Here is a 121896-nt window from a genome sequence, read left to right as displayed (position 1 = left end):
CCCTTCGGCCCAACATGTCCATGTCGCCCAGTTTATACCACTAAGCTAGTCCCAATTGCCTGCACTTGGCCCATATCCCTCGATACCCATCTTCCCCATGTAACTGTCCAAATGCTTTTTAAAAGACAAAATTGTACCCGCCTCTACTACTGCCTCTGGCAGCTCGTTCCAGACACTCACCACCCTTTGAGTGAAAAAATTGCCCCTCTGGACCCTTTTGTATCTCTCCCCTCTCACCTTAAATCTGTGCCCCCTCGTTATAGACTCCCCAACCTTTGGGAAAAGATTTTGACTATCGACCTTATCTATGCCCCTCATTATTTTATAGACTTCTATAAGATCACCCCTTAACCTCCTACTCTCCAGGGAATAAAGTCCCAGTCTGTCTAACCTCTCCCTGTAAGTCAAACCATCAAGTCCCGGTAGCATCCTAGTAAATCTTTTCTGCACTCTTTCTAGTTTAATAATATCCTTTCTATAATAGGGTGACCAGAACTGTACACAGTACTCCAAGTGTGGCCTCACCAATGCCCTGTACAACTTCTAATCCCACCTTCCAGCACCCGGTCCGTAGCCCTGCAGCTTACAGCACTTTAGGTACTTTTTAAAAGATTTGAGGGTCCCTGCCTCTACCACCAATTCGGGCAGTGAATTCCATACACCCACCACCCTCTGGGTAAAAAAGATTTTCCTCATGTCCCCTCTAATCCTTCTGCCAATCAGCTTAAATCTATTCCTTCACCCTCTGTTTATCCCTTGCTCTCTCCTTCAATATACATCATAGGCTTGTAGTCTAGTCTTCATCGACTTTCACACCCCATCTCTTGCAGACATGAACCTGCCCCAGTCTTTGCTCCTGCCTCCAATCCTCATGTTCTAACTCACTGTGCTACCCATTTTGTCACCTCTCTCGCCCTGTTCTCATTGCCTCTCTCGCCCTGTTCTCATTGCCTCTCTCGCCCTGTTCTCATTGCCTCTCTCCCAGTTCTCATTGCCTCTCTCCCAGTTCTCATTGTCTCTCTCGCCCTGTTCTCATTGCCTCTCTCGCCCTGTTCTCATTGCCTCTCTCCCTGTTCTCATTGTCTCTCGCCCTGTTCTCATTGCCTCTCTAACCCTGTTCTCATTGCCTCTCTCGCCCTGTTCTCATTGCCTCTCTCCCAGTTCTCATTGCCTCTCTCCCAGTTCTCATTGTCTCTCTCGCCCTGTTCTCATTGCCTCTCTCACCCTGTTCTCATTGCCTCTCTCGCCCTGTTCTCATTGCCTCTCTCGCCCCGTTCTCATCGCCTCTCTCGCCCTGTTCTCATCGCCTCTCTCCCTGTTCTCATCGCCTCTCTCCCTGTTCTCATCGCCTCTCTCGCCCTGTTCTCATCGCCTCTCTCGCCCTGTTCTCATCGCCTCTCTCGCCCTGTTCTCATCGCCTCTCTCGCCCTGTTCTCATCGCCTCTCTCGCCCTGTTCTCATTGCCTCTCTAACCCTGTTCTCATTGCCTCTCTCGCCCTGTTCTCATTGCCTCTCTCCCAGTTCTCATTGCCTCTCTCCCAGTTCTCATTGTCTCTCTCGCCCTGTTCTCATTGCCTCTCTCGCCCTGTTCTCATCGCCTCTCTCGCCCTGTTCTCATTGCCTCTCTAACCCTGTTCTCATTGCCTCTCTCCCAGTTCTCATTGCCTCTCTCCCAGTTCTCATTGCCTCTCTCCCAGTTCTCATTGTCTCTCTCGCCCTGTTCTCATCGCCTCTCTCTCCCAGTTCTCATCGCCTCTCTCGCCCTGTTCTCATCGCCTCTCTCGCCCTGTTCTCATCGCCTCTCTCTCCCAGTTCTCATCGCCTCTCTCGCCCTGTTCTCATCGCCTCTCTCGCCCTGTTCTCATTGTCTCTCGCCCTGTTCTCATCGCCTCTCTCGCCCTGTTCTCATCGCCTCTCTCGCCCTGTTCTCATCGCCTCTCTCGCCCTGTTCTCATCGCCTCTCTCGCCCTGTTCTCATTGTCTCTCTCGCCCTGTTCTCATTGTCTCTCGCCCTGTTCTCATCGCCTCTCTCGCCCTGTTCTCATCGCCTCTCTCGCCCTGTTCTCATCGCCTCTCTCGCCCTGTTCTCATCGCCTCTCTCGCCCTGTTCTCATCGCCTCTCTCGCCCTGTTCTCATCGCCTCTCGCCCTGATCTCATTGCCTCTCTCGCCCTGTTCTCATTGCCTCTCGCCCTGTTCTCATCGCCTCTCTCGCCCTGTTCTCATCGCCTCTCTCCCAGTTCTCATCGCCTCTCTCGCCCTGTTCTCATTGCCTCTCTCGCCCTGTTCTCATTGCCTCTCTCGCCCTGTTCTCATCGCCTCTCTCGCCCTGTTCTCATCGCCTCTCTCGCCCTGTTCTCATCGCCTCTCTCCCTGTTCTCATCGTCTCTCTCACCCTGTTCTCATCGTCTCTCTCGCCCTGTTCTCATCGCCTCTCTCGCCCTGTTCTCATCGCCTCTCTCGCCCTGTTCTCATCGCCTCTCTCGCCCTGTTCTCATCGCCTCTCTCGCCCTGTTCTCATTGTCTCTCTCGCCCTGTTCTCATTGTCTCTCTCGCCGTGTTCTCATCGCCTCTCTCCCAGTTCTCATCGCCTCTCTCTCCCAGTTCTCATTGCCTCTCTCGCCCTGTTCTCATCGCCTCTCTCCCAGTTCTCATCGTCTCTCTCGCCCTGTTCTCATTGCCTCTCTCGCCCTGTTCTCATCGCCTCTCTCGCCCTGTTCTCATCGCCTCTCTCCCAGTTCTCATCGTCTCTCTCGCCCTGTTCTCATCGCCTCTCTCGCCCTGTTCTCATCGCCTCTCTCGCCCTGTTCTCATTGCCTCTCTCGCCCTGTTCTCATCGCCTCTCTCGCCCTGTTCTCATTGCCTCTCTCCCTGTTCTCATTGTCTCTCGCCCTGTTCTCATCGCCTCTCTCGCCCTGTTCTCATCGTCTCTCTCGCCCTGTTCTCATCGCCTCTCTCGCCCTGTTCTCATCGCCTCTCTCGCCCTGTTCTCATCGCCTCTCTCGCCCTGTTCTCATCGTCTCTCTCCCAGTTCTCATCGCCTCTCTCGCCCCGTTCTCATCGCCTCTCTCGCAGTTCTCATCGCCTCTCTCGCCCTGTTCTCATTGCCTCTCTCCCAGTTCTCATCGCCTCTCTCGCCCTGTTCTCATCGCCTCTCTCGCCCTGTTCTCATTGTCTCTCTCGCCGTGTTCTCATCGCCTCTCTCCCATTTCTCATCGCCTCTCTCTCCCAGTTCTCATCGTCTCTCTCGCCCTGTTCTCATTGCCTCTCTCGCCCTGTTCTCATCGCCTCTCTCGCCCTGTTCTCATCGCCTCTCTCCCAGTTCTCATCGTCTCTCTCGCCCTGTTCTCATTGCCTCTCTCGCCCTGTTCTCATCGCCTCTCTCGCCCTGTTCTCATTGCCTCTCTCCCTGTTCTCATTGTCTCTCGCCCTGTTCTCATCGCCTCTCTCGCCCTGTTCTCATCGTCTCTCTCGCCCTGTTCTCATCGCCTCTCTCGCCCTGTTCTCATCGCCTCTCTCGCCCTGTTCTCATTGCCTCTCTCCCAGTTCTCATCGCCTCTCTTGCCCTGTTCTCATCGCCTCTCTCGCCCTGTTCTCATTGTCTCTCTCGCCCTGTTCTCATCGCCTCTCTCCCAGTTCTCATTGCCTCTCTCCCAGTTCTCATTGCCTCTCTCCCAGTTCTCATCGCCTCTCTCTCCCAGTTCTCATCGCCTCTCTCGCCCTGTTCTCATCGTCTCTCTCGCCCTGTTCTCATCGCCTCTCTCGCCCTGTTCTCATCGCCTCTCTCGCCCTGTTCTCATTGTCTCTCTCGCCCTGTTCTCATTGCCTCTCTCCCAGTTCTCATTGCCTCTCTCCCAGTTCTCATCGCCTCTCTCTCCCAGTTCTCATCGCCTCTCTCTCCCAGTTCTCATCGCCTCTCTCTCCCAGTTCTCATCGTCTCTCTCGCCCTGTTCTCATCGTCTCTCTCGCCCTGTTCTCATCGCCTCTCTCCCAGTTCTCATTGCCTCTCTCCCAGTTCTCATTGTCTCTCTCTCCCAGTTCTCATCGTCTCTCTCGCCCTGTTCTCATCGTCTCTCTCGCCCTGTTCTCATCGTCTCTCTCGCCCTGTTCTCATTGCCTCTCTCCCAGTTCTCATCGCCTCTCTCTCCCAGTTCTCATCGTCTCTCTCGCCCTGTTCTCATCGCCTCTCTCGCCCTGTTCTCATCGCCTCTCTCTCCCAGTTCTCATCGCCGCTCTCGCCCTGTTCTCATCGCCTCTCTCTCCCAGTTCTCATCGCCTCTCTCTCCCAGTTCTCATTGCCTCTCTCTCCCAGTTCTCATCGCCTCTCTCTCCCAGTTCTCATTGCCTCTCTCGCCCTGTTCTCATCGCCTCTCTCCCAGTTCTCATCGTCTCTCTCGCCCTGTTCTCATCGCCTCTCTCGCCCTGTTCTCATTGCCTCTCTCCCAGTTCTCATCGCCTCTCTCTCCCAGTTCTCATCGCCTCTCTCTCCCAGTTCTCATCGCCTCTCTCGTCCTGTTCTCATCGTCTCTCTCGCCCTGTTCTCATCGCCTCTCTCGCCCTGTTCTCATCGCCTCTCTCGCCCTGTTCTCATCGTCTCTCTCGCCCTGTTCTCATCGCCTCTCTCTCCCAGTTCTCATCGCCTCTCTCTCCCAGTTCTCATCGCCTCTCTCTCCCAGTTCTCATCGCCTCTCTCGCCCTGTTCTCATCGCCTCTCTCGCCCTGTTCTCATCGTCTCTCTCGCCCTGTTCTCATCGCCTCTCTCGCCCTGTTCTCATCGCCTCTCTCGCCCTGTTCTCATCGCCTCTCTCGCCCTGTTCGCATCGCCTCTCTCGCCCTGTTCTCATCGTCTCTCTCGCCCTGTTCTCATCGCCTCTCTCGCCCTGTTCTCATCGCCTCTCTCGCCCTGTTCTCATCGTCTCTCTCTCCCAGTTCTCATTGCCTCTCTTGCCCTGTTCTCATCGTGTCTCTCGCCCTGTTCTCATCGTCTCTCTCTCCCTGTTCTCATCGTCTCTCTCTACCAGTTCTCATCGCCTCTCTCGCCCTGTTCTCATCGCCTCTCTCTCCCAGTTCTCATCGCCTCTCTCTCCCAGTTCTCATCGCCTCTCTCTCCCAGTTCTCATCGCCTCTCTCGCCCTGTTGTCATCGCCTCTCTCGCCCTGTTCTCATCGTCTCTCTCGCCCTGTTCTCATCGCCTCTCTCGCCCTGTTCTCATCGCCTCTCTCGCCCTGTTCTCATCGCCTCTCTCGCCCTGTTCGCATCGCCTCTCTCGCCCTGTTCTCATCGTCTCTCTCGCCCTGTTCTCATCGCCTCTCTCGCCCTGTTCTCATCGCCTCTCTCGCCCTGTTCTCATCGTCTCTCTCTCCCAGTTCTCATTGCCTCTCTTGCCCTGTTCTCATCGTGTCTCTCGCCCTGTTCTCATCGCCTCTCTCCCAGTTCTCATCGCCTCTCTCTCCCAGTTCTCATCGTCTCTCTCGCCCTGTTCTCATCGCCTCTCTCGCCCTGTTCTCATCGCCTCTCTCTCCCAGTTCTCATCGCCGCTCTCGCCCTGTTCTCATCGCCTCTCTCTCCCAGTTCTCATCGCCTCTCTCTCCCAGTTCTCATTGCCTCTCTCTCCCAGTTCTCATCGCCTCTCTCTCCCAGTTCTCATTGCCTCTCTCGCCCTGTTCTCATCGCCTCTCTCCCAGTTCTCATCGTCTCTCTCGCCCTGTTCTCATCGCCTCTCTCGCCCTGTTCTCATTGCCTCTTTCCCAGTTCTCATCGCCTCTCTCTCCCAGTTCTCATCGCCTCTCTCTCCCAGTTCTCATCGCCTCTCTCGTCCTGTTCTCATCGTCTCTCTCGCCCTGTTCTCATCGCCTCTCTCGCCCTGTTCTCATCGCCTCTCTCGCCCTGTTCTCATCGTCTCTCTCGCCCTGTTCTCATCGCCTCTCTCTCCCAGTTCTCATCGCCTCTCTCTCCCAGTTCTCATCGCCTCTCTCTCCCAGTTCTCATCGCCTCTCTCGCCCTGTTCTCATCGCCTCTCTCGCCCTGTTCTCATCGTCTCTCTCGCCCTGTTCTCATCGCCTCTCTCGCCCTGTTCTCATCGCCTCTCTCGCCCTGTTCTCATCGCCTCTCTCGCCCTGTTCTCATCGCCTCTCTCGCCCTGTTCTCATCGCCTCTCTCGCCCTGTTCTCATCGCCTCTCTCGCCCTGTTCTCATCGCCTCTCTCGCCCTGTTCTCATCGTCTCTCTCGCCCTGTTCTCATTGCCTCTCTCCCAGTTCTCATCGTCTCTCTCGCCCTGTTCTCATCGCCTCTCTCTCCCAGTTCTCATCGCCTCTCTCGCCCTGTTCTCATCGTCTCTCTCTCCCAGTTCTCATCGCCTCTCTCTCGCCCTGTTCTCATCGCCTCTCTCTCCCTGTTCTCATTGCCTCTCTCGCCCTGTTCTCATCGTCTCTCTCTCCCAGTTCTCATTGCCTCTCTTGCCCTGTTCTCATCGTGTCTCTCGCCCTGTTCTCATCGTCTCTCTCTCCCTGTTCTCATCGTCTCTCTCTCCCTGTTCTCATCGCCTCTCTCGCCCTGTTCTCATCGCCTCTCTCGCCCTGTTCTCATCGCCTCTCTCGCCCTGTTCTCATCGCCTCTCTCGCCCTGTTCTCATCGCCTCTCTCGCCCTGTTCTCATCGCCTCTCTCGCCCTGTTCTCATCGCCTCTCTCGCCCTGTTCTCATCGTCTCTCTCGCCCTGTTCTTATTGCCTCTCTCCCAGTTCTCATCGTCTCTCTCGCCCTGTTCTCATCGCCTCTCTCTCCCAGTTCTCATCGCCTCTCTCGCCCTGTTCTCATCGTCTCTCTCTCCCAGTTCTCATCGCCTCTCTCGCCCTGTTCTCATCGCCTCTCTCTCCCAGTTCTCATCGCCTCTCTCGCCCTGTTCTCATCGCCTCTCTCGCCCTGTTCTCATCGCCTCTCTCGCCCTGTTCTCATTGCCTCTCTCTCCCAGTTCTCATCGCCTCTCTTGCCCTGTTCTCATTGCCTCTCTCGCCCTGTTCTCATTGTCTCTCTCGCCCTGTTCTCATCGTCTCTCTCTCCCTGTTCTCATCATCTCTCTCTCCCAGTTCTCATCGTCTCTCTCGCCCTGTTCTCATCGTCTCTCTCGCCCTGTTCTCATCGCCTCTCTCGCCCTGTTCTCATCGCCTCTCTCGCCCTGTTCTCATCGCCTCTCTCGCTCTGTTCGCATCGCCTCTCTCGCCCTGTTCTCATCGCCTCTCTCTCCCAGTTCTCATCGCCTCTCTCTCCCAGTTCTCATTGTCTCTCTCGCCCTGTTCTCATTGCCTCTCTCCCAGTTCTCATCGTCTCTCTCGCCCTGTTCTCATCGCCTCTCTCGCCCTGTTCTCATTGTCTCTCTCGCCCTGTTCTCATCGTCTCTCTCTCCCTGTTCTCATCATCTCTCTCTCCCAGTTCTCATCGTCTCTCTCGCCCTGTTCTCATCGTCTCTCTCGCCCTGTTCTCATCGCCTCTCTCGCCCTGTTCTCATCGCCTCTCTCGCCCTGTTCTCATCGCCTCTCTCGCCCTGTTCGCATCGCCTCTCTCGCCCTGTTCTCATCGCCTCTCTCGCCCTGTTCTCATCGCCTCTCTCGCCCTGTTCTCATCGCCTCTCTCTCCCAGTTCTCATCGCCTCTCTCTCCCAGTTCTCATCGCCTCTCTCGCCCTGTTCTCATCGCCTCTCTCGCCCTGTTCTCATCGCCTCTCTCGCCCTGTTCTCATCGCCTCTCTCTCCCAGTTCTCATCGCCTCTCTCTCCCTGTTCTCATCGCCTCTCTCGCCCTGTTCTCATCGTCTCTCTCGCCCTGTTCTCATCGCCTCTCTCGCCCTGTTCTCATCGCCTCTCTCGCCCTGTTCTCATCGTCTCTCTCGCCCTGTTCTCATCGCCTCTCTCGCCCTGTTCTCATCGCCTCTCTCGCCCTGTTCTCATCGCCTCTCTCGCCCTGTTCTCATCGTCTCTCTCGCCCTGTTCTCATCGCCTCTCTCGCCCTGTTCTCATCGCCTCTCTCGCCCTGTTCTCATCGCCTCTCTCGCCCTGTTCTCATCGTCTCTCTCGCCCTGTTCTCATCGCCTCTCTCGCCCTGTTCTCATCGCCTCTCTCGCCCTGTTCTCATCGCCTCTCTCGCCCTGTTCTCATCGCCTCTCTCGCCCTGTTCTCATTGCCTCTCGCCCTGTTCTCATCGCCTCTCTCGCCCTGTTCTCATCGCCCCCCTTGTATGTGCTGTAATAAAGAAATAATGCCACAGAAACATCATACACCATTTATTTTTGTTATGAAAATTAAATGTATTTGTTCCGAAACCAGCTGCCTGGCCCAGGATCCTAATGAAACAGTTTCATACATTCATATAAAACCATGCTGCCTCTCGGCGAACACAAATGCCACTCACTAATATGCAGCTGCCAGGTGCTTTGAGTTTTAGGGCCATGGACACTGAGGCTGTGCCTGCCTTTCACATATTTGCGCATCACATGCCTAGAATTTGCATATAGATTTTTGAAAGTAGCAGTTCCTCTATTTAATTCAGACAAGTCAAATATGGTATTGTCAAAATGTGGATTAAAACCATTGCTTGTTATGCAGGAGAATCTGACCGTGAGAGTATGAACTTTCAACTCTGACCAAGTGCCCACTGGATAGTGGTGTGAAAATCCTGCCAGCTTTCCACCCCTTTACTCCTGTGTAAGGTACAAGAAGGAGGGATAAGGAGAGGAGGAGGAGACCGGGAACTGGGGACTGGGAACACCGGGGGAGAGAGGAGGGACTGGGAAAGGAGGTGAGGATACCGGGGACCGTGGGAGAGAGACTGGGGACCGGGAACACTGGGGAGGGAGAGACTGAGAACTGGGAACACCAGGTGAGAGAGGAGGGACCGGAAGAGGAGGTGAGGAGATCAGGGACCGTGGGAGAGAGACTGGGGACCGGGAACACCGGGGGAAAGAGGAGGGACCGGGAGAGGAGGTGAGGAGACCAGGAACTGGGGGAGGAGACCGAGGACCAGGGACACCAGGGGGGAGAGGAGGTGAGGAGATTGGGAACCAGGGGAGGAGACCGGGGTACAGGAACACCGGGGGAGAGAGATTGGGGACCGGGAACACTGGGAGAGGGAGACTGAGAACCAGGAACACTGGGAGAGAGAGGAGGGACCGGGAGAGGAGGTGAGGAGACCAGGAACTGCGGGAGGAGACCGAGGACCAGGAACACCGGGGGAGAGAGGAGGGACCAGGAGAGGTGAGGAGACCAGGAACAGCGGGAGAGAGAGACCGGGGACCGGGAACACCGGGGGAGAGAGACCGGGGACTGGAAACACCTGGGGAGAGAGACTGGAGACCGGGAACACCGGGGGAGAGAGGAGGGACCGGGAGAGGAGATGAGGAGACCAGGAACTGCGGGAGGAGACCGAGGACCAGGGATACCGGGGGAGAGAGGAGGGACCAGAAGAGGTGAGGAGACCAGGAACAGCGGGAGGAGACCGGGAACCAGGAACACCGGGGAAGAGAGGAGGGACCAGGAGAGGTGAGGAGACCAGGAACTGCAGGAGGAGACCGGGAACCAGGAACACCGGGGGAGAGAGGAGGGACCAGGAGAGGTGAGGAGACCAGGAACAGCGGGGGAGAGAGACCGGGGACCAGGAACTGGAAACACCTGGGGAGAGAGACTGGAGACCGGGAACACCGGGGGAGAGAGGAGGGACCGGGAGAGGAGATGAGGAGACTGGAGACCAGGACCACTGGGGGAGAGAGGAGGGACCGGGAGAAGAGGGGATGAGACCGGGAACATCGGGGACCAGGGGAGAGAGACAGGGAGAGGAGGGGAGGAGACCGGGAACACCGGGGACCAGGGGAGAGAGACAGGGAGAGGAGGGGAGGAGACCGGGAACACCGGGGACCAGGGGAGAGAGACAGGGAGAGGAGGGGAGGAGACCGGGAACACCGGGGACCAGGGGAGAGAGACAGGGAGAGGAGGGGAGGAGACCAGGAACACCGGGGGACCGGGACCACTGGAGGAGAGGGAGAGTGAGGAGGTGAGGAGACCGGGAACACTAGGAGGGCGAGGGAGGGACCGGGAGAGGAGGTGAGGAGACCCGGGGACCGGGACCAAGAGGGAACGGGGGAGAGAGAAGGACCGGGCCACCGGGGACTGGGGTAGACTGGTAGAGTGAGGAGAGAGAGGAAGAAACTGGGAGTGGGAGAGGGGAGGAGACCGGCAGTGGGGGAGGAGAGGAGACCGGGGATGGTGATCGGGAGAGAGGGAGGTGAGGAGACCAGGGACACCGGGAGAGGAGAGGAGGACACCGGGACCAAGAGGGACCGGGGGAGAGGGAGACAGAGGGAGAGGGAGGAGACCAGGACCGGGGGAGAGGGAGACAGAAGGAGAGGGTGAGGAGACTGGGAGAGGAGACAGAGGGAGAGGGTGAGGAGACTGGGACTGGGGGAGAGAGTGGGGAGGAGACCAGGGGAGGGGAGGAGACCAGGGAGACTGGGAAAGGGAGGAGACCAGTAGCGGGGGTGGGGATCGGGAGAGAGGGAGGAGACTGGGACCGGGGGAGAGAGACAGAGGGAGAGGAGACCGGGACCGGGGAGGAGACCGGGGGAGGGGAGGAGACCAGGGAGACTGGGAGAGGGAAGAGACCGGGACCGGGGACACCAGGGACCAGGGGAGAGGGAGGGACTGGGAGAGGAGGTGAGGAAATCGGCTTTGGGACCGGTTCTAGGGGAGATGGGAACTGTACAGGCCGGAAGAGTCGCACCTCAACAGGGCCAGGACCATTATCCTCGCGGGGATGTCTGCTAGTGGTGTTGGGGAGGGTTCAAACTAGCTTGGCAGGGGGATGGGAACCTGCGTGTAGATTCAGAAGGGAGTGAAGCAGAGGTGGAAATGGAAGGCAGAAAATTAGTAAGCGAGTTTGGAAGGCAGAGGGAACAAAGGTTAGAAACTAGACAACAAAAGAGTTTGGCAGTGCTTAATGGTATATACTCCAATACAAGGAGTCTAGTGAATCATGCGGATGAGCTGAGCACACAGACAGACACGTGGCAGTACGATATCATAGCTATTACAGAAACATGGCTTAAAGAGGGGCAGGAATGGCAGCTCAACGTTCCTGGTTACAGAGTTTTAAGGTGAGATAGAGAGGGGGATAAAAAAGGAGGGGGTGTGGCAATATTGGTTAAAGGAACAATTACGATTGTGAGGAGGGATGACATGTTGGAAGGATCATCAAATGAGACCTTATGGGTTGAGGAAAAGAACAAAAAAGGGGCAGTCACACTACTGGGAGTGACTATAGACCCCCAAACAATCAGAGGGAGACAGAGGAGCAAATATGGAGGCAAATTTCTGAGAAGCGCAAAAACAATAGGACAGTAATAGGGGATTTCAACTACCCGAATATTAACTGGGATAGAAACAGTGTGAAGGGTATAGAGGGTGCAGAATTCTTAAATTGCATTCAGGAGAACTTTTTTAGCCAGTACTTCGCAAGCCCAACAAGAGAGGGGACAGTTCTGGATTTAGTTTTAGGGAATGAAGCTGGGCGGGTGGAAGGAGTAGCAGTGGGAGAGCATTTTGGTGGTAGTGATCATAATACAGTTAGATTTAGCATAGTTATGGAAAAGGACAAAGATAGAACAGGAGTTCTAAATTGGTGAAAGGCCAATTTTACTAAGCTGAGAAGTGATTTAGCAAAAGTGGACTGGAAACAGCTAATTGAAGGTAAATCAGTGTCAGAGCAGTGGGAGGCATTCAAGGGGGAGATTCAAGGGGTTCAGAGTAAACATGTTACCACAAAGAAAAAGGGTGCGACTGCCAAATCTCGAGCCCCCTGGATGACAAGGAGCATACAGGGTAAGATAAGGCAAAAAAGGGGAAGCTTATGTCAGACACCAAGAGCTTAATACTGCAGAAAGCCTAGAGGAGTATAGAAAGTGCAGGGGTGAAATTAAAAAGAAAATTAGGAAAGCAAAGAGACGGCATGAAAAAATACTTTCAAGTAAAATTAAGAAAAACCTAAAAATGTTTTATAAATACATAAAGAGCAAGAGGATAACCAAGGAAAGAGTAGGGCCTATTAGAGACCAAAAAGGTAACCTATGTGTGGAGGTGGAAGATGTGGGGATGGTTCTTAATGAATACTTTGCGTCTGACTTCACAAAGGAGAGGGACGATGCAGAGATTGTAGTTAAGGAGGAGGAGTGTGAAATATTGGATGGGATAAACTTAGTGAGAGAGGAAGTATTAAGGGGATTAGCATCTTTGAAAGTGGATAAATCACCAGGCCCGGATGAAATGTATCCCAGGCTGTTAAGAGAAGCCTGGGAGGAAATAGCGGAGGCTTTAACAATCATTTTCCAAACTTCACTGGATACAGGCGTGGTGCTGGAGGATTGGAGGACTGCTAACCGTTGTTTAAAAAGGGAGCGAGGGATAGACCGAGTAATTACAGGCCAGTCAGTCTAACCTCAGTGGTGGGCAAATTATTGGAATCAATTCTGAGGGACAGGATAAATAGTCATTTAGAAAGGCACGGGTTAATCAAGGACAGTCAGCATGGATTTGTTAAGGGAAGGTCGTATCTGGCTAACTTGATTGAATTTTTTGAGGAGGTAACAAGGATGAGGGTAATGCATTTGATGTAGTCTACATGGATTTTAGCAAGGCTTTTGACAAGGTCCCACATGGCAGACTGGTCAAAAAAGTAAAAGCCCATGGGATCCAAGGGAAAGTGGCAAGTTGGATGCAAAATTGGCTCAGTGACAGGAAGCAAAGGGTAATGGTCGACGGGTGTTTTTGTGACTGGAAGGCTGTTTCCAGTGGGGTTCCGCATGGCTCAGTACCAGGTTCCTTGCTTTTTGCAGTATGTATTAATGATTTGGACTTGAATGTGGGGGGCTTGATCAAGAAGTTTGCAGATGATATAAAAATTGGCTGTGTGGTTAACAGTGAGGAGGAAAGCTGTAGACTGCAGGAAGATATCAACGGACTGGTCAGGTGGGCAGAAAAGTGGCAAATGGAATTTAATCCGGAGAAGTGTGAGGTAATGCATTTGGGGAGGGCAAACAAGGCAAGGGAATACACAATAAATGGGAGGATTCTGAGAGGTGTAGAGGAAGTGAGGGACCTTGGAGTGCATGTCCACAGATCCCTGAAGGTAGCAGGACAGGTAGATAAGGTGGTTAAAAAGGCATACGGGATACTTTCCTTTATTATCAGAGGCATAGAATATAAAAGCAGGGAGGTTATGCTGGAACTGTATAAAACATTGGTTAGGCCACAGCTTGAGTACTGTGTACAGTTCTGGTCACCACATTACAGGAAAGATGTGATTGCATTAGAGAGGGTACAGAGGAGATTTACAAGGATGTTGCCATGGCTGGAGAATTTTAGCTATGAGAATAGATTGGATAGGCTGGGGGAGATTTTATTGAGGTATGAAGGGCCTAGATAGAGTGGATAGGGAGGATCTATTTCTCTTAGCAGAGGGGTCAGTGACCAGGGGGCATAGATTTAAAGTAATTGGTGGAAGGATTAGAGGGGAGCTGAGGAGAAATTTTTTCACCCAGAGGGTGGTGGGGGTCTGGAACTCACTGCCTGAGAGAGTGGTGGAGGCAGAAACCCTCAACTCATTCAAAAGTACCTGGATGTGCACCTGGAGTGCTGTAACCTACAGGGCTACGGACCAAGAGCTGGAAAGTGGGATTAAGCTGGAAAGCTCTTTTTCGGCCAGCATGGACATGATGGGCCAAATGGTCTCCTCTGTACCGTAACTTTCTATGATTCTATAATACACAGTCCTAATACTATAAGGTGCTGTGGGGACTAGGCATAGGGTCAAGATCCTACTTGGGTGAAAAGGGGTGCAGCATAAATGCAGCAATATAACAAGCTGATTGACCTGGACTTGAAATAACTGCACATTTATATTGTAGATCTAACTTGGGCAAAGTAACCAAAGTACCTATAACCAGACAACCAGGACAGCGAGACTGTGCCCATAATCAGACATCCAGGACAGCGAGACTGCGCCCGTAACCAGGACAGCGAGACTGCGCCCATAATCAGGCATCCAAGACAGCGAGACTGCGCCCATAACCAGGCAACCAGGTCAGCGAGACTGTGCCTGTAACCAGGACAGCGAGACTGCGCCCATAACCAGGCAACCAGGACAGCGAGACTGTGCCTGTAACCAGGACAGCGAGACTGCGCCCATAACCAGGCAACCAGGACAGCGAGACTGCGCTTGTAACATAGATGAACTGTGTTGAGAGGCACAAGCCCATCACTGTATCCTGAAGCTGTACTCCTGGAGCCTGTGCGGAGGGACATGGTTCTGATTGTAGCCCATGCACACTGTACTCCTGGAGCCTGTGCGGAGGGACATGGTTCTGATTGTAGCCCATGCACACTACTCCTGGAGCCTGTGCTGAGGGACATGGTTCTGATTGTAGCCCATGCACACTGTACTCCTGGAGCCTGTGCGGAGGGACATGGTTCTGATTGTAGCCCATGCACACTGTACTCCTGGAGCCTGTGCGGAGGGACATGGTTCTGATTGTAGCCCATGCACACTGTACTCCTGGAGCCTGTGCTGAGGGACATGGTTCTGATTGTAGCCCATGCACACTGTACTCCTGGAGCCTGTGCGGAGGGACATGGTTCTGATTGTAGCCCATGCACACTGTACTCCTGGAGCCTGTGCTGAGGGACATGGTTCTGATTGTAGCCCATGCACACTGTACTCCTGGAGCCTGTGTGGAGGGACATGGTTCTGATTGTAGCCCATGCACACTGTACTCCTGGAGCCTGTGCTGAGGGACATGGTTCTGATTGTAGCCCATGCACACTGTACTCCTGGAGCCTGTGCTGAGGGACATGGTTCTGATTGTAGCCCATGCACACTGTACTCCTGGAGCCTGTGTGGAGGGACATGGTTCTGATTGTAGCCCATGCACACTGTACTCCTGGAGCCTGTGCGGAGGGACATGGTTCTGATTGTAGCCCATGCACACTGTACTCCTGGAGCCTGTGCGGAGGGACATGGTTCTGATTGTAGCCCATGCACACTGTACTCCTGGAGCCTGTGCGGAGGGACATGGTTCTGATTGTAGCCCATGCACACTGTACTCCTGGAGCCTGTGCTGAGGGACACCAGATGCACTGATGTTCTTTGAAAATGGTGATTAGCAATAAGTCCAGAGTATAGCAGTTAGTGCAGGCACAATTAAGGTGTTGTGATGGACAGTTCTTCTGCTTCTGCGACACAGCTAATTATCTTTCCCACAGCTGGAAAGTACATCCACAGCTGGATAGCCCCAGTGCAGATTGCTCAGTCATGCATCTATTAAGTACCAGTTCCAGTCCCACCATCAGCTGCTTCGCTTCTGAGCAGGGATCAGTGTGGAGTGTCAGCTGGCTGCTAATTGGTAGAGTGTAGCCTATTTCTTGGGGAGGTATTTGAGTCAACAGTGTGAACAGTCAAATGGTTTCAAAACAGATCCAGAGCACATTTAAAAGTGACCTTAAGGAGAAATTTCTCTGACATTCCAATCTGCCAATGGGACAATAAAAGTTCAACTCCTTACATCATAGTTTTCTGATTTGAAGGATAGAATAAACTGAAATAAAAACAAATTGCCAGAAATATACAATAGGTGCAGCATCTGAAAGGAGAAAAGACAAATTAATGTGTTAGTCCTGGAAAAGTATGAGTTTCAACAGTGGGAAAAACGAGCAGTATTGTGAGAGAATTCTTGTCCGTCTGTCTTCTTACAGACACACTCCCATCGAGCATGTATTTCCAGAACTTTGGTTTTATTTCAGATTTACTGTATTTGCATTTTTTTTCTGAGTTTGCCCGATATCCCATTCCAGACAATCCACCGGTGGTTGTGGAGCATTAGGAATGAAAACTCAGGCCAAGGCAGAGAGACAGCAGTTCCGGAGACGAACAAATGATGTGAAGTTCTTTATCTCATTAGCACAACAAGGAATGCATTTTATACAAGACATTGCAATGGCCGTTGGCTGCACAGGCCCTAAAACCCGGTAGTGAACTGGCAACTTCACAAAAGGAAATGTTTCTGCTTTTTTTTGACCAATTTTTTGCAAGCTTTTTTTTGGCAGAATCAATTTTTAAAAAATCAAACTTGCATTACAAGGTTGCAGCTAGAATGCTATCCTGTCATGCACTGCAGTGCAGGTCAAAGGCCACAGCCCAGTCAGGTTGGCAAATTAGGAAGACCTTGTCAACTGCAATACGGTTTGTATTGGAACATGCTTGTTTTAATGTCTTAAACATTCTCTTGGAAGTGAAACTTGAGTTGCATAAAAGAGTCAAGATGATGAAGTTTAGCTCCTCCAGGAAGCTAGAAGCTGCTTGCTCACACGGCTATTTCCTTTTCCAACTCCTTTCCCACTATTCCCAACATCTGCAAAAAAAATCAGTAAATATTTATTATAAATGTGATGCACTCTAATGATAACTCCAAATATGGAAAATAATGCACCAATGGGACACAAATATCTTACCCGAGGACTATAAGGCACAATCAACTAAAGTTGGACTTTAAACCATGGGACCCGAGTGTACACCGTTCATTGTATGTGATGGCAGCATAAGAGAATAACGTACTACAGTTATTCTAGCAATTATACAGTGGGATACTAGCGTACTACTGGTTATTGTAGCAATTACACCGTGGGATATTAATGTACTACTGATTATTGTAGCAATTACACCATGGGATTTTAACGTACTCTTGGTTATTGTAGCAATTACACTGTGGGATACTAACGTACTACTAGTTATTGCAGCAAATACACCGTGGGATACTAACGTACTACTGGTTACTGTAGCAATTACACTGTGGGATACTAACATACTACTGGTTATTGTAGCAATTACAGTGTGGGATACTAACGTACTACCAGTTATTGTAACAATTACACTGTGGGATACTAACGTACTATTGGTTATTTTAGCAATTACACTGTGGGATACTAACGTACTACTGGTTATTGTAGCAAATACACTGTGGGATACGAATGTACTATTGGACATTGTAGTAATTACACTGTGGGATATTAATGTACAAACGGTTATTGTAGCAATTACACCGTGGGATATTAATGTACTACTGGTTATTGTAGCAATTACACAGTGGGATATTAATGTACTATTGGTTATTGTAACAATTACACTGTGGGATATTAATGTACAACTGGTTATTGTAGCAATTACACTGTGGGATATTAATGTACAACTGGTTATTGTAACAATTACACAGTGGGATATTAATGTACTACTGGTTATTGTAGCAATTACACAGTGGGATATTAATGTACTACTGGTTATTGTAGCAAACAAACTGTGGGATATTAATGTACAACTGGTTTTTGTAGCAATTACACTGTGGGATATTAATGTACAACTGGTTATTGTAGCAATTACACAGTGGGATATTAATGTACTACTGGTTATTGTAGCAATTACACTGTGGGATATTAATGTACTACTGGTTATTGTAGCAAATAAACTGTGGGATATTAATGTGCAACTGGTTATTGTAGCAAACAAACTGTGGGATATTAATGTACTACTGGTTTTTGTAGCAATTACACTGTGGGATATTAATGTACTACTGGTTATTGTAACAATTACACTGTGGGATATTAATATACAACTGGTTATTGTAGCAATTACACTGTGGGATATTAATGTACAACTGGTTATTGCAGCAAATACACTGTGGGATATTAATGTGCAACTGGTTTTTGTAGCAATTACACTGTGGGATATTAATGTACAACTGGTTATTGTAGCAATTACACTATGGGATATTAATGTACTACTGGTTATTGTAGCAATTACACTGTGGGATATTAATGTACTACTGGTTATTGTAACAATTACACTGTGGGATATTAATGTACAACTGGTTATTGCAGCAATTACACTGTGGGATATTAATGTACTACTGGTTATTGCAACAATTACACTGTGGGATATTAATGTACTACTGGTTATTGTAACAATTACACTGTGGGATATTAATGTACAACTGGTTATTGCAGCAATTACACTGTGGGATATTAATGTACTACTGGTTATTGCAACAATTACATTGTGGGATATTAATGTACTACTGGTTATTGTAACAATTACACTGTGGGATATTAATGTACTACTGGTTATTGTAGCAATTACACTGTGGGATATTAATGTACAACTGGTTATTGTAACAATTACACTGTGGGATATTAATGTACAACTGGTTATTGTAGCAATTACACTGTGGGATATTAATGTACAACTGGTTATTGTAGCAATTACACTGTGGGATATTAATGTACTACTGGTTATTGTAACAATTACACTGTGGGATTTTTTTTTATTCGTTCACGGGATGTGGGCGTCGCTGGCGAGGCCAGCATTTATTGCCCATCCCTAATTGCCCTTGAGAAGGTGGTGGGGAGCCGCCTTCTTGAACCACTGCAGTCCGTGTGGTGACGGTTCTCCCACAGTGCTGTTAGGAAGGGAGTTCCAGGATTTTGACCCAGCGACAATGGAGGAACGGCGATATATTTCCAAGTCGGGCTGGTGTGTGACTTGGAGGGGAACGTGCAGGTGGTGTTGTTCCCATGTGCCTGCTGCTCTTGTCCTTCTAGGTGGTAGAGGTCGCGGGTTTGGGAGGTGCTGTTGAAGAAGCCTTGGCGAGTTGCTGCAGTGCATCCTGTGGATGGTGCACACTGCAGCCACAGTGCGCCGGTGGTGAAGGGAGTGAATGTTTAGGGTGGTGGATGGGGTGCCAATCAAGCAGGTTGCTTTATCTTGGATGGTGTCGAGCTTCTTGAATGTTGTTGGAGCTGCACTCATCCAGGCAAGTGGAGAGTATTCCATCACACTCCTGACTTGTGCCTTGTAGATGGTGGAAAGGCTTTGGGGAGTCAGGAGGTGAGTCACTCGCCGCAGAATACCCAGCCTCTGACCTGCTCTCGTAGCCACAGTATTTATATGGCTGGTCCAGTTAAGTTTCTGGTCAATGGTGACCCCCAGGATGTTGATGGTGGGGGATTCGGCGATGGTAATGCCGTTGAATGTCAAGGGGAGGAGGTTAGACTCTCTCTTGTTGGAGATGGTCATTGCCTGGCACTTATCTGGCGCGAATGTTACTTGCCACTTATGAGCCCAAGCCTGGATGTTGTCCAGGTCTTGCTGCATGCGGGCTCGGACTGCTTCATTATCTGAGGGGTTGCGAATGGAACTGAACACTGTGCAGTCATCAGCAAACATCCCCATTTCTGACCTTATGATGGAGGGAAGGTCATTGATGAAGCAGCTGAAGATGGTTGGGCCTAGGACACTGCCTTGAGGAACTCCTGCAGCAATGCCCTGGGGCTGAGATGATTGGCCTCCAACAACCACTACCATCTTCCTTTGTGCTAGGTATGACTCCAGCCACTGGAGAGTTTTCCCCCTGATTCCCATTGACTTCAATTTTACTAGGGCTCCTTGGTGCCACACTCGGTCAAATGCTGCCTTGATGTCAAGGGCAGTCACTCTCACCTCACCTCTGGAATTCAGCTCTTTTGTCCATGTTTGGACCAAGGCTGTAATGAGGTCTGGAGCCGAGTGGTCCTGGCGGAACCCAAACTGAGCATCGGTGAGCAGGTTATTGGTGAGTAAGTGCCGCTTGATAGCACTGTCGATGACACCTTCCATCACTTTGCTGATGATTGAGAGTAGACTGATGGGGCGGTAATTGGCCGGATTGGATTTGTTCTGTTTTTTGTGGACAGGACATACCTGGGCAACTTTCCACATTGTCGGGTAGATGCCAGTGTTGTAGCTGTACTGGAACAGCTTGGCTAGAGGTACAGCTAGTTCTGGAGCACAAGTCTTCAGCACTACAGCTGGGATGTTGTCGGGGCCCACAGCCTTTGCTGTATCCAGTGCACTCAGCCGTTTCTTGATATCACATGGAGTGAATCGAATTGGCCGAAGACTGGCTTCCGTGATGGTGGGGATATCGGGAGGAGGCCGAGATGGATCATCCACTCGGCACTTCTGGCTGAAGATGGTTGCAAACGCTTCAGCCTTGTCTTTTGCACTCACGTGCTGAACTCCGCCATCATTGAGAATGGGGATGTTTGCAGAGCCTCCTCCTCCCGTTAGTTGTTTAATTGTCCACCAGCATTCACGACTGGATGTGGCAGGACTGCAGAGCTTTGATCTGATCCGTTGGTTGTGGAATCGCTTAGCTCTGTCTATAGCATGTTGCTTCCGCTGTTTAGCATGCATGTAGTCCTGAGTTGTAGCTTCACCAGGTTGGCACCTCATTTTTAGGTACGCCTGGTGCTGCTCCTGGCATGCTCTTCTACACTCCTCATTGAACCAGGGTTGATCCCCTGGCTTGTTGGTAATGGTAGAGTGAGGAATATGCCGGGCCATGAGGTTACAGATTGTGCTGGAATACAATTCTGCTGCTGCTGATGGCCCACAGCGCCTCATGGATGCCCAGTTTTGAGCTGCTAGATCCATTCTGAATCTATCCCATTCAGCACGGTGGTAGTGCCACACAACACGTTGGATGGTGTCCTCAGTGAGAAGACGGGACTTCATCTCCACGAGGACTGTGCGGTGGTCACTCCTACCAATACTGTCATGGACAGATACATTTGCGACAGGTAGATTAGTGAGGACGAGGTCAAGTAAGTTTTTCCCTCGTGCTGGTTCACTCACCACCTGCCGCAGGCCCAGTCTAGCAGCTATGTCCTTCAGGACTCGGCCAGCTCGGTCAGTAGTGGTGCTACCGAGCCACTCTTGGTGATGGACATTGAAGTCCCCCACCCAGAGTACATTTTGTGCCCTTGCTACCCTCAGTGCTTCCTCCAAGTGGTGTTCAACATGGAGGAGGACTGATTCATCAGCTGAGGGAGGACGGTAGGTGGTAATCAGCAGGAGGTTTCTGTGCCCATGTTTGACCTGATGCCATGAGATTTCATGGGGTCCAGAGTCAATGTTGAGGACTCCCAGGGCCACTCCCTCCTGACTGTATATCACTGTACCGCCACCTCTGGTGGGTCTGTCCTGCCGGTGGGACAGGACATACCCAGGGACGGTGATGGAAGAGTCTGGGACGTTGGCTGAAAGATATGATTCTGTGAGTATGGCTATGTCAGGCTGTTGCTTGACTAGTCTGTGGGACAGCTCTCCCAATTTTGGCACAAGTCCCCAGATGTTAGTAAGGAGGACCTTGCAGGGTCGACTGGGCTTGGTGTTTTGCCGTTGTCGTGTCCGGTGCCTAGTGGTCCGATGCCGGGTGGTCCATCCGGTTTTATTCTTATTGTGACTTTTCGTAGCGAGATTTTACAACTGAGTGGCTTGCTAGGCCATTTCAGAGGGCAATTAAGAATCAACCACATTGCTGTGGGTCTGGAGTCACATATAGGCCAGACCGGGTAAGGATGGCAGGTTTCCTTCCCTGAAGGACATTAGTGAACCAGATGGGTTTTTATGACAATCCGGTAGTTTCATAGCCATCATTAGTATTTTAATTCCAGATTTTTATTTAATTAATTGATTGAATTTAAATTCGCCAGCTGCGGGATTTGAACTCATGACTCTGGATTTTAGTCTAGGCCTCTGGATTACTAGCCCAGTAACATAACCATTGTGCTACCGTACCCTGGTAGTACATATTAATGTACTACTGGTTATTGTAACAATTACACTGTGGGATATTAATGTACAACTGGTTATTGTAGCAATTTCCTTGAAGTAGTTCACCTTTGAGCTGGGGAGCTTGCTTGGCAATGAGAAAGAAATACTTGCATTTTACAAAACCCACATGTGGAAACATTTCAATGTACTTCAAATATATGGAATTACTTGCAGTGACTATTCTTATGTCGGGACAGAGAGGCATCAATGTTCCACAAACAGGAATCAGGGTGTTGAACATTTTCTTTGGTGGTTGATGGAAGAATGTTGGACAGGTCACCAGAGGATTCCTGCCAGGGTGACACCTTAGTGTAGAAAGCTTGGGCCTTCTGTTACCTGAATGAGGAGACCCAGCTGCCGTTACATCACCTGGGCCTTCAGCTGTTGTTGCTTTGGCTGCCAAGACAACCTGCTTGTTTGTGATACGAATGTGATGTCAGCTTGGCTCAGTTGGTCGCACTCTCGTCTCTGAATCAGAAGGTTGTGGTTCAAACTCCACTCCAGTTCTTGAGCACACAATTTAAGTTGCTGTTACCATGCAGTTCTGAGGGAGTGCTACATTGTTGGAGGTGCTAGCCTTCAAACCAAGGCCCTGACATCCTGACCAACTTTCAGCCTTCAACCACCAGCAAGAAACAGATTAACTGGTCATTTGTACCATTACTGTTTGTGGGACTTTGCTGTGAGCAGATTGGCTGCTGTGTTTGCCAACATAACAGCAGGAACTGAACTTGATAAAAGTGTTTTGAATTGAAGCACTTTAGAATGGCCTTCAAAGATGTGATAAGGGGCTATATAAGTGAAAGTTTCTCTTTACACATAGACATTCTTCAGATTGAAGTATTTTCGTGTCCACGTACCCATGTTTAAAAATACTCTGCAGGTGTGAAGCTTTTTGACTGGTGCTATTCCTCCACCTGTACCCCCGTGCAGTTCTCTTTGCTTTCTGATGTGATAGCCAAGTAATCCGATCTGAGCAAAATATAAGCACAATATCACACAACCCTTACCAATGAGTTACAATTAGTCTGCAGGAACTCAGCACTTTATATGGATTTGTAAGTGTGAGTTGCAACTTATTCCAGCTTCTAATCATGTGCTGTACTTTCCAAATCCTATGTTTTGGAGGAGGATGAATGCATCTTTACATTTGCCTTCTCTGTTTCCTTCATTGGTTTAAAATCTTGTTCCCCAAACATATTTTCTATCAAGACAAGTGTTACAATTTGGGCCAGCTCCCAAATCTATTGAATCATCTTCACCACAATTGCAGTTTCTGCAGGTGCACCAAGTTCTTTATCTGCTGAAACTTGCAATTTAACATAAGAGTTCTATGCCCCAGGGATAATAATATACTTTCATCCCACTGCATCATGCAGTGGAAGTAAAATGGGATGCCTCTTGTACACTGCTGGACAGTTGGATAGGTAAGATAAGGTATGTCAGATTACATTGCTCAGGCTAAAATTACAAGCCTAATTTATCACAAGAAAAAATACACAAAGGCAAAAAGGAGCCAGCAGATTAACAGCAATCCAGGACTTCACTGACAGTAAACTGTTTCTGAACCAAAAATGACAAAGTATTAGAATGCTAAAAATTCTTCGATTGAATCATTTGATATTTCTTATGTCTTGTCTGCCACACGGTTTTATCTCACTGCAGTAACACTGAAATATTGCTGAAAGCAAGTCCTCACCACCAAAAGAATCGTTTCAGGTACAGATTTTAATTTTGACACAATAATCAGATAAACAGCTGCACCAGCGTCCTCAGTGTACCCAGCTTCAGATATAGAATACACCCTAACCCTAACCCTAACCCTAACCCAGCTTCAGATATAGAATACACCCTAACCCTAACCCAGCTTCAGATATAGAATACACCCTAACCCTAACCCAGCTTCAGATATAGAATACACCCTAACCCTAACCCAGCTTCAGATATAGAATACACCCTAACCCTAACCCAGCTCCAGATACAGAATACACCCTAACCCTAACCCAACTTCAGATATAGAATACACCCTAACCCTAACCCAGCTCCAGATACAGAATACACCCTAACCCTAACCCAGCTCCAGATATAGAATACACCCTAACCCTAACCCAGCTCCAGATATAGAATACACCCTAACCCTAACCCAGCTTCAGATATAGAATACATCATAACCCTAACCCAGCTTCAGATATAGAATACGCCCTAACCCAGCTCCAGATATAGAATACGCCCTAACCCTAACCCAGCTCCAGATATAGAATACACCCTAACCCTAACCCAGCTCCAGATATAGAATACACCCTAACCCTAACCCAGCTCCAGATGTAGAATACACCCTAACCCTAACCCAGCTTCAGATATAGAATACACCCTAACCCTAACCCAGCTCCAGATATAGAATACGCCCTAACCCTAACCCAGCTCCAGATATAGAATACACCCTAACCTTGGTCTGTCCTACTCCATTGTTAGAATCAAATTCCTCACAGTTATCTCTCCAATCATTATCACTGCCCACATATCTGATTCCCTCTTTATCTTTTTCTCCTATTTCCATCCTCTGGTGCTGATAACTGTACAATTTCCTAAACTCTTCTTTAACAGATCCTGCACTGCCCTTCCACCTGTTCTAAGCCCAACAGCTGGGAAATTCACACCTAATCTCTTATATTGCTTAGTTCTCTGACCGATCCTTCACATTCACCTCTTCATTCCACAGGTAACCATCAAGCTTGTTTCTTGTAAACTCTTTACACTTCAGGTTAGTATCAAACACTCCCAGGGCAGGTATAGCACGGGTTAGATACAGAGTAAAGCTCCCTCTACACTGTCCCGTCAAACACTCCCAGGGCAGGTACAGCACGGGTTAGATACAGAGTAAATAAAGCTCCCTCTACACTGTCCCATCAAACACTCCCAGGGCAGGTATAGCACGGGTTAGATACAGAGTAAAGCTCCCTCTACACTGTCCCGTCAAACACTCCCAGGGCAGGTACAGGGTTAGATACAGAGTAAAGCTCCTTCTACACTGTCCCATCAAACACTCCCAGGGCAGGTACAGCACGGACTAAATACAGAGTATAGCTCCCTCTACACTGCCGCGTCAAACACTCCCAAATTAGGTTCAGCATGGGAGAGATACTGGGTGAAGCTCCCTCCACTGTGTGCCATTTTATGCATCTTAGCCACAATCCAAGAAGTGTGCTACACTGACGTGACTTTCTGGATTTGGGAGATTGTCAATTTAGTGCAAATTCATATCCAGGTTTGTCACAAACTTGTTTCATGTGGGACTCTTGCAGTGAGTGGAGACTCGTATGCCCACTATGCAACCTAAACCCCAGTAATGTTATGAATATTTTAATTCTTTTCCAATCTGCTTCTGGTAAAAATCGTTCCCAGTTTTTTTGTGCACTTTGTACTGTTAGTGACTAGTCCTTAATCCACACTCATTATTTATACTGTTAGTGACTAGTCCTTAATCCATGCTCATTATTTATACTGTTAGTGACTAGTCCTTAATCCACTCTCATTATTTATACTGTTAGTGACTAGCCCTTAATCCATGCTCATTATTTATACTGTTAGTGACTAGTCCTTAATCCACACTCATTATTTATACTGTTAGTGACTAGTCCTTAATCCACTCTCATTATTTATACTGGGAATCTTACATTTGTCCACCCCAGTCCATCACCGGCATCTCCACATCATTATTTATACTGTTAGTGACTAGTCCTTAATCCACTCTCATTATTTATACTGTTAGTGACTAGCCCTTAATCCACGCTCATTATTTATACTGTTAGTGACTAGTCCTTAATCCACGCTCATTATTTATACTGTTAGTGACTAGTCCTTAATCCACGCTCATTATTTAGACTGTTAGTGACTAGTCCTTAATCCACGCTCATTATTTATACTGTTAGTGACTAGTCCTTAATCCACGCTCATTATTTATACTGTTAGTGACTAGTCCTTAATCCACGCTCATTATTTATACTGTTAGTGACTAGTCCTTAATCCACGCTCATTATTTATACTGTTAGTGACTAGTCCTTAATCCACGCTCATTATTTATACTGTTAGTGACTAGTCCTTAATCCACGCTCATTATTTATACTGTTAGTGACTAGTCCTTAATCCACACTCATTATTTATACTGTTAGTGACTAGTCCTTAATCCACGCTCATTATTCACATCGTTCACCTGACGAAGGGGGAAGCCTCTGAAAGCTTGTGAATTTAAAATAAAATTGCTGGACTATAACTTGGTGTTGTAAAATTGTTTACAATTATTTATACTGTTAGTGACTAGTCCTTAATCCACGCTCATTATTTATACTGTTAGTGACTAGTCCTTAATCCACGCTCATTATTTATACTGTTAGTGACTAGTGCTTAATCCACGCTCATTATTTATACTGTTAGTGACTAGTCCTTAATCCATGCTCATTATTTATACTGTTAGTGACTAGCCCTTAATCCATGCTTATTATTTTGCATCCAATTGTGTATTTTGTATAAATGTATTTAATATAAAGCTTTTGTGGCAAAGTCAGATGGGAATTCTGGCAGACTGCAGATTGTTTGAAAATTTCTGAATGAATGGACCTGGAACTTGTGTCTCTCGTCAATGGAAAAGTGTTAACTTGCCTGTGCTGTGTCGCAGGTTCAATCAGACCTCTTTATTTTAATACTCACGCATTCTCTTGAATAGCCTCCTCTCCAGCAGCTGCGATCTTCCGATAGCAATAAAGCATTTCTGCAAACAGCCACAGTGTCAGTACTACATTCAGAAAGTACATCATAATCTCTCCAATGATGGAGGCCAATTTTCTGTTTGCTGGAGAAAAACAGAATGTGTTTCAATTAAAACAAAGATTACCTTGATTTTAAGGGGTTAGAAAATCACCCAAATCTTCGATATGTATTTCCTTCAGTTGAGGATTCCCACCAGTAGCATTAAGTCGGGAGATTAGCCCACTGGCTCTCCGCCAATCTTTGACAACAACAACAACTTGCATTTATATAGCACCTCTAACACAGGAGAACCTCCCAGGGCACTTCACAGGAGCGATTATCAAACAAAATTTGACCCCGAGCCACATAAGGAGATATTAGGACAGGTGACCAAAAGCTTCGTCAAAGAGGTAGGTTTTAAGGAGCATCTTAAAGGAGGAGAGAGAGCTGGAGAGATTTACGGAGGGAATTCCAGAGCTTAGGGCTTAGGCAGCTGAAGGCACGGCCGCCAATGGTGGGAGCGATTAAAATCTGGGATGCACGAGAGGCCAGAATTGGAGGAGCGCAGAGATCTCGAAGGGTCGTAGGGCTGGAGGAGGTTACAGAGATAGGGAGGGGGGCGAGGCCTCAGAGGGATTCAAAAACAAGGATGAGAATTTTAAAATCGAGGCGTTCCTGGACTGGGAGCTAATGTAGGTTAGTGAGCACAGGGGGTGTTGGGTGAACGGAACTTGGTGAGAGTTAGGATATGGGCAGCAGAGTTTTGGACGAGCTCAAGTTTATGGAGGGTGGAAGATGGGAGGCCGGCCAGGCGAGCATTCGAATAGTTAAATCTAGAGGTAACAAAGGCATGGATGAGAATTTCAGCAGCAGATGAGCTGAGGCAGGGGCGGAGACGGGTGATGTTACAGAGGTGGAAGTAGGCGGTCTTGGTGATGGAGCATATATGTGGTCAGAAGCTCATCTCAGGGTCAAACAGGAGGCCAAGGTTGCGAACGGTCTGGTTCAGCCTCAGACAGTGGCCGGGGAGAGGGATGGAGTCGGTGGCCAGGGAGAGGGATGGAGTCGGTGGCCTAGGGAACGGAGTTTGTGGCAGGGACCAAAGACAATGGCTTTGGTCGTCCCAATATTTAATTGGGGGAAATTTCAGCTCATCCAGTACTGGATATTGGACAAGCAATGTGACAAATGACACAGTGGAGTGGTCGATGGAGGTGGTGGTGAGGTAGAGCTGGGAGCTGTCAGTGTACATGTGGAATCTGATGTAGTGTTTTCGGATGATGTTGTTGAGGGGTAGCATGTGGATGAGAAATAGGAGGGGGCCAAGGATAGATCCTTGGGGGACTCCAGAGGTAACGGTGTGGGAGCGGGAAGAGAAGCCATTGCAGGTGATTCTCTGGCTACGACCGGATAAATAAGAATGGAATGAGGCGAGGGCAGTCCCACCCAGCTGGACAATAGAGAGGCGTTGGAGGAGAATGATGTAGTCAACCATGTCAAAGGCTACAGACAGGTCAAGAAGGATGAGGAAGGATAGTTTACCACGGTCACAGTCACAGAGGATGTCATTTGTGACTTTGATAAGGGACGTTTCAGTACTGTAGAAGGGGTGGGAACCTGATTGGAGGGATTCAAACATGGAGTTGTGGGAAAGATGGGCACAGATTTGGGAGGCAACAACACATTCAAGGACTTTGAAGAGGAGATGGAGGTTGAAGATGGTGCAATAGTTTGCAAGGTGGGGGGTGAGTTTTTTGAGGAGGGGGGGGGCAATGGCAGCAGATTTGAAGGGGAGGGGGCCAGTACCTGAGGAGAAGAAGCCGTTAGCAATATCAGCTAATATGTGGGCCAGGAAGGGAAGTTGGGTGGAAATAGGGTCGAGGGAGCTGGAGGTGGGTCTCATGGTCAAAATAAGTTCGGACAGGGCATGAGGGGAAATAGAAGAGAAACTAGAGAAAGATGCGAGTTCAGGGCTAGGGCAGGGGGGAACCGTAGGGGAAGTTTGGCTTTGTGGGCTAGGGGAAGGGAGGGAAGTGGTAGAGGCAGCTGAATGGATGGACAATGTTTATTTGGGGGAAATTTCTGCTCATCCAATACTGGATGTCAGACAAGCAGCGTGACAAATCAGAGACAGTGGAGGGGTCAAGAAAGTTGGTGGTGAGGTAGAGCTGGGTGTCGTCAGCTCACATGTGGAACTTGACATTGTGTTTTCGGATGATGTCGCCGAGGGGCAGCGTGTAGGTGAGAAATAGGAGGGGGCCAAGGATAGATCCTTGGGGGACTCCAGAGGTAACGGTGCGGGAACAGGAAGAGAAGCCATTGCAGGTGATTCTCTGGCTACGACTGGATAGACAGTAATGGAACCAGGAAAGCGCAGTCCCACCCAGCTGGATGAGGGAGGAGAGGTGTTGGAGGAGGATGATGTAGTCAACCATGTCAAAAGCTGCAGACAGGTCAAGAAGGATGAGGAGGGATAGTTTACCACGGTCATAGTCACAGAGGATGTCATTTGTGACTTTGATAAGGGATGGTTCAGTACTGTGGCAGAGGCGGAAAACTTAATGGAGGGTTTCAAACATGGAGTTGCGGGAAAGATGCGGGATTTAGGAGGCAGTAACATATTCAAGGACTTTTGAGAGGAAAGGGAGGTTGGAGATGGGATTGTAATTTGCAAGGACAGAGGGGTGAAGGGTGGTTTCTTTGAGGTGGGGGGTGATGATGACAGATTTGAAGGGGAGGGGGACAGAACCTGAGGAACATAGGAACATAGGAGTAGGCCATTCAGCCCCTCGTGCCTGCTCCACCATTTGATAAGATCATGGATGATCTGTGATCTAACTCCATATACCTGCCTGTGGCCCATATCCCTTAATACCTTTGGTTGCCAAAAAACTATCAATCTCAGATTTAAATGTAGCAATTGAGCTAGAATCAATTGCCGTTTGCGGAAGAGAGTTCCAAACTTTTACCACCCTTTGTGTGTAGAAATGTTTTCTAATCTCGCTCCTGAAAGGTCTGGCTCTAATTTTTAGACTGTGCCTCCTACTCCTAGAATCCCCAACCAGCGGAAATAGTTTCTCTCTATCCACCCTATCCGTTCCCCTTAATATCTTATAAACTTCGATCAGATCACCCCTTAACCTTCTAAACTCGGGAGAATACAATCCCAATTTGTGTAATCTCTCCTCGTAACTTAACCCTTGAAGTCCGGGTATCATTCTAGTAAACCTACGCTGCACTCCCTCCAAAGCCAATGTGTCCTTCCGAAGGTGCGGTGCCCAGAACTGCTCACAGTACTCCAGGTGCGGTCTAACCAGGGTTTTGTATAGCTGCAGCATAACTTCTACCCCATTGTACTCTAGTCCTCTCGATATAAAGGCCAGCATTCCATTAGCCTTATTGATTATTTTCTGCACCTGCTCATATCACTTCAATGATCTATGTACCTGAACCCCTAGGTCCCTTTGGACATCCACTGTTTTTAACTTTTTACCATTTAGAAAGTACCCTGTTCTATCCTTCTTTGATCCAAAGTGGATGACCTCACATTTGTCTACATTGATTTCCATTTGCCACAGTTTTGCCCATTCACCTAATCTATCAATATCGCTTTGTAATTTTATGTTCTCATCTACACTGCTTACAATGCCACCAATCTTTGTGTCATTGGCAAACTTAGATATGAGACTTTCTATGCCTTCATCTAAGTCGTTAATACATATTGTGAATAATTGAGGCCCCAAGACAGGTCCCTGCGGGACTCCACTAGTCACATCCTGCCAATGTGAGTACCTACCCATTATCCCTACTCTCTGTCGCCTTTCGCTCAGCCAACTTCCGAACCAAGTCCGTACTTTTCCCTCGATTCCATGGGCTTCTATCTTAGCTAACAGTCTCTTATGTGGGACCTTATCAAATGCCTTCTGGAAGTCCATATAAATAACATCCATTGACATTCCCCTATCCACTACTTTAGTCACCTCTTCAAAAAATTCAATCAGGTTTGTCAGGCACGACCTACCTTTCACAAATCCATGCTGGCTCTCTCTGATTAACTGGAAATTCGATGTGTTCAGTCACCCTATCCTTAATTATAGACTCCAGCATTTTCCCCACAACAGATGTTAGGCCAACTGGTCTATAATTCCCTGGTTTCCCTCTCTCTCCTTTCTTAAAAAGCGAAGTGACATGTGCAATTTTCCAATCCAGAGAGACAGTTCCTGTATCTAGAGAAGTGAATCTAGAGAACTGTTTCCAAAATCAGCTAACATGGGGGCCGGGAAGGGAAATTGGGGGGTCAGCAGTTTGGTGGGAATAGGGTCGCGGGAACAGGACATCTCATGGTCAAGATGAGCGCGGAGATGGCATGAGGGCAGGTCAGAGAGAAACTAAAGAAAGATGCCAGTTCAGGGTGAAGGCAGGGGGGATCCTTGGGGAAGTTTGGCTTGGTGAGCTAGGGGAAGGGAGGGAAGTGGCAGAGGCAGCTGAACGGATGGTCTCAATCTTAGCGACAAAGAAGCCCATGAGCTCCTCGCACTTGTTGTTGGAGGTGAGGGTGGAGGGAGTAGGGGAGAGGAGTTTAAGGAGACGGTTTGTAGTGAAGAGAAGCCAGGGGTTAAATTTGCATTCCAGGATGATTCAGGAATCAAGTTCAAGTCAGGATCCCTTGGACTTTAACATATCCTCCACAGCCAATGGTGCACCTCGGAATATGCATATTTCAGACAGTAGTTTAAATGGACTGGGATTGTTGACAGATTCTGTTGTGTTTCTCTCATTTGGTACTAGTTGTATGGCTTCTATTATCTTCTGACAAGGTCACAAAATGTAATCTTTTTCTCTTCTGGTTTGAAGTTAGGAGTGGGTTTAGAGACAGTGATTGGTTTGAGCTAGCGATGGGTTTAGTGTTAGGAGTGGGTTTAAGGTTAGGACTGGGTTTAAGGTTAGGAACAGAAGAACATAAGGACATAAGAAATAGGAGCAGGAGTGGGCCATTCGGCCCCTCGAGCCTGCTCCGCCATTCAATCTTCGACCTCAACTCCACTTTCCTGCCCGATCCCCATATCCCTTGATTCCCCAAAAAGTCCAAAAATCTATCGATCTCAACCTTGAATATACTCAACAACTCAGCATCCACAGCCCTCTGGGGTAAAGAATTCCAAAGATTCACAACCCTCTGCGTGAAGAAATTCCTCCTCATCTCAGTCTTGAATGGCCGACCCCTTATCCTGAGACGATGCCCCCTAGTTCTAGACTCTCCAGTCTAGTTCTCCTCAGTTTATAGTTAATTTAAGGTTGGGACTGGGTTTATAGTTAGGACTGGGTTTAAGGTTAGCAGTGGGTTTAAGGTTAGAATTACATAATCTTACAGCACAGAAGGAGGCCATTCGACCTGTCGCACCTGTAATTCTGACATTAACCCTGCAGTAGGTTCCAATTCCTGTGCTGCTGGTCATCAAAATCAGTGGCTAAAGTGGGATTTATCAAAAAAGGAGACTTGCGTTTGATGCACCTTCGACCTTTATATGACCTGTGACTCCATCCACAGCCATCCCATCATCGTTCACCCCATCCCTTCAATTTCTCCTGAACGTGTTCACAGTCTCATAATAAGGTCAAAGAGCATTTTATTAATTTTTCATAAATATAATAAGTTTATGTATTTTTTAAAGAACTCTTTGAAAGAGCTGTCCAATTTAGACCCACACCCCAGCTTTTTCCCCATAACCCTGCAAATTAGTCCTCTTCAAATACATGGCCAATTGTCTTTTGAAAGTTCCTATGGAATCTGCTCCCACCGCCCTTCCAGGTAATGCGTTTCAGATCTTAACCCTCCGTGTGAAAAAAATTCTCTTAATTTCTCCTCTAGATTTTTTGCCAATTATTTTAAATCTATGACCTTTGGTTATCGACCCACTTGCCAGTGGAAACTGTTTCTCCCCACTTGCTCTATCAAAACCCCTCATGATTTTGAATACCTCCATTAGGTCTCCCTTTAACCTTCCCTGCTCTAAGGAGAACAATCCCAGCTTCTCCAGTCTCTTCACATCACTGAAGTTCCTCATCCCTGGTATCATCCTGGTAAACCTCCTCTGTACCCTCTCCAAGGCCTTGACATCCTTCCTAAAGAGTGATGCCCAGAATTGGACACAATATTCCAGCTGAGGCCTAACCAGTGATTTGTAAAGGTTTAGCATAACTTCCTTGTTTTTGTATTCCATGCCCCTATTTACAAAGCCAAGTATCCCATATGCTTTCTTAACTGCCTTATCAACTTTCCCTGCCACCTTCAAAGATTTGTGAATATACACCCCCAGGTCCCTCTGCTCTTGCGCCCACCTCAAAATAGTACCATCAAAATAGTCATTTCACACTTATCCGCATTAAATTACATCTGCCCTGTGTCTGCCTATTTCACCAGTCTGTCTATGTCTTGAAGTCTGCTACTATCCCCCTCACTATTTACTACATTTCCAAGTTTTGTATCACCCCCAAACTTCGAAATTGTACTCCCTATACCTAGTCCATTTATATATAACAAGAAAAGCAATGGTCCTAACACTGACCCCTGGGGGACCCCATTGCATTCTTCTCTCCAGTCAGAAAAACATCCGTTCACCACTACTCTCTGCCTCCTATCCCTTAGCCAATTATGTCCCCAAGTTACCCCTGTCCCTTTAATCCCATGTGCTTCTATTTTCCGAATAAGTCCGTTATGTGGTTATTCATCAAATGCCTTTTGAAAGTCCATCTATACATCTACTGCACTACACTCATCAACCCCCTGTTACTTCATCAAAGAACTCAATCAGGTTATGATGTGGAGATGCCGGTGATGGACTGGGGTTGACAATTGTAAACAATTTTACAACACCAAGTTATAGTCCAGCAATTTTATTTTAAATTCACAAGCTTTCGGAGATTTTCTCCTTCCTCAGGCAAATGTTTCAAGGGCTCCTTGAAGCCTACGCATTTATACATATAGAACAATACATGGTGTTTACAGACTGCCCCTGCAACTGCCCGTTGCCAAGGCAATCACCATGTTCAGACAGAGAGGTGTCACCTGCAGAACCCCCGAATACACATTCAACAAAAAAACAAACAGGGAAAAAAAACAGAGAAAAAAACACAGAGAGAGGCAGAAACATCCGGAAGGCAGAGAGAGCCAGCAAATGACCCATTATATTAAAAACAGATAACATTTGTTCGCTGGTGGGGTAACGTGTAGCGTGACATGAACCCAAGATCCCGGTTGAGGCCGTCCTCATGGGTGCGGAACTTGGCTATCAATTTCTGCTCGACGATTTTGCGTTGTCGTGTGTCTCGAAGGCCGCCTTGGAGTACGCTTACCCGAAGGTCGGTGGATGAATGTCCATGACTGCTGAAGTGTTCCCCGACTGGGAGGGAACCCTCCTGTTTGGCGATTGTTGCGCGGTGTCCGTTCATCCGTTGTCGCAGCGTCTGCATGGTCTCGCCAATGTACCATGCTCTGGGGCATCCTTTCCTGCAACGTATGAGGTAGACAACGTTGGCCGAGTCACAGGAGTATGAACCATGCACCTGGTGGGTGGTGTCCTCTCGTGTGATGGTGGTATCTGTGTCGATGATCTGGCATGTCTTGCAGAGGTTACCGTGGCAGGGTTGTGTGGCGTCGTGGACGCTGTCCTCTTGAAAGCTAGGTAGTTTGCTGCGAACGATGGTCTGTTTGAGGTTGGGTGGCTGTTTAAAGGCGAGTAGTGGAGGTGTGGGGATGGCCATAGCGAGGTGTTTGTCCTCATTGATGACATGTTGAAGGCTGCGGAGAACATGGCGTAGTTTCTCCGCTCCGGGGAAGTACTGGACGACAAAGGGTACTCTGTTGGTTGCGTCCCGTGTTAGTCTCCTGAGGAGGTCTATGCGATTTTTTGCTGTGGCCCGTCGGAACTGTCGATCGATGAGTCGAGCGTCATATCCCGTTCTTACTAGGGCGTCTTTCAGCGTCTGTAGGTGTCCATCGCGTTCCTCCTCGTCTGAGCAGACCCTGTGTATTCGCAGGGCCTGTCCATAGGGGATGGCCTCTTTGACGTGGTTAGGGTGGAAGCTGGAAAAGTGGAGCATCGTGAGGTTGTCCGTGGGCTTGCGGTAGAGTGAGGTGCTGAGGTGCCCGTCTTTGATGGAGATTCGTGTGTCCAAGAAAGAAACTGATTCTGAGGAGTAGTCCATGGTGAGCTTGATGGTGGGATGGAACTTGTTGATGTTATCGTGCAGTCTCTTTAGTGATTCCTTGCCGTGGGTCCATAGAAAGAAAATGTCGTCGATGTATCTGGTGTATAGTGTTGGTTGGAGGTCTTGTGCAGTGAAGAAGTCCTGCTCGAACTTGTGCATGAAAATGTTGGCGTATTGGGGTGCGAATTTGGTCCCCATGGCTGTTCCGTGTGTTTGGGTAAAGAACTGGTTATCGAAGGTGAAGACATTGTGATCCAGGATGAAGCGGATGAGTTGTAGGATGGCTTCCGGAGATTGGCTGTTGTTGGTGTTGAGTATTGATGCTGTCGCAGCGATGCCGTCATCGTGGGGGATACTGGTGTATAGTGCCGAGACGTCCATCGTGGTGAGAAGTGTTCCTGGTTCAACCTTCGATCCAGACCTTCAAAGCATCCTACGCATTCTCATCCCACGTAATCCCCGCGTGGGAGACTTCTACTGCCTCCCAAAGATACACAAAGCCAACACACCCGGACGTCCCATCGTATCAGGCAACGGAACCCTGTGTGAGAACCTCTCTGGATACATCGAGGGCATCCTTAAACCCATCGTACAGGGAACCCCCAGCTTCTGTCGTGACACTACAGACTTCCTACAAAAACTCAGTACCCACGGACCAGTTGAACCAGGAACACTTCTCACCACGATGGACGTCTCGGCACTATACACCAGTATCCCCCACGATGACGGCATCGCTGCGACAGCATCAATACTCAACACCAACAACAGCCAATCTCCGGAAGCCATCCTACAACTCATCCGCTTCATCCTGGATCACAATGTCTTCACCTTCGATAACCAGTTCTTTACCCAAACACACGGAACAGCCATGGGGACCAAATTCGCACCCCAATACGCCAACATTTTCATGCACAAGTTCGAGCAGGACTTCTTCACTGCACAAGACCTCCAACCAACACTATACACCAGATACATCGACGACATTTTCTTTCTATGGACCCACGGCAAGGAATCACTAAAGAGACTGCACGATAACATCAACAAGTTCCATCCCACCATCAAGCTCACCATGGACTACTCCTCAGAATCAGTTTCTTTCTTGGACACACGAATCTCCATCAAAGACGGGCACCTCAGCACCTCACTCTACCGCAAGCCCACGGACAACCTCACGATGCTCCACTTTTCCAGCTTCCACCCTAACCACGTCAAAGAGGCCATCCCCTATGGACAGGCCCTGCGAATACACAGGGTCTGCTCAGACGAGGAGGAACGCGATGGACACCTACAGACGCTGAAAGACGCCCTAGTAAGAACGGGATATGACGCTTGACTCATCGATCGACAGTTCCGACGGGCCACAGCAAAAAATCGCATAGACCTCCTCAGGAGACTAACACGGGACGCAACCAACAGAGTACCCTTTGTCGTCCAGTACTTCCCCGGAGCGGAGAAACTACGCCATGTTCTCCGCAGCCTTCAACATGTCATCAATGAGGACAAACACCTCGCTATGGCCATCCCCACACCTCCACTACTCGCCTTTAAACAGCCACCCAACCTCAAACAGACCATCGTTCGCAGCAAACTACCTAGCTTTCAAGAGAACAGCGTCCACGACGCCACACAACCCTGCCACGGTAACCTCTGCAAGACATGCCAGATCATCGACACAGATACCACCATCACACGAGAGGACACCACCCACCAGGTGCATGGTTCATACTCCTGTGACTCGGCCAACGTTGTCTACCTCATACGTTGCAGGAAAGGATGCCCCAGAGCATGGTACATTGGCGAGACCATGCAGACGCTGCGACAACGGATGAACGGACACCGCGCAACAATCGCCAAACAGGAGGGTTCCCTCCCAGTCGGGGAACACTTCAGCAGTCATGGACATTCATCCACCGACCTTCGGGTAAGCGTACTCCAAGGCGGCCTTCGAGACACACGACAACGCAAAATCGTCGAGCAGAAATTGATAGCCAAGTTCCGCACCCATGAGGACGGCCTCAACCGGGATCTTGGGTTCATGTCACGCTACACGTTACCCCACCAGCGAACAAATGTTATCTGTTTTTAATATAATGGGTCATTTGCTGGCTCTCTCTGCCTTCCGGATGTTTCTGCCTCTCTCTGTGTTTTTTTTCTCTGTTTTTTTTCCCTGTTTGTTTTTTTGTTGAATGTGTATTCGGGGGTTCTGCAGGTGACACCTCTCTGTCTGAACACGGTGATTGCCTTGGCAACGGGCAGTTGCAGGGGCAGTCTGTAAACACCATGTATTGTTCTATATGTATAAATGCGTAGGCTTCAAGGAGCCCTTGAAACATTTGCCTGAGGAAGGAGAAAATCTCCGAAAGCTTGTGAATTTAAAATAAAATTGCTGGACTATAACTTGGTGTTGTAAAATTGTTTACAATTGTCAATCAGGTTAGTCAGATACAATTTGCCTTTAACAAATCCATGCTGGCTGTCCCTTACTAACCCATGTTTCTCCGAGTGAGAATAAATTTTGTCCTTGACAATGGTCTCTAGCAGTTTTCCCACCACTGACGTTAGACTGATTGGCCTGCAGTTATCAGGTTTATCCCTCTCCCGTTTTTTGAAGAGGGGTGTAACATTTGCAATCCTCCAGTTCTCTGGCACCGTTCCCATATCCAAGGAGGATTGAAAGATTGTGGTCAGAGTTTCTGCTTTCTCAAGCTTCGCTTCCCTCAGCAACCTAGGATGCATCCCACCTGGACCGGATGACTTGTTAACATTGAGCGATGCCAACCTAGTTAGCATCTCCTTTCTATCAATATCTCTACTCATCCCTCCCCCCTTCTCTACTGTGACATTAACTTATCCTCTTCTTTTGTGAAGACAGATGCAAAGTCCTCATTCAATACCTCAGTCATGCCCTCTGCCTTCACAAGAAGATTTGTTTATAAAATATTTTTGGGTTCCCTTTTATGTTAACCTTTCCTCTAATCTTTTCTGATACTCTCTCTTTGTCCTTCTTATATCCTTTTTCAATTTCCCCCTGCTCTTTCTGTATTCTGCCTGGTTTTCGACTGTATTCTGTACCTGATATTTGTCATAAACCTCCTTTTTCTGTTTTATTTTGACCTCTATTTCCTTTGTTATTCGGGGAGCTCTAGCTTGGGATGCCCCATCTTTCCTCCTTATGGGACTATGCTCGGTTTGTATCTGAACTATCTCTGCCTTGAAGGCCTGCCATTGCTCATTTACTGTTTTCTTGCCAATCTTTGTTTCCAGTCCACCTGTGCTCGATCCCTTCTCAAATCACTGAAATTGGCTCTCTTCCATTTGGGTATTTTCACCGTTGATTTTTCTTTGTCCCTTTCTGTAACTACTTTAAACCTAATTATATTATGATCGCTATTACGCAGATGTTCTCCCACTGAAGCACACTCCACTTGCCCTATTTCATTCCCTAGAACTAAATCCAGAGCTGCTTCCTTCCACATTGACTAGGGTTAGGGTTAGGGTTCAGTGTTGGTGGTTAGGGTTAGAGTTAGGTGTTGGTGATTAGGGTTAGGGTTCAGTGTTGGTGGTTAGGGTTAGAGTTAGGTGTTGGTGATTAGGGTTAGGGTTCAGTGTTGGTGGTTAGGGTTAGAGTTAGGTGTTGGTGATTAGGGTTAGGGCTGGGTGTTGGTGGTTAGGGTTAGAGTTAGGTGTTGGTGATTAGGGTTAGGGCTGGGTGTTGGTGGTTAGGGTTAGAGTTAGGTGTTGGTGATTAGGGTTAGGGCTGGGTGTTGGTGGTTAGGGTTAGAGTTAGGTGTTGGTGATTAGGGTTAGGGCTGGGTGTTGGTGGTTAGGGTTAGAGTTAGGTGTTGGTGATTAGGGTTAGGGCTGGGTGTTGGTGGTTAGGGTTAGAGTTAGGTGTTGGTGATTAGGGTTAGGGCTGGGTGTTGGTGGTTAGGGTTAGAGTTAGGTGTTGGTGATTAGGGTTAGGGCTGGGTGTTGGTGGTTAGGGTTAGAGTTAGGTGTTGGTGGTTAGGGTTAGAGTTAGGTGTTGGTGGTTAGGTAAAGATTAACTTGTTAATGGTTAGGCTAGGATTGGGATAAGCTTGTTAATGGTTAGGTTAGGATTAGGGTAAGCTTGTTAATGGTTAGGTTAGGGTTGGGCTGTGCACAGAATACCAAGAATGAATGAACCAAATTGAAATTGATGTTATATATTCCCCTGCGCTCCCTGATGTTTCTGGAGGTCCCATGACCCGGTCACCTCCTCTGATAGTGCCTGATGTTTTTGAGTGCCCTGTAGCCTTCTCTCCTTACCTTAGTGCTTAGTATTTCTTGGGATCCCACACCTAGTTCCTCTTCTCCAACATGCACAGTGTTTTTTGGTGTCCTATCCTTGCCCCTGACTGTCCCTGTTTCTATGGGTTTCCACCGTCCTGTCCCTTTCTTCCCCCATCAGTGGCTAGTGTTGTTGAAGTTCTGCAGTCCAGCGCACTCCCCCAGCAGTGTCTGGTATCTCTGGACGTCCCGTAGTCCTATGCCATCTCCTCCAAGATAGTTCCTGGTATTCCTGGTGATCCCATCTCTTCCCCCACACAGTGGCCAGTGAGGGTTTCAATCCTGTCCTTTCTCCTCCTCTGCCCCTATGGTTTAGGATTGGTGTTTTGTGTTGTTTCTTGTATTTATCAGGTTTAGCTACTCATAGAATCATAGAATGGTAACAGCACGGAAGGAGGCTACTCGGCCCGTCGAGCATGTGCCGTCTCTCTGCAAGAGCAATCCAGCTAGTCCCACTCCCCGCCCTTTCCCTGTAGCCCCTGCAAATTTTTTCCTTTCAAGTATTTATCCAGTTCCCTTTTGAAGGCCATGATTGAATCTGCCTCCACCACCCCCTCAGGCAGTGCATTCCAGATCCTAAACACTCGCTTATGTCGCCTTTGGTTCTTTTGCCAATCACCTTAAATCTGGTTATTGACCCTTCCACCAATGGGAACAGTTTCTCTCTACCTACTCTGTCTAGACCTTTCATGATTTTGAACACTTCTTTCAAATCTCCTTTCAACTTTCTCTGCTCTAAGGAGAACAACCCCAGCTTCTCCAGTCTATCCATGAAGTCCCTCATCCCTGGAATCTTCTGCACCCTCTCCAAGGCCTTCACATCTTTCCTAAAGTGCAGTGCCCAGAACTGGACACAATACTCCAGTTGTGGCCGAACCAGTGTTTTATAAAGGTTCATCATGACTTCCTTGCTTTTGTACTCTATGGGCTCGATTTTAGCACCCGCGATTGGGTGCGTTCATGGCGGGGGGGCTGCGAAAATCGGGGATTCCCGGGGTGGGTCCGGAGCCCGGCTCCAACCCGCCCCATTTCCGGGTTCCCCACTGACGCGCTCACATGCGGGCGCAGCCCCCGCATGTGGGACTCCCGCCGGCAATTAAAGCCGGTTGGATGCCACTTAAAGTAATTGAACAGGTACTTCAGGTTGTTTACAGACCTGATTGACCTGTTATTTTAGCAGGGCTGGGATTTTGCAACTGACTAAGACTGTTTCCCGTACTGGGGGAAACACTCCCAGTTCAAATGGACCTGTTGCAGCCATCAGCCTGTGGCAGCTGCAAAGGTCCATTTGACAGGTGGTGGGGGGAGACCCTCACTCATTGCAGGAGGCCACTCTGTTTGGCCTCCACCACCCTCCTCCTAACAACAAAATTCACCGACTTGCACATTTACCCCGGTGTCCAGACACATTTACCTACCTTGCGGACCCCCTCAGATGTACATCTTCCAGATGGGGGCCGCTGTAGCTGCAGTCATGACCTCCTCGGAGGGCGAACAGCATCACCAGCCTCGCCGGCCACCTCCGACACGTGGAGCTCCACAACAGAGTGCTGTGACACATCCACCTGCACAGCAGGAGGGAGGGCAGCCGCAGAGAGAGATGCGTCGCAGAGGGCACTACCCTCGCCACAGGATCCACAGACCGAGGCTCAGCTTCCTGGACCTCTCTGAGCAGCAGTGCACACGGAGGCTCAGAGTCAATCGACATGTAGTCGTGGACATCTGCAGCCTCCTTCATGCCGAGCTGCTCCCGGCTGGCCCGAGCACCATCTTCTTACCTGTCGATGTCAAAGTCACCACTGCCCTCAACAACTTCTCCTCCGCATCCTTCCAGGGTGCCGCTGGGGACATCGCCGACGTCTCTCAGTAGTCTGCACAAAAGAGCCCTGCAAATACACCTACACCCACTCTGCAGTGACACAATGGGTGGCATCAGTTGTGGGTCTTCATTGTGATCCTCAGGAAAGGGCATTATTGCACAAACCAGACAAGATTCGCAAAGCCGTGGCAGTAGTGGTGCCAATATAATATGTAATGTGAGTTGATCAGAAATTAAATAGAAGTAAAAACCATGACAAACCCTCAAACCCTTGTGCATCCCCTTCATGCTCACGACACGTTTGCCTTATGCTGCCTACTGCACATATGTGATACATGCCCTGTGGCTGCAGCACAGGTAGTGGCAGGTTGAGTGAGGCTGACCGTGAAAGAGATGCATGAGAGGGTGCGTATAAGATAGAGCCATTAGATTGTATGAGGATTGGGTTGAGTGGTAGTGGTGGGATGAGTACTGGCGAGGTGAGTAAGTGCAGGTAAGATGAGGATGAGCTTTGAGTGGGTATGAGGGGTGATGTGATAGAGTAGTGTTGGCAGTGCAGAAGGAGATGTGGGGTGGGGGCAGTGATGTGGCAGACGGAGTGTCGGGGAATGAGTAATTGTACTCACTTTGGCTGACCTACTTAGGTCATTGCAGCACCTCCTGCACTGTATAGAGGTGGGCGATATGTTGGTGGTGCAGGTGACCTCCTCTGCCACCTCGAGCCAGGCTTTCTTGGTGGCAGAGGCAGGCCGCTTCCTCCCGCCTGCCGGGGGGGAAGATCTCTGTCCTCCCCCTCCTCCTCACCCCATCCAATAACAGCTGGAGTGAGGCATCATTAAACCTGGGAGCAGCCTTCCCCCTGGGCTGCTCCATGCTGTAATTTTTCCTATTTCTTGCAGCATCAGTCAGTGGAGGACTGCCCCTTTAAATAGGGCTCCTCAAGCCGACAGACCTTATTGTGCATGCTCAGTCCACCCGCCGCACAGCTCAGCACCGGGGAACCCGGAAGACCAGGTAAGTGGATCCAATCAGCCTGCGATTGCGTGCGGAGCAGACTGATTTCACCGGGCGCATTACCCTCGCTCCCAATCTACCCCCTGCCACGAACCCTGCCGTCATGGTAATATCGGGCCCTATGCCTCTATTTATAAAGCCCAGGATCCTGTATGCTTCTTTAACTGCTTTCTCAACCTGCCCTGCCACCTTCAGCGATTTGTCCACATATACCCCCAGATCTCTCTGTTCCTGCACATCTTATAGAATTGTACCATTTAGCTTATATTGCCTCTCCTGGTTCTTCCTACCAAAATGTATCACTTCGCACTTTTCTGCATTAAATTTCATCTGCCACGTGTCCGCCCATTCCACCAGGCTGTCTATCACTCTCTTGAAGTCTATCACTATCCTCCTCACTGTTCACTACACTTCCAAGCTTAGTGTCATCTGCAAATTTTGAAATTGTGCCCTGTACCCGCAAGTCCAGGTCATTAATATATATCAAGAAAAGCAGTGGTCCTAGTACTGACCCCTGGGGAACACCACTATACACCTCCCTCCAGTCCGAAAAACAACCGTTCACCACTACTCTCTGTTTCCTGTCTCTTAGCCGATTTCATGTCCATGCTACCGCTGCCCCTTTTATTCCATGGGCTTCAACTTTGTTGACAAGCCTATTATGTGGCACTTTATCAAACGCCTTTTGGAAATGCAACTGCATTGCCCTCATCGACCCTCTCTGTTACCTCATCAAAAAACTATTGGAGTCATGCTGTTAGAATCTCTACCTTCTTCACCCATCTCCCAGTAAAATCTATTCCGTTCGGCCGCATGTCCACCTTGACATAGCTGAGCATTATACCTTCGGCTACTACATGCAGTTCTATGGTCTTGTTTGCTTGTGTGAAGAAGCTGATCGCTCCATTGCTGAATGAAAAGGTTCTGTTGAAGTAACATTGGTAGGTTCCGGCATCATCAAAGGTGATATTGCTGACAGTTATTGTCGCTTCTTGAATATCTTCAGTGGCTTTGCTGCCTGACCACTCAATCCGATTTTCAAAAGAACCGTATGCCATTTCCAGATATGGGTAACCATACTCGTATATCTGAAAAGAGCAAGGGCAAAGATTATTACAGCATAGCCGAGTGTGTCTCGGTTAGAAAAATTGTGTGAATTCTGGAGGAATATACTTTTTATCACATCTCTCCAGAAAGGTTAACACTGTTTCGTCTGCAATGAATTGCTTTGGAGAGCGGTGATTAGTGTTATGTAGGCAAATGCAGCAACCACCCTGCGCAAAGCAAGATCCCAGAAATAGCAATAAAATTAAAGACCCCCTAATCACTGTATGATTTTGTTGGTTGAAGGAGGCATGTGAGCCTGTTCTCCCTGCTCTCTTTCAAATAGTGCCATTAAATCTTCAATGTTCACCCGAACAATTGGAATGGTAGATTGGGAGACAACTCATTTACCAATACAGCACCCCCTCAGTACTGCACTGCAGTGTCAATCAGTGCACAAGATGTGCGTGAACCTATCATCTACTGCCGCAGAGTTGAGAATGCTATCAACTGAGCCAAGCTGACATTGGGAGCCATAATGAATTGTGTGGCGCATTTTGAGATGCTTAGACACAATAAAACATTGTACAATTGGAAGTGTTAGTAGATACATGGAGAACTGTGGGCAGGAATGGGTTAATGGCTACACAACTGCTCATGAAAACACTAACTCGCCCAACCATTAGCAAATGGTGATGTGAACCCGTTAAAAGATCATTTTTTCAGCCACCAGAATTCCTATTTACTTTCTCCTTGTTACAAATGCCATTAAAATTCCTCATTTGAGGAATACCATCACCTTCATATTACCCTGTGTTCGATAAACATTATGGCAGCTCTTGCGTAGCCACTGGGCTCACACAGCTTAGCCTAGAATTTCTGCTTGGGCAATAAGCCAATCAAAAAAAACGGAGTAGCAAGATTGCTCCCAAACTGACCCCTCCAGACCTCTCAGATCATAGAATCATAGAATCGTTACAGCACAGAAGGAGGTCATTAGGCCCATCGAGCCTGTGCCGGCTCTTTGTAAGAGCAATCCAGTTAGTCCCATTTCCCCGCTCTTTCCCCGTAGCCCTGCAAATTTTTTCCCTTCAAATATTTATCCAATTCCTTTTTGAAAGCCACGATTGAATCTGCTTCCACCGCCCTTTCAGGCAACGCATTCCAGATCATCACAACTCGCTGCGTAAAAAAGTTTTTCCTTATGTCGCCTTTGGTTTGTATGCCAATCTGTGTCCTCTAGTTCTTGCCCCTTCTGCCAATGGGAACAGTTTCTCTTTATTTACTTTATCTAAACCTGTTGTGATTTTGAACACGTCTATCAAATCTCCTCGCAACCTTCTCTGCTCTAAGGAGAACAATCCCAGCTTCTCCAGTCAATCCATTTAACCAAAGTCCCTCAACCCTGGAACCATTCTAGTAAATCTTTTCTTCACCCTCCCCAAGGTCTTCACAACCTGCCCAAAATGCAATGCCCAGAATTGGACACAATACTCCAGTTGTGGCTGAAGCAGTGTTTTATAAAGGTTCAACATAACTTCCTTGCTTTTGTACTCTATGGGGTCAATTTTCGGTTGGCTGAGCGGGTGCGTTTATGGCGGGGGGGCTCTTAAAATTGGGGATTCCCGGAGCGGGTCCAGGGCCGGCTCCAACCCACCCACTTCCGGATTCCCCAATGACGTGATTCGGTGCACGTGCAGCCCCCACATGCGGGACTCCCACCGGCAATTAAAGCCGGCGGGATCCCACTTAAGATCATTATCCGGGTACTTGAGGTCGTTTACAGGCCTCATTAGTTGGAGATTTTAGGAGGATTAGGATTTTGGACTACCATTGGAGGACGGGCAACATCACCAGCCTCACCAGGCATGCCGTCCACCTCTGCCACGTGGAGCTACACAACACAGTGCTCGCAACAGGCACCTGCACAAAGTAGTCGTGCAACTATACATACACCCACTGTAGGGTGACCCAATGGGTGGCATCAAGGGTGTTCATGGAGAACCTCTTGAAAGGGCATTATTGTACAAGCCAGTCAAGAATGGCCAAGGCGTGCCTCGTGGTGACAATATAATATGTAATGTGAGTTGATCAGAAATCAAATATATGTAAAAAATCATGACAAACCCTCAAACACCCTTGTGCATCCCCTTCATGTTCACGGCACGTTTGCCTTACACTTCCTACTACAATATGTGATGCATGCCCTGGGCTGCAGCACAGGTAGTGGCAGGTTGGGTGAGGCTGACCGTGAAAGAGATGCACCAGAGGGTGAGTATGAGATAGAGCCATGAGATTGTATGAGGATTGGGTTGAGTGGTAGTGGTGGGATGAGTACTGGCGAGTTGAGTAAGTGCAGGTAAGATGAGGATGAGCTTTGAGTGGGTATGAGGGGTGATGTGATAGAGTAGCGTTGGCAGTGCAGAAGGAGATGTGGGGTGGGGGCGGTGATGTGGCAGACGGAGTGTAGGGGAATGAGTAAGTGTACTCACTTCGGCTGACCTACTTAGGTCATTGAAGCGCCTCCTGCACTGTATGTTGGTGCTGCTGGTGACCTCCTCTGCCACCTCGAGCCAGGCCTTCGTGGTGGCAGAGGCAGGCCGCTTCCTCCCGCCCGCCGGGGGGAAGATCTCTGTCCTCCCCCTCCTCCTCACCCCATCCAATAACAGCTGGAGTGAGGCATCATTAAACCTGGGAGCAGCCTTCCCCCTGGGCTGCTCCATGCTGTAATTTTGGCTCCTTTCTGCAGCATCAGTCAGTGGAGGACTGCCCCTTTAAATGGGGCTCCTCCAGCTGACAGCCTATGATGCGGGTGCGCAGTCCGCCCGCTGCGCAGCTTTCCAACGCGAAACCTGGAAGCCGAGGTAAGTGGCTTCAATTTACTTACGATCGCGTGGGGGACCCACCGATTTTACTGGGCAGGTTACCCACGCGCCCAGTCGACCCCCCGCTGGCAACCCGCCTCCCTCCTAATATCGGGCCCTATGCCTCCATTTATAAAGCCAAGGATCCCGTATGCTTTTTTAACCGCTTTCTCAACCCGTCCTGCCACCTTCAAAGATTTATTCACATATACCCCCAGATCTCTCTGTTCCTGCACCCCCTTTAGAATTGTACCACTTTGTTTATATTGCCTTGCTCGTTCTTCCTGCCAAAATGTATCACTTCACACTTCTCTGCATTAAATTTCATGTGCCGCGTACCCTCATCATAGCATCATAGAAAATAGGAGCAAGAGTAGGCCATTCGGCCCTTCGGGCCTGCTCTGCCATTCAAATGATCATGGCTGATCATCTAACACTGTTCCTGCTTTTTCCCCATATCCCTTGATCCCTTTAGCATTAAGAAATATATCTATCTCCTTCTTGAATACATCTAATGACTTGGCCTCCACTGCCTTCTGTGGTAGAGAATTCCACAGGTTCACCACCCTCTGAGTGAAGAAATTTCTCCTCATCTCAGTCCTAAATGTCCTACCCCGTATCCTGAGACTGTGACCCCTGGTTCTGGACTTCCCAGCCATCGGGAACATCCTCCCTGCATCTAGTCTGTCTAGTCCTGTTAGAATTTTATATGTTTCGATGAGATCACCTCTCATTCTTCTAAACTCTAGTGAATACAGGCCTAATCGACCCAATCTCTCCTCATACGTCAGTCCTGCCATCCCAGGAATCAGTCTGGTAAACCTTCGTTGCACTCCCTCCATGGCAAGGACATCCTTCCTCAGATAAGGAGACCAAAACTGCACACAATACTCCAGATATGGTCTCAACAAGGCCCTGTATAACTGCAGTAAGACATCCCTGCTCCTGGGATGTCTTACTGCAGAATTTATCTCGCAATGAACGCCACATACCATTCGCTTGCTGCACCTGAGTGCTCGCTTTCAGCGACTGGTGTACAAGGACACCCAGGTCTCGTTGCACCTCCCCTTTTTCCAATCTATCACCATTCAGATAATAATCTGTCTTTCTGTTTTTACAACCAAAGTGGATAACCTCACATTTATCCACATTATACTGCATCTGCCATGTTCTTACCCACTCACCCAACTTGTCTAAATCACATTGGAGCCTCTTTGCATCCTCCTCACAGCTCACATTCCACCCCAGCTTTGTGTCATCTGCAAACTTGGAAATGTTACATTTAGTTCCCTCATTGAAATCATTGATAATATTGTGAATAGCTGGGGCCCAAGCACTGATCCCTGCGGTACCCCACTAGTCACTGCCTGCCACCCGGAAAAAGACCCGTTTATTCCTACTCTCTGTTTCCTGTCTGTTGACTAATTCTCAATCCATGCCATTATATTCCCCCCGATCCCATGTGCTTTAATTTTGCACACTAACCTCTTGTGTGGGACCTTATCAAAAGCCTTCTGAAAATCCAAGTACACCACATCCACTGGTTCTCCCCTATCTATTCTACTAGTTACATCCTCAAAAAACTCCAGTAGATTTGTTAAGCATGATTTCCCTTTCATAAACCCATGTTGACTTTGTTTAATCCCATTAATGCCCTCCAAGTGTTCTGTTATCACATCTTTTATAATAGACTCTAGCATTTTCCCCACTACTGATGTTAGGCTAACTGGTCTGTAATTCCCTGTTTTTTCTCTCCCTCCTGACGGCTAGCAATCAACAACGAGGGACCAGAGATACAAAATTAAATGTAAGAGATTTAGAAAAGAGGGCAGGAGAAACTTCTTCACACAGAGAGTTGTGAGGCTATGGGTTAGCATTGAGGCAGAAACGATATTAACATTCAAGATTAGATTGGAGAGGGGGAATGAAGGAAAAGGGGTTGAAAGGATTTGGGAACAAGGCCGGTAAATGCGATTAGAATTATTTGCTCGCATGGAGGGTAAGCGCCAACACGGACTGGTTGGGCCGTTTGGCCTATTTCTGTATTGTAACTTCTATGTCAAAGATGTGTAAAAGCTCATGGACTACTTTGTCACTAAGATTGAGACCATCTGTTCAGTTGCCTTTGCCGATTCGCCCCCTTACTTTGGCAACCAGGCCAAACTTCCCCCAGGCTACCCCCTGTCCTAACCCTAATCCTGTGTCTTTCTCTAGTTTTCTCTCCTCTCTGCTCTCATGCCCTCTCTGAACTTATCTTGTCCATCTGACCCACCTCCTGCTTCCGTCACCCTATTCCTACTAAACTGCTGACCACCCAACTTCCCTTCCTGGTCCCCATGCTGGCTGATATTGTAAACGGTTCCCTCTCCTCAAGTACTGTCCCCCTCCCCTTCAAATCTGTCGTCATCACCCCACTCAAAAAAACCACTCTCAACCCCTCTGTCCTTGAAAACTATCTCCCCAAGTCCAACCTCCATCTCCTCTCCAAAGTCCTTGAACATGTTGTCGCCTCTCAAATCCGTGCCCATCTTTCCCACAACTCCATGTTTCCACCCCTGCCACAGTACTGAAACATCCCTTATCAAAGTCACAAATTACATCCTATGTGACTGTGACCGTGGTAAACACTCCCTCCTCATCCTTCTTGACCTGTCTGCAGCCTTTGACACGGTTGACCACAACAGCCTCCTTCAATGACTCTCCTCCATTGTCTAGCTCAATAGCCCGTTCCTTGCTTGGTTCCACATTGGTCTATCCGATCATAGCCACAGAATCACCTGCAATGGCTCTCTTCCTGTTCCTGCAACCTGGCCTCTGGACTTCCCCAAGGACCTATCCGTGGCCTCGTCCTCTTCCTCATCTACATGCTGCCCCTCGGTGACATGATCTGCAGACATGGGGTCAGTTTCCACATGTACGTTGACGACACCCAGCTCTACCTTTACACTACCTCCACTGCCTCTGTGTTGTCAAACTGCTTGTTAATGGTTGGGACCCAATTTCCTCCAGTTAAGCATTAGGAACGTTGAAGCCATCGTCCTTAGCCCCCACTGCAAACTCCATGTCCTTGACACTGATCCCAACGCCCAAATAATTCTGGTGCAATGTTAGACCAAAGTGGCAGGCATCACACCCCATCTTACCCCATTTACTGCCAGAAAACAGTAATTCAGAGTAAATTTCTGCCCCAGAATTCCTTCTGGATGGTGGAAAAAGACCACAATGACCATGTAGGCTAAATGAGAATAACTCTCTTTGCCCTTTGCTCGTGGCTCCCTGTGACTCTAACCTTGGAGTCATGTCCAGGATGATTATTTTTCCCTCCTTATGGTAGGAATATAGAGAGAAAGTGACATAAACTATCTCTTCATCAGACTCCCAATAGTCAAGGGTAAGGGCAGGTTACAGATGGCGCCTATGCGGCCCCTGGGGAAAGATAGAGAGTTGAACAGATTATGAGGTGCACATTACTAAACAAAGAATATCCCCTGCACACAGGAGAGTAGACGAGCCTAATCTTACCTTGTAAAAGGTCTCGTTCTTCTTTGGTTTGAAGAACCATTCAGCTACTGCCTTGGCCTTTGTCTCACCGCGTCTCTTACATGAGATGCAGCGCAGTTTCATCACATGATCTTTGACGGCTTCAGTATCTGACTCAACCTCGACACATCCAGGGTTAGAGCAATCAGCTAAATCAAATAAAACACAGCAATGTGAAAGAGTGATTGTTGGGGCTCAAAGGGGCTTCAAACACTGGGCTCAAAGGGGCTTCAAACACTGGGCTCAAAGGGGCTTCAAACACTGGGCTCAAAGGGGCTTCAAACACTGGGCTCAAAGGGGCTTCAAACACTGGGCACAAAGGGGCTTCAAGCACTGGGCTCAAAGGGGCTTCAAACACTGGGCACAAAGGGGCTTCAAACACTGGGCTCAAAGGGGCTTCAAACACTGGGCTCAAAGGGGCTTCAAACACTGGGCACAAAGGGGCTTCAAGCACTGGGCTCAAAGGGGCTTCAAACACTGGGCACAAAGGGGCTTCAAACACTGGGCTCAAAGGGGCTTCAAACACTGGGCTCAAAGGGGCTTCAAACACTGGGCACAAAGGGGCTTCAAACACTGGGCTCAAAGGGGCTTCAAACACTGGGCTCAAAGGGGCTTCAAACACTGGGCACAAAGGGGCTTCAAGCACTGGGCTCAAAGGGGCTTCAAACACTGGGCACAAAGGGGCTTCAAACACTGGGCTCAAAGGGGCTTCAAACACTGGGCACAAAGGGGCTTCAAACACTGGGCACAAAGGGGCTTCAAACACTGGGCACAAAGGGGCTTCAAACGCTGGGCTCAAAGGGGCTTCAAACACTGGGCACAAAGGGGCTTCAAACACTGGGCACAAAGGGGCTTCAAACGCTGGGCTCAAAGGGGCTTCAAACACTGGGCACAGGTCGGCTGCAAACCTACAGCATGAGGGACTGCAAACCTGGGGCTCAGAGATATCAGATCTTGTGCTCCATGGGGCCTTAAATCCTGGGCACTGAGCAACCTCAAATCCCGAGCAGAAGGGTCTCAAACCTCAAAGGATTTTCAAACGTTGGGCACAGAACAGATTCAAATTCTGGATAGAGGGGCCACTGGGCTGGGCACCAGGCAACCTCCAACCATGGGCACCAAGGAGGCAAATCAAACCATGGGCATCAGGCAACCTCCAACCCTGGTAAGCTTAATCCTACCATTAAGTAAATAACATGACTCAAGAGTTTAACACTTATTACACCAGTGAAGTGAGATGTTACTATCTGGACACTGTATATTCTGGTAAACAGAGTTTCAGCCTGTGATGAATTCCTCGAATATTTTGTGTACCCTGGTGTACATTAAAACAGCAACAAAACCCATTTACAGCAAATGTTTCCCATTGAATGAGATGACTAGGTCGGACCGTTTGCGACCAGTTACGTTTATTAGTAACCACTGCCACAGAGCAACGGGATTCTCACAAAGAGTAAAGTTTGCCCATTGCCAGGACCTTGTCGACTAACACGCTAATTAGAGGTGTTCTGATACGTACAGAACGCTCACCAGACCCCACCAGCAGTACATGATCATGGAGAATTTACCCTCGGGCTCATTCAGATACAGTTGGCTGAAGCTGTGCTTTTTATAGATTGGATGTACTTTAACTATCTGACATCACATAAAAATACAGATAAAAATCTGACTATTTGTCACAGTCATCACCTCAAAAACGTTTATGGTACTGAACAATCAGGACCTCCAGTTTCTGCAGCCTGTCAGTCATCAGTTAGCAGGTGATCTCAGAGCTTCAGTCTAATGGGTCTGTGGTTACCAGGCTAATGGGTGGGAGCTGGCAAATTCAGGGATGTTTGTTGATTGCAGAAGTAGAATGGTCTGGATTGATCATAGTAATGATACAGCACAGAAGGAGGCCATTCAACCCATCGTGCCTGTGCTGGTGCTTTAAGCACTACCCTTAAACTCCACTGTAGCTGTGCTGGTTTACTTGTTGAACAAGGTGAGGATTAAGGATTTGTTGTGGAATGGATAGGTTTGGAATTACCAAACTACAAACCATTTGTGACTGAATTACTGGCCCGAAATGATTAAGCCTAAATTCAGAGGTAAAGAAAGGAGCCAGAACACAAACCTAAAACTTCTCGACCATTTCTGGTGCTGTCCACTGAAAGGTGGGTTAGATGTACAACAAAAGTGGCTTGTGTTTTGTTTCTACGCTGTTCAGGCACAGCCAGGAATCAAATAATGTTTTTCTGCATTTATGTAAATTGATCGACCTCATTCTGCACCCAGGTAGGGCACGATTTTACAGAGGCCCCTCCATTGGCGTCCTGCGATCACACTGCTTCTCAATTTGCTGGTTAGCAGTTTGGTTGTGTCTGTGTTGACAGCCCTAAGTTAAGAGGATGTGGGAGAAAGTTTTAGGCCCAGGCCCACTCTATATATTACGTGAAATTAATTATTGATCATGTACAATCTACAGAATTGGAACTGCATTAATTACACAGCATTAATGTGCTGGGATAAATTGAAGAGACTGACACAGACCTGGACTATCAATGTTAGGCCAAGCATGGGTGTGAGGTTTTCAGTTCTGAGCCATTGTGTTGGAGCCATTCTGTTTTGGATTATACAAATCGTTAAACTATATATTTTACATAGGATTTTGTAGCTACACCAATAATGTAACAAATTTAAAATGACTTCTAGGTGAGATTTCCTGCTGTGTTTGTTTCTTTGCATTGGGTGAATGTGGTGGGGAATATAGAACACAGCCCAATAGACAAATACAAAATGCCGTGAACAGTACTCCTGACGTATTGTGTAATCCCAGTGCAGGTTAAAAGTGCCAAGTTAGAGATTCTTTGCTCTCCTTCTCCCTAATCTTCTTTCCTTTTTTCTCCCTCCCCCCCCCTCTCTCTCTCTCTCCCTTTTCACTTCCATGGATGTGGTGTAGTGAAGTTTAGGAATTGTGGGAATGCTATTGTATTTTCCTTTTCGTTTCTGGAGTGTGACAGAAAATGAGAGGATGACGTGGACACTGTCCCTCCTTTCACCCATAGCCCGAGTGAAAATATTCAATTAAAATTACTGCAGTTGACTAGAGGGTAATTTTGGTAACAGACCAAATACAGAATCTCGTTTCCTGTTTGAGTCGCCCAACCAAACCAGTGAAAAATTCACACAAGCATTACATAGAATTACATCAAATCTACAGCACAGTAACAGACCATTTGGCCCAACTGGTCTATGCCAGTGTTTATATGACACGAGCCTCCTCCTGCTCTAATGACCTCTTCCCATGCTGCTCCCATATCCCTCATGTATGCATCAATCCTCCGCATAAATATATCAGTGTTATCTGCTTCAAGCACTCAAAAGTCAGTGAGTTCCACATTCTCACCACTCACCACTTTCTGTGTAAATAGACTTTGCCAGCTATGGAGTACACACTCTGTTTAATTAAGCCCAGAGAATTTAGGTGCATGTTGGCAAGACCCACGGATTAGGGGCTATGAAGAGTAGACAGGAGGTTTGTGCTGCCCACTTTGAGAGAGGTGATGAGCAGTGGAAACAGGCAAATATAATGTCCGTATTTAAAGGGAGCCCCAACTGACGATTACAGGAGCGTGAGCCAGTCTTCAACAAGCAAAAACACAATGGAAGAGCCTGTAATAAATTAATCCGATAATCAACAGCCTCACTTCAGGAGGGAAGGTTTCTCTGATCTCTCTCAGACTTTTACAGCAGGTGGCATCCCAGATTGACAGAAATCACTGACTGCTTTATAAATTAATGTCTATGAGTATTAATGTAAGGCTTGGATGTAGATCAGTAACGGCTAAAGAGGGTAAAGCAACAGATAGTCTTCAAAGGAATTGGGAGGAATTGGGGAAACCTCCAGATCATGATATCCATGAATGAAAGAATTTGCATTCCTAGTGCATCATTCATGACCTCAGGACATCCCAAAGGGCTTTACAACCAATGAAGTACTTTTGAAGTGTAGTCACCGATGCAATGTAGGGACATATAGCAAGCCAAGTTGCACACAGCAAGATCCCACAAACAGCAAAGAAATGAATCTGTTTTTATTTGGTGGTGTTGGTAAAAGGGATAAATGTTCTCCATGATCTCAGGATACTGTGGGACCTTTACAACTACCCAAACAGGCTGAATGGACATTGATTAAGCACCTCATCTAAAAGACAACATCTCTGACAACGCAGCACACCCTTAGTACCGACCCTCTGACAGTGCAGCACTCTCCACTTACTGACCCTCTGGCAGTGCAGCGCTCCCCCAGTACTGACCCTCCGACAGTGCAGCGCTCCCTCAGTACTGACCCTCCGACAGTGCGGCGCTCCCTCAGTACTGACCCTCCGACAGTGCAGCACTCCCTCAGTACTGACCCTCTCACAGTGCAGCGCTCCCTCAGTACTGACCCTCCGACAGTGCAGCGCTCCCTCAGTACTGACCCTCCGACAGTGCTGTACTCCCTCGGCACTGACCCTCCGACAGTGTAGTGCTCCCTCAGTACTGACCCTCTCACAGTGCAGCGCTCCCTCAGTACTGACCCTCCGACAGTGCTGTACTCCCTCGGCACTGACCCTCCGACAGTGCAGCACTCCCTCAGTACTGACCCTCTGACAGTGCAGCACTCCTTCAGTACTGAACTTCCGACGGTGCAGCACTCCCTCAGTACTGACCCTCCGACAGTGCGGCGCTCCATCAGTACTGACTCTCCGACAGTGCAGCGCTCCCTCAGTACTGACCCTCCGACAGTGCGGCGCTCCCTCAGTACTGACTCTCCCACAGTGCAGCGCTCCCTCAGTACTAACCCTCCGACAGTGCAGCACTCCCTCAGTACTGACCCTCCGACAGTGCAGCACTCCCTCAGTACTGCCCCTCCGACAGTGCAGCGCTCCCTCAGTACTGCCCCTCCGACAGTGCAGCACTCCCTCAGTACTGACCCTCCGACAGTGCAGCGCTCCCTCAATACTGCCCCTCCGACAGTGCAGCGCTCCCGAAGTACTGTCCCTCCGACAGTGCAGCACTCCCTCGGTACTGACCCTCCGACAGTGCAGCACTCCTTCAGTACTGACCCTCCGACAGTGCAGCACTCCCTCGGTACTGACCCTCCAACTGTGCAGCGCTCCCTAAGTACTGTCCCTCCGACAGTGCAGCACTCCCTCGGTACTGTCCCTCCGACAGTGCAGCACTCTCTCGGTACTGACCCTCCGACAGTGCAGCACTCCTTCAGTACTGACCCTCCGACAGTGCAGCACTCCCTCGGTACTGACCCTCCGACAGTGCAGCGCTCCCTAAGTACTGACCCTCCGACAGTGCAGCGCTCCCTCAATACTGCCCCTCCGACAGTGCAGCGCTCCCTAAGTACTGTCCCTCCGACAGTGCAGCACTCCCTCGGTACTGACCCTCCGACAGTGCAGCACTCCCTCGGTACTGACCCTCCGACAGTGCAGCACTCCCTCGGTACTGACCCTCCGACAGTGCAGCACTCCCTCGGTACTGACCCTCCGACAGTGCAGCACTCCTTCAGTAATGACCCTCAGACAGTGCAGCGCTCCCTCGGTACTGAGCCTCCGACAGTGCAGCGCTCCCTAAGTACTGTCCCTCCGACAGTGCAGCACTCCCTCAGTACTGCCCCTCTGACAGTGCAGCGCTCCCTCAATACTGCCCCTCCGACGGTGCAGTGCTCCCTAAGTACTGTCCCTCCGACAGTGCAGCACTCCCTCGGTACTGACCCTCCGACAGTGCAGCACTCCCTCGGTACTGACCCTCCGACAGTGCAGCACTCCCACGGTACTGACCCTCCGACAGTGCAGCACTCCTTCAGTACTGACCCTCAGACAGTGCAGCGCTCCCTCGGTACTGAGCCTCCGAAAGTGCAGCGCTCCCTCGGTACTGAGCCTCCGACAGTGCAGCGCTCCCTAAGTACTGTCCCTCCGACAGTGCAGCACTCCCTCAGTACTGCCCCTCTGACAGTGCAGCGCTCCCTCAATACTGCCCCTCCGACGGTGCAGTGCTCCCTAAGTACTGTCCCTCCGACAGTGCAGCACTCCCTCGGTACTGACCCTCCGACAGTGCAGCACTCCCTCGGTACTGACCCTCCGACAGTGCAGCACTCCCACGGTACTGACCCTCCGACAGTGCAGCACTCCTTCAGTACTGACCCTCAGACAGTGCAGCGCTCCCTCGGTACTGAGCCTCCGAAAGTGCAGCGCTCCCTAAGTACTGTCCCTCCGACAGTGCAGCGCTCCCTAAGTACTGTCCCTCCGACAGTGCAGCGCTCCCTCAATACTGACCCTCCGACAGTGCAGCGCTCCCTCAGCACTGACCCTCCGACAGTGCAGCGCTCCCTCAGTACTGACCCTCCGACAGTGCAGCGCTCCCTCAGTACTGACCCTCCGACAGTGCAGCACTCCCTCAGTACTGACCCTCAGACAGTGCAGCACTCCCTCAGTACTGAATGGAGAAATAAACATTAAACCAGGGTCGGAGAGAGTGATCAAGTGAAGGTGAGGAAACAAAATTGTAGGAGAGAAATGGAGGAAGGGGAGGAAAATGTGTAGAAAAGAGAAAGTGTAGTTTGAGGGAAATGGAAGAGAAAGAAACGACAATCGGAAAGAGGGAACGAGACTCAGAGAGAGGGAGGGAACGAGACTCAGAGAGAGGGAGGGAACGAGACTCAGAGAGAGGGAGGGAACGAGACTCAGAGAGAGGGAGGGAACGAGACTCAGAGAGAGGGAGGGAACGAGAGTCAGGGAAAAGGAGGGGATGAGAGTCAGAGAGAGGGAGGGAACGAGAGTCAGAGAGAGGGAGGGAAAGAGACTCAGAGAGGGGGAGGGAACAAGAGTCAAAGAGAGGGAGGGAACGAGAGTCAGAGAGAAGGAGGGAACGAGAGTCAGAGAGAGGGAGGGAATGAGAGTCAGAGAAAAGGAGGGAACGAAAGTCAGAGAGAGGGAGGGAATGAGAGTCAGAGAGAGGGAGGGAACGAGAGTCAGAGAGAAGGAGGGAAAGAGAGTCAGAGAGTGGGCTAGAAAGAGAGCCAGAGGGGGAGAGAAAGAGAGCCAGAGAGGGAGGGAAAGATAGTGAGAGAGAGGGAGGGAATGAGATTCAGAGAGGGAGAGAAAGAGTCAGAGAGAGGGAGGGAATTAGATTCAGGGAGAGGGGGAGAAAGAAGTCAGAGAAAGGGAGAAAAGTGAGGGAGAGAAATCAAATTTTAGAGAGGGAGAGAAAGAGAGAAAGAGAGGGAGGGAAAGAGAGTCAGAGAGAGGGAGAGAAAGAGAGAAAGAGAGGGAGGGAAAGAGAGTCAGAGAGAGGGAGAGAAAGAGAGAAAGAGAGGGAGGGAAAGATAGTGAGACAGAGGGAGGGACCGAAAGTCAGAGAGGGAGAGAAAGACGGTCAGAGAGAGGGAGGGAACATGTATCAGTGAGAGAGAGAGAGAATCCGAGTGAGGGAGAGAATTAGATTCAGGGAGAGGGGGGAAAGTGAGTCAGAGAGAGGGAGGGAAAGAGAGTCAGAGAGAGGGAGAGAAAGTGAGGCAGAGAGAGGGAGGGAAGGAGAGTTAGAGAGAGGGAGCGAAAGAGAGAGTCAGGGAGAGGGAGAGAAGGAGAGTCAGAGAGAGGGAGGGAAAGAAAGTCAGAGAGAGGGTGGGAAAGAGAGTCAGAGGGAGGGAGAGAAAGAGAGTCAGAGAGAGGGAGGGAACGAGAGTCAGAGAGAGGGAGGGAACGAGAGTCAGAGAGTGGGCTAGAAAGAGAGTCAGAGAGGGGGAGAGAAAGAGAGCCAGAGAGGGAGGGAAAGATAGTGAGAGAGAGGGAGGGAATGAGAGTCAGAGAGGGAGAGAAAGAGTCAGAGAGAGGGAGGGAATTAGATTCAGGGAGAGGGGGGGAAAGAAGTCAGAGAAAGGGAGAAAAGTGAGGGAGAGAAATCAAATTTTAGAGAGGGAGGGAAAGAGAGAAAGAGAGGGAGGGAAAGAGAGTCAGAGAGAGGGAGAGAAAGAGAGAAAGAGAGGGAGGGAAAGATAGTGAGACAGAGGGAGGGAACGAAAGTCAGAGAGGGAGAGAAAGACGGTCAGAGAGAGGGAGGGAACATGTATCAGTGAGAGAGAGAGAGAATCCGAGTGAGGGAGAGAATTAGATTCAGGGAGAGGGGGGAAAGTGAGTCAGAGAGAGGGAGGGAAAGAGAGTCAGAGAGAGGGAGGGAAAGAGAGTCAGAGAATGGGCTGGAAAGAGAGTCAGAGAGGGGGAGAGAAAGAGAGCCAGAGAGGGAGGGAAAGATAGTGAGAGAGAGGGAGGGAATGAGAGTCAGAGAGGGAGAGAAAGAGTCAGAGAGAGGGAGGGAATTAGATTCAGGGAGAGGGGGGGAAAGAAGTCAGAGAAAGGGAGAAAAGTGAGGGAGAAAAATCAAACTTTAGAGAGGGAGAGAAAGAGAGAAAGAGAGGGAGGGAAAGAGAGTCAGCAAGAGGGAGAGAAAGAGAGAAAGAGAGGGAGGGAAAGATAGTGAGACCGAGGGAGGGAACGAAAGTCAGAGAGGGAGAGAAAGATGGTCAGAGAGAGGGAGGGAATATGTGTCAGTGAGAGAGAGGGAGAATCAGAGTGAGGGAGAGAATTAGATTCAGGGAGAGGGGGGAAAGTGAGTCAGAGAGAGGGAGGGAAAGAGAGTCAGAGAGAGGGAGGGAAAGAGAGTCAGAGAGAGGGAGAGAAAGTGAGGCAGAGAGAGGGAGGGAAGGAGAGTTAGAGAGAGGGAGCGAAAGAGAGAGTCAGGGAGAGGGAGAGAAGGAGAGTCACAGAGAGGGAGGGAAAGAGAGTCACAGAGAGGGCGGGAAAGAGAGTCAGAGGGAGGGAGGGAACGAGAGTCAGAGGGAGGGAGGGAACGAGAGTCAGAGGGAGGGAGGGAACGAGAGTCAGAGAGGGAGGGAAAGTGGGTCAGAGTGAGGGAGAGAAAGAGAGTCAGAGTGAGGGAGGGAACGAGAGTCAGAGAGAGGGAGGGAACGAGAGTCAGAGAGGGAGGGAAAGTGGGTCAGAGTGAGGGAGAGAAAGAGAGTCAGAGTGAGGGAGGGAACGAGAGTTAGAGAGAGGGAGGGAACGAGAGTCAGAGAGGGAGGGAAAGTGGGTCAGAGTGAGGGAGAGAAAGTGAGGCAGAGTGAGGGAGAGGAAGAGAGTCAGAGAGAGGGAGAGAAAGAGAGTCAGAGTGAGGGAGGGAAAGAATGTCAGAGTGAGGGAGAGGAAGAGAGGCAGAGAGAGGGAGAGAAAGTGACTTTTACAGAGGGAGAGAAAGAGAGTCAGAGAGAGGAGAGAAAGAGAATCAGAGAGAGGGAGAAAAAGAGTGTAAGAGAGAGATAGAGAAAGTGAGTCAGAGAGAGGGAGAGAATTGGATTCAGGGAGAGAGGGGAAAGTGAGTCAGAGAGAGGGAGGTAACGAGAGTCAGAGAGGGAGGGAAAGTGAGTCAGAGTGAGGGAGAGTAAGTGAGGCAGAGTGAGGGAGAGGAAGAGAGTCAGAGAGAGGGAGAGAAAGAGAGTCAGAGAGAGGGAGCAAGACAGTCAGAGAGAGGGAGGGTAAGAAGGTCAGAGGGGGAGGGAAAAACAGAGAGAGAGAGGGAGGGAACGAGAGTCAGAGAGAGGGAGAGAAAGTCAATCCAAGAGAGGGAGAATGAGCCTCAGAGAGATTGAGAGAAAGAGTGTCAGAGAGAGGGAGAGAACGAGAGTCAGAGAGAGGGAGGGAAAGACAGTCAGAGAGAGGGAGAGAAAGAGAGTCAGAGAGAGGGAGAGAAAGTGAGTCAGGAAGAGGGAGAAAGAGAGCCAAAGCGAGGGAGAGAAGAAGAATCAAGGAGAGGGAGAGAAAGAGAGTCAGTGAGGGAGGGAAAGATAGTCAGAGAGAGGGAGAGAAAGAGAGACTCAGAGAGAGGGAGAGAAAGAGACTCAGAGAGAGGGAGAGAAAGAGAGTCAGAGAGAGCGAGAGAGAGAGAGAGAGTCAGAGAGAGGGAGAGAAAGAGAGTCAGAGAGAGGGAGAGAAAGACAGTAAGAGTGAGGTAGAGAAAGTGAGTCAGAGAGAGGGAGGGAAGGAGAATCAGAGAGCGGGAGAAAGAGAGTCAGAGAGCGGGAGTGAAGGAGAGGAAGAGAAAGAGAGTCAGAGAGAGGGAGGGAAAGTGAGTGCGGAAGAGGCAGAAAGAGAGCCAAAGCGAGGGAGAGAAGGAGAATCAGGGAGAGGGGGAGAAAAAGTCAGCGAGGGAGGGAAAGAGAGAGTCAGGGGGAGGGAGAGAAAGAGAGTCAGGGAGAGGGAGGGAAGGAGAATCAGAATGAGGGAGAGGGAGAGAGTCAGAGAGAGGGAGGAAAGAAGAGTCAGAGAGAGGGAGGGTAAGAAAATCAGAGGGGGAGGGAAAGACAGTGAGAGAGAGGGAGGGAACGAAAGTCAGAGAGAGGGAGAGAATGAGAGAGTCAGGAAGAGGGAGAGAAGGAGAGTCAGAGAGAGGGAGGGAACGAGAGTCAGAGAGAGGTAGGGAAAGACAGTCAGAGAGAGGGACGAAACGAGAGTCAAAGAGAGGGAGGGATGGACAGTCAGAGAGAGAGGAACAAAACGAGACTCAGAGAGAGGGAGGGAATGAGACTCAGAGAGAGGGAGGGAACGAGAGTCAGGGAAAAGGAGGGGATGAGAGTCAGAGAGAGGGAGGGAACGAGAGTCAGATAAGAGGGAACGAGAGTCAGAGAGAGGGAGGGAACGAGAGTCAGAGAGAGGGAGGGAAAGAGACTCAGAGAGGGGGAGGGAACAAGAGTCAAAGAGAGGGAGGGAACGAGAGTCAGAGAGAAGGAGGGAACGAGAGTCAGAGAGAGGGAGGGAATGAGAGTCAGAGAAAAGGAGGGAACGAAAGTCAGAGAGAGGGAGGGAATGAGAGTCAGAGAGAGGGAGGGAATGAGAGTCAGAGAGAGGGAGGGAAAGAGAGTCAGAGAGTGGGCTAGAAAGAGAGTCAGAGAGGGGGAGAGAAAGAGAGCCAGAGAGGGAGGGAAAGATAGTGAGAGAGAGGGAGGGAATGAGAGTCAGAGAGGGAGAGAAAGAGTCAGAGAGAGGGAGGGAATTAGATTCAGGGAGAGGAGGGGAAAGAAGTCAGAGAAAGGGAAAAAGTTGAGGGAGAGAAATCAAATTTTAGAGAGGGAGAGAAAGAGAGAAAGAGAGGGAGGGAAAGAGAGTCAGAGAGAGGGAGAGAAAGGGAGAAAGAGAGGGAGGGAAAGATAGTGAGACAGAGGGAGGGAACGAAAGTCAGAGAGGGAGAGAAAGACGGTCAGAGAGAGGGAGGGAACATGTGTCAGTGAGAGAGAGAGAGAATCAGAGTGAGGGAGAGAATTAGATTCAGGGAGAGGGGGGAAAGTGAGTCAGAGAGAGGGAGGGAAAGAGAGTCAGAGAGAGGGAGAGAAAGTGAGGCAGAGAGAGGGAGGGAAAGTGAGTCCGGAAGAGGCAGAAAGAGAGCCAAAGCGAGGGAGAGAAGGAGAATCAGGGAGAGGGGGAGAAAGAGTCAGCGAGGGAGGGAAAGAGAGAGTCAGGGGGAGGGAGAGAAAGAGAGTCAGAGAGAGGGAGGGAAGGAGAATCAGAATGAGGGAGAGGGAGAGAGTCAGAGAGAGGGAGGAAAGAAGAGTCAGAGAGAGGGAGGGTAAGAAAATCAGAGGGGGAGGGAAAGACAGTGAGAGAGAGGGAGGGAACGAGAGTCAGAGAGAGGGAGAGAATGAGAGAGTCAGGAAGAGGGAGAGAAGGAGAGTCAGAGAGAGGGAGGGAACGAGAGTCAGAGAGAGGTAGGGAAAGACAGTCAGAGAGAGGGACAAAACGAGAGTCAGAGAGAGGGAGGGAAGGACAGTCAGAGAGAGGGACAAAACGAGACTCAGAGAGAGGGAGGGAATGAGACTCAGAGAGAGGGAGGGAACGAGAGTCAGGGAAAAGGAGGGGATGAGAGTCAGAGAGAGGGAGGGAACGAGAGTCAGATAAGAGGGAACGAGAGTCAGATAAGAGGGAACGAGAGTCAGAGAGAGGGAGGGAACGAGAGTCAGAGAGAGGGAGGGAAAGAGACTCAGAGAGGGGGAGGGAACAAGAGTCAGAGAGAGGGAGGGAATGAGAGTCAGAGAGAGGGAGGGAATGAGAGTCAGAGAAAAGGAGGGAACGAAAGTCAGAGAGAGGGAGTGAATGAGAGTCAGAGAGAAGGAGGGAACTAGAGTCAGAGAGAGGGAGGGAATGAGAGTCAGAGAAAAAGAGGGAACAAAAGTCAGAGAGAGGGAGGGAACGAGAGTCAGAGAGAGGGAGGGAAAGAGAGTCAGAGAGTTGGCTAGGAAGAGAGTCAGAGAGGGGGAGAGAAAGAGAGCCAGAGAGGGAGGGAAAGATAGTGAGAGAGAGGGAGGGAATGAGATTCAGAGAGGGAGAGAAAGAGTCAGAGAGAGGGAGGGAATTAGATTCAGGGAGAGGGGGGGAAAGAAGTCAGAGAAAGGGAGAAAAGTGAGGGAGAGAAATCAAATTTTAGAGAGGGAGAGAAAGAGAGAAAGAGTGGGAGGGAAAGAGAGTCAGAGAGGGAGAGAAAGAGAGGGAGGGAAAGATAGTGAGACAGAGGGAGGGAATGAAAGTCAGAGAGGGAGAGAAAGACGGTCAGAGAGAGGGAGGGAACATGTGTCAGTGAGAGAGAGAGAGAGAATCAGAGTGAGGGAGAGAATTAGATTCAGGGAGAGGGGGGAAAGTGAGTCAGAGAGAGGGAGGGAAAGAGAGTCAGAGAGAGGGAGAGAAAGTGAGGCAGTGAGAGGGAGGGAATGAGAGTCAGAGAGAGGGAGGGAACGAGAGTCAGAGAGAGGGAGGGAAAGAGAGTCAGAGAGTGGGCTAGAAAGAGAGTCAGAGAGGGGCAGAGAAAGAGAGCCAGAGAGGGAGAGAAAGAGTCAGAGAGAGGGAGGGAATTAGATTCAGGGAGAGGGGGGGAAAGAAGTCAGAGAAAGGGAGAAAAGTGAGGGAGAGAAATCAAATTTTAGAGAGGGAGAGAAAGAGAGAAAGAGAGGGAGGGAAATAGAGTCAGAGAGAGGGAGAGAAAGAGAGAAAGAGAGGGAGGGAAAGATAGTGAGACAGAGGGAGGGCACGAAAGTCAGAGAGGGAGAGAAAGACGGTCAGAGAGAGGGAGGGAACATGTGTCAGTGAGAGAGAGAGAGAATCAGAGTGAGGGAGAGAATTAGATTCAGGGAGAGGGGGGAAAGTGAGTCAGAGAGAGGGAGGGAAAGAGAGTCAGAGAGAGGGAGAGAAAGTGAGGCAGAGAGAGGGAGGGAAGGAGAGTTAGAGAGAGGGAGCGAAAGAGAGAGTCAGGGAGAGGGAGAGAAGGAGAGTCACAGAGAGGGAGGGAAAGAGTCAGAGAGAGGGCGGGAAAGAGAGTCAGAGGGAGGGAGAGAAAGAGAGGGAGGGAAAGTGGGTCAGAGTGAGGGAGAGGAAGAGAGGCAGAGAGAGGGAGAGAAAGTGACTTTTAGAGAGGGAGAGAAAGAGAGTCAGAGAGAGGAGAGAAAGAGAATCAGAGAGAGGGAGAAAAAGAGATTAAGAGAGAGATAGAGAAAGTGAGTCAGAGAGAGGGAGAGAATTGGATTCAGGGAGAGGGGGGAAAGTGAGTCAGAGAGAGAGGTAACGAGAGTCAGAGAGGGAGGGAAAGTGAGTCAGAGTGAGGGAGAGTAAGTGAGGCAGAGTGAGGGAGAGGAAGAGAGTCAGAGAGAGGGAGAGAAAGAGAGTCAGAGAGAGGGAGGGAACGAGAGTCAGAGAGGGAGGGAAAGTGGGTCAGAGTGAGGGAGAGGAAGAGAGGCAGAGAGAGGGAGAGAAAGTGACTTTTAGAGAGGGAGAGAAAGAGAGTCAGGGAGAGGAGAGAAAGAGAATCAGAGAGAGGGAGAAAAAGAGAGCAAGAGAGAGATAGAGAAAGTGAGTCAGAGAGAGGGAGAGAATTGGATTCAGGGAGAGGGGGGAAAGTGAGTCAGAGAGAGAGGTAACGAAAGTCAGAGAGGGAGGGAAAGTGAGTCAGAGTGATGGAGAGTAAGTGAGGCAGAGTGAGGGAGAGGAAGAGAGTCAGAGAGAGGGAGAGAAAGAGAGTCAGAGAGAGGGAGCAAAACAGTCAGAGAGAGGGAGGGTAAGAAAGTCAGAGGGGGAGGGAAAAACAGTGAAAGAAAGAGGGAGGGAACGAGAGTCAGAGAGAGGGAGAGAAAGAAAGTCAGAGAGAGGGAGAGAACGAGAGTCAGAGAGAGGGAGAGAAAGAGAGAGTCAGGGAGAGGGAGAGAAGGAGAGTCAGAGAGAGGGAGAGAAGAAAAGTCAGAGAGAGGGAGAGAAAGAGAGTCAGAGAGAGGGAGAGAAAGAGAGAGTCAGGGAGAGGGAGAGAAGGAGAGTCAGGGAGAGGGAGAGAAGGAAAGTCAGAGAGAGGGAGAGAAAGAGAGTCAGAGAGAGGGAGAGAAATACAATAAGAGCGAGGTAGAGAAAGTGAGTCAGGAAGAGGGAGAAAGAGAGCCAAAGCGAGGGAGAGAAGGAGAATCAGGGAGAGGGAGAGAAAGAGAGTCAGCGAGGGAGGGAAAGATAGTCAGAGAGGGAGGGAAAGAGAGAGTCAGGGGGAGGGAGAGAAAGAGAGTCAGAGAGAGGGAGAAAGAGAGTCAGAGAGGAAGGGAAAGGGAGCAAGAGAGAGAGAGGGAACGAGAATCAGAGCGAGGGAGAGAAAGAGAGTCAGAGAGAGGGAAAAAGAGAGTCAGAAAGAGGGAGAGAGGGAGAGAGAGGGAGAGAAAGAGAGTCAGAGAGAGGGAGGGAAAGAATGTCAGAGAGGGAGGGAAAGAAAGTCAGAGAGGGAGGGAACGACAGTCAGAGAGGGGGAGAGAAAGAGAGTCAGAGAGAGGGAGAAGGAGAGTCAGAGAGAGGGAGAGAAATAGAGTCAGAGAGAGGGAGTGAAAGAAAGTCAGAGAGGGAGGGAAAGACCGTGAGAGAAAGGGAGGGAATTAGAGTCAGAGAGAGGGAGAGAAAGAAAGTCCGGAGGGGGAAAGAAAGAGAGTCAGTGAGGGAGGGAAAGGTAGTGAGGGAGAGGGAGGGAACGAGAGTCAAGGAGAGGGAGGGAAAGAAAGTCAGAGAGGGAGAAAGAGACTCAGAGAGAGGGAGAGACAGAAAGTCAGAGAGAGGGAGAGAAAGAGAGTCAGAGAGAGGGAGGGAAAGAAAGTCAGAGAGGGAGGGAAAGATAGTGAGAAAGAGGGAGTGAACGTCAGTCAGAGAGAGGGAGGGAAAGAGAGAGTCACGGAGAGGAAGAGAAAGAGAGAGTCAGAGAGAGGGAGAGAATTAGATTCAGGGAGAGAGGGGGAAAGAGAGTCAGAGAGAGGGAGAGAATTAGATTCAGAGAGAGGGAGAGAAAGAGAGTCAGAGAGGGGAGCGAAAGAAAGTCAGAGAGAGGGAGGGAACGAGAGTCAGAGGGAGAGAAAGAAAGTCAGAGAGAGGGAGGGAACGAGAGTCAGAGAGAGGGAGGGAATAAGTCAGAGAGGGAGGGAAAGATAATGAGAGAGGGAGGGAACAGGAGTCGGAGAGGGAGGGAAAGAGAGTCAGAGAGAGGGAGGGAAAGAGTGTCAGAGTGAGGGAGAGAAAGTGAGGCAGATTGAGGGAGAGGAAGAGAGTCAGAGGGAGAGAAAGAGAGTCAGAGAGAGGGAGGGAACGAGAGTCAGAGGGAGAGAAAGAAAGTCAGAGAGAGGGGGAGAAAGAAATTCAGAGAGGGAGGGAAAGACAGTCAGAGAGAGGGAGAAAGAGAGTCAGAGAGAGGGAGAGAAAGAAAGTCAGAGGGAGGGTGAAAGATAGTCAGAGAGAGTGAGCGAAAGAGAGTCAGAGAGAGGGAGGGAATGAAATTAAGAGAGGGAGGGAAAGATAGTGAGAGAGATGGAGAGTAAGAGAGAGTCAGGGAGAGGGAGAGAAAGAAAGTCAGAGAGGGGGAGAGAAAGAGAGTCAGAGGGAGGGAGAAAGTGAGTCAGAGAGAGGGAGAGAAAGAGAGTCAGAAAGAGGAAGCAAAAGAAAGTCAGAGAGGGAGGGAAAGACATTGAGAGAGAGAGATAGAAAGAAAGTCAGAAGGGGAGAGAAAGTGAGTCAGAGAGAGGGAGAAAGAGAATCAGCGAGGGAGGGAAAGATCTTGAGGGAGAAGAAGGGAATGAAAGTAGGAGAGAGGGAGAGAAAGAGAGAGTCAAGGAGAGGGAGAGAGAGTCAGAGAGAGGGAGAGAAAGAAAGTCAGAGAGGGGGAGAGGAAGAGAGTCAGAGGGAGGGAGGGAACGACAGTCAGAAAGAGGGAGGGAACGACAGTCAGAGAGAGGGAGGGAAATAGAGAGTCAGGGAGAGGAAGAGAAGGAGAGAGTCAGGGAGAGGGAGAGAAAGTCAGAGAGGGGGAGAGAAAGAGAGTCAGAGAGAGGGAGAAAGAGAGTCACAGAGTGGGAGGGAAAGAAAGTCAGTGAGGGAGGGAAAGACAGTGAGAGAGGGGGAGGGAATGAGAGTCAGAGTAAGGGAGAGAAAGAGAGTCAGAGAGAGGGAGAGAAAGCCAGTCAGAGAGAGGGAGAAAGAGAATCAGAGAGAGGGAAAGAAAGAGAGTCAGAGAGAGGGAGAGAAAGAGAGTCAGAGAGAGGGTCAGAAAGAGAGTCAGAGAGAGGGAGAGAAAGAGAGTGACAGAGAGGTAGAGCAAGAGAGTCAGAGAGAGGCAGAGCAAGAGAGTCAGAGAGAGGCAGAGCAAGAGAGTCAGAGAGGGAGAGACAGAGAGTCAGAGAAAGGGAGAACATAAAAGCAGAATAACCATAAGAACACAACAAATAGCAACGGTAGCAGGCCATAAGGTCCCTCGAGCACTGTTGGAGGGTCAGCACTGAGGGAGCACTGCACTGTCGTAGGGTCAGTACCGAGGGAGCACTGCATTGTCGGAGAGTCAGTACTTAGGGATTGTTGCACTGTTGGAGCGTCAGTACTGAGGGAGCACTGCACTGTCGTAGGGTCAGTACCGAGGGAGCACTGCACTGTCGGAGAGTCAGTACTTAGGGATTGTTGCACTGTTGGAGCGTCAGTACTGAGGGAGCGCTGCACTGTTGGCGGGGCAGTAGTGACAGAGTGCTGCACTGTCGCAGGGCGAGTACTGAGGGAGTGCCGCACTGTCGGAGGGTCAATACTGAGGGAGCGCTGCACACCCCGTCTGCCCTCTCATGTCCGTCTGCCCTCACATATCCGTCTGCCCTCTCATGCCCGTCTGCCCTCTCATGTCCGTCTGCCCTCTCATGTCCGTCTGCCCTCTCATGCCCGTCTGCCCTCTCATGCCCGTCTGCCCTCTCATGTCCGTCTGCCCTCTCATGCCCGTCTGCCCTCACATATCCGTCTGCCCTCACATATCCGTCTGCCCTCTCATGCCCGTCTGCCCTCTCATATCCGTCTGCCCTCTCATGCCCGTCTGCCCTCTCATGACTGTCTGCCCTCTCATGTCCGTCTGCCCTTACATATCCGTCTGCCCTCTCATGCCCGTCTGCCCTCTCATGACTGTCTGCCCTCTCATCCCTGTCTGCCCTCTCATGCCCGTCTGCCCTCTCATGCCCGTCTGCCCTCTCATGCCCGTCTGCCCTCTCATGTGGATGTAAAAGATCCCACAGCAAGTATTCCAAGAAAAGTAAGGGAATTCTCCCTGATGTCCTGGCCATTATTTATCCCTCAACCTGCATATAAAAAAAAATATTAGTATAGGAAAGATAGCAAGGACGATTACAACCAAACTGTGTCCTGTGATTTTGATTCAGATGCCCATCAAACTGTTGTATCCTCCGCTGAAATCAAGACTGACTGCGTTGTCTCCAACTCTAACTCATCGTTTCTCAGCAACTTCACTCCTCCCTCAGTCTGCCTCCACGACACCCCTTCAATTTGGAAATCTCTCCTTAAGCCCCTCCCCCTTGTTATATCAACATCAACTTCCATTTTTGTGACACTTTTAACATAGCAAAACATCCCAAGGTGCTTCACAGGGGCCTAATCAGAAAACAAAGGAGACTGGGTCAAAGGATGAGATGTTAGAAGGGTGACTAAAAGCTTGGTGAATTAGATGGATTTTAAAGAGAATGTTAAAGGAGAGGGAGAATCATAGAAAATTCACAGCACAGAAGGAGGCCATTCGGCCCATCGTGTCCGTGCCAGCTGAGAAACGAGCCACCCAGCCTAATCCCACTTTCCCGCATTTGATCCGTAGCCCTGCAGGTCACAGCTCTTCAGGTGCACATCCAGGTACTTTTTAAATGAGTTGAGGGTTTCTGCCTCTCCCACCCTCTCAGGCAGTGAGTTCCAGACCCCCATCACCCTCTAGGGGAAAATTTTTTTCCTCGTTTCTAATCTAATCCTTCTACCAATCACTTTAAATCTATGCCCCCTGGTTATTAATCCCTCCGCCAAGGGAAATAGGTCCTTCCTATCCACCCTATCTGGGCCCCTCATAATTTTATACACCTCAATTAAATCTCCCCTCAGCCTCCTCTGTTCCAAGGAAAACAACCCCAGCCTATCCAATCTTTCCTCATCGCTAAAATTCTCCAGTCCTGGCAACATCCTCGTAAATCTCCTCTGTACCCTCTCTAGTGCAATCACATCCTTCCTGTAATGTGGTGACCAGAACTGTACACAGTACTCAAGCTGTGGCCTAACCAATGTTTTATACAGTTCCAGCATAACACTGCTGCTTTTATATTCTATGTCTCGGCTAATAAAGGAAAGTATCCTGTATGCCTTCTTAACCACCTTATCTACCTGTCCTGCTATCTTCAGGGATCTGTGGACATGCACTCCAAGGTCCCTCACTTCCTCTACACCTCTCAGAATCCTCCCATTTATTCCCTTGCCGTGTTTGCTCTCCCCAAATGCATTACCTCACATTGAATTCCATTTGGAGCTGGAAGTTTAGGGAAGGAATTCCAGAGCTGAAGGCCCCGCAATCTTGCCCCAACCTCAAAACCTGCCTATTTGACCATGTCTTTGGTCAACTCTTTTTCCACATCCTGCTCAGTGACCTTGTGAAGGAGGATGGACGGTTTGGCTCTGTTCCTGTTCCTCCCGAACTCTCCCTGGCTCTAACTCCGGCCTTTGCACGTCCCCATTCCCTTCACCCCACCATTGGCGACCGTGCCTTCAGCTGTCTGGGCCCTGAGCTCTTGAATTCCCTCCCTAAACCTCTCTAACTCTCTCTCTCCTCCTTTAAGATGCTCCTTAAAACCCACCTCTTTGACCAAGTATTTTTCACCCTCCTAATATCTCCTTATGTGGCCCAGTGTCCATTTTATTTCAGACCATTTCTCTATGTTCAAGGACAATTTTTTCTACGTTCAAGATGTTGTAAGTTGCTTATCAGTCAATCTCCTCCTCCTGAAATTCGCAGGCTTTGAAAATCCAACCGATTTCCAACACAATTGCTTCCTTCTCTCCAACCTCACTGGTTTCCTGTAAATGCGATTTCTGCAACTAAAAGTGGCATATTTTCTGCTGCAATTGCCGAGAGTGAGTCCCTGGGCAGGAAGGGAATGAAAACTGACAGCAGACCCTCGGATTAATAGCGTGGAACTAGCGCCTGCGTCTAAAGGCGGCCGCTTTAGCCCCAATGGAAGATGTTTACACAGATTCCAAGGACAACTGGAATTGGTGCCAGGCCGGGGGTTCGACCGGCAGAGAGAAGACAGAACATTTGTAATTGTGCCGAGAGGCGAGTTAAGGATCCCTGTCGGTATTTGTTGTTTTAATTCGGATTCTATTACAGAACGATTAAACCCAGAGCTTTATAGTCCCGGCCCCGGGAATCCCATTCGCCGCAGAATAATGTTTAAAAATTGCAGCGCAATTCTCAATAATGTATGAGCGGCTGCTGTGCCGCAATAAAAAGAACTCACCCCAGAATAGGCAGAGAGCAGCATATAGCAGGGCCTTTTCCAGCAGGTCCATCACATTCACCGCAAACAGGCAAATCCCAACACTCGAATCCCAGGAAAGTGACAGACCGCAGATATCCAGATGCCAAAGGTTCACTCCTCACAAACCCTTCATCCAAAATTCATCCCAAAATCCACCAGCCTCTGCTATAATTTGGCCTCTCCTAGCCCGACTGAGGGTGCCCAGAAAAGGTCCAAGGTTTCATCTGCTGCCCAGAGATATCTTGTCTTCGGGAACGTATTTTTAGATTGGAGCCCCGCTGCTACTCGATCCTGTCGCAGCCAAAGAGATCAGATTGTGTTTACCAAACCCTTAGCGAGTAAAGCGATCCGCTAAACACTGCAGTGCGAGAGAGGGGGAAGAGAGACAGAAGGAGAGTGTGAGAGAGAGAGACAGGTTCTGTATATATAGAGAGAGAGTGAGAGAGCGAGAGAGAGACAGGCTCCGTATGATGGAGAGTGAGAGAGAGAGAGAGCTAGACAGGCTCAGTACAATAGAAAGGGGTGAGAGAGAGAGAGAGCCTCTATTATAAAAATTGAGAGAGCTACAGGCTCTGTATAATGGGGAGAGAGAGTGAGAGAGAGGTTCTGTATAATAGAGAGAATGAGAGAGAGAGAGAGGCTCTGTATAATAGAGAGAGTGTGAGAGAGACAGGCTCTGTATAATAAAGAGAGAGTGAGAGAGAGAGAGAGAGACAGGCTCTGTATAATAAAGAGAGAGTGAGAGAGAGAGAGAGAGAGACAGGCTCTGTATAACAGAGAGAGAGTGAGAGAGAGAGAGAGAGAGACAGGCTCTGTATAATAGAGAGAGAGTGAGAGAGAGAGAGAGAGAGAGAGAAACAGGCTCTGTATAACAGAGAGAGAGTGAGAGAGAGAGAGAGAGAGACAGGCTCTGTATAATAGAGAGAGAGTGAGAGAGAGAGACAGGCTCTGTATAATAGAGAGAGAGTGAGAGAGAGAGAGAGAGAGAGACAGGCTCTGTATAATAGAGAGAGAGTGAGAGAGAGAGAGTGAGAGAGAGAGAGTGAGAGAGAGAGAGAGAGAGAGAGACAGGCTCTGTATAATAGAGAGAGAGTGAGAGAGAGAGACAGGCTCTGTATAATAGAGAGAGAGTGAGAGAGAGAGAGAGAGAGAGACAGGCTCTGTATAACAGAGAGAGAGTGAGAGAGAGAGAGGGAGAGACAGGCTCTGTATAATAGAGAGAGAGTGAGAGAGAGAGACAGGCTCTGTATAATAGAGAGAGAGTGAGAGAGAGAGAGAGAGAGACAGGCTCTGTATAATAGATAGAGAGAGAGAGAGAGAGACAGGCTCTGTGTAATAGAGAGAGAGAGAGAGACAGAGAGACAGGCTCTGTATAATAGAGAGAGAGAGAGAGAGAGAGAGACAGGCTCTGTATAATAGAGAGAGAGAGAGAGAGAGAGACAGGCTCGGTATAATTGAGATAGAGTGAGAGAGAGAGAGAGAGACACGTTCTGTATAATAGAGAGAGTGAGAGAGAGAGAGAGAGAGACAGGCTCTGTATAATCGAGAGAGAGTGAGTGAGAGGGAGAGAGACAGGATCTGTATAATAGAGAGAGAGAGATAGTGAGACAGAGAGAGACGGGCTCTGTGTAATAGAGAGAGAGTGAGAGAGAGAGAGAGAGAGAGACAGGATCTGTATATTAGAGAGAGAGAGAGAGAGGCTGTGTATAATCGAGAGAGAGAGAGAGAGAGACAGGCTCTGTATAATAGAGAGAGAGTGAGAGAGAGAAAGAGAGAGACAGGCTCTGTATATTAGAGAGAGAGAGAGAGAGGCTGTGTATAATCGAGAGAGAGAGAGAGACAGGCTCTGTATAATAGAGAGAGAGTGAGAGAGAGAATGAGAGAGACAGGCTCTGTATAATAGAGAGAGAGTGAGAGAGAGAGAGACAGGATCTGTATAATGGAGAGAGAGTGAGAGAGAGAGAGAGAGACAGGCTCTGTATAATAGAGAGAGAGAGAGAGGGAGACAGGGTCTGTATAATAGAGAGAGAGTGAGAGAGAGAGAGAGACAGGCTCTGTTTAATAGAGGGAGAGAGAGAGACAGGCTCTCTATAATAGAGAGAGAGAGAGAGAGAGAGAAACAGGCTCTGTATAATAGAGAGAGAGAGAGAGAGAGACAGGCTCTGTATAATAGAGAGAGAGAGAGAGAGACAGGCTCTGTATAATAGAGAGAGAGAGAGAGAGACAGGCTCTGTATAATAGAGAGAGAGAGAGAGAGAGACAGGCACTGTATAATCGAGAGAGAGTGAGAGAGACAGGCTCTGTATAATAGAGAGAGAGAGAGAGAGAGACAGGCTATGTATAATAGAGAGAGAGAGAGAGAGACAGGTTATGTATAATAGAGAGAGAGTGAGAGAGAGAGAGAGAGGCTGTGTATAATCGAGAGAGAGAGAGAGAGTGACATGCTCTGTATAATAGAGAGAGAGAGAGAGAGACAGGATCTGTATAATGGAGAGAGAGTGAGAGAGAGAGAGAGAGAGACAGGCTCTGTATAATAGAGAGAGAGAGAGAGAGAGACAGGCTCTGTATAATAGAGAGAGAGAGAGAGAGAGACAGGCTATGTATAATAGAGAGAGAGAGAGAGAGACAGGTTATGTATAATAGAGAGAGAGTGAGAGAGAGAGAGAGAGAGAGAGAGACAGGCTTTGTATAATAGAGAGAGAGAGGCTATGTATAATAGAGAGAGAGTGAGAGAGAGACAGGTTATGTATAATAGAGAGAGAGTGAGAGAGAGTGAGAGACAGGCTCTGTATCATAGAGAGAGAGTGAGAGAGACAGGCTCTGTATAATAGAGAGAGAATGAGTGAGAGAGAGAGAGAGACAGGCTCTGTATAATAGAGAGAGAGTGAGAGAGAGAGTGAGAGAGAGAGACAGGCTCTGTATAATAGAGAGAGGGAGGGAGAGAGAGAGAGAGACAGGCTCTGTATAATAGAGAGAGAGTGAGAGAGAGAGTGAGAGACAGGCTCTGTATAATAGAGAGAGAGAGAGAGAGAGACAGGCTCTGTATAATAGAGAGAGAGAGAGAGAGGCTCTGTATAATAGATAGAGAGAGAGAGAGAGACAGGCTTTGTATCATCGAGAGAGAGAGAGAGACAGGCTCTGTATAATAGAGAGACAGAGGGAGAGAGAGAGAGAGAGAGAGACAGGCTCTGTATAATAGAGAGAGAGAGTGAGAGAGAGAGAGAGAGGCTCTGTATAATAGAAAGAGAGAGAGAGAGACAGGCTCTGTATAATAGAGAGAGGGAGGGAGAGAGAGAGAGAGACAGGCTCTGTATAATAGAGAGAGTGAGTGAGAGAGAGAGAGAGAGGGACAGGCTCTGTATAATAGAGAGAGAGTGAGGGAGGGAAGGACAGGCTCTGTATAATAGAGAGAGAGTGAGAGAGAGACAGAGACAGGCTCTGTATAATAGAGAGAGAGTGAGAGAGACAGGCTCTGTATAATAGAGAGAGAGTGAGAGAGAGAGTGAGAGAGACAGGCTCTGTAAAGTAGAGAGAGAGAGAGACAGGCTCTGTATAATAGAGATAGAGTGAGAGAGAGAGAGAGAGAGAGAGGGACAGACTCTGTATAATGGAGGGAGAGTGAGGGAGAGAAAGAGAGAGAGAGAGAGACAGGCTCTGTATAATAGAGAGAGAGTGAGAGAGAAAGAGAGGTCCTGCAAGGTGAATTTAAGGAGTTAGGAGATAAATTAAAAAGGAGGACCTCAAAGATAGTAATCTCAGGATGACTACCAGTGCCACGTGCTAGTGAGTATAGGAACAGGAGAATAGACGAGATGAATGCGTGGCTGCAGGGATGGTGTAGGATGGAAGGATTTAGATTCCTGGGACATTGGGACCGGTTCTGGGGAAGCTGGGACCTGTACAAGTGGGATGGGTTACACCCGAGCAGGACCGGGACCAATGTCCTCGCGGTGGTGTTTGCTAGTGATGTTGGAGAAGGTTTAAACTAGAATGCCAGGGGGATGGGAACCTGAGCAGGGAGACAGAGGAGGGGGAAACAACGATAGAAACAAAAGACAGAAAGGGAAGAAGCAATAGTGGAAGGCAGAGAAAACAAGGGCGAAAAACAAATAGGGTCATAGTGCAAAATAATACTAAAATGACTAGCAATCTTAAAAAGACAAGTCTAAAGGCATTGTGTCTTAATGCGCGGAGCATTCGCAATAACAGCGCAGGTAGATATTAACGGTTATGATATAGTTGCGATTACGGAGACATGGCTGCAGGGTGACCAAGGATGGGAACTGAACATCCAGGGGTATTCAATATTTAGGAAGGACAGGCAAAAAGGGAAAGGAGGTGGGGTAGCGTTGTTAGTAAAGGAGGAAATCAATGCAATAGTGAGGAAGGATATTGGCTCGGAAAATCACAATGTGGAATCTGTATGGGTGGAGCTAAGAAACACCAAGGGGCAGAAAATGTTGGTGGGGGTTGTCTATAGGCCCCCAAACAGTAGTGGAGATGTAGGGGAGGGCATTAAACAGGAAATTAGAGATGCATGCAAGAAGGGTACAACTATAATCATGGGTGACTTTAATTTACATATAGATTGTTCAAATCAAATTAGCAATAATACTGTGGGGGAGGAATTCCTGGAGTGTGCACGTGATGGATTTCGAGACCAATACATTGAGGAACCAACTAGAGAACAGGCGATCCTAGACTGGGTATTGTGGAATGAGAAAGGATTAATTAACAATCTTGTTGTGGCGGGGTCCCTTAGGGAAGAGTAACCATAACATGATAGAATTCCTCATTAAGATGGAGAGTGAAGTAGTTGAATCCGAAACTAGGGTCCTGAATCTAAATAAAGGAAATTATGAAAGTATGAGGTGCGAGTTGGCTATGATAGATTGGGGAACTTTACTGAAAGGGATGACGGTGGATAGGCAATGGCTAATATTTAAAGAACGTGTGCAGGAATTACAACAATTATTCATTCCTGTCTGGCACAACAATAAAACAGAAAAGGTGGCTCAACCGTGGCTTACAAAAGAAATTAGGGATAGTATTAGGTCCAAAGAGGAGACATATAAAATTGCCAGAAAAAGCGACAAGCCTGAGGATTGGGAGCAGTTCAGAATTCAGCAAAGGAGGACAAAGAGATTGATTAAGAGGGGAAAAATAGAGTATGAGAGTAAACTAGCAGGGAACATAAAAGCTGCCTGTCAAAGCTTCTATAAATATGTCAAGAGAAAAAGATTAGTGAAGACAAATGTAGGTCCCTTACAGTCAGAAATGGGGGAAATTATAATGGGGAACAAAGAAATGGCAGAACAATTAAACACATACTTTGGCTCTGTCTTCACAAAGGAGGACACAAATAACCTCCCGGAAATGTAAGGGAACCAAGGATTTAGTGAGAGGGAGGAACTGAAGGAAACCAGAATTAGTAAGAAAATAGTGCTAGGGAAATTAATGGGGCTAAAGGCTGACAAATCCCCAGGGCCTGATAATCTACATCCCAGAGTACTAAAGGAAGTGGCCCTGGAAATAGTGGATGCATTGGTGATCATATTCCAAAATTCTAGAGACTCTGGAACAGTTCCTACAGATTGGAGGGTGGCAAATGTAACCCCACTGTTTAAAAAAGGAGGGAGAGAAAAAACAGGGAATTACAGACCAGTTAGCCAAACATCAGTAGTGGGGAAAATGCTAGAGTCTATTATAAAAGATGTGATAACAGAACACTTGGAAGGCATTAACGGGATTGGACAAAGTCAGCATGGGTTTATGAAAGGGAAATCATGCTTAACAAATCTACTGGAGTTTTTTAAGGATGTAACTAGTAGAATAGATAGGGGAGAACCAGTGGATGTGGTGTACTTGGATTTTCAGAAGGCTTTTGATAAGGTCCCACACAAGAGGTTAGTGTGCAAAATTAAAGCGCATGGGATCGGGGGGAATATACTGGCATGGATTGAGAATTAGTTACCAGACAGGAAACAGAGAGTAGGAATGAACGGGTCTTTTTCCGGGTGGCAGGCAGTGACTAGTGGGGTACCGCAGGGATCAGTGCTTGGGCCCCAGCGATTCACAATATATATCAATGATTTCAATGAGGGAACTAAATGTAACATTTCCAAGTTTGCAGATGACACGAAGCTGGGGTGGAATGTGAGCTGTGAGGAGGATGCAAAGAGGCTCCAATGTGATTTAGACAAGTTGGGTGAATGGGCAAGAACATGGCAGATGCAGTATAACGTGGATAAATGTGAGGTTATCCACTTTGGTTGTAAAAACAGAAAGGCAGATTATTATCTGAATTGACCGCACTTTGTATAATGGAGAATCGATAGTATAATAGAGAATAGATTGTATAATAGAGAATAGATTGTATAATGGGGGACTGCACTGTGTATAATGGAGAATAAATTGTATAATAGAGGGACTGCACTGTGTATAATCGAGAATAGATTGTATAATAGAGAATAGATTGTATAATGGGGGACTGCACTGTGTATAATAGAGAATAAATTGTATAATAGAGGGACTGCACTGTGTATAATGGAGAATAGATTGTATAATAGAGGGACCGCACTGTGTATAATAGAGTAGATTGTATAATAGAGTAGATTGTATAATCACCAGACCGATTAATGAATTGTGCAGACACATGGCAGATGAAATATAATACAGAGAAGTGTGAAGCGATGCATTTTGGAAGGAAGAATGAGGAGAGGCAATATAAACTAAATGATACAATTTTAAAGGGAGTCCAGGAACTGAGAGACCTGGGGGTATATGTACACAAATCTTTGAAGTTGGTAGGACAAGTTGATAAGGCTGTTAAAAAAGCATACGGGCTTTATAAACAGGTATAAAGTACAAAAGCAAGGAAGTTATGGTCAGCCTTTATAAATCACCGGTTAGGCCTCAGCTAGAATATTGAGTCCAATTCTGGGCACCAGACTTCAGGAAGGATATCAAGGGGGTACAGAGGAGATTTACTAGAATGTTAACAGGGATGAGGGGTTTCAGTTATGTGGAGAGACTGGAGAAGCTGGGATTGTTCTCCTTAGAACAGAGAAGGTTAAGGGGAGATTTAATAGAGGGGTTCAAAATCATGAACATTTTTGATAGAGTAAATAAGGAGAAACTGTTTTCACTTGCAACAGGGTCAATAACCAGAGGACACAGACTTAAGATAATTGGCAAAAAATCCAGGAAGGGAGATGAGGAGAAATTTTTTTACACAGCAAGTTATAATAATCGGGAATGCGCTGCCTGAAAGGGTGGTAGAAGCAGATTCAGTAGTAAGAATCATAGAATCATAGAATAGTTACAGCACAGAAGGAGGCCATTCGGCTCGTCGAGCCTGTGTCGGCTTTTTTTTTCTTTTATAAAAAAAGATTTTATTTAATTGCCCCTTGGAGTTCAGGCCTTTACAGGAGCTCACGCCCCCAATTACCCCCTGTAGTTCCCTCCCCCAATTACCCTCTCTAGCTCACGCCCCCAATTACCTCCTGTAGCTCACGCCCCCAATTAGCCCTCAGATCTCAGGGTCCCCAATTACCCCTAAGATCTCAGGCCCCTACTTACCCCCCTCAATGTAAGCCTTTCTTTCTTTAACTCATAGAGCAGCCTCAGTCCCTGACGGTAGAATTAGCCCATGTCTGGGGTGGGGGGGGCGGTGACCCTCAGCCCCATGCCCGCGCATCCTCCGCAGTCACAGACCCCAGTGCCCGTGCCCACAGACCCCGGTCTACGTGCCCGCACTTCCCCCGCGCTCACAGACCTAAGAAACAGGAGCAGGAGTAGGCCATCTGGCCCCTCGAGCCTGCTCCACCATTCAATAAGATCATGGCTGATCCTCTACCTCAACCCCACTCTCCCGCCCTATCCCCATATCCCTTGACTCCCCCAGTGTTCAAACATCCATCGATCTCATCCCGAATATACTCAATGACTGAGCATCCACAGCCCTCCGGGGCAGAGAATTCCAAAGATTCACAGCCCTCTCAACTTAAGGTGAGAGCTAGAGAAAAGTGTAAATATCTATGCCAAGGCTTATGGGTTTATGGGTTTCCCTTGCAAAATGTTAACCTTAAACAAAGAAAATAAGTCGTGCAATCTTAACTTTGGGACTGTTCACATATGTTGCAAAAACAAATGTTACAAGACTCTGGGAACAGACATGAGTATCAACTGTGAAAGTATTACTGTTCAATACGAACACTTTCCTTCAACTACTGTTTTAATGGAGGTGTTGACGTACTTAAAATAAATGGATTAATGCTTCTTAGGCTCAGTTGGGACTCAGCCTATCAGTGGGGGATGATACACCCAGTGAGGTGAGGCCTACCTGCCTCAACAAGGGTGGATGTTGGCCTCACTACAGGGCAGGCAAGCGGCCTGGACCCTGAACAAAAAGCCTGTATCAAAGACGCCATGCGGATTATGACTATGGTCCCTCCCCCCGCAAGGTTGGGAAGGGGGGCCAGAGATGCGCCTGATGTAGTGTTTGGGGCTGCCTGTCTCATTGTAATGCAGAATTCCCCCACTGACCCCACTATCAGTACAACGAGAATTTCGCTGGAGTGCACCGGCAGGCAAAATCCTGGTACAACCTCTGGGATCAAAACTCGTGGATTTTCAGCCCCATATTCTGTCACCTATAGATTAAATTTTTATCCCTTACCAGTTTTAAAACTGAAAATGCAAAGAAAGATGGAATGCAAGACATGTCATTGGAGTTAGATAACTACTGTTTACATTCCTAGTTAGGGGCTTGGGTTTAGTTGCACTGCCGGCGGGTCTGCATTGTGATAGCCCTGGGTGGGAGTCCTGGAATTTGGCATCACTGCAGTGGAGCGACTGGGGTTTTACAGAATTGGCGGGGTATCCTTTGGTTTGGCATCAATGTGGAGAGCAAATCTGCAATTGACAAAACTGTGGAGGGGATTCTGAGGTTCAGCAGAACTGGTATCAGTTAGCAATTTGGGAAGAGAGAGTATGAGCCTAATGCCACGAGGGGTGGGATATCTCGGGCTGGCAGCACTAGTTTGTAACTTTCTAAATGATCGGAGGATTGGATGACTGCTAATCTTGTACCATTGTTTAAAAAGAGAGAAAAGGATAGACCGTGTAATTACAGGCCAGTCAGGTAACCTCAGTGGTGGGCAAATGATTGGAAACAATTCTGAGGGACAGTATGAATCATCATTTAGAAGGCACAGATTAATCAAGGACAGTCAGCATGGATTTTTGTTAAGGGAAGGGCTTGTCTGACTAACTTGATTCAATTCTTTGAGGAGGTAACAAGGAGGGTCGATGAGGGTAATGCGTTTGATGAAGTCTACATGTATTTTAGCAAAGCTCCTTGTACACCACTCACTGAAAGCAAACATGCAGGTGCAGCAAGCAGTTAGGAAGGCAAATGGTATGTTGGCCTTCATTGCAAGAGGATTTGAGTATAGGAGCAAGGATGTCTTACTGCAGTTATACAGGGCCTTGGTGAGACCACACCTGGAATATTGTGTGCAGTTTTGGTCTCCTTACCTAAGAAAGGATATACTTGCCATAGAGGGAGTGCAGCGAAGGTTCACCAGACTGATCCCTGGGATGGCAGGACTGTCATATGAGGAGAGATTGGGTCGACTCGGCCTGTATTCACTTGAATTGAGAAGAATGAGAAGGGATCCCATTGAAACATATAAAATTCTGACAGGGCTAGACAGACTGGATGCAGGGAGGATGTTTCCCCTGGCTGGGGGGTCTAGAACGAGGGGTCACAGTCTCAGGATACGGGGTAGGATATTTAGGACTGAGATGAGGAGAAATTTCTTCACTCAGAGGATGGTGAACCTGTGGAATCTCTACCACAGAAGGCTGTGGAGGCCAAGTCACTGAATATATTCAAGAAGGAGCTAGATAGATTTCGAGACACAAAAGGCATCAAGGGGTGTGGGGAGAGAGCGGGAATATGGTATTCAGATAGAGGATCAGCCATGATCATATTGAACTTTCAAAGGGAATTAGAAAAATGCTCAAAAAGGCAATGGGAAAAGAGCAGGTGAGTGGGACTAATTGGATAGCTCTTTCAAAGAGCTGGCACAGGCACGATGGGCTGAATGGCCTCCTCCTGTGCTGTAAGATTCTATTGTGACCATGTTGGGAGAGAGATTTCAGAAACTTGCTCCACAGCACCACATGTTGGCAGTGTCTGTAACTGCATAGTTACAGGCAACTGTTTACATAAGGATTCAGACTCTAAAAAAGTTTACATAAGGCAGTTACAATGTTAAATATTAATGTGAAAGAATGACCAAAAATGTGACCACTACAAGTTGGAGAAGAAGTCTGCACTAAGGCTGCACTTAGTACAACAAAGAGGTGGCGCTTTGCATAATCCTGATCTGCCCAGGGAGGTTGCAGATCTCTCAATACTTGCATTCCCTTCACGTACCAAAGACCTGCCACTCTTCACACACTCCAGCCGTCCTCAGTGCAGATGGACCAGTCGGTGCTTCGCCTAGACCTGTAGCTGTCACCTCCAAGACCCACTTCTCACCACTTTAAATCAATTCTTCGCTGTATAATTCTTCGGGGCTCTCCTCCCCTGAAGTCAGGGCCTCGTGTCCACCTGGAATCGATGGGGCTACAAGAGGTGGAGGAGGACTTCAAATGGTGTGAAGGGGAGAGCTACACGGCATCTGCACTGCAGGTGGCCAGGGATATACTGGGGTGTTGGTGACCAGGGATATACTGGGGTGTTGGTGACCAGGGATATACTGGGGTGTTGGTGACCAGGGGTATACTGGGGTGATGGTGACCAGGGGTATACTGGGCTGATGGTGACCTGGGGTATACTGGGCTGATGGTGACCAGGGGTATACTGGGGTGTTGGTGACCAGGGGTATACTGGGCTGATGGTGACCAGGGGTATACTGGGCTGATGGTGACCAGGGGTATACTGGGGTGATGGTGACCAGGGGTATACTGGGCTGATGGTGATCAGGGGTATACTGGGGTGATGGTGACCAGGGGTATACTGGGCTGATGGTGATCAGGGGTATACTGGGGTGATGGTGACCAGGGGTATACTGGGGTGATGGTGACCAGGGGTATACTGAGCTGATGGTGATCAGGGGTATACTGGGCTGATGGTGATCAGGGGTATACAGGATTGCTGAGTGTTGGAGGGATATACGGGATTGTGGAGCGTTGCAGGGATATTCGGGATTGTGGAGCGTTGCAGGGATATTCGGGTTTGCGGAGCGTTGCAGGGATATTCGGGTTTGCGGAGCGTTGCAGGGATATTCGGGTTTGCGGAGTGTTGCAATATAACTGCAGCAGGCGCATTGCAGCAAGCGCTGCTGGAAGTAAAGAATCAGCAGAAAGTGGCGGCGACCGGGTCAGGGTTAGGCAGAGTTTAAAATTCATTCATTAATAATCCAGCAGATTTAATAGCGAATTAACTCAGAGAAGTAAAGAGGGAGCGCGACGGAATTATTGCCGAAATGTATCAGAGATTTAAAATGTCGTTTATTAAATCTCAGCCATATTGAGATGGGACTCTTGATTCGTGTCTCTACAGTTATATTCACATCTACAATAGATTTTACATTATTGGTCGCATCTACAACGTCTTCTAAATAAAACAGACTAACTTATTTAAGATTTTTATTCTTTTAATTAAAGCTTTATATCAGTGCTTTAATCAGGAAATGTAATTATAATAACACGTGTAATTTATAAATAGATGCTATGGGAGGCTGAGGTCAGCTATATCAATTCCATTTAATGCCCTCCTGGTCTCAGTGAGCTGCTGGGGTCTGTTCCGCTCTGTAACCTGCTCACCGATTCCGCCAGGACCACTCGGCTCCAGACCTCATCACAGCCTTGGTCCAAACATGGACAAAAGAGCTGAATTCCAGAGGTGAGGTCAGAACAGCAACACCTCCATTTTAAAATTCTCATCCTGGTGTTCAAATCCCTCCCTGTCTCTCTAACCTCCTCCAGCCCCTACGACCCTCCGAGATCTCTGCGCTCCTCCAATTCTGGCCTCTTGTCCATCCCCCGATTCCCATCGCTCCACCATTGGCGGCCGTGCCTTCAGCCGCCTGGGCCCTGAGCTCTGGAATTCCCTCCCTAAACCTCTCCGCCTCTCTCTCCTCCTTTAAGATGCTCCTTAAAACCTATCTCTTTGACCGAGCCTTTGACTTTATGATTCTGTTCTATGAATATCTCGTTTTGTGGCTCGGTGTCAATTTTTGTCTGTTAATCGCTCCTGTGAAGCACCTTAGGACATTTTACTACATTCAAGGCGCTATATAAATGCAAGTTGTTATTGTGACTACTTTTGACATCAAGGAACCATTTGACTGAGTACAACTGGTCAGTGAGGATCAAGGGGATGCTTCGGTGGCTGGAGTCAAACAACAACAACAACAACTTGCATTTATATATCACATTTAATGTAGTGAAAACGTCCCAAGGCACTTCACAGGAGCGTTATCAGAGAAAATTTGACACACAAAGGAAGATGATTGTGTTTGTTGGAGGCCAATCATCTCAGTCCCAGGACATTGCTTCAGGAGTTCCTCAGGGCAGTGCCCTAGGCCCAACCATCTTCAGCTGCTTCATCAATGACCTTCCCTCCATCATAAGGTCAGAAATGGGGCTGTTCGCTGATGATTGCACAGTGTTCAGCTCCATTCACAATTCCTCAGATAATGAAGCAGTCCGTGCCCGCATGCAGCAAGACCTGGACAACATCCAGGCTTGGGCTGATAATTGGCAAGTAACATTCGTGCCAGACAAGTGCCAGGCAATGACCATCTCCAACAAGAGAGAGTCAAACCACCTCCCCATGACATTCAGAGGCATTACTATCGCTCAATCCCCCACCATCAACATCCTGGGGGGTCACCACTGACCAGAAACTCAATTGGACCAGCTACATATATGCAGAGACTACTAGAGCAGGTCAGAGGCTGGGTATTCTGTGTTGAGTGACTCACCTCCTGACTCCCCAAAGCCTCTCCACCATCTACAAGGCACAAGTCAGGAGTGTGATGGAATACTCTCCACTTGCCTAAATGGGCGCAGCTCCAACAACACTCAAGAAACTCAACTCTATCCGGGACAAAGCAGTCCACTTGATCGGTAGCCCATCCACCACATTAAGTATCCAGTTCGTCCACCACCGATGCAATGATTATTCATCGACACTGGGTCAAATTCCTGGAACTCCCAGCCTAACAGCACTGTGGGAGCAGGTTCATCATTTGAACTACAACGGTCCAAGAAGAAGAGGGTGTTATATATCAGCAGGAAGTTCACTAGGGGTGTGTTATATATCAGCAGGAAGTTCACTAGGGGTGTGTTATATATCAGCAGGAAGTTCACTAGGGGTGTGTTATATATCAGCAGGAAGTTCACTAGGGGTGTGTTATATATCAGCAGGAAGTTCACTAGGGGTGTGTTATATATCAGCAGGAAGTTCACTAGGGGTGTGTTATATATCAGCAGGAAGTTCACTAGGGGTGTGTTATATATCAGCAGGAAGTTCACTAGGGGTGTGTTATATATCAGCAGGAAGTTCACTAGGGGTGTGTTATATATCAGCAGGAAGTTCACTAGGGGTGTGTTATATATCAGCAGGAAGTTCACTAGGGGTGTGTTATATATCAGCAGGAAGTTCACTAGGGGTGTGTTATATATCAGCAGGAAGTTCACTAGGGGTGTGTTATATATCAGCAGGAAGTTCACTAGGGGTGTGTTATATATCAGCAGGAAGTTCACTAGGGGTGTGTTATATATCAGCAGGAAGTTCACTAGGGGTGTGTTATATATCAGCAGGAAATTTACTAGGGGTGTGTTATATATCAGCAGGAAGTTTACTAGGGGTGTGTTATATATCAGCAGGAAGTTCACTAGGGGTGTGTTATATATCAGAGAGCAGGTCACTAGGAGTGTGTTATATATCAGAGGGAAGGTCTCTAGGAGTATGTTATATATCAGAGGGAATCATAGAATCATAGAATTGGAGGAAGTTACGGCACAAAATGAGGCCATTTGGCCCATCGTGTCCGTGCCGGCTGAAAAAGAAGTATCCATCTTATTCCCAATTTCCAGCACTTGGTCCATAGTCCTGTAGGTTACGGCACTTCAAATGCACATCCATTAGGAGTGTGTTATATATCAGAGGGAAGGTCACTAGGAGTGTGCTCTATATCAGAGGGAAGGTCACTGGGAGTGTGCTCTATATCAGAGGGAAGGTCACTAGGATTGCGTTACTCACACTCTGACACTACTGTACCATGTGACTCTGATTCTGACACTACTGTACCATGTGACTCATACTCTGGCACTACTGTGCCATGTTCTGACATTATTGGCAGTGGACACGAAACTTGGAAATGTAGTAAATAGTGAGGAGGATAGTAGCAGACCTCAGGAGGACATGGACAGACTGGGGAAATGGGCAGACACATGGCAGATGAAATTTAATGCAGAAAAGCGTGACATGATGTATTTTGGATGGAAAAATGGGGGGAGAAGCAATATAAACTAAAATGGTACAATTTTAAAGGGGTTGTAGGAACAGAGAGACCTGGGGGTGTACGTACACAAATCTTTGAAGATGGCTGGACAAGTTGAGAAGGCTGTTAAAAAAGCTTATGGGATCCTGGGCTTTATTAATAGAGGCATAGAGTTCAAAAGCAAGGAAGTTACGCTAAACCTTTATTAATCACTGGTCAGGCCTCAGCTGGAGTATTGTGTCCAGTTCTGGGCACCGCACTTTAGGAAGGATGTCAAGGCCTTGGAGAGGGTGCAGAGGAGATTTACGAGAATGATACCAGGGATGAGGGACTTCAGTTATGTGCAGAGAGACTGGAGAAGCTGGGATTGTTCATAGAATCATAGAAAATTTACTGCACAGAAGGAGGCCATTCGGCCCATCGTGTCTGCGCCGGCTGAAAATGATCCACCCAGTCTCATCCCACTTCCCAGCTCTTGGTCCATAGCCCTGTAGGTTACAGCACTTCAGGTGCACATCCAGGTACTTTTTAAATGTGATGGGCATTTCTGCCTCAACCACCCTCTCAGGCAGTGAGTTCCAGACCCCCACCACCCTCTGGGTGAAAACATTCTCCTCAGCTCCCCTCTAATCCTTCTACCAATCACTTTAAATCTATGCCCCCAGGATATTGATCCCTCCGCGAAGGGAAATAGGTCCTTCCTATCCACCCTATCTGGGCCCCTCATAATTTTATACACCTCAATTAAATCTCCCCTCTGCCTCCTCTGTTCCAAAGAAAACACCCCCAGCCTATCCAATCTTTCCTCATAGCTAAAATTCTCCAGTCCTGGCAACATCCTCGTAAATCTCCTCTGCACCCTCTCCAGTGCAATCACATCTTTCCTGTAATGTGGTGACCAGAACTGTGCACAGTACTCAAGTTGTGGCCTAACCAATGTTTTATGCAGTTCTAGCATAACCTCCCTGCTCTTATATTCTGTGCCTCGGCTAATAAAGGAAAGTATTCCATATGCCTTCTTAACCACCTTATCTACCTGTCCTGCTACCTTCAGGGATCTGTGGACATGCGCTCCAAGGTCCCTCTGTTCCTCTACACCTCTCAGTATCCTCCCATTTATTGTGTATTCCCTTGCCTTATTTGCCCTCCCCGAATGCATTACCTCACACTTCTCCGGATTGAATTCCATTTGCCACTTTTCTGCCCACCTGACCAGTCCGTTGATATCTTCCTGCAGCCTACAGCTTTCCTCCTCACTATCAATTTTTGTCCAATTTTTGTCCAATTCTTGTATCATCTGCAAACCTCTTAATCATGCCCCCTACATTTAAGTCCAAGTCATTAATATACACCACAAAAAGCAAGGGACCTAGTACTGAGCCCTGTGGAACCCCACCGGTAACAGCCTTCCAGTCACAAAAACACCCATCGACCATTACCCTTTACTTCCTGCCACTGAGCCAATTTTGGATCCAACTAGCTACATTCCCTTGGATTCCATGGGCTTCTACTTTTTTGACCAGTCTGCCATGTGGGATCTTGTCAAAAGCCTTGCTAAAATCCATGTAAACTACATCAAACGCACTACCCTCATCGACCCTCCCTGTTACATCCTCAAAAAATTCAATCAAGTTAGTCAGACTCCTTGGGCCCGATATTAGGAGGGAGGCGGGTTGCCAGCGGGGGGTCCACTGGGCGCGTGGGTAACCCGCCCAGTAAAATCGGTGGGTTCCCCACGTGATCGCAAGTAAATTGAAGCCACTTACCTCGGCTTCCAGGTTTTGCGCTAGAAAGCTGCGCAGCGGGCGGACTGCACACCCCCATCATAGGCTGTCAGCTGGAGGAGCCCCATTTAAAGGGGCAGTCCTCCACTGACTGATGCTGCAGAAAGGAGCCAAAATTACAGCATGGAGCAGCCCAGGGGGAAGGCTGCTCCCAGGTTTAATGATGCCTCACTCCAGGTCCTACTGGATGGGGTGAGGAGGAGGGGGAGGACAGAGATCTTCTTCCCGGCAGGCGGGAGGAAGTGGCCTGTCTCTGCCACCACGAAGGCCTGGCTCGAGGTGGCAGAGGTCACCTGCACCACCAACATTTCGCTCACCTGCATACAGTGCAGGAGGCGCTGCAATGACCTAAGTAGGTCAGCCAAAGTGAGTACAATTACTCATTCCCCTACACTCCGTCTGCCACATCACTGCCCCCACCCCACATCTCCTTCTGCACTGTCAACACTACTCTATCACATCACCCCTCACACCCACTCAAAGCTCATCCTCATCTTACCTGCACTTACTCACCCCGCCAGTACTCATCCCACCACTACCACTCAACCCAATCCTCATACAATCTCATGGCTCCATCTCATACTCACCCTCTGGTGCATCTCTTTCACGGTCAGCCTCACTCAACCTGCCACTACCTGTGCTGCAGCCACAAGGCATGTATCACATATGTGCAGTAGGAAGCGTAAGGCAAATGTGTCGTGAGCATGAAGGGGATGCACAAGGGTGTTTGAGGGTTTGTCATGGTTTTTACTTATATTTGATTTCTGATCAACTCACATTACATATTATATTGTCATCACTCCTGCCACATCTGGGCCATTCTTGACTGCCTTGTACAATAATGCCCTTTCATGAGGCTCTCCATGAACACCCTTGATGCCACCCATTGGGTCACCCTACAGTGGGTGTATGTGTAGTTGCACGACTACTTTGTGCAGGTGCCTGTTGCGCAGCACTGTGTTGTGTAGCTCCACGTGGCGGAGGTGGACGGCATGCCTGGCGAGGCTGGTGATGTTGGTCGTCCTCCAATGGAGTGATGAATGCAGCAATGGACCTCCCCCACTCGCCCATCCTGACGGTGTGAGTGTGAGGGGGTCCACAAAGTAGGTAAATGTGTTGGACAGCAGAGTTTAGGGTATGATTTAATAATTTGGAGTGTGGCAGGCAAAACTTTGTCTGAGGTGACAGAGTGCCCTGCTGCAATGAATGAGGGTTTACCCTGCACCTGTTAAATGGACCTTTGCAGCTGCCACTGGCTGCAACACATCTGTTTAAACAGGGAGTGTTTCCCCCAGCATGGGAAACACGCTCTGGGTCGTCCAAAATCCGACTCTTCCTAAAATCTCCAACTAATGAGGTCTGTAAACAACCTCGAGTACCCAGATAATGATCTTAAGTGGGATCCTGCCGCATTGATTGCCGGTGGGAGTCCCGCATGCGGGGGCTGTGCGCGCACCGATTTGCGTCATTGGGGAACCCGGAAGTGGGCGCTTTGGAGCCGGGCTCCGGACCCGCTCCAGGAATCCCCAATTTTAAGAGCCCACTCGCCACGAACGCACCCGCTCTGCCATCCGAAAATTGACCCCCTTAGAACAGAGAAGGTTAAGGGGAGATTTAATAGAAATGTTCAAAATCATGACAGGTTTTGATCGAGTGAATAAGGAGAAACTGTTTCCAGTGGCAGGAGGGTCGGTAACCAGAGGACACAGATTTAAGGTGATTTACAAAAAATCCTGGGGGGAGATGAGGAGAATTTGTTATTTTGACGCAGCGAGTTGTTCTGATCTGGAATGCGCTGCCTGAAAGGACGGTGGAAGCAGATTCAATAATAACTTTCAAAACGGCACCGGATAAATACTTGAAAAGGAGAAATTTGTTGCACTTTGGAGAAAGAGCAGGGGAATGGGACTAATTGGATAGCTCTTTCAAAGAGCCGGTACAGGCACGATGGGCCGAATGGCCACCTTCTGTGCCGCTATTCTGACACTACAGTGGCATATGACTAATATTCTGACACTAATGTGCTATGTGACTCATACACTAACACTGCTGTGCCATTTGACTCATTCTGACACTACTGTGCCGTGTGACTCATGTTCTGACACTCTAATACTACATAAAACCATAAGACCATAAGAGACAGGAGCAGGAGCAGGCCATTCGGCCCCTCGAGCCTGCTCTGCCATTTAATGAGATCATGGCTGATCTGATTTTTACCTCAACTCCACTTTCCCGCCCTTTCCCCATATCCTTTGACTCCCTCGCTGAACAAACATTTGTCTAACTCAGCCTTGAATGTATTCAATGGCTCAGCCTCCACAGCTTTTTGGGGTAAAGAATTCCAAAGATTCATGACCCTCTGGGAGAAGAAATTCCATCACATTTCCGTCTTAAACGGGCGACACCTCATTCTGAGACTATGCCCCCTAGTTTTAGATTCCCCCATGAGGGGTAACATCCTCTCAGCATCTACCCTATTGAGTCCCCTCAGAATCTTGTATGTTTCAATAAGATCTCCTCTCATTCTTCTGAACTCCAATGAGTATAGACCCAATCTTTCCTCATAAGACAACTCTTCCATACTCGGAATCAACCCAGTGAACCTTCTCTGAACTGCCTCCAATGCAAGTATGTCCTTGCTTAAATAAGGGCACCAGAACTGTACGCAGTACTCCAGGTGTGGTCTCACCAGCACCCTGTACAGTTGTAGCATGACTTCCCTGCTTTTATACTCCAACCCCCTAGAAACAAAGGCCAATATTCCATTTGCCTTCCAGATTATCTGCTGCACCTGCATGTTGACTTTTTGTGATTCACGTACGAGGACACCCAGATCATAGGAACATAGGAACAGGAGTAGGCCATTCAGCCCCTCGTGCCTGCTCCACCATTTGATAAGATCATGGCTGATCTGTGATCTAACTCCATAATCCTGCCTTTGGCCCATATCACTTTATACCTTTGGTTGCCAAAAAGCTATCTATCTCAGATTTAAATTTAGCAATTGAGCTAGTATCAATTGCCGTTTGCGGAAGAGAGTTCCAAACTTCTACCACCCTTTGTGTGTAGAAATGTTTTCTAATCTCGCTCCTGAAAGGTCTGGCTCTAATTTTTGTAGGTGCCTCCTACTCCTAGAATCCCTAACCAGCGGAAATAGTTTCTCTCTATCCACCCTATCCGTTCCCCTTAATATCTTAAAAACTTCGATTAGATCACCCGTTAACCTTTGAAACTCTAGAGAATACAATCCCAATTTGTGTAATCTCTCCTCGTAACTTAACCCTTGAAGTCCTGGTATCATTCTAGTAAGCCTACGCTGCACTCCCTCCAAGGCCAATATGTCCTTCCGAAGGTGCAGTGCCCAGAACTGCTCACAGTGCTCCAGGTGCGGTCTAACCAGGGTTTTGTATAGCTGCAGCATAACTTCTGCCCCCTTGTACTCCAGTCCTCTGGATATAAAGGCCAGCATTCCATTAGCCTTATTGATTATTTTCTGCACCTGTTCATGACACTTCAATGATCTATGTACCTGAACCCCTAAGTCCCTTTGGACATCCACAGTTTTTAACTTTTTACCATTTAGAAAGTACCCTGTTCTATCCTTTTTTGATCCAAAGTGGATGACCTCACTTAGTCTACATTGAATTCCATTTGCCACAGTTTTGCCCATTCACCTAATCTATCAATATCGCTTTGTAATTTTATGTTCTCATCTACACTGCTTACAATGATCCCTCTGTACCGCAGCATTTTGTAGTATTTCTCCATTCAAATATTATTTTGCTTTTTTATTTTTCCTCCCAAAGTGGATGACTTCACATTTTCCCACATTATATTCCATCTGCCAAATTTTTGCCCATTCGCTTAACCTGTCAATATCGCTCGTAGACACTTTGGGCCCGATATTAGGAGGGAGGCGGGTTGGCAGCGGGGGGTCGACTGGGCGCGTGGGTAACCCGCCCAGTAAAATCGGGGTGCTCCGCACGCAATCGCAGCTTGATTGAAGGTACTTACCTCGGCTTCCGGGTTTCACGCTGGAAAGCTGCGCAGCGGGCGGACTGCGCAGGCGCATCATAGGCTGTCAGCTGGAGGAGCCCCACTCACCTCACCAGTACTCATCCCACCACTACCACTCAACCCAATCCTCATACAATCTCATGGCTCTATCTCATACTCACCCTCTCATGCATCTCTTTCACAGTCAGCCTCACTCAACCTGCCACTACCTGTGCTGCAGCCACAGGGCATGCATCACATATGTGCAGTAGGCAGCGTAAGGCAAACGTGTCGTGAGCATGAAGGGGATGCACAAGGGTGTTTGAGGGTTTGTCATGGTTTTTACTTATATTTGATTTCTGATCAACTCACATTACATATTATATTATCACCACTACTGCCACGTCTTTGCGAATCTTGTCTGGTTTGTGCAATAATGCCCTTTCCTGAGGATCACTATGAAGACCCACAACTGATGCTACCCATTGTGTCACTGCAGAGTGGGTGTAGGTGTATTTGCAGGGCTCTTTTGTGCAGACGACTGAGAGACGTCGGCGATGTCCCCGGTGGCACCTTGGAAGGATGTGAAGGAGAAGTTGTTGAGGGCAGTGGTGACTTTGACATCGACAGGTAAGAAGATGGTGCTCGGGCCAGCCGGGAGCAGCTCGGCATGAAGGAGGTTGTAGATGTCCACGACTACATGTCGAGTGACTCTGAGCCTCCGTGTGCACTGCTGCTCAGAGAGGTCCAGGAAGCTGAGCCTCGGTCTATAGACCCTGTGGCGAGGGTAGTGCCCCCTGCGACGCATCTCTCTCTGCGGTTGCTCTCCCTCCTGCTGTGCAGGTGGATGTGTCACAGCACTGTGTTGTGGAGCTCCACGTGTCAGAGGTGGATTGCGTGGCCGGCGAGGCTGGTGATGCTGTTCGTCCTCCGAGGAGGTCATGACTGCAGCTACGGCGGCCCCCATCCGGAAGATGTACATCTGAGGGGGTCCGCAAGGTTGCTAAATGTGTCTGCACACCAGGGTAAGTGTGCAAGTTTGTGAATTTTTTTTGTTAGGAGGAGGGTGGTGGAGGCCAAACTTTGTCCAAAGTGACAGAGTGGCCTCCTGCAATGAGTGAGGGTCCCGTCCCCACCACCTGTCAAATGGACCTTTGCAGCTGCCACAGGCTGGTGGCTGCAACACGTTCATTTCAACTGGGAGTGTTTCCCCCAGTATGGGAAACAGTCTCAGTTGAGATGAAAATCCCACCCCTCCTGAAATATCATGTCAATCAGGTTTGCTAACGCCCTGAAGTATCAAAATAATTACCTTAAGTGGCATTCCGCCGGCTTTAATTGCCGGCGGGAGTCCCGCATGCGGGGGCTGCGTGCGCATGTAAGCGCGTCAGTGGGGAACCCGGAAGTGCGAGGGTTGGAGCCGGGCTCCGGACCCACCCCGGGAATCCCCGATTTTCGGAGCCTCCCCCACCACAAATCCGCTGGCTCGGGGGTCCGAAAATCGAGCCCTTTGTGTCCTCATCGCAACTTGCTTTTCCACATATCTTTGTATCATCAGTAAATTTGGCCACAAGACACTCTGTTCCTTCATCCAAGTCATTGATATATATTGTAAATAGTTGAGGCCCCAGCACTGAGCCCTGCGGCACCCCACTAGTTACAGATTGCCATTTTGAAAATTACCCTTTTATCCTGACTCTTTGTTTTCTGTTAGTTAGCCAATCCTCTATCCATGCCAGTATATTACCCCCAACACCATGAGCTCTTATCTTGTGCAGTAATCTTTTATGTGGCACCTTATTGAATGCCTTTTGCAAATCCAAATATACTGCATCCATTGGTTCCCCTTTATCCACCCTGTCCGTTACTTCCTCAAAGAACTCTAATAAATTTGTCAGACATGATTTCCCCTTCATAAAACCATGTTGACTCTCCTTGATTGTATTATGAGTCTCCAAATGTCCTGCTACTACTTCCTTAATAATGGATTCTAGCATTTCCCCAATGACAGATGTTAGGCTAACTGGTCTATAGTTACCTGCTTTCTGTCTCGCTCCCTTCTCAGACAGGGGTGTTATGTTTGCGGTTTTCCAATCCGCTGGGACCTTTCCAGAATCCAGTGCATTCTGGAAGATTACAACCAATGCATCCACTATCTCTGTAGCCACTTCCTTTAAGACCCTCGGATGCAAGCCATCAGGTCCAGGGGACTTGTCAGCCTTTAGACCCATTAGTTTACCGAGTACTTTTTCTCTGGTGATAGTGATTGTTTTCAGTTCCTCCCTCCCCTTTGCCCCTTGATTTTCTACTATTATTGGTATATTATTAGTGTCTTCTACTGTGAAGACAGATACAAAATATCTGTTCAATTCCTCTGCCATTTCCTTGTTTTCCATTATTATTTCCCCAGTCTCATCCTCTAAGGGACCAATGTTTACTTTAGCTACCCTCTTCCTTTTTATATACTTGTAGAAGCTTTTACAGTCAGTTTTTATATATCTTGCTAGTTTACTCTCATAATTTATTTTCTCCCTCTTTATTATTCTTTTAGTCATCCTTTGCTGGTTTTTAAAGTTTTCCCGATCTTCGGGCTTACCAGTAATCTTTGCCATGTTGTATGCTTTTTCTTTTAACCTGATACCATCCTTGACTTCCTTAGTTAGCCATGGTTGGTTCACCCTTTTTGTGGAGTCTTTCCTCCTCATAGGGATATCTTTTTGTTGCGAGTCATAAAATATCTTTTTAAATGTTTGCCAGTGTTTATCCACCATCATCCCATCTAATCTGTTTACCCAGTCCACTTTAGCCAATTCCGCCCTCATTCCTTTATAATTGCCCTTATTTAAGTTTAATACAGTAGTTTCAGACCCAAGATCCTCGCTCTCAAACTGGATGCGAAATTCTATCATGTTATGATCACTGCTTCCCAAGGGACCCTTTACTTTGAGACCATTAATTAATCCTGTTTCGTTACCCATTACCAGATCCAAAATGGCCTGTTCCCTGGTTGGTTCCCTGACGGATTGGTCTGAGAAACAGTCCCTAATACACTCTATGAGCTCCACCTCAGGGCTATTTTTGCCAATTTGATTTGTCCAATCTATGTGAAAGTTAAAATCGCCCATGATTATTGCATTACCTTTTTTACAAGCCCCCCTTATTTCCTGATTAATATTTTGCCCTACAGTGTAGCTACTGTTAGGGGGCCTATATACTACTCCCACCAGTGATTTCTTTCCCTTGCTATTTCTTATCTCCACCCAAATTGATTCGACATTTTGATCTTCTGAGCCAAGATCATTTCTCACTATTATACCAATTTCATCCTTTATTAACAGAGCTACCCCACCACCTTTACCTTTTTTCCTATCCTTCCGAAATGTTAAACAACCCTGAATATTTAGCTCCCAACCTTGGTCACCTTGCAACCACGTCTCTGTAATGGCCACAAGATCATACCCATTTGTTTCTATTTGTGCCGTCAATTCATCTATCTTATTACGAATGCTGCGCGCGTTCAGATAAAGAACCTTTAATTTTGTCTTTTTACCATCCTTTCCTACCCCGGCCCCATTTGCTCGTGCACTCTTATGTTTGCACGCTCTGTCCCTTCCTGACACACTCTGTTTATCATTACCCCCATCACTTTCCTGTACTACTTCCTTGTCTTTTCTCTTTATCAATCTAAACTTTGCCCCACCTGAGCCCCCACCCCTCTATTTAGTTTAAAGCCTTCTCTACTGCCCTAGTTATTTGGTTTGCCAGAACACTGGTCCCAGCATGGTTCAGGTGAAGCCCGTCCCAACGGAACAGCTCCCTCTTTCCCCAGTACTGGTGCCAGTGCCCCATGAATCGAAACCCACTCCTCCCACACCAATCTTTGAGCCACGCATTCATCTCTCTGTTCTGATTTACTCTGTGCCAATTTGCTCGTGGCTCAGGTAATAATCCGGAGATTATCACCTTTGTAGTTCTGCTTTTTAATTTAGTCCCTAGCTGCTCAAACTCTCTCAGCAGAATCTCTTTCTTAGTCCTACCTATGTCGTTGGTACCTACGTGGACCACGACAACTAGATCCTGCCCCTCCCACTCCAAGTTCCTCTCCAGCCCTGAGGAGATGTCCTTAACCTTGGCACCGGGTAGGCAACACTGTGCCATGTGACTCATGTTCTGACACTACTGTGCCATGTGACTCATACTCTAACACTACTGTGCCATGTGACTCATGTTCTGACACTACTGTGCCATGTGACTCATGTTCTGACACTACTGTGCCATGTGACTCATGTTCTGACACTACTGTGCCATGTGACTCATATTTTGACACTACTGTACCATGTGATTTGGGTTATGGACAGTGGAGTAGAGTTGGTGGGACGTGGCCTTTGGGTTATTGCTGGGTGTGTCTGAGTTGTAGTGAATGATAGCTGGCGTATGAATGTTGGGTTATGGCTGGATGTTGGGCATGTTGGAGAGTTAAGGGTTAATAATCGAACTGACCTGTATAACTATAACTGTTCCTCGAACAAGAGGCTTTCTAAGATAAACAGTGAACCGGGGGAGTGGGGAGGGGGGGGGTTCCTAGGAGAAGGAAGGATGGATTCTGTTCTGCTCCAAATGTCGGATTATTATCTACAAGGAATGCTTGTGCAAGGAAAAAAGTGACTGGGACCACATCGACCGTGAGTGATTAATGTATAACGTCAGTGACTAGTGGAATGAACATCGGCAGAAGGATCAATAAATAATGGGATAGGGTGGATGTTTATGTAAATAAGCTGTCAATTAACTGTTCCTGAAAGGTTCAAGAACAGAGAGATTAGGAAGTCTTGTTTATGGAATGTACTTTTGAAGTAGACAACTGAGACTGTTTATATAAATAAGCTGATCTTGAATGAATCCAAGAACAGATAATTCATGAGGCCTTATCTGTGAAATGTACCTTTGAAGTTGGCAAACTGAGGGATAGAAGAAGGGTGGGTTTGTCCAGAAAGAGAGAAAACCCCGAAGCATTGATCACCAATGCTCCATGTGAATAAAGTCTGCTCCGTATACTCCACTATCAAGTGTCTCATACACACTTGAAGCATGTCATTGTGAACCATAGAAGGAAGGTCAACACTGGGTGTGTCTGAATTGTAACGAATGGGGTGCGATTGTTGTGTTATGGCTGGCATGTTATGGCCAATGGGGTCTAGGCAGTGAGTGGGATACGATCAGTGGGATACGATGAGTGGGATACGATCAGTGGGATATGATCATTGGGATGCGATCATTGGGATACGATCACTGGGATACAATCATTGGGATACGATGAGCGAGATACGATCATTGGGATACGATGAGTGGGATACGATCATTGGGATACGATGAGTGGGATACGATCATTGGGATACGATCATTGGGATGCGATCATTGGGATACGATCATTGGGATGCGATCATTGGGATGCGATCATTGGGATACGATCTTTGGGATACGATGAGTGGGATACGATGAGCGAGATACGATCATTGGGATACGATGAGTGGGATGCGATCATTGGGATACGATCAGTGGGATACGATCATTGGGATACGATCAGTGGGGTACGATCAGTGGGGTACGATCACTGAGATGCGATCAGTGGGATACGATCATTGGGATACGATCAGTGGGGTACGATCAGTGGGGTACGATCATTGGGATACGATCAGTGGGATACGATCAGTGGGATACGATCATTGGGATACGATGAGTGGGATACGATGAGTGGGATACGATGAGTGGGATACGATGAGTGGGATGCGATCATTGGGATACGATCAGTGGGATACGATCACTGAGATGCGATCAGTGGGATACGATCATTGGGATACGATCAGTGGGGTACGATCAGTGGGGTACGATCATTGGGATACGATCAGTGGGATACGATGAGTGGGGTACGATCAGTGGGATACGATCAGTGGGGTACGATCAGTGGGATACGATCATTGGGTTACGATCATTGGAATACGATGAGTGGGATACGATGAGTGGGATACGATCAGTGGGATACGATCAGAGGGATACGATCATTGGGTTACGATCATTGGAATACGATGAGTGGGATACGATGAGTGGGATACGATCAGTGGGATACGATCAGAGGGGTACAATCATTGGGTTACGATCATTGGAATACGATGAGTGGGATACGATCAGTGGGATTCGATGAGTGGGATACGATCATTGAGATGCGATCAGTAGGATACGATCAGTGGGGTACGATCATTGGGATTCAATGAGTGGGTTACGATCATTGGGATACGATCATTGGGATACGATCAGTGGGATACGATCATTGAGATGCGATCAGTGGGATACGATCAGTGGGATACGATCAGTGGGATACGATCAGTAGGATACGATGAGTGGGATATGATCATTGGGATACGATCAGTGGGATACGATCAGTGGGATACATAGAGTCATAGAGTCATAGAGTCATAGAGTTATACAGCACGGATAGAGGCCCTTCGGCCCATCGTGTCCGCGCCGGCCATCAAGCCCTGTCTACTCTAATCCCATATTCCAGCATTTGGTCCGTAGCCTTGTATGCTATGGCATTTCAAGTGCTCATCCAAATGCTTCTTGAATGTTGTGAGGGTTCCTGCCTCCACAACCCTCTCAGGCAGTGAGTTCCAGACTCCAACCACCCTCTGGGTGAAAAAGTTCTTTCTCAAATCCCCTCTAAACCTCCCGCCTTTTACCTTGAATCTATGCCCCCTTGTTATAGAACCCTCAACGAAGGGAAAAAGCTCCTTAGTATCCATCCTATCTATGCCCCTCATAATTTTGTACACCTCAATCATGTCCCCCCACAGCCTCCTCTGCTCCAAGGAAAACAAACCCAATCTTCCCAGTCTCTCTTCATAGCTGAAGCGCTCCAGCCCTGGTAACATCCTGGTGAATCTCCTCTGCACCCTCTCCAAAGCGATCACATCCTTCCTGTAGTGTGGCGACCAGAACTGCACACAGTACTCCAGCTGTGGCCTAACCAGTGTTTTATACAGCTCCATCATAACCTCCTTGCTCTTATATTCTATGCCTCGGCTAATAAAGGCAAGTATCCCATATGCCTTCTTTACCACCTTATCTACCTGTTCCGCCGCCTTCAGGGATCTGTGAACTTGCACAACAACATCCCTCTGACCCTCTGTCTTGCCTAGGGTCTTCCCATTCATTGTGTATTCCCTTGCCTTGTTAGTCCCTCCAAAGTGCATCACCTCGCACTTTTCCGGGTTAAATTCCATTTGCCACTGTTCCGCCCATCTGACCAACCCATCTATATCGTCCTGCAGACTGAGGCTATCCTCCTCGCTATTTACCACCCTACCAATTTTTGTATCATCAGCGAACTTACTGATCATACCTTTGACATTCATATCCAAGTCGTTAATGTAGACCACAAACAGCAAGGGCCCCAGCACAGATCCCTGTGGTACCCCACTGGCCACAGGCTTCCAGTCACAAAAACAACCTTCGACCATCACCCTCTGCCTTCTGCCACTAAGCCAGTTTTGTATCCAAAGTGCCAAGGCACCCTGGACTCCATGGGCTCGTACCTTCTTGACCAGTCTCCTGTGCGGGACTTTATCGAAGGCCTTACTGAAATCCATGTATACCACATCCACTGCGTTACCCTCATCCACACGCCTAGTCACCCCCTCAAAAAATTCAATCAAATTAGTCAGACATGATCTTCCCTTGACAAAGCCATGTTGACTATCCCTGATTAATCCTTGCTTCTCCAAGTGGAGACTAATTTTGTCCTTCAGAATTTTTTCCAATAATTTTCCTACCACTGATGTTAGGCTCACTGGCCTGTAGTTCCCCGGTTTTTCCCTACTCCCCTTCTTGAATAATGGTACTACATTAGCGGTTCTCCATTTGCTCTGGCACATCCCCTGTGGCCAGAGAGGTTCTGAATATATGTGTTAGAGCCCCCGCAATCTCCTCCTTTGCCTCACACAGTAGCCTGGGATACATTTCGTCCGGGCCTGGGGATTTATCCATTTTTAGGCCTGCTAAAACCGCCAATACCTCCTCCCGCTCGATGTTAATATGTTCGAGTATATCACAGTCCCCCTGTCGTATTTCTATGTCTACGTCGTCCTTCTCCATACGATGAGTGGGATACGATGAGTGGGATACGATGAGTGGGATACGATCAGTGGGATACGATCATTGGGATATGATCATTGAGATGTGATCAGTGGGATACGATCAGTGGGATACGATCAGTGGGATATGATGAGCGAGATACGATCATTGAGATGTGATCAGTGGGATACGATCAGTGGGATACGATGAGTGGGATACGATCAGTGGGATATGATGAGCGAGATACGATCATTGAGATGTGATCAGTGGGATACGATCAGTGGGATATGATCAGTGGGATACGATCAGTGGGATACGATCAGTGGGATATGATCAGTGGGATACGATGAGTGGGATACGATCATTGAGATGTGATCAGTGGGATACGATCAGTGGGATACGATCAGTGGGATACGATGAGCGAGATACGATCATTGAGATGTGATCAGTGGGATACGATCAGTGGGATACGATCAGTGGGATACGATCAGTGGGATATGATGAGCGAGATACGATCATTGAGATGTGATCAGTGGGATACGATCAGTGGGATATGATCAGTGGGATACGATCAGTGGGATACGATGAGTGGGATACGATCAGTGGGATATGATGAGCGAGATACGATCATTGAGATGTGATCAGTGGGATACGATCAGTGGGATACGATCAGTGGGATACGATGAGCAAGATACGATCATTGAGATGCGATCAGTGGGATATGGGCGTTATGGTTGATGTGCGGTGGGGGGAGTGGGGGTTTAACTGTTAGTATTTTTATTTGACTATCATTGCTCACACTTCCCGTTCGAATGCTGCTGGAGTAAAAAGATGTTTTTTATAAATAGAATGTCTGACAGGATGACACTTAAATAAACCAGTGGTGGCACCAGGGAACATGAGTGGTAGACAGGAGATACTGGACAGTGGTCACTCCCTGGGGTATTTATATAATCCCTCCCTGGCCAGCTGTCTAAATATAAATATATAATTACATCATTTATCTCACACTTACTGAAAGCTCTTTCCTTTCTGATTGAAATATGTGAACATTATCAGCCGCAGGACGATTCATGGGAGCCATTAACTTGTTAAGTCAGGTGGAGCTTGTTCCTTGCGATGCTGGATTCACAGCTCACTCTGAGATACGACTCTCATTAAATCCCATCACAATCCCAAAGTGAACTCATACCGTCAGTTTTGGTTCCCCCGACTTTCTCCTGTGCTCTCTCTCTCTCTGGTTTTGATTCATGGACGCTGGACAGCCTCCAGTACCTGGGCCCGAGTGAAACAAAGAAACATAGAAAATAGGAGCAAGAGCAGGCCATTCGGCCCTTCGGGCCTGCTCCGCCATTCAAAGTAATCATGGCTGATCATCTAATTCAGTACCCTGTTCCCGCTTTTTCCCCATATCCCTTGATCCCTTTAGCATTAAGAAATATATCTATCTCCTTCTTGAATACATCTAATGACTTGGCCTCCACTGCCTTCTGTGGTAGAGAATTCCACAGGTTCACCACCCTCTGAGTGAAGAAATTTCTCCTCATCTCGGTTCTAAATGGCATACCCCGTATCCTGAGACTGTGACCCCTGGTTCTGGACTCCCCAGTGACTATTCATCAGGTATGGGTTAGGGTTAGGATTAGGTTAAGGGATTAGGGTAGGGATAGGATTAGGGTTAGGGATAGGGTTACTCTATCGTGGGGGGTGACCCAGTCCCCAGCTGATCTCCACCAACACAGTTTCCAGCAGGAGTCTTTGAATGGAAATCAGGAACAGAAACAATGGGTGAGCTTCCCCATCCCTAATCCAGCAGAGACCAGGAGTGGATCCTGCAACCTTACTGCTTTCAATGGCTCGGTGCCAAACAATAGCAGAGAAATACATTTGCTCAGTAATTCAATGGGTCTCCTCTCAATCCTTACTTACAGTCACCTAAAGTTCTTACAACATTTTACAAGTAACAAGAGAACAGGTCAGAATAAAGACAGCGAGCATTGAAAGGAGAAGCTGACTTTAAGCAAAGCTTCCTAGATTGTACGGGTGATGGACATTGTATGGGCGATGGACATTGTGCAGGCGATGGACATCGTGCGGGCGATGGACATTGTGCGGGCGATGGACCTTGTGCGGACGATGGACATTGTACGGGCGATGGACATTGTGTGGGCGAAGGACCATGTGCGGACGATGGACATTGTGCGGGCGATGGACATCGTGCGGGCGATGGACATTGTGCGGGCGATGGACATTGTGTGGGCGAAGGACCATGTGCGGGCAATGGACCTTGTGCGGACGATGGACATTTTGCGGGCGATGGACATTGTGCGGGTGATGGACATTGTGCGGGCGATGGACATTGTACGGGCGATGGACCTTGTGCGGGTGATGGACATTGTGCGGGCGATGGACATTGTGCGGGCGATGGACATTGTGCGGGTGATGGACATTGTGCGGGCGATGGACATTGTGAGGGCGATGGACATTGTGTGGGCGATGGACCTTGTGCGGACGATGGACATTGTGCGGGCGATGGACCTTGTGCGGACGATGGACATTGTACGGGCGATGGACATTGTGTGGGCGATGGACCTTGTGCGGACGATGGACATTGTGTGGGCGAAGGACCATGTGCGGACGATGGACATTGTGTGGGCGATGGACATCGTGCGGGCGATGGACATTGTGCGGGCGATGGACATTGTACGGGCGATGGACATTGTGTGGGCGAAGGACATTGTGTGGGCGAAGGACCATGTGCGGACGATGGACATTGTGTGGGCGATGGACATCGTGCGGGCGATGGACATCGTGCGGGCGATGGACATTGTGTGGGCGATGGACATTGTGTGGGCGAAGGACCATGTGCGGGCAATGGACCTTGTGCGGACGATGGACATTTTGCGGGCAATGGACATTGTGTGGGCGAAGGACCATGTGCGGGCGATGGACCTTGTGCGGACGATGGACATTTTGCGGGCAATGGACATTGTGTGGGCGAAAGACCATGTGCGGGCGATGGACATTGTACGGGTGATGGACATTGTACGGGCGATGGACATTGTGCGGGCGATGGACATTGTACGGGCGATGGACATTGTGCGGGCGATGGACATTGTGTGGGCGAAGGACCATGTGCGGGCGATGGACCTTGTGCAGGCGATGGACGTTGTGCGGACGATGGACATTGTGTGGGCGAAGGACCATGTGCAGGCGATGGACATTGTACAGGCGATGGACACTGTGTGGGTGATGGACCTTGTACGGGCGATGGACCTTGTACAGGCGATGGACACTGTGTGGGTGATGGACCTTGTACGGGCGATGGACATTGTACGGGTGATGGACCTTGTACGGGCGATGGACATTGTACGGGCGATGGACATTGTACGGGTGATGGACCTTGTACGGGCGATGGACATTGTACGGGTGATGGACCTTGTACGGGCGATGGACATTGTACGGGTGATGGACCTTGTACAGGCGATGGACACTGTGTGGGTGATGGACCTTGTACGGGCGATGGACATTGTGTGGGTGATGGACCTTGTACGGGCGATGGACATTGTACGGGTGATGGACCTTGTACGGGCGATGGACATTGTACGGGTGATGGACCTTGTACGGGCGATGGACATTGTACGGGTGATGGACCTTGTACAGGCGATGAACACTGTGTGGGTGATGGACCTTGTACGGGCGATGGACATTGTGTGGGTGATGGACCTTGTACGGGCGATGGACATTGTGTGGGTGATGGACCTTGTACGGGCGATGGACATTGTGTGGGTGATGGACCTTGTACGGGCGATGGACATTGTACGGGTGATGGACGTTGTATGGGCGATGGACATTGTGTGGGTGATGGACCTTGTACGGGCGATGGACATTGTGTGGGTGATGGACCTTGTACGGGCGATGGACATTGTACGGGTGATGGACCTTGTACGGGCGATGGACATTGTACGGGTGATGGACGTTGTGCGGACGATGGACATTGTGTGGGTGATGGACCTTGTACGGGCGATGGACATTGTGTGGGTGATGGACCTTGTACGGGCGATGGACATTGTGTGGGTGATGGACCTTGTATGGGCGATGGACATTGTACGGGTGATGGACCTTGTACGGGCGATGGACATTGTACGGGTAATGGACATTGTACGGGTGATGGACGTTGTGCGGACGATGGACATTGTGTGGGTGATGGACCTTGTACGGGCGATGGACATTGTGTGGGTGATGGACCTTGTACGGGCGATGGACATTGTACGGGTGATGGACCTTGTACGGGCGATGGACATTGTACGGGTGATGGACCTTGTACGGGCGATGGACATTGTGTGGGTGATGGACCTTGTATGGGCGATGGACATTGTGTGGGTGATGGACCTTGTACGGGCGATGGACATTGTGTGGGTGATGGACCTTGTACGGGTGATGGACCTTGTACGGGTGATGGACATTGTGTAGGTGATGGACCTTGTACGGGCGATGGACATTGTGTGGGTGATGGACCTTGTACGGGTGATGGACATTGTACGGGTGATGGACCTTGTACGGGCGATGGACATTGTGTGGGTGATGGACCTTGTACGGGCGATGGACATTGTGTGGGTGATGGACCTTGTACGGGTGATGGACATTGTATGGGTGATGGACATTGTATGGGTGATGGACCTTGTATGGGTGATGGACATTGTATGGGTGATGGACATTGTGTGCGTGATGGACATTGTGTGCGTGATGGACATTGTACGGGTGTTGGACATTTTGCGGGCAATGGACATTGTATGGGTGATGGACATTGTGTGGGCGATGGACATTGTATGGGCGATGGACATTGTATGGGTGATGGACATTGTGTGGGCGATGGACATTGTACGGGCGATGGACATTGTGTGGGTGATGGACATTTTGCGGGCAATGGACATTGTATGGGTGATGGACATTGTACGGGTGTTGGACATTTTGCGGGCAATGGACATTGTATGGGTGATGGACATTGTGTGGGCGATGGACCTTGTACGGGCGATGGACATTGTGTGGGTGATGGACATTGTGTGGGTGATGGACATTGTGAGGGTGATGGACATTGTACGGGCGATGGACATTGTGCGGATGATGGACATTGTGAGGGTGATGGACATTGTGCGGATGATGGACATTGTGAGGGTGATGGACATTGTGTGGGTGATGGACATTGTACGGGCGATGGACATTGTGCGGATGATGGACATTGTGTGGGTGATGGACATTGTGTGGGTGATGGACATTGTACGGGCGATGGACATTGTACGGGCGATTGACATTGTACGGGCGATTGACATTGTACGGGCGATTGACATTGTGCGGATGATGGACATTGTGTGGGTGATGGACATTTTACGGGCGATGGACATTGTACGGGCGATGGACATTTTACGGGCGATGGACATTGTGTGGGTGATGGACATTGTACGGGCGATGGACATTTTACAGGTGATGGACCTTGTGTGGATGATGGACCTTGTACGGGGAGAATCATAGAATCATTCAGAACAGAAGGAGGCCATTCGGCCCATTGTGCCTGTGCTGGGTCTTTGAAAGAGCTATCCAATTAGCCCCACTCCCCTGCTTTTTCCCCATAACTCTGCAATTTTTTTCCATTCAAGTATTTACAGTTACAAACAGACATTAAAAAGTAGGGATTCACTGTCACTACTCCCCCGGCCCATTTAGGCACTAGAATCTTAGAATCATAGAATGGTTACTGCACAGAAAGAGGTCATTCAGCCTGTCGAGCCCATGCTGGCTCTCTGCAAGAGCAAGCCAGCTAGTCCCACTGCCCTTCCCTTTCCCCGTAGCCCTGAAAAAATTTTTCCTTCAAGTATTTATCCAATTCCCTTTTGAAAGCCATGATTGAATCCGTCTCCACCACCCTTTCAGGCAGAGCATTCTAGATCATAACAAATCGCTGCTTAAAAAATTCGCCTCATCTCCCCTTTGGTTCTTTTGCCAATTACCTTAAATCTGTGTCCTCTGGTTACTGACCCTCCTGCCACTGGAAACAGTTTCTCCTTATTTACTCTATCAAAACCCTTCATAATTTTGAACACTTCGATTAAATCTCCCTTCACCCTTCTCTGCTCTAAGGAGAACAATCCCAGCTTCACCAGTCTCTCCACATAACTGAAGTCCCTCATCCCTGAAACCATTCTAGTAAATCTCCTCTGCACCCTCTCCAAGGCCTTGACATCCTTCCTAAAGTGCGGTGCCCAGAATTGGACACAATATTCCAGCAGACGCCTAAGCAGTGATTTATAAAGATTTAGTATAACTTCCTTGCTTTTGTACTCTGTTTCTGTTTATAAAGCCCAGGATCCTGTATGTGTTTTTAACAGCCTTCTCAACTTGTCCTGCCACCTTCAAAGATTTGTGTACATACACCCCCAGGTCTCTCTGTTCCTGCACTCCCTTTAAAATTGTACCATTTAGTTTATATTGCCTCTCCTCATTCTTCCTTCCAAAATGCATCATTTCACATTTCTCTCTGTTAAATTTAATCTGCCATGTGTCTGCCCATTTCACCAGTCTGTCTATGTCTTCCTAAAGTCTGTTACTATCCTCCACACTGTTTACCAAATTTCTGAGTTTTGTGTCATCTGCAAACTTTGAAATTATACCCTCTATACCCAAGTCCAGGTCATTAATATATATCAAAAAGAGCAGCGGTCCTAATATTGACCCCTGGGGAACACCATTGTATCGTTCCCTCCAGTCTGAAAAACAACCGTTCACCACTACTTTCTGCTTTCTGTCCCTGAGCCAATTTCATATCCAATTCCATCTTCCTTGCCTCTCCTTAACTTTAAGATTCTCGGTGATTTCAGCTTACTTTACTCCCTCTGTTGCCAAGTCTCTCTCCTTATTCCCGCCTCCAGGTCTCTTGTCCTGTTGGTTAAGTTGGTTAGTCAGTGAATCTATGTTTCTAAATTAACAAGATTAAATTGGCAAGAAACATAAAAACTGACAATAAGAGCTTTTACAAATATATAAACAGGAAGAGAGTAGTTAAAGTAACTATAGGTCCCTTAGAGGATGAGCCTGGGGAAATAATAATGGAAAACAAGGAAATGGCAGAGGAATTGAACAGATATAATGAGAGGTGATCTTATTGAAACATATAAGATTGTGAAGGGGCTTGATCGGGTGGATGCGGTAAGGATGTTCCCAAGGATGGGTGAAACTAGAACGAGGGGGCATAATCTTAGAATAAGGGGCTGCTCTTTCAAAACTGAGATGAGGAGAAACTTCTTCACTCAGAGGGTAGTAGGTCTGTGGAATTTGCTGCCCCAGGAAGCTGTGGAAGCTACATCATTAAATAAATTTAAAACAGAAATAGACAGTTTCCGAGAAGTAAAGGGAATTAGGGGTTACGGGGAGCGGGCAGGAAATTGGACATGAATTTAGATTTGAGGTTAGGATCAGATCAGCCATGATCTTATTGAATGGCGGAGCAGGCTCGAGGGGCCGATTGGCCTACTCCTGCTCCTATTTCTTATGTTTTTATGTTCTTATATATTTTGTATCTGTCTTCACAGTAGAAGACACTAAAAGCATACCAATAATGGTAGATAATCAAGGGGCATAGGGGAGGGAAAATCTAAAAACAATCGCTATCACTAGAGAAAAAGTACGAGGTAAACTAATGGGTCTAAAGCCTGATGGCTTGCATCCAAGGGTCTTAAAGGAAGTGGCTACAGAGATGGTTGACGCATTGGTTGTAATCTTCCAAAATTCACTAGATTCTGGAAAGGTCCCAGCAGAATGGAAAACCGCAAACGTAACACCCCTATTCAAGAAAGGAGGGAGACAGAAAGCAGGTAACTATAGGCCAATCAGCCTAACATCTGTCATTAAGGTCAGAAATGGGGATGTTCGCTGATGATTGCACAGTGTTCAGTTCCATTCGCAGCCCCTCAGATAATGAAGCAGTCCATGCCCGCATGCAGCAAGACCTGGACAACATCCAGGCTTGGGATGATAAGTGGCAAGTAACCTTCGCGCCAGATAAGTGCCAGGCAATGACCATCTCCAACAAGAGAGAGTCTAACCACCTCCCCTTGACATTCAATGGCATTACCATCACCGAATCCCCCACCATCAACATCCTGGGGGTCACCATTGACCAGAAACTTAAATGGACCAGCCATATAAATACTGTGGCTACAAGAGCAGGTCAGAGACTGGGTATTCTGTGGTGAGTGACTCACCTCCTGACTCCTCAAAGCCATTCCACCATCTACAAGGCACAAGTCAGGAGTGTGATGGAATACTCTCCACTTGCCTGGATGAGTGCAGCTCCAACAACACTCAAGAAGCTCAACACCATCCAGGACAAAGCAGCCCGCTTGATTGGCACCCATCCATCACCCTAAACATTCACTCCCTTCACCACCGGCGCACTGTGGCTGCAGTGTGTACCATCCACAGGGTGCAAGGTTTCTTCGACAGCACCTCCCAAACCCATGACCTCTACCACCTAGAAGGACACGAGCAGCAGGCATATGGGAACAACACCACTGGCACGTTCCCCTCCAAGTCACACACCATCCCGACTTGGAAATATATCGCCGTTCCTTCATCGTCGCTGGGTCAAAATCCTGGAACTCCCTTTCTAACAGCACTGAGAGAGAACCATCACCACACGGACTGCAGCGGTTCAAGAAGGCGGCTCACCACCACCTTCTCAAGGGCAGTTAGGGATGGGCAATAAATGCTGGCCTCGCCAGCGACGCCCACATCCCATGAACGAATAAAAAAAAATTGGGAAAATGCTAGAATCGATTATTAAAGAAGTAGTAGCAGGGCATTTAGAGACTCAAAATGGTTTTATGAAGGGAAATCGCGTTTGACAAATTTATTAGAGTTCTTTAAGGAAGTAACGAGCAGGGTGGATTAAGGGGAACCAGTAGATGTAGTGTATTTGGATTTCCAAAAGGCATTCGATAAGGTGCCACATAAAAGGTTACTGCACAAGATGTTGGGGGTAATATATTAGCATGGATAGAGGATTGGCTAACTAACAGAAAACAGAGAGTCAGGATAAAGGGGTCATTTTCAGGATGGCAATCTGTAACTAGTGGGGTGCCGCAGGGCTCAGTGCTGGGGCCTCAACTATTTACAATCTATATCAATGACTTGGATGAAGGAACGGTGTGTCTTGTGGCCAAATTTTCTGATGATACGAAGATAGGTGGAAAAGCAAGTTGTGATGAGGACACAAAGTGTCTGCAAAGGGATATTGACAGGTTAAGCGAATGGGCAAAAATTTGGCAGGTGGAATATAATGTGGGAAAATGTGAAGTCATCCACTTTGGTAGAAAGAATAAAAAAGCAAAATATTATATAAATGGAGAAAGACTACAGAATGCTGAGGTACAGAGGGATCTGGGTGTCCTCGTACATGAAACACAAAAAGTCAACATACAGGTGCAGCAAGTCATTGGGAAGGCAAATGGAACATTGGCCTTTATTTCTAGGGTGATGGAGTATAAAAGCAGGGAAGTCATGCTACAACTGTACAGGGTGCTGGTGAGACCACACCTGGAGTACTGCGTACAGTTCTGGTGCCCTTATTTAAGGAAGGACATACTTGCATTGGAGGCAGTTCAGAGAAGGTTCACTAGGTTGATTCCGGGTATGGAAGGGTTTTCTTATGAGGAAAGATTGAACAGGTTGGGTCTATACTCATTGGAGTTTAGAAGAATGAGGAGATCTTATTGAAACATATAAGATTCTGAGGGGGCTTGACAGAGTAAATGCTGAGAGAATTTTTGCCCTCATGGGGGAATCTAGAACTAGGGGACATAGTCTCAGAATAAGGGATCACCCATTTAAGATGGAGATGAGGAGAAATTTCTTCGCTCAGAGGGTTGTGAACCTTTGGAATTCTTTGCCCCAAAGAGCGGTGGAGGCTGAGTCATTGAATATATTCAAGGCTGAGTTAGACAAATTTTTGATCAGCGAGGGAGTCAAAGGATATGGGGAACAGGCAGAAAAATGGAGTTGAGGCCAGAATTAGATCAGCCATGATCTCATTAAATGGCGGAGCAGGCTCGAGGGGCCGAATGGCCGACTCCTGCTCCTATCTCTTCTGTTCTTATGTTTCAACTTGCAGCTGTGTGTCCATTTCAGATCTGGCCTCTCTGTGACATTTAACCCCTGAACCCGAAAAGTTCACCCCCGGGCCAACATTTTGATTTACATCTGCAGGGTCCGAGTGATATTCTGGGATTGCCACTTCAGGGAACTAGAATAACATAAAATGAGAAAGCACAATCCTGCCAAGGGCCATCTTATTCTGTTTACCAATCGACCATCTTTGTATTTATCCTTTCAAGCGTCAATCTCATGCTTACCCTGATGTCCATCAACAGTTTGCATCTCCACAATGCCTTTACTAAAGGAAAACGTCCCAAGTCGATTGACAGCACCGTCTAGCTCTGTGTTAAAGGTGTAAACACTCTGATCTGGATTCTGTTGCAGTATTCTGCAGGGAGCAGGGCGAGGTGATTTCTAATCTCAATCCCTGCGATCCAGTGTAAATCTTTAGTTTATCATTTGAAAATGGTTTGTGGCACGGGGCAGTTTGAGTTGTGTTCCTGATTCTCTTTCACATGAACTGCTTGGTGGAGAGTAAGATTTATTTCTTTCTTGTTTCTCCCCTACTCTCCGAAGTTACTGATTCCATGGGCACCGATCACTCTCTGACATTTCGCGAACGTGGCCATTTTCCATCTATTAGCCTGAACAGTGAGAGTCATCGGGATATTTGACTGATAGGCATCAGAGCCAAGCTCAATGGTGTCCTCACCTGATCTCCCGACACGCCCACTCTCTCTCCCGACACACCCACTCTCTCTCTCCCGACACGCCCACTCTCTCTCTCCCTACACACCCGCTCTCTCTCTCCCTACACGCCCACTCTCTCTCTCCCTACACACCCACTCTCTCTCTCCCTACACGCCCACTCTCTCTCTCCCTACACACCCACTCTCTCTCTCCCTACACACCCACTCTCTCTCTCCCTACACACCCACTCTCTCTCTCCCTACACACCCGCTCTCTCTCTCCCTACACGCCCACTCTCTCTATCCCGACACGCCCACTCTCTCTCTCCCGACACACCCACTCTCTCTCTCCCGACACACCCACTCTCTCTCTCCCTACAGGTCCACTCTCTCTCTCCCGACACACCCACTCTCTCTCTCCCGACACACCCACTCTCTCTCTCCCTACAGGTCCACTCTCTCTCTCCCGACACGCCCACTCTCTCTCCCTACACGCCCACTCTCTCTCCCGACACGCCCACTCTCTCTCTCCCTACACGCCCACTCTCTCTCTCCCTACACACCCACTCTCTCTCTCCCCACACACCCACTCTCTCTCTCCCTACACAACCACTCTCTCTCTCCCTACACACCCACTCTCTCTCTCCCTACACGCCCACTCTCTCTCCCGACACGCCCACTCTCTCTCCCGACACACCCACTCTCTCTCTCCCGACACACCCACTCTCTCTCTCCCGACACACCCACTCTCTCTCTCCCGACACGCCCACTCTCTCTCCCGACACACCCACTCTCTCTCTCCCTACAGGTCCACTCTCTCTCTCCCGACACACCCACTCTCTCTCCCTACACACCCACTCTCTCTCTCCCTACACGCCCACTCTCTCTCTCCCTAAACACCCACTCTCTCTCTCCCTACACACCCACTCTCTCTCTCCCTACACGCCCACTCTCTCTCCCTACACACCCACTCTCTCTCTCCCTACACGCCCACTCTCTCTCCCTACACGCCCACTCTCTCTCTCCCTACACACCCACTCTCTCTCTCCCTACACACCCACTCTCTCTCCCTACACACCCACTCTCTCTCTCCCGACACACCCACTCTCTCTCTCCCTACACACCCACTCTCTCTCTCCCGACACACCCACTCTCTCTCTCCCTACACACCCACTCTCTCTCTCCCTACACGCCCACTCTCTCTCTCCCTACACGCCCACTCTCTCTCTCCCTACACACCCACTCTCTCTCTCCCTACACGCCCACTCTCTCTCTCCCTACACGCCCACTCTCTCTCTCCCTACACACCCACTCTCTCTCTCCCTACACACCCACTCTCTCTCTCCCTACACACCCACTCTCTCTCTCCCTACACGCCCACTCTCTCTCTCCCGACATGCCCACTCTCTCTCTCCCTACACACCCACTCGCCCACTCCCCACACACCCACTCTCTCTCTCCCGACACACCCACTCTCTCTCTCCCGACACACCCACTCTCTCTCTCCCTACACACCCACTCTCTCTCTCCCTACACACCCACTCTCTCTCTCCCCACACACCCACTCTCTCTCTCCCGACACACCCACTCTCTCTCTCCCTACACACCCACTCTCTCTCTCCCTACACACCCACTCTCTCTCTCCCTACACACCCACTCTCTCTCTCCCTACACACCCACTCTCTCTCTCCCTACACGCCCACTCTCTCTCTCCCTACACACCCACTCTCTCTCTCCCTACACGCCCACTCTCTCTCTCCCTACACACCCACTCTCTCTCTCCCGACACACCCACTCTCTCTCTCCCGACACACCCACTCTCTCTCTCCCTACACACCCACTCTCTCTCTCCCGACACGCCCACTCTCTCTCTCCCTACACGCCCACTCTCTCTCTCCCTACACACCCACTCTCTCTCTCCCGACACACCCACTCTCTCTCTCCCTACACACCCACTCTCTCTCTCCCTACACACCCACTCTCTCTCTCCCTACACGCCCACTCTCTCTCTCCCTACACGCCCACTCTCTCTCTCCCTACACACCCACTCTCTCTCTCCCTACACACCCACTCTCTCTCTCCCTACACACCCACTCTCTCTCTCCCTACACACCCACTCTCTCTCTCCCTACACACCCACTCTCTCTCTCCCTACACGCCCACTCTCTCTCTCCCTACACGCCCACTCTCTCTCTCCCTACACGCCCACTCTCTCTCTCCCTACACACCCACTCTCACTCTCCCTAAACACCCACTCTCTCTCTCCCTACACACCCACTCTCTCTCTCCCTACACACCCACTCTCTCTCTCCCTACACACCCACTCTCTCTCTCCCTACACGCCCACTCTCTCTCTCCCTACACACCCACTCTCTCTCTCCCTACACACCCACTCGCCCACTCCCCACACACCCACTCTCTCTCTCCCGACACACCCACTCTCTCTCTCCCTAAACACCCACTCTCTCTCTCCCGACACACCCACTCTCTCTCTCCCTACACACCCACTCTCTCTCTCCCTACACACCCACTCTCTCTCTCCCGACACACCCACTCTCTCTCTCCCTACACACCCACTCTCTCTCTCCCTACACACCCACTCTCTCTCTCCCTACACGCCCACTCTCTCTCTCCCGACACACCCTCTCTCTCTCTCCCTACACACCCACTCTCTCTCTCCCTACACACCCACTCTCTCTCTCCCTACACGCCCACTCTCTCTCTCCCGACACGCCCACTCTCTCTCTCCCTACACGCCCACTCTCTCTCTCGCTACACGCCCACTCTCTCTCTCCCTACACGCCCACTCTCTCTCTCCCTACACGCCCACTCTCTCTCTCCCTACACACCCACTCTCTCTCTCCCTACACGCCCACTCTCTCTCTCCCTACACGCCCACTCTCTCTCTCCCTACACGCCCACTCTCTCTCTCCCTACACACCCACTCGCCCACTCCCCACACACCCACTCTCTCTCTCCCTACACACCCACTCTCTCTCTCCCTACACACCCACTCTCTCTCTCCCTACACGCCCACTCTCTCTCTCCCGACACACCCACTCTCTCTCTCCCGACACACCCACTCTCTCTCTCCCGACACACCCACTCTCTCTCTCCCTACACGCCCACTCTCTCTCTCCCTACACGCCCACTCTCTCTCTCCCTACACGCCCACTCTCTCTCTCCCTACACGCCCACTCTCTCTCTCCCTACACAACCACTCTCTCTCTCCCTACACACCCACTCTCTCTCTCCCTAAACACCCACTCTCTCTCTCCCTACACGCCCACTCTCTCTCCCTACACACCCACTCTCTCTCTCCCTACACGCCCACTCTCTCTCTCCCTACACAACCACTCTCTCTCTCCCTAAACACCCACTCTCTCTCTCCCTGCACACCCACACTCTCTCTCCTTAAACACCCACTCTCTCTCTCCCTAAACACCCACTCTCTCTCTCCCTAAACACCCACTCTCTCCCTCCCTAAACACCCACTCTCTCTCTCCCTAAACACCCACTCTCTCTCTCCCTAAACACCCACTCTCTCTCTCCCTACACACTCTCTCTCTCCCTACACACCCACTCTCTCTCTCCCTACACACCCACTCTCTCTCTCCCTGCACACCCACACTCTCTCTCCTTAAACACCCACTCTCTCTCTCCCTAAACACCCACTCTCTCTCTCCCTAAACACCCACTCTCTCTCTCCCTACACGCCCACTCTCTCTCTCCCTAAACACCCACTCTCTCTCTCCCTACACACTCTCTCTCTCCCTACACACCCACTCTCTCTCTCCCTACACGCCCACTCTCTCTCTCCCTACACGCCCACTCTCTCTCTCCCTACACACCCGCTCTCTCTCTCCCTACACGCCCACTCTCTCTCCCTACACGCCCACTCTCTCTCCCTACACGCCCACTCTCTTTCTCTGTACACACTCTCTCTCTCTCCCTGCACGCCCACTCTCTTTCTCTCTACACACTCTCTCTCTCTCCCTACACGCCCACTCTCTCTCCCTGCACGCCCACTCTCTCTCTCCCTGCACGCCCGCTCTCTCTCTCCCTACACGCCCGCTCTCTCTCTCCCTACACGCCCGCTCTCTCTCTCCCTACACGCCCGCTCTCTCTCTCCCTACACGCCCGCTCTCTCTCTCCCTACACGCCCACTCTCTCTCCCTACACGCCCACTCTCTCTCCCTACACGCCCACTCTCTCTCCCTGCACGCCCGCTCTCTCTCTCCCTACACGCCCGCTCTCTCTCTCCCTACACGCCCGCTCTCTCTCTCCCTACACGCCCGCTCTCTCTCTCCCTACACGCCCGCTCTCTCTCTCCCTACACGCCCGCTCTCTCTCTCCCTACACGCCCGCTCTCTCTCTCTCTACGCGCCCCCTCTCTCTCTCTCTCTACTCTCCCTGTAAGTATTCTGGGAATTCCACCTTTTCCCTGAGGATGTAAAACTTTGGCCATTGACCAGAATCCTAAGATGGAAGGATAGGTGAGAGGTCACCAAACGAATCAACAACACACACAGTGGAAGGTGGGAGAATTACTGCTTCAGACATGACTCTGTTTTAATGCAAAACCTACAGCAAGTGGTCAATGATCAGAGAATTGTAAACAATTTTACAACACCAAGTTATAGTCCAGCAATTTTATTTTAAATTCACAAGCTTTCGGAGGTTACCTCCTTCCTCAGGTGAACGATGTCAACCCCAGTCCATCACCAGCATCTCCACATAATGATCAGAGAGGCAGTCGGCCATTGAGAGAGACAACTGCTCCAGACATGGCGGGGCCATGCCTCGGTTCTGATGCAAAACCAATCGATACCTAGGACAAGGGATGAAAAGGGAGCCTCGTGTGGCAAGTAATTGACGATCGGAATTAATTCGAAGAACAATGGCCCATCGAGAGAAGCAATTGCAACATGATGAGAGACCATCAAAAGCCATCAAGGACTCTTGAGGACTTTGTAAGAACTGCTTAAACAGACATGGAAGTGCCTCATTTAACGACGAAAACTATTGTAAGAGAGGGGTATATAAGTGGAAGCTCGAAAAACCCTCTCTCTCTGGTTCTTGCTCTCTTGCGTCTTAGCTACCTTATCTCTTCTCCAGCTCTCTCTCTCTCTTTCTCTCTCTTCCTCTTAGTTCCTGCTCGCTCTTTTTTTTTTCACCCGAGCTCTCCAGGGACGAGAGCAGCTTCCAGCGAAACTAACGACCCCTACGTGAGAAAACCGGTCAGCCAGACCTGCAAGTGCGAAGGATTGGTGAGCCTCGACCATACGTGTGTGTGTGTGATCGTTGTCCCCAGGGTCCCCACCATAGACAGGCTGGGTGAGTGGGCGGAGATTTGGCAGATGCAATACAATATTGGAAAATGTGAGGTTATTCACTTTGGCAGGAAAAATCAGAGAGCAAGTTATTATCTTAATGGCGAGAAACTGGAAAGTACTGCAGTACAAAGGGATCTGGGGGTCCTGGTGCAAGAAAATCAAAAAGTTAGTATGCAGGTGCAGCAGGTGATCAAGAAGGCCAATGGAATGTTGGCTTTTATTGCTAGGGGGATAGAATATAAAAACAGGGAGGTATTGCTGCAGTTATATAAGGTATTGGTGAGACCGCACCTGGAATACTGCATACAGTTTTGGTGTCCATACTTAAGAAAAGACATACTTGCTCTCGAGGCAGTACAAAGAAGGTTCACTCGGTTAATCCCGGGGATGAGGGGGCGGACATACGAGGAGAGGTTGAGTAGATTGGGACCCTACTCATTGGAGTTCAGAAGAATGAGAGGCGATCTTATTGAAACATATAAGATTGTGAAGGGGCTTGATCAGGTGGATGCGGTAAGGATGTTCCCAAGGATGGGTGAAACTAGAACTAGGGGGCATAATCTTAGAATAAGGGGCTGCTCTTTCAAAACTGAGATGAGGAGAAACTTCTTCACTCAGAGGGTAGTAGGTCTGTGGAATTTCCTGCCCCAGGAAACTGTGGAAGCTACATCCTAAAATAAATTTAAAACAGTAATCGACAGTTTCCGAGAAGTAAAGGGAATTAGGGGTTACGGGGAGCGGGCAGGAAATTGGACATGAATTTAGATTTGAGGTTAGGATCAGATCAGCCATGATCTTATTGAATGGCGGAGCAGGCTCGAGGGGCCGATTGGCCTACTCCTGCTCCTATTTCTTATGTTCTTATGTTCTTATAACCTCTTAATTTAGCGGGATAAAGTACTGTAGGGGGTGCGTGTAACTCTATGTACTGTGTAGGACCGTTTTTATCGTTATTTTCTTCGTGTTGACGATATAATAAAACCAACATTCCAATTCAATTCAAACACCGAGTTTGTGTGTTCTCTGTGCTATTTGGCTACATCATCCATCACCGGGTGTGTTAGCATAAGTCCCGTTTTCCTGAACCCCCAATCCGCAAGTGTTCCTTGGCTAGACCGGGGACCAGATACCTGCACCAATCAATAGGGTGAGAACAACCCCAAAACACCCTACAGCCTGCTCTCTCTCCCTACACGCCCACACTCTCTCCCTACGCGCCCGTGCTCTCTCCCTCCCCCTACGTGCCCGCGCTCTCTCTCTCTCTCTCTCTATGTGCCCGCTCTCTCTCTCTCCATGCGCCTGCGGTCTCTCTCTCTCCCTACATGCCCGCGCTCTCTCTCTCTATGTGCCCGCTCTCTCCCTCCCCCTACACACCCGCGCTCTCTCTCCTTAAGCGCCTGCTCTCTCTCTCGTTACGCGCCTGCGCTCTCTCTCTCGTTACGCGCCTGCGCTCTCTCTCTCGTTACGCGCCTGCGCTCTCTCTCCTTACGCGCCTGCGCTCTCTCTCTCCCGACGTGCCCACGCTCTCTCTCTCTCTCTGCGCGCCCGCTCTCTCTCTCCCTGTGCACCCGTGCTCTCTCTCTTCCTCTATGCGCCCGAGCTCTCTCTCTCCCTACGCAGCCGCTCTCTCTCCCTACGTGCCTGATCTCTCTCTCTCTCTCTCCCTACACCCGTGCTCTCTCTCTCTCTCCCTACGCACACACATGTTCTCTCTTTACACGCGTGCTCTCTCTACACACACACAAAAACACACACAAACAAATTCACACACAAACAAATTCACGCACTCACGCGCTCTCTCTCACGCGCGCACACACACACACACACACACACACAGAGATTCTCAAACACACACACTTTCCAGCAGTAGTCACTGGACAGTAAGCAGGTGCAGGAACAAATGCTGTTTTCCCTCTCCCTGCTTGAATCAGTGGCACCGTCAGCATGTTCTCTGCAGATGTCAGTGTGACTCAGCGCCCCGTCCGCAGCAGAGGGAGAAGAAATTTGCATTAGTGAATGTCCAGTGATTGAGTGACATGAGCAGGAGAATCAGGAACCGAGGGCACTGCAGATCTCGGCACAAGGTCTCTGGTGCTCAGGTTACTGCGAGCGCCAGTTCCTGTCAAATCTACTGCTGTTTTCGAGCATCATCGAGAGCCGGGATCAGGTGTCCCACCTGGGCCTGTCACAACAAGCCTGTCCCGCTGGTAAATCCAAAACTCATTTCCTCAAACAATTCCCCACACGACCAAGGATTTGTTCATTCCCAGATCGTGGAGGTGGACTGATCCTGACGATAAGCCAACAAGGGAAACATTCTCAACCTCCCCACCTCTATCATTCTCGCCCTCACACTATACAGCAGAGATTAATCCTTTATTAATAACACAGACACAATCCCCGATTTTAATTATTCGTCAGTCTGTCCTAAACTCATTGCTTTACGAGGAGAAGTGGCAGCCTATCAGGAACTGACGTTCATTTTGTGACATTGAGCGAACCTTAGGCCATTTTATTGGTTCAAACAAACATTAACCAGCGGAGATTAACCCTTTACTCGCCTTGTCCAGATACAAACAGACAGTAAACAGCGGAAATTAACCCTTTAGTCACCCTGTTCAATTACAAACAGACAGTAAACAGCGGAAATTAACCCTTTACTCACCCTGTTCAATTACAAACAGACATTAACCAGCGGAGATTAACCCTTTACTCGTCCTGTTCAATTACAAACAGACAGTAAACAGCGGAAATTAACCCTTTACTCACCCTGTTCAATTACAAACAGACATTAACCAGCGGAGATTAACCCTTTACTCACCCTGTTCAATTACAAACAGACATTAAACAGCGGAGATTAACCCTTTACTCACCCTGTCCAGATACAAACAGACATTAAACAGCGGAGATTAACCCTTTACTCACCCTGTCCAGATACAAACAGACATTAAACAGCGGAGATTAACCCTTTACTCACCCTGTTCAATTACAAAGACATTAACCAGCGGAGATTAACCCTTTACTCGCCCTGTTCAATTACAAACAGACATTAAACAGCGGAGATTAACCCTTTACTCGTCCTGTTCAATTACAAACAGACAGTAAACAGCGGAAATTAACCCTTTACTCACCCTGTCCAGATACAAGCAGACATTAAACAGCGGAGATTAACCCTTTACTCACCCTGTCCAGATACAAACAGACATTAAACAGCGGAGATTAACCATTTACTCGCCTTGTCCAATCACAAACAGACACTGAACTGCGGAGATTAACCCCTTACTCGCCCTGTCCAGATACAAACAGACATTAAACAGCGGAGATTAACCATTTACTCGCCTTGTCCAGAAACAAACAGACATTAAACAGCGGCAATTAACCATTTACTCGCCTTGTCCAGATACAAACAGACATTAAACAGCGGAGATTAACCATTTACTCACCTTGTCCAGATACAAACAGACATTAAATAGCGGAGATTAACCATTTACTCGCCTTGTCCAGATACAAACAGACATTAAACAGCGGAGATTAACCATTTACTCGCCTTGTCCAAATACAAACAGACATTAAACAGCGGTGATTAACCATTTACTCGCCTTGTCCAGAAACAAACAGACATTAAACAGCGGTGATTAACCGTTTACTCACCCTGTCCAGATACAAACAGACATTAAACAGCTGGGATTCACTGTCACTCCTCCATTTAGACACTAGAATCATAGAATGGTTACAGCACAGAAGGAGGCCATTTGGCCCGTTGACTCCGTGCTGGCTCTATGTAAGAGCAATCCAGCTAGTCCCACTCCCCCGCTCTTTCCCCGTAGCCCTGCAAATATTTTTTCTTCAAGTACTTATCCAAATCCCTTTTGAAGGCCATGATTGAATCTGTCTCCACCACCCCCTCGGGCAGTGCATTCCAGATCATAACCACTCGCTGCATAAAAAAGTTTTTCCTCATGTCGCCTTTGGTTCTTTTGCCAATTACCTTAAATCTGTGTCCTCTGGTACTCGACCCTTCTGCCAATGGGAACAGTTTTTCTCTATCTACTCTGTCGAGACCTCTCAGAATTTTGAATATCTCTATCAAATCTCCTCTCAACCTTCTCTGTTCCAAGGAGAACAATCCCAGCTTCTCCAGTCTATCCACGTAACTGAAGTCCCTCATCCCTGGAACCATTCTAGCAAATCTCCTCTGCACCCTCTCTAAGGCCTGCATATCTTTCCTAAAGTGTGGTGCCCAGAATTGGACACAATACTCCAGTTGTGGCCGAACCAGTGTTTTATAAAGGTTCAACATAACTTCCTTGCTTTTGTACTCTGTGCATCTATTTATAAATCCCAGGATCCCGTATGCTTTTTTAACCACTTTCTCAACCTGCCCTGCCACCTTCAGCGATTTGTGCACATATACCTCCAGATCTCTCTGTTCCTGCACCCCTTTTAGAATTGTATCCTTTAGTTTATATTGCCTCTCCTCATTCTTCCTACCAAAATGTATCATTTTGCACTTTTCTGCATTAAATTTCATCTGCCACGTGTTTGCCCATTCCACCAGCTTCTCTAAATCCTCTTGAAGTCTATCACTATCCTCCTCACTGTTCACTACACTTCCAAGTTTTGTGTCATCTACACGTTTAGAAATTGTGGCCTGTACACCTAAGTCCAAGTCATTAATATATATCAAGAAAAGCAGCAGTCCTAGTACTGACCCCTGGGGAACACCACTGTACACCTCCCTCCAGTCCGAAAAACAACCGTTCACCACTACTCTCTGTTTCCTGTCACTTAGCCAATTTTATATCCATACTGCCACTGCCCCTTTTATTCCATGGGCTTCAATTTTGATGACAAGCCTATTATGTGGCACTTTATCAAACGCCTTTTGAAAGTCCATATACATCACCTCAACTGCAATGCCCTCCTCAACCCTCTTTGTTATCTCATCAAAAAACTCTATCAGGTTAGTTAAACATGATTTGCCTTTAACAAATCCGTGCTGGCTTTCCCTAATCTATCCACACTCATCCAAGTGACTGTTAATTCTGTCCCGGATTATCGTTTCTATAAGTTTCCCCGCCACTGAAGTTAAACTGACTGGCCTGTAGTTGCTGGGTTTATCCTTGCACCCTTTTTTGAACAAGGGTGTAACATTTGCAATTCTCCAGTCCTCTAGCACCACTCCCGTATCTACGGATGTTTGGAAGATTATGGCCAGTACCTCCGCAATTTCCACCCTTACTTCCCTCAGCAACCTAGGATGCATCCCATCCGGACCAGGTGACTTATCTACTTTAAGTACAGCTAGACTTCCCAGTACCTCCTCTTTATCAATTATTAGCCCATCCAGTATCTCAACTTCCTTCTCTTTTACTGTGACTTTGGCAGCATCTTCTTCCTTGGTAAAGACAGATGCAAAGTACTCATTTAGTAACTCGGCCATCCTCTCTGCCTCCATGCGTAGGTCTCCGTTTTGGTCCCTAATTGGCCCCACCCTTCCTCTTACTCCCCGTTTACTGTTTACATGCCTATAGAAGACTTTTGGATTCCCTTTTATGTTGGCTGCCAGTCTATTCTCATACTCTCTCTTTGCCCCTCTGTACTTTCTGCATTCAGCCTAGTTCTCACTTGTATTATCAACCTGACATCTGTCACCCACCCCTTTTTTCTGCTTCACTAAACACTGGGATTAACTCTTTCATTCCAGCCTGTTACCATCACAAGATAGGTTTACATGAAGAAGGCTTTTGGTTCAATTGATCTCATTCTTCCATAATGCCAACACTGCTGGGCACCGTCTAAGGACACAGCTCCATCTTTCAATCTCTGGTATATGCCTGCAAGACAATGAGTGCAGGGAACGTGGTACTGACAGCCTGTCACTGGATACATGGTACTGGGGGATACTGACTGCCTGTCACTGGATACTGACTGCCTGTCACTGGATACATGGTACTGGGGGATACTGACTGCCTGTCACTGGAAACAGGACACTGGATACTGACTGCCTGTCATTGGATATAGGGCAATGAGGGATACTGACTGCCTGTCACTGGATAAAGGGCACTGGGGGATACTGACTGCCTGTCACTGGATAAAGGGCACTGGGGGATACTGACTGCCTGTCACTGGATAAAGGGCACTGGGGGATACTGACTGCCTGACACTGGATACAGGGCACTGGGGGATACTGACTGCCTGACACTGGATACAGGGCACTGGGGGATACTGACTGCCTGTCACTGGATAAAGGGCACTGGGGGATACTGACTGCCTGTCACTGGATAAAGGGCACTGGAGGATACTGACTGCCTGTCACTGGATAAAGGGCACTGGGGGATACTGACTGCCTGACACTGGATACAGGGCACTGGGGGATACTGACTGCCTGACACTGGATACAGGGCACTGGGGGATACTGACTGCCTGACACTGGATAAAGGGCACTGGGGGATACTGACTGCCTGACGCTGGATACAGGGCACTGGGGGATACTGACTGCCTGACACTGGATACAGGGCACTGGGGGATACTGACTGCCTGACACTGGATACAGGGCACTGGGGGATACTGACTGCCTGACGCTGGATACAGGGCACTGGGGGATACTGACTGCCTGACACTGGATACAGGGCACTGGGGGATACTGACTGCCTGACACTGGATACAGGGCACTGGGGGATACTGACTGCCTGACACTGGATACAGGGCACTGGGTGGATCTCTGATCTCATTATTCTCTGTTGATTCCCTTTCCATAAAGTGTTTGAGATTTCCTAGTCATAAATTAGGAGAAACTGGCCAGGATTTGTCCATTCATATCTTTCATCTCCCATCTCCGCCCCTCTCCTTGGTCCTAGGCTGTAGGATTGTAAGAGCCAGGAAAAGCCAGGGTGCAGATAAGAAGGATCCCCAGGATGAATTGGACATAAAGTGGTTGAGAATGGCACTACAGAGGATGGTGTATATACTCTATATGGTGTATATACTCTATATGGTGTATATACTCTATATGGTGTATATACTCTATATGGTCCTATAAGGTGTATATACTCTATATGGTGTATATACTCTATATGGTGCATATACTCTATATGGTCCTATATGGTGTATATACTCTATATGGTGTATATACTCTATATGGTGTACATACTCTCCAGGAGACAATGCCCCAAAGTGAACCTCAGTGCTGGTGTTTTTTCACAGGCCCTGACTGCTATTGTCAAACTAATGCCTTTTCATGGTGTCTGGTTTTAAATTGTGTTTGACCTTTCCGGTTGCGGTCTTTCATCGTACCCTGAACCTTGTTTGGGAAAGTTTAGAACATGTAACAAATGTATGAAGTCTGGGTAAATAAAAGCCCCACAATTTAAAGAGACTCCCAGGAAATAAAACAGCCCCAAACTCATTCATTGAAGCAGCCAGCACAGGGTCGATGGGCCGAGTGGGTAAGCTTCTCTGACCCGGCACAGAGTCGATGGGCAGAGTGAGTGAGTTTCTCTGACCTGGCACAGAGTCGATGGGCAGAGTGGGTGAGTTTCCGTGACCCGGCACAGAGTGGATGGGCAGAATGGGTGAGTTTCTCTGACCTGGCACAGAGTCGATGGGCAGAGTGGGTGAGTTTCTGTGACCTGGCACAGAGTCGATGGGCAGAGTGAGTGAGTTTCCGTGACCCGGCACAGAGTGGATGGGCAGAGTGGGTGAGTTTCTCTGACCTGGCACAGAGTGGATGGGCCGAGTGGGTGAGTTTCTGTGACCTGGCACAGAGTCGATGGGCAGAGTGAGTGAGTTTCTCTGACCTGGCACAGAGTGGATGGGCAGAGTGAGTGAGTTTCTCTGACCTGGCACAGAGTCGATGGGCAGAGTGGGTGAGTTTCTGTGACCTGGCACAGAGTCGATGGGCAGAGGGGGTGAGTTTCTGTGACCTGGCACAGAGTGGATGGGCAGAGTGAGTGAGTTTCTCTGACCTGGCACAGAGTGGATGGGCAGAGTGGGTGAGTTTCTCTGACCTGGCACAGAGTCGATGGGCCGAGTGGGTGAGTTTCTCTGACCTGGGACAGAGTCGATGGGCCGAGTGGGTGAGTTTCTCTGATCTGGCACAGAGTCGATGG

General features: G+C 48.7%; 1 protein-coding gene across 1 annotated transcript; it reads right to left on the bottom strand.

Annotated features, from left to right (window-relative positions):
* Positions 1-15960: 15960 nt before the first annotated feature.
* LOC137306270 (sodium channel subunit beta-1-like) lies at positions 15961-69940 on the bottom strand. Its single transcript, XM_067975431.1, has 6 exons — positions 69159-69940; positions 49256-49422; positions 42670-42913; positions 26435-26576; positions 22591-22702; positions 15961-16436 (listed from the first exon to the last, which is right to left on the bottom strand). The coding sequence occupies exons 1-5, from the start codon at positions 69208-69210 to the stop codon at positions 22636-22638; spliced, it is 672 nt and encodes a 223-aa protein (XP_067831532.1). The 5' UTR covers positions 69211-69940; the 3' UTR covers positions 15961-16436; positions 22591-22635.
* Between the last annotated feature and the right edge of the window lie 51956 nt (positions 69941-121896).

The sequence above is a fragment of the Heptranchias perlo genome, chromosome 42, assembly GCF_035084215.1.
Source record: "Heptranchias perlo isolate sHepPer1 chromosome 42, sHepPer1.hap1, whole genome shotgun sequence".
Classification (NCBI taxonomy): Eukaryota; Metazoa; Chordata; class Chondrichthyes; order Hexanchiformes; family Hexanchidae; genus Heptranchias; species Heptranchias perlo.
This window is presented reverse-complemented; position numbering and strand designations above follow the sequence as displayed.

Coding starts and splice junctions, on each gene's coding strand:
- LOC137306270 (XM_067975431.1), bottom strand. CDS start 69,210: ATGGACCTGCTGGAAAAGGCCCTGCTATATGCTGCTCTCTGCCTATTC. Junction 26,577..42,669: donor ACTGCATGTAGTAGCCGAAG/GTATAATGCTCA, acceptor GTTTTTCTCCAG/CAAACAGAAAATTGGCCTCC. Junction 22,703..26,434: donor GAGGCTATTCAAGAGAATGC/GTGAGTATTAAA, acceptor TATTTTGCTCAG/ATCGGATTACTTGGCTATCA.